The sequence below is a fragment of the Peromyscus californicus genome, unplaced genomic scaffold (genome assembly GCF_007827085.1).
Source record: "Peromyscus californicus insignis strain IS unplaced genomic scaffold, ASM782708v3 Scaffold_21__1_contigs__length_65335640, whole genome shotgun sequence".
In the NCBI taxonomy this organism is placed as follows: domain Eukaryota; kingdom Metazoa; phylum Chordata; class Mammalia; order Rodentia; family Cricetidae; genus Peromyscus; species Peromyscus californicus.
In genome coordinates, this window is record NW_026294514.1 from 51,975,385 (window position 1) to 52,115,861 (window position 140,477).

The 140,477-nt window shown below is 37.4% G+C and overlaps 1 protein-coding gene across 1 annotated transcript; it reads left to right on the plus strand.

Annotated features, from left to right (window-relative positions):
- The first annotated feature begins 9,233 nt into the window (after positions 1-9,233).
- Positions 9,234-92,861, plus strand: Slco6a1 (solute carrier organic anion transporter family member 6A1). The gene is made up of 14 exons (XM_052749322.1): positions 9,234-9,573; positions 11,438-11,698; positions 17,962-18,153; positions 19,811-19,907; positions 25,548-25,663; positions 29,532-29,641; positions 37,124-37,268; positions 48,962-49,157; positions 59,117-59,270; positions 62,670-62,857; positions 69,869-69,933; positions 71,052-71,189; positions 77,891-78,038; positions 92,752-92,861. Exons 1-13 carry the CDS (start codon positions 9,234-9,236, stop codon positions 78,025-78,027), a joined length of 2,139 nt encoding a protein of 712 aa, XP_052605282.1. The 3' UTR covers positions 78,028-78,038; positions 92,752-92,861.
- The last annotated feature ends 47,616 nt before the right edge of the window (positions 92,862-140,477 follow it).

The window sequence follows — 140,477 nt, forward strand, 5'->3', positions numbered from 1 at the left end:
GACCAGGCTGGCCTCGAACTCACAGAGATCCGCCTGTCTCTGCCTCCCGAGTGCTGGGATTAAAGGTGTGTGCCACCACTGCCTGGCGGTTTGCTCAACTCTTAAGTCAGCCTCATCATCATGTCAGTTGGTTTAATGTGAGAAATAAATACTGCTGGGGTGTGTGTGTGTGTGTGTGTGTGTGTGTGTGTGTGTGTGTGTGTGTGTTGTGTGTGTGTGTGTGTGTGTGTGTGCATGGACGTGTGTGCACTCGCACATGTGCATGTATGTGTGCACATTAGTTTTTCATCTCTGTAACAAATACCTAAATGAATAAATAGAAAAATATCTTTAATTTGTGCCAGGTTTTGGAAGTCTCAGTTCTTCTGTGGTTGTTCTCATTGCAGTTGGCTAGTGGGAGTACAGCATATTATGGTGGGACAATGATCATCTCAAAGTCTTGAAGCAAAATGCTAAGAGAGTGAGGCTCTTGCTTTCCCCACTGTGGCAGAAACCCAGTGATCTGAAGACATCCCACTAAGTACCACATCTTAAAAGTTTCATAGCTTCCTAGTAGGGTCACGTGGGACCAAGCTTTGAAGAATAGACGAACAGATGGCATTCCAGATCTAAGTTACAACAATTAATTACTTTTATATCTTTTCTTAAGAATTTTACTTTGCACTTTTATAAAATTCCTATCAATTCTAGAAATTAATGAAGAGATCGTATAGTAGACTAGAAGCTGGAATTATGTATGTTGGAAGCTAGAGATGTAGGTAACTTTCATCACCTACTACAATAGGAGGGAAAACAGACACATTTTATAATATCTAGAATGCAATTATTTCAGCCTACTGGGAAAAGCATTTCAGATCATATAGAATAAAATGTTATACTTTTGGTTTCTAAGAAGCATGACTAGAAAATTATACTACAATGAGATAAAACTTTGAAAAACATCTGGAGGCAAATATCCTTTAGCATAGAAATCATTTAATACAGAATGATCCCAAAACGGGTATGTTCATAGGGCTAGAGCTACTGATGTATACTTTATCATGGTGTGGGTCTTAAAATTGAATTCACAGGGCTAGAGAGTTGGCTCAGTGGTTGACTGTTTATTCAGAGGACCTAAGATTGGTTACCATAACCCACATCAGACACCTTACAATTGCCTATAACTCCAATTCCATGGGATCCAACTTCCCTTCTAGCCTCCATCAGCACCTGTATGCACACTGTTCACATGTATACACCCAGAAACATGCACATACCCAATAGACAAACAAACAAATAAATAAATAAACCTTTAAAAGTAAACTCAGAAAGAATTATATGTGGAGGATGTGGAAAATTTAAACTATGTGTCAATGATACAAATGACATGCCTTAACGATCCTAATGACATCTCCAAATAATTGGGGAGATAGAGTCCCAACTGGCCATTTTCTTGTCACCAAATGAAGCTTCTAGTACTATGACTTGGCTACATCCAATTGAGTTGTTGACCAAAGGGTTCCCATGGAAATCCCCACACATCCCTGTTGGTTACCAAGACCATAGGTTGCTTTCCACCAACTGACAGCAAGAACCTATTGCTGAAGACAACACCCACACAATTCAATGAACATGGAGAAGTTGAGTTCATGCCTACATAGAAACTTTACTCCTATATTCTAGTATCTTTGGTACAGGAGTTACTCTGAAGGCTACAAAAAGAGAAATGAACACCAACCCAGCCGCAAAAGCTTTGATCTATCTTGCCTGCAAATTATTCTAGGTCAATGGTGGAACAATATTTGTGGGAGTAACTAACCATTGTCTATTTGATTAAAGGCCAACTCCATGAAATTGAACCTATACCCAAAACTGCCTGGTGATCAAGAACCAGAGACCTAAGGTAAAACCAAATAATGCTGCTCTTAAAAAAAAAATGTAGTGATAAAATGACTCCTGATGATATTTTGCTATACTCATAACCAGCGCCTTAACCAGCCATCATCAGAGAAGCTTCCTCCTGCTGCAGATGAGAACAAATACAAAGAAAGAGAGAGGCAGGGAAGGAAAGACAGAGAGAAAGGGAGGGGAGGGAGAGAGCGGAGAGAGAGGAGAGAGAGGGGGATGGGGGAAGAGAGAGAGATATGAGTCTGCCCCAGGTCCTCTGTGTATGTATTACAACTTTCAGTGTAGTATTTTTAAGAGACTCCTCAGTGTGTGAATGAGTGTATCTCTGATTTGTGGGCCTTCTCTGGGGGCTCTTTTCCTTCTGTTGGTTTTCCTTGTCCAACTTCAGTGTGATGGCTTTTGTTTTATCTTACTATGCTTCCTTTTGTTAGGTTCTGTTGTGATCTCTTAGAAGCCTGCTCTTTTCTAATGAAAGACAGAAAGAGAGTGGGTCTAGATGGAGGAGAGGTGGAGAGGAACTGGGAGGAGTAGAGGGAATGGAAATTAATCAGAATATATTGTATTAGAAAAGAATCCATATTCAGTAAAAGAGAAAAAAATGAATGACATGCCTCGCGATGACATGGTTGAATAATAGAATTTTATCTCATTTACTCACCTATATTTGTCCCAAGAACTGATTAACTACTTAAGCAAAATTGATATTGATTCTTAGAGGAGTACTGTTTATGTTCGAAGTTTGTTAAATATACAAGTTTATCTGTGCTTTGGTAACATTATGGAAAGCTATCACAGACTAGTATTTTCTTTTCCTCTTTTTGATTTGTAATTTTTCCCAGTAGAAATGTAAAACTTTCTCTAAGTTCAAAAAGCCTAAAGCCATTGCAATCATGAGAGCAGATTGTGGCCAACATTAGGACAGTGTCATTTGGGGAAAGGTATGACAATATTATAAAAATATCCGTGAGTTCGAAAGTGAGACCTAATTATACTGGACATTTTCTTCATATTCTGTGTTATGAAGTCCTAGTTATCTCTCCTCCCTCACATATTTTCTTGGGCCTGTACCAATCCACTTACTTTTATTGTTTTTGTTTTGTTTTTTAGGGTACACATGCTAAAGCAAGGGGAATACTTTATGCTTGTTATCATCAGTAACTGATGAACTCCCGTTGTTTTGCAGTTTGATAATCCCGGTATCTAGATAAACAATGGCTGTGTACATTTGAGCTCCATCTGTGCTGCCTCCCGTCCCTCCCCTAGTTCTAGGAGGATACTGTCTGTCTTCTTGCTGTAAAGGTTTGGTATGCATGTTTCCTTCTTCCTCTCACACCTAGTCTTTGGCTTAAAAAATTCTTACTTATCCTTTTTTTTGGGGGGGGGGGGGGCTTTGAGACAGGGTTTTTCTGTAGTTTTGCACCTTTCCTGGAACTCACTTTGTAGACCAGGCTGGCCTTGAACTCACAGAGATCCGCCTGCCTCTGCCTCCCGAGTGCTGGGATTAAAGGCGTGAGCCACCACCGCCCGGCCTTACTTATTCTTTAGGTCTTGCCTTAAATAATTTCTGAGGCAATCTTTTTAGTCTCTAGCCTAGAGAAGACCTCCTTGTGCACATGTATATAGCGCCTTGTGATTTACATTTATAGTACGCTTACAATTCCAATTAGTTTCTGAGTTTTGTGATTACTTGTGTTTATGCCTTTCTCATTAGAATGTGGCTTGGTAAGCCCATGACCTGAACAAGTCCAGCCTGCTACTGCAAACATAGTTTTATTGGAGTCTAATCTTGCTCATTCACCATGTATTTTCCTTTTTCAATTTTGTTATTGCACGTGTACATAGTGTTATTTGCTGTGGGATGTTCTGTATGCCAAATGTGTTGCTAATTAGTCAATAAATAAAACACTGATTGGCCATTGGCTAGGCAGGAAGTGTAGGCGGGACAAGGAGGAGAATAAAGCTGGGAAGTGGAAGGCTGAGTCAGAGAGACACTGCCAGGCGCCATGATGAGAAACAGCATGTGAAGATGCCGGTAAGCCACGAGCCATGTGGCAAGGTATAGATTAATGGAAATGGATTAATTTAAGCTGTAAGAACAGTTAGCAAGAAGCCTGGCACAGCCATACAGTTTGTAACCAATATAAGTCTCTGTGTTTACTTGGTTGGGTCTGAGCAGCTGTGGGACTGGCAGGTGAGAGAGATTTGTCCTGACTGTGGGCCAGGCAGGAAAACTCCAGCTACAGTTATTCATGTGTACATGGTGTTTGTGAATGTGTTCCTGTGTATACACATGTGATGTGAATGTGTGTGGATGCTATTGATTGGCATCAGGTGTCTTCTCCATCCCTTTCCATCTCATTTCTTGAGACATGTTTCTCATTGTACATGGAGTTCACTGATTCAGAAGAACTGGATGACCAGGAAGCTCCAGGAATTTGCCTGTCTCTGTATCCCTAACGGGAGTAACAAACAGCTGCACTCAACCTATTACATGGGTGTTAGGGATCTGAACTTAAGTCAACATGCTTGTATGGGAAGCATTTAATTGACATAGTAATCTTCCTAACCTCACAATAATGTATTTTCTGTAATTTATTTCTGCTATGATGGTTATAGAGTTGAGTGTCTATTACAGATAATAAAAGACTTATGGAATTACAAAGGTAGTACAAAAAGCTCATTTCCTTTTTCTGACATATCAGATACCAATGTAGTCCAAGGGCATTGATATTAGGATGTCTTTATGTCTCTCCTTCACCTTTAATTCTCCCAGACCTTTATGTTTCAACTACACTTCAAGTCCCTGCTCTATTGATGGGATTCTGTCAATGACTCTGCAGTGTAAAAGAGTATGTCTGGGCTCTTCATATCCCACAATCTGAAACACCTACGAGGTTACACCTTTTTTTTTTTTTTTTTTTTTTGCTATCATGAGCCTATCTTAAAGGAGTCTCTGTTGTCTTCTTTGACTTCACCAAAGGTGCTTTCCTAGAAAGAACTGGAGGATGGCCACAGAACCAGGCTGTACAGGCACATGCATGTATGCAGGTGTGTTGTGCATTGTCAGGTTCTATCAGGAATATAGAAATTAGAGACAACTTTTTAACAAATGAGCTGACACCAAGAATTGATTTAATAAAATAATGGAAAGACTGAGAAGCTAAACAAGTAGAGTGAGGAACTTAGAAATTAACATGGTAAGGAACTGGTTCTCTCTCTCTCATATATATATATATATAAAATATACATATATATAAATATATACATATATATATAAATATATACATATATTATATATATGTATAATCTTTTGGAAGGAAAGAGAGCAAACAATGTCTCTGATAATCTAGAAGAACTAGATCCTTAGTAAAGATGTAGCTGTTCTCAGAGGAGCTGAAAATTAAGAAAGAGAAGTTTTATTAGTTTATTTTCTACTGTTATTGCAAAAATCCATTGGGATGGATACCTCAAAACAACAAGGTTTATGCTAATATTTTTGGAAGCTGTAAGTACAAGAACAGGTGCTGTGTTTGGTACCCTTGACTATGTCACAAAAAGGTGGAGGGTGTCATAATGAGAATATATCCAAGATGGAGAGACAACATTTGAGATAGGAGGCCTAAGAGTAGAAAGATCCAATTTTAATCTGCTACTAAGCACGTGCTCTTAGTAGAACTCACACTATGATAACAGCATCAGTCCTTAGAAAGAGCAATGCCATACTATCACCTAACCATGTTCTGTTAGTCCCTAAATGTTAAAGAGCCACAGAAATAAATTAACACTAGTATCTTGGGGAACAAACTTCTAGCATGTAACTCTATTAGAAGCATGTTTAAATTATAGGAATGAAGTGTATACCCTGGTTTCTTTCTTCTTCCTACTTTCCTACCGGGCAAACCTATCTGGAAACAGTTAATGAGAAAGTTTGTCATTCTAGCCCATATTAAAACATGAACAGAACATGTGAAAAGGGCAACAAAAGACAATAGATCAAGTGCCAGTACATCGCTTAATGGCACACAGAACTGCTCCGTAACTGTCAAACTTCTATTCTAGTTTGTAACATCATTAACCATTCAAATTCTCTATTTCAGCTTAAGATGCACAATGACAAATGTTTCCACAATATACTATAGGATTTCAAAAGATGCTTAAAAAAATGTTTTCTAAGAATACAGGCTGTCATGCTCTGAGTTTCCTGAAACTACCTCTATTTGAGGATAGGCAACATTGTCTGTAAATATATAGTCACTCTGTCAGCTCCTGCATTTGCCTCAGTACTTTCTTGCACATGTCTTAAGCTTGAAATTCTAAGAGTTTTCAAGCTGTATAAATCTTCCTAATTCTAAATATAGAAATCTTTTGCCATCCACCCCTTTTCCCCAAATTCAGTTGCTATCTTAACAGACTTATACAATGAAACATTGAACTGCAGTGATAATAATTGCCTTAAAGATCTGAATACACTGAGGACAAAGTAGACAGAAAGGAAGTGGCAAATATCGAATCCACTGATGAAGTTTTATTGAAAGGCTTGGAAATGAAATAGGCACCCTACTTTCTCAAACTGAATTAAGATGACCAGAGGATGAGTAACTGCAGGGCAGTGTTCTGAATGTCATATGTCCTTTCTCCATCTTTATTGACAAAATAAATATTTGCAATTATGAGATTAAAGGAGAAACCTGAAGTCATATTCAACATTCCCATAATTGTGAACCCATTTGAAAAGAGGCCAGTGACTCAAAAACAAGCCATGAGATACAGAAAAAAATTATTTGAAAATCCAGAAAACAAAGTAAGATGGAGTTTGTTACCCACAAAGTTCACCTTCCTCAGCATTTGTAAGGATAGTCTTAAATTGGGGGTTATGGAAGCCATATCAGATAGGAGGGAACCAGGTTACTTAAAAATTCATAAGTAGTTACAATTATGCATGTTATACATTTCTGAGATCCATGCTGGTACTTGTGGGTTACCAAATGTTCTAGGTTCCACTAATATAAAGAAATATAATGGTTAAAGTGTATTTATGACTTGTAATTTTAGTTCTATTTTCCAGAAATAGCTAATTCTGCAATTGATTGTTAAAATATAAGTAATGTTGGGCTGGAGAAATGGCTCAGAGGTTAGGAGCACTGGCTACTCTTCCAGAGGTCCTGAGTTCAATTCGCAGCAACCACAAAGTGGCTCATAACAATCTATAAGGAAATCTGGTACCCTCTTCTAGCATGCAGACAGAACATTATCTATATAATAAGTAGATAAATCTTATAAAAAAAGAAATGTTTTCCCATGGAGAGGAAAGGATAATAAAAATAGCAAAGGGCTATTTTTTTCCAGAAGGACTGAGAGAAATAGAAAAAAAATCCAGTCTACCTTGGATGACATTGGGAAATATCATTTTCCAGAAAACAGTTTTTAAACTTTTGGGTAGCATCAGTCAGAAGTATCATCTCCAACAAATCTAAAGTAAGACTACTCTACAACTCCATGATGGCTTACTCAGAACTTTCCTCAATAACATTTCCTTCTGGGGAATATGAATACAAAGACCACTAATTTATACACATGAAACAATACAGACATTTCTTCACTCAAATTACCATTGAGAAAAAGTAATGTCATGTAAAACCTAGCCTTTTTTCAGTATAGATCCTCTGAGTCCCAACATGTTCATTATTAATCCATGCTTTAAAGAGTTTGTGAATCAGTAATTGCTAAGCAAGAGTTTTAAATAAAATTTAAAGATCATAATTTTGCTTTGAAAAGTTTCGTCTTAAAAGTCAATTTTAACAATTCTCGCTCATATATGAGCGAGAATTGTTGAGACCAAGGTTGGATAAAGCACAGGGACAAATAGCCAAATGAATGGAAACACATGAACTATGAACCAATGGCTGAGGGGTCCCCACTGGATCAGGCCCTCTGAATGGGTGAGACAGCTGATTGGCTTGATCTGTTTGGGAGGCATCCAGGCAGTGGGACCAGATCTTGTGCTCATTGCATGAGTTGGCTGTTTGAAACCTGGGGCCTATGCAGGATTGTTTGGCTCGGCCTGGGAGGAAGGGACTAGACCTACCTGGACTGAGTCTACCAGGTTGACCTCAGTCTGTGGGGAAGGCTTTGCCCTGGAGGAGGTGGGACTGGGGGGTGGGCTGGGGGGAAGGTGAGGGGGACGGGAGGGGGGGAACAAGGGAATCCGTGGCTGATATGTAGAACTGAATTGTATTGCAAAATAAATTTAAAAAAAAAAAGTCAATTTTAAGGAATATAAATGCATGCTATTATAAAAGTCAGCCCAGTAGGTGTAGAAATATATTGTATAGTGTGTATAATAACCTGAGTTTAAGTATCATAAATAGAATACTAGCTGGAACTATTGAAAATAAATAAAATTATCTTCTAAAAAAATAACAAGAATAATAAAAGCAACAGCAGATGATGTATTTTTGAAATCTCTAAATCCACTTTCTTTAGATTTAGATGAAATATGAAACAACACGCCCCATAGGTGGCAGTTAACCATCTTTTACAGCATTAGTGACTGATAAAGTCAAAAGCCAATGAAACCCCTTCTGGCATCTAAATCACAGAGTGCTATGAATTTCAACAGACCTTGCATCTTGCAACATGTACTCATAAATCTAATAAAAGTTTCCATATCAATTGTGATCACAAGTCTGTATTGATCTCTTGAAGTCTATTTCTCAAACACCAATTTTTTCAGAACTTTATGTTCCAAGATAATCATAGGCAAACTGACATATATATTTACACACACACACACACACACACACACACACACACACACACACACACACGTAAATAAAAAATATTAAAGGAAAAGAGGCTATGTATCTTAAAGACTCTTCTGTCACAGTGACTATGTCTTCCCACATTTCCTGTTTTACTTATTTGTTTGTTTGTTTGTTTATTATTTTAGTACTTTTACAAATTTGTAGAGACACCAAGCTGAGGCAAGCCTGGAGATACCGGAGGTTGGTTCCCCTGTTCTATTATACATTTCTTTTTCCTTGTATTTCTTCTAAAAAAAATTTTTAATATATAATAATAGTTATTTGAGCGTTTTGTTCAACATGGTTTGATCAGATCATATTCATCTCCTCTCCCTCCCTTTCTTCCTTCGCCCTACTGTGACGCGGAGAAGATAGAATTCAGCTTTGGAATTTCTAACACGTCAGCCAACCTCTCTATACAGACGGACATTGGCTTCCTACATGGGAAGTAGTGTTCCCTGCAGAGGTTGGAGTGGCAGCTCTCTTAGCCACAGCGTTAGTCACTTAAGACCACGAAGTCCACAGCACTGTATCAGATAAACCATGGACCAGGAACTGGAACACGCACAAGGCAGCATGGAGGAGGTGGAAGAGGAGAATGAGGCGATGAAAGAGGAGAATGACGGGGACCATCAGTGGCCTGTGGGTCGCAGTAAAGTATCTCCGTTCCTGACAACACTTCCCACTGCCATGATAAAATTTTCAAGTCTCAGAAAAAGTAAAATGCCTGTCTCTTCAGACACCACGAAGTTACCAGATGCTAAACGCAGCGATTTATTGGAGGGGCCCTTCGGCTTGGGCTCTCTAGTTTTCCCTTCTTTACAGCGTTTCAACAACATTAACTTCTTCCTCTCCGTGTACTGTATAGTGGTCCTAGCTCAAGGTAAGTTGGAGGAGCAGCGTTGCTCTGGTGAGTGGAGTAGTGAGGTAGACAAGGTTGACATGCGGCAGGAAGGGGAGGGTCCATGACCAGACATGAATGGAATCAAAATCAGCTAACCCAATGCTTGGTTGTTCCTTCGGGTCTTTTACCTCACTCAGGTCTTTGGCTGCCCGCCGCCTGGCAGGGTGCACTCCCATGCTCTGATTCCCATTCTGGTCTTCAGATACTGAGCTGATGAGAAGGTGGTGTTCAGTTCCTGTTACTTGATGGCCAACTTAAGTTCTGGGTTGAGTCTTTGGGGGATTAAAATCAAGTTGAAAACAGCATTGCCATCATGAGGTGGTTTCAGTTCACAGTTTTGAAGCACTCTGGCAAAGCAGCCTTCTGTCTGGATTTTGTTTCCTCATCATGCGTTGAGGGATGGTGAGATTTTACCGGGTCCACATCGCAGGAAGAAACACAAGGGTGTTTTTATTCACATTTTTGACTTTTTCCTCCTACCTCTTCGTCCTCCTTCTCTTCTTCTATTATTTTAGTCGCATACTGTCATTAATTATTTTTGTTAATTAAAAAAAAATCCACTGGATCAGGCCCTCTGGATAAGTGAGACAAGTCGATTAGCTTGAACTGTTTGGGAGGCCCCCCAGGAAGTGGGACCAGGACCTGTCCTTAGTGCATGAGCTGGCTTTTTGGAGCCTGGGGCCTATGCAGGGATACTTTGCTCAGCCTGGGTGAAGGGAGGAGGGCACTGGACCTGCCTCTACTGAATCTACCAGGCTGAGCTGAATCCCTAGAGGAGTCCTTGCCCTGGAGGAGATGGGAATGGGGGTAGGTTGGGGGGAGGAGGGGGTTGGCGAGCGGAAGGAGGGAGGACAGGGCAATCCGTGGCTGATATGTAAAATTAAATTATATATATATATAATCCCACTGAGCTCCATCAATCCACTTTGGAACTTCCTTTTATTTGCAAGAGGTCTAGTTAACTTGGATACTACACTTGCCCACTGCCTTTGACCTGACTCTCTCATGTATCTGTTGCCAGTGAGAGGCTTGGACACTACTATGGGTTCCTGGTTTGGGGTGGTGATTTGGGCGGCAGGAGAAATACTGGGTGGTTGGAGTTGTTGGAGGTAAAGTAGGGAACAGACATTCTATCAACAGCAATCACGGACGCTTCAGCAGCATCTTGCTTTTTGGGTCCAGCTGTGACAACTGTGATGCTTGGGTTCTCAGAACTTTAGGAAGAGTCTGGACTCCCGGATCCCTGCAAGCCAAGGAGGGTTTGAGGTAGTTGGACAATACCAGCTGTGGATACTGCAGCACTGACTTGTGGTCCAGCCCCTTTGCAGACATATCATGAGTTTTAGTTTGTAACTATTTCTGTTTTCACTCCAAGAAATGTAATATTTTTTATAGCTATTCCCTGTATCAAGTTATTTTTATTTCATTTAGTACGCTTTTTTCCCTTTCTTTACATGCGGGATGATGGTTGTATGCACATTATGTTATCATTTATTTAATGTTTAAGAATATGAAATAATTTACATTGAATGTATACATTGTTTTTTTCAAAAAGATTGAAAATGCTCAAGATTTTAAACTTCAAGCACAGAATCCAAGCTATTGAACAATTCTAGCTATGGATGGTTATATGCACATTATGCTATCATTTATTTAATGTTTAAGAATATGAAATAATTTACATTGAATGTATGTATTTTTTTTTCCAAAAAAGATTGAAAATTCTCAGAAATGTTAAACTTCAATTGGTCTAAATTAAGTTCTCTTTGAATGATTATAATGGTAATCTGTTTCGTCTATTAAAATGTGTTATATTGCCTTTTGTCTTTCTTTTGACTTTTAGGTTTTATATTTGGTTTTATTGATTTGAGTATTGGACATTTTGAGAAGGAATTTTATCTGTCAAGGCCAGAGAAAGTTATATTGTCCTCCACTTACGATTTTGCATCTTTACTGGTAGCAATACCTGTAGCGTACTATGGAAGTAGATGGCACAGGCCAAAATGGGTGGCAGCTGGTGCCTTTTTAGTGGGACTTGGATCCATTTTCTGTGCTGTTCCATACATGAAATATGAAATTGTAACAACACTAGAAGAAGGCGAAGGTGAGATTTTTCAAATACACTCTCATATTCTGAATCAATTGTTCATTTAAATCGTTGCTTCAAGGAATTTAAAATAGGTCATGATGTATGTCTGTGTACCATTCTTTGTTTATTAACCATGCTTATTGACTGACTACCTGTAGCTCTCTGATTTATCTCACAGGTGAGATGACCTTAGGAAAGACTATTATGGGATAATTTGCAAAATTATTTCTTTGATACAATCTTATGTGTGTTAAAAATCTCTTGAGAAGTCCAGTGGTTGATTTTAACTTCCATAAGATACTTGAACTACTCTCTTCACTCCCTTTGTAGCACAGACCCACATAAGCTCAAACACAGGAAGGAGCCTACACATACAGGAGGGTCAACTTTTCTAGTTACTCTTATCTTTGCAAAAGTTGGACGCTACTCTTCGACGACCCTTTGAATCTATAAAGATAGTGGTTTGTCAGGTTTTTTGTAATGGTTTATTTTGTAATCATTCTGCTAGTCCTAGTAAATCTACTTGAAAAGTCTTTGGAATATATTTCTAACATCATTGTCCCAGATCTTTCCTCATCATGTACAGGCTTTTTGTGTACATGATAAGTTGGGTTTTAACAAGACGGGATTAATAAGAGAGATGTATATGTGTGTATGTGTATATAAATGTTTTTAAAGTTTATTGTGTGTTATATTTATGGTTTTTATAAAAATATTTGAAGTTTGTTTTATAGTATTATGAATGAGTAAAAACCTATAAACAAAACAAAAATGACTTCATTAACCCCATGAATACTTTCAATTGAATTTTAGAAGCTGTTCGTAACTATCTCTATTAGTAGACTCTTAAAGGTCAATTATGATTGTATCATCTCATCAGTCTTTAAATGCACTATGTACCAATTATGAAGAATTAATAATGCAATGAAAGTTTACCTATTTTTTTTAAAATTGAACCTGTAAAGACAGTTGGAACCTAGCTTGGGTTTCCAAATATAACTTTGTCCCATAGCTAGGAACCACCCACAACTACAGTTCTGGGGCATCTGGTACTCTCTTCTGGCCTCTGCTGCTCGCATTGGCTTAAACACAAACACACACACACACACACACACAGAGAGAGAGAGAGAGAGAGAGAGAGAGAGAGAGAGAGAGAGAGAGAGAGAGAGAGAGAGAGAGAGGAGAGAGAGAGGTTCTGCGTTTATTTGTTTTATTTACTCCTTTTCTCCTTCCTACATCTCCTGATTTTCTTTACTGCTCGTGGCTTTTTGTGCTTCCGTTGTGAGTTCCCTGAACCCCTTTGGTATTGTCTGTAGCTTTCCATTTCTGTTCTGTTTTCTGCTCCATGATTCCATCTGTTACCCACAAAGATCACTGGTTTATTTTCAAACGTGTGCCTCAGCACACATGTAGACATCATACTTTACCACCTCTTGAAATAGTCAGCAAAAAATATTATCCACAAATTCGTGAAAATGCTCATACTACGTTGTCATCTTTGTTTTCTAGAACCTGTATAAAGTGACCATCCACACATCTGTCTCAGCAGGCATACTGAGTTCACTTTATGGTGACAGCCATGAGTGCTTACTGCTTACTTAGAATAAGGGCTAACTTTTTTCACTGGCACTAGAGGCTAGTGACACCTGCTCTCTCTGATTCTCCTAGTTGCTATTTCCCGTTGTTTGTAGCTTGTTTTCTTTGCCAACATGACATAGTAAAACCGTTCAAACCCCCTCCAGTGAGTGCTGCCTTCAGCTCTCTTCTCTCATTGTCCCTTATCTCTTGCTTGTAAACCTTGGGAGTGAATCATACACCTTCTCTACCTATGGCAGGCTGCTGCTGAGGCCTGTGGTGAATCTACTGCTGCCAAGTGGAAGTACAAGTATCTTCAAAAATTAGTCTATTCACTTACATGTCTTGAGTCTGTCTCGGAAGGACTTTAGGTTGTCTTACTGATTTCCTAAGATGTCCTGTGTTGGATGGAAAATGATGTCACGGAGGGAAATTGCATTAGTTTCTTTACATTGAAATTTTAATTTATTCGGCCTACATTTACTTATTAGTATTCTTCACTTCTTCCCTCCAGTTAAAGTGAAGGAGGTGGCCTAGAGTGATCCTTCTGTGTGCTCCTGCCTCATGCACTGTTCCGTTACTGATCTCCTTCTATTGCTCTCTGCACATTACGCTTCTTTATCAATTTTCACTAACACTCACATGCAATCAAGTGCTCCTCATTCCACTTCTAAATTTTGAATGCTTGTTTATTTTTTAAAATGAAAATCAAATTACATTATTTCCTCCTTTCCTTTTCTGTCTTCTAATCCCTCCCACATCTTGTCTTCCACGCCCCTCCCATGTTGTTTCTCTCCAACCCCTGACATTTCTATGCTTAGTCACTCTCAAACTCATGGCCTCTTGTTCTCTACTAGTGTTCCACTGCAGTTGAGGATAGAAGAGGGAGGTCTTTTAAATTTCTTTAACATTTTTAAATGTTAATTTTGTTTTTATCTGTTTGAGTGTTTTTCATGTACATATGCATGTACACCATGTGTGTGCCCGGTGCCTGCTGAGGCCAGAGAGGCTGTCAAAACCTGGAACTGGATGCACAGAGGGTTGTAAGCTGCCAATTAGGTGCTGGAAACAGAATCCAGGTTCTGTGGAAGAACACCCAGAACCCTGGATTGCTGAGCCACCTCCCTAGCTCCACATTCTTCTCACTCTTTTTTTTTTTTTTTTTTTTTTTTTTTGGTTTTTCGAGACAGGGTTTCTCTGTGTAGCTTTGCGCCTTTCCTGGAACTCACTTGGTAGCCCAGGCTGGCCTCGAACTCACAGCGATCCGCCTGGCTCTGCCTCCCGAGTGCTGGGATTAAAGGCGTGCGCCACCACCGCCCGGCTTCTTCTCACTCTTAAAGAAGAACAATAGCACATATGCTTGTGGTCTGTCCTCTTTTATCACCTCTTTAAATCTCCTTGTTTTCATACATGATTTTGTGGGAGTTCCTTGATTTTCTACACTTGTTTCTGTGGTAAACATCAACATGACTTTCCCTCAAAATGTTTCAACAGAATCACTTCCATCTACTTGTTAACATAACTCATGCTCTCTACTGTAAGGAAAACTTACTTTTCATGAATTTAGGGCTTTAATCAGTATTTGTAATACTGGACAATTCATATTTCTTGATAGTTTCTCTTTGGAGGCTTGCTATGTGTGATATTTATGTTATTTATCAATTTCCTTAACAGAGACCAATTTTTTATTGTTAAGGCTCAAAAAGATTAGATTTATTATAGAGATGGGAAAGATTTGTTTTCAGATATTCTTCAACAGAAAGCTCAGAAATGTCTCCTTAGGAGTAGCTAAACTAGTAAGTTTAACTTTCTAGAACAAGGCAGAGGTAAATGGGCTCCAAAGGTGCTTTATGATTGTAAATAGCATGAAGCATTTGCTTGATTCTATTCACCGTGAAGTCAAAATGGATTTTGAATACCACATGTCTTTCTTCAGCTCTAAACTATAGCTTGAAATCATGGAAAGGGAATAATTTGACTAAGGTTATAATTTTAGGACTTGCCTGTTTTGATAGAGAGCAAAGTTATACAGAAGTGTCAATGATAACTACTGAAGAAACATGTTAGGCACAACTTGAGATAGTTAACAGGAACATTGTAATAAGGTTTTTATATATTATTTGGATCACATACTAAAAGACATTAGCTGGAAGATTTAGAAGATTAAAAAATTAAGAATGAGTGACTGTCATACACTCAGATAAAAATGGCCCTGCAAGGTCCACAGGGCATTGCAGAAGAGAAAGAAGAATGGAAGAGCTAAATAAAGTGGAGGGTGTGGGAAGTAGGGTGACATGCTGGACTAGTCATGAAATGGCCATTGTGGTCTTGAACGCACAGAAGCTGTAAGTATCTGCACACACATTATCCAAGATAGCATCTGTAAACATCCTGTCCTGGAGGGGAAAGGAAAGCACACTCCCCATGCATTCCTGGAGATTTATGTGTAGCTAGATGTTGTTGAGAGAGGGAGAGTCAGTTCAGCAGCGGTGTCCCCGGCAAGGTGCCTGTGCTTCTACGAACAGCCTTTCACCCGATATGCTGCAAGCAATTCTAATGCAACTCATTGAGTCATTAAAAAAAATGGAAATAGGAGAAGTAGAAGGAAAAAGAAGAAGAAAAAGAAGAAGAAAGAATGTAGATGAGCGGTCTAATTGGGAATAGGGAAACAATCAGTGAGAATACAAGACAAGCAGAAAGAGAAAAGAGATGAAATTGATCAGAATACATCCTATACATGTATTTAAAAGTCATAAACAAACCAATTACACACATCATGGATTATTATATTAAAAAAGACAAGAGAGTATGAACATGCTGAGTTAAATCATAATTTAAGAGATAGCTTCCATTTGCCCTAGAGTTATGTATTATTGCACAGAAGCAAAGACAAATTACATTTCAATAGTGTAATGGGTTTTAATCTTTACTAGTTTTTCTGTGATATTTCAAGTGCATGTTGTAAATTTCACCCAAGATGGTCAAAATAGATATAGTTTAGTATCACCTGATTAGCTTTACCAATCTACCACCAGTATAAATACACAAATCCTATAACTATGTAAGAAAAATAAGAAATAACATTCAAAGGTTTTTAAATATAATGAATAGATGACCATGTAGTAAATGAAGAAATGTTTTGGGATTTTTTGTTTGTTTGTTTGTTTTTGGTTTTGAGACAGGGTTTCCCTATGTAGCACTGGCTGTTCGGGAACTCACTCTGTAGTCCAGGCTGGCCTTAAACTTAGAGAGCTTCCTGCCTCTGCCTCCTATGTGCTCAGATTAAAGACATACACCCCACACCTGGCTGTCTACCTTTACAACTTAATACTTTGTTTTTATAAGCCCATGTACATTTAGTTGTCTTGTTTCTATGAACAAATGCTGACATAACTACTTAAAAGTAGGATAAATGTATTTTAGCACATGGTTTCAGAGTGCTTCATCCATGGTAACTAGGTTCCATTGACTCTGAGCCCATGGCCAGCCAGAAAACTTTCTGTGCAAAGGAAGTCAATTTACTACATGGTACAAGAAAAGCAGAAAGAAGATAGGAAGGGGCTAGGACAAGACATTCCTGTCAGAGACCAGCTGGTGTCTCCCTCTTACAGTTCTAGGAACCTCACCAAATAATATCCACAGGGAATTAAGAATTTGGTACATGAGACTTTAAGGAGAAATTTTATATACAAACCATAAGAGTATATATTACAGAAGGTCGTGAATCTAATAATAAAGGAGTGCGCATGTTTTAATTTAAAGAATGCTAAAGAAAAAACACAGAAATTAACTCAGATAGTTAATTTAATTGGACTTTGGCAATTCAGATCATCCAGGGAATTGTGAGTACTTTTATTTTGGAGCTAAAAATCATTAAAACAGGATGCAAAGTATAGGAAATTTAGTGCATATTGCAGAATGTTTAACTATGCAAAGATGTGTTTCATTTGTTTAACTATGAAAGATTTGCTGTATTTGTTTAATTATGTAAAGATGTGTTGCTGTTTTACATTGCCTGCCTAAGGCACCTGATTGGTCAATAAAAAGCTGAATGGCCAATAATGAGGAGGGAGGTATAGATGAGACTTCTACTCAGGGAGAGTAAGAAGAAGGAGGAACTTAGTTCTGAGGAAGAAAGAAAAAGAGACACCAAGGAGACACAAGGGGCTAGCCAGACAGACATGGAAAAAGCAGGAAAGTAGGACATGCAGAATGAAAGAAATATAAAAAGCCTCCAGGCAAAACTTAGATGACTAAAAACCGGTTAAATTAAGTTAAAAGAGCTAGTGGAACAAGCCTAAGCTAAGGCTGAACATTCATAATTAGTAATAAGTCTCTTTTCCTTTAATTGGGAGCTGGTTATTTGGGAGCTGGTTGGTGACCCAAAGAAAATTCCAACTACAAGTATCTATGTATGTGTAAATGTGTATGTATATAAGCATATCTGTGTACATGTAATCTTGTGCATTTAAACAATCACACTGTTTCTTTCATAGTCTATGTGTCTCTTCCAGTATTCCCATACATTTTCTTTTATTGTGCTATTTCTGTTTAAAATATGACCATCAATTGATTGTACAGCTGCACTCAATGTAAGAATATTAAATAAAATGAAAAAACATGGTGACAGTAGCAACTGCAAATTAATTGTGCATTTAATTTTGAATTCTGCTCAGTAAAATATAATTCTTATCTTTCAAAAGAGTTGTGCATAGAACCGGAACACAGGACAGTGACAGAGTGTAAGGAAACCATGGTACCACACAGATCAGAAATTCTTGGTCTCATCATTTTTGGGCAGTGTCTCCAGGGATTTGCAGCAATACCTATGTATGTCCTTGGTGTGACCTACCTTTACGACCACAGTGCCAAACACTCATCTGGCATCTATCTAGGTAAGTTTGTTCTTTTTTTTTTATTCTAATATGCATGGCCCACTTCGAATGTTCACTTGGTTTCTGTATGTTTTGACTGACACCAAAGTACTGATGGCCTTGTAATGACACTGTACTAACTACTGATGGCTTGTGGGTTTCACTTCAGAATCACATTGATCTACCTAGTTCTGAAATTTGGTACACTACACAAATCATCTAATATCATTGAGTATATTTAGAGGAATATAAAATCGATGTCTCTGCTTCTCTTTCCCTCTGAGAGAGAGAGAGAGAGAGAGAGAGAGAGAGAGCTGAATGCAGTGTCATCTCCTCCACATAGTCTTCTGTAAACTATGCCCTGCATTAAGTAAATATTGATACATCCTAAAATAATCTATCCTCTTTTACTGTAGCAGAGTCTGGTCCTGGTAGAGAGAATGAAGATGTACTTTCACAGAGATATCTAAAAATCATTTTCAAAAATATGAAATTATTTTATACTTTCTTTGAAATCATCTAAAGAGTAAATAGTATGGAGTATGCCTATCATCCTAGCCACAGGAAGACTGAGACATGATGATTATGAGTTCAAAGCCCATGTAGGCTGCATAGCAAGTCCTAGGTCAGCTAGAGCTATATAATAAGAGTATATCTCAAAACAACAACAACAAACAAGTAACAACTTGCACTGAAAAAGTGTAATTTTCCCACCCAAGGCTAAGAAAATCTTTCTAATAGACTATAATAAAGGATATACCTATGTATATATACATTTATAAGAAATGCTTTTGTTTTATTAGCATTCGTCAAAACTGGTAGAAAATACTCATTTTAGTTTTGCTAAACAGAAATTAGACACATGTCAGTACTATATATATATATATATATAGTACTTATATATATATAGTAAATATACACACACACACACACACACACACACACACATATATATATATATATATATATATATATATATAGGCTTACTATATTGTCACCTTCTGCTACTCTGGAAGCTTAGGTGAATAATGCAAAGGTCATTATGAAAATGCATTATCTTACTTTAGTGACATATTAAAGGAAATATAACTTTATTTACATTCATATTGAATATAAATATATACTACCTTAAATATATAGATTAGATGAGATATAATTAAGTTCATAATTAAAATTTCTGATTAGATAAAATACTTGATTAGATTAGAGTGTGTATCACCCAGTTGTACTTTCAGGCAGTACTCTAAATGGCTCACTGACATTGTCCTAGGTACAATTAACATTCACAATCAGACACTGAGTAAAACAGATGACATTTACTGTAAGAACAGGTCTCATTTAAGCAATGTAAAGTCCTATCAGTACAGAGTGACTATTCCCAAAGAAGCAGTGATTGTGGTTCAGGACTAGCATCAACTGCAAGACTAGCATCAACTCTCTTACATGAATTTCCTGTCAGCCTCCTGCCTTACAAATTTGGGATTTATTAGAATCAATTGAAGAAATTATTTACAATTTTCTCTCTCCCTCTCTTTCATCCCCCCTTCTTTTCCTACCCATCTTCCCTCTCTCAATTAGTAGAGAATTGCCTAAAAAACTGTCAGATATCACACATAGTTGTTTTTTATTATGACAAAGTTAGGTTGTGAAGCTATTTGGTGTTGGGTTCATTTTCAAGGTATCAGTGAACTTGTACAAGTACTGGGATACGGTCTGGGTTACACAATTGGATCATCAAATCTTAAGCCTCCAAGCACTGAAGATTCAACAGAAGTGTAAGTCATACTATTTACTTTTCTATTTTGTTTACATCATATAGAATACTTGAATAGATACCATAGCTCATAAATAATATATATTTAGTTAGTAACACTTTTAGAAAAATGTATACAACTGTGATGTGTACATATATGTAAACATAAATACATTTATAGTATGAATTCATATTTTTATTATTTGAAATATAACTAGAATCATTACTTAATGCTCATAACTTTTTTATGTTTTGTTGATTAAAAAACTTACAATATTTATTCAATACAGTACAGTAGTTATAATTATTTGCATGATATCAAGAAGTTTTCATATTACTTACTTAGAGTTTTTAACACGATGTTATGATCATATTCTTCCACCATACCATACTTCTCTCAGATCCTCCCTACCTTCCTATCCACCTAGCATTATAATCTGTCTTTCTCATGCAGTCAACAAAACAAAGACAAAAAATGAAAAAGAAACAACCCCCACAAAAAATGAAAATCAAAACAAACAATAAAAAGATCAATAGGACAAAATATAAATGATGAAACAAAACAAAATGAAAAATAAGTTTGCAAAAGACCCATTGAGTTCATTTTTTGTTGGGCAACTGCTCCTGGCCATACGACCAGCTCTGGAATGTTGCTGTTATGCAATGTAACACACTCTATCATAGAAAACTTATTGTCCCTTTGCAAATGGGCATCCATTGAAAATAGTTTCATGGTTAGGACTGGGACCCCATGTGGAAACTGCAATTCGGATATGCTGTATCAGAAAAGAATCTATTTTCAAGAAAAGGACAAAAATAAGTTACTACCTTAAATTTAGGCAATACAGAAGTATGTTAAGCATCTCAAAAATTAAAATCATGCATGACAAAGTCTGATGATTTGTCATCTTCAATTGAATATAAAAAAAAGTAAGGAGGACAAATGATATTCTGTGAAGGTGGAGGAAGAGCATCAGGAATCAAGAGAGAACCCACATAGCTAGTGTCACAGAAATAATGCCTATGTCTCCACCCTGGAGTGTCTTCCTTCAGTTTTTCTCTGCTAAATTCAAATTTCCAGGCCTTAGAGAAAGACTTTTGATACATTTTAAACTAATTTTTTAGGGAGAGAAGAAAGAATACATTTCCATTCTTGTGCACATGGACCACTTTCTCCAGAACCAGTTTTGAAGGAAGTTTTCTTTTCTCCAACAAGTGATCTCTCTTTGTTTTGAGATTAGATATCTCAAACAAAGGAGGTTTTGTTTGTCATAATCTCTATCCCATTTGTTTAGACATCTATTTCTGTGCCGGTACCTTGCTGTTTTGGGCACTATGAATCTGATGCACAGTTTGAAACTTTGTATGTTGATTTCTCCAGCACTGCATTTGCTCAGATACTCTTTAGCTCTTAGGGGCTTTGAATTTTAGGATATTTATTCTAATTATGTAAAAAAAAATGCTGTTAGAATTTGATAAGTATTGCATTGTATCTATAAACCATGTTCAGGAATATGTGTCTTAGTGAGGGTTTCTATTGCTGTGAAGAGACATCATGACCACGACAACTCTTATGAAGGAAAAACATTTAATTGGAGTAGCTTACATTTTCAGAAGTTCAGTCCATTATCATCTTGGTAAGGAGTATTGCCCCACTGTACTGGCAGATGTGGTACTGGCTACATCTTGATATGCAGGCAGTAGAGCTGAATGGAGTAGAAATCTAAAGAGTGTTTTGACATCAGATATGGAGACGCAGAGTTTGGAGTTCGCCCAGCTGGTTTTCAGTCTTGCTTTGGTCCATTATTTCCTCACTATGCTCCCTTTCCTACATTTTCAAATGATAATGTATATTCTGTGCCATTATGTGTTGGAAGCATGTGATCTGCTTTTTGATTTTGATTTGATAGGGGATTACAGCTAAGAGATTGCATGAATCCCAGAAGAGACTTTGAACTCTAGATTTTTATGTTAGTTTGATACTGCTCTAGACTATGGGGACTTTTGAAGTTGGACTGATGCATTTTTTGCATTATGATGTGACTACAAGGCACTGGGGACTAGGTAGAGGAATGTGGTGGTTTGAAAGAAAATGATTCCCAAAAGGAATGGGACTATTTGGAGGTGTGACCTTGTTGAAGTAGGTGTGGCCTTGTTGGAGGAAGTGTGTCACTGTGGGGGTAGGCTTTGATATCTTTTTTGCTCAAGCTTCACTCAGTGTGACACTCAGTCTACTTGCTGTTGCCTGTATAGCAACATGTAGTAGCTCCTTGTCCAGCACCACGTCTGCCTGCACGCCACCATGCTCCTCACCATGATGACAATGGACTAAATCTCTGAAACTGTAAGCTGCCATGTCAATTAAATGTTTTCCTTATAAGAGTTGCTGTGGTCATGGCGTCTCTTCACAGCAATAGAAACCATAACTAAGACAGTCCATTTTCATGCTATTCTCCTAAATCATGTACATGGAGGTCAATCCAACTATTACTAGTTCCTTTTTTTTCCTTCTTGTTCTTAATGGTTTTTACCTTCTAGTGTTTTGTGTAATTAACTATAGTTTCTTTACCTTCATTAGTTTTTCCCTAAGTCCTTTATGTTTTGGTGCAACTGTGAATGTGATTATTTTCCTGATTTCTCTCCATATGCTTCTTATTAGTTCTAGGAAAGTCACTAATCTCTATACACAATTTTCTATTCAACTTCTCTGCCAAAACTGTTTGTCATAATCTCTCAAGAGTGTTAAGACTGACTCTTTAGGGTATTTTAGATGTAGAATCTTCTCTTTTAATAGATTGGTTTGGTTTGCCCCCTTCCTACATACGTCTCTTTTTTATTTCTTTTCCTCATCCTGCTGGATGGGTTAAGATTTTAAGTGCTCACTTGAGTAAGAGTGCAGAGAGTAGATACCCATTTTACATTCTCCACTGTCAAGAAAATACTTTCAGATTGTCCTTGTTTAGCAGTGTTTTGCAGTCATGGCTTATGTCCTCTATACTCAGATGTGCATGAATCTTTGAGTACTACTTTCTTTGGGGTTTTACTATGAAGAGGTGTTGAGATTTTACCATGGAATTTTTTTACAATTGATATGATTATTCGATTTTTTTGTCTTTGATTCTATTTTATACACCTTATTCACTTTATATACTTTATATTCTATTTTACACAAGTATTCTATACATTTTCTAACAATTATTGGTAATAATGAATTTCATAATAAATTAAATATCCTTATAGTTATACTTTTTCTTCCTTTGTAGTCTGGTCTGCCCCATGACATACTTTTTATTTCTATATTAAATCTCCACTTTTTAATATTCAAAATTTTATTGTACATTTTACTAATTGTCTACAAATCCACACAGAGAAAGAGACACACAGGGATTATTAGATTTTTATCAACTATCAGGGTCTAGTTTCACAAAATTACTCTTTGGGGATAAAGATATGGGTCAGCAGTAATGAACACTTGTTCTTTCAGAGGACCTGGGTTGGGATTTGAGTACATGGTAGTTCACATCTGTCACTCCAGTCCAGGGAGTCCAACAATCGCTTCTGAATTCTGCATAGGGTGTACTACTAACTAACATGCAGGCAAAGCACTCATATACATAAAACAAAATAAACAAACATGACAAAAAGGTTTTAAACATAAGAATTGTTTAAAATAAAATTCTTCTTGATAAATTTGGCATTCTGTTAATGACCAAAGCACTTAGACTTCAGCTAAATTCATATGTCTAGTTGTAATTATTATCACCTTTCCATTAATGAAAACATCAGTCTGTGCTATTTTCCCTAGTCTTTTTCTGTTGCTTGAAGAATTTTTATTATCGTCTCTCTTAAAAATGAATTAGAAAACTAGTGCATGAAACTTTCAGTTTGCCGAGTGTTGCATAGTGAAATCATAATGGTTGTTAGTTTTCAAATCACTTATTTTGGGGCATGAGGAAAATCTTTTGATTTAAAAATGTATCTGGTAACTATGATGACCCTGTCAAAGTTTTGCTTGCATTTAACATTTCATTTTAGGTTTTGCATTTAGTTGAGGTCTCGGTTCTTCTGGGTGTGCAATTACACATAATATAGAACAATTGTATCATATGTGAATGCTATTAACAAAACCATGTAAGTGGATTCAAAATACTAAGAAACACAAAATTCTGGCTATTACAAGCATCAGAAAGCCAGGGGCAGTGATGATCCATGTACTCTCAAGTTTTGGGGGAATTAAGGCCTGGCTTCATATCTTAGAGTGAACTTGAAATTTTCGAAAAGGCTGGGTGTATTTTGATGATAGAACTCCTGCTTACCTGGGCTCAATCATTAGTACCACAATAAATAAATAGCCGTAAATGGAAAATAACAAAAAGGAAAGGTGTAGTTCCTATGGATGTTACGTATTAACGTACATGGGAGCAGATTGTAGAAATGAAGATTAAAACGCTATGGCATTGTGTGTTGATACTTATGTTCCTGAATAATGCCCTAAAAATACAAGGAGTTGCCTCCTCAGTGAATAACACTGTGAACATTTCCACTTTTTTATGGAAGAGAAAGTCTAAGGAACTCATTAAGACTTGCAGGAACAGAGGTCCTCCAATACAAGTTTATGTGGAAGTGAGTATTTTAGTATAATAGCTGGTTAGAGAAGATTTTATTTTTTAAAAATATTTATTTGTATTTTGTAAGTGTGGGTGTTTTGACAGGATATATGTCTGCATCATGTGTGTGAAGGGCCCACAAAGCAGAGAGGAAGGTGCTGAATCCTATGAAAATTAACTTAGAGATGATCGTTAGCCACTGTGTGGGGCCTGGAAGTCAAACCATGGTCCTTGCAAGGAAATCCAGTGCTCACATTTTCTCTCTGTGTCATCTCTGTAGCTCCTGGCTAAGATTTTCCATGGGTGCGGAGCTGAAAAGATTATTAACAGTGTATTCACTGACTTCTGTAGCCCTTATCCCTAAATGATAAAAACAAACAAACAAAAAACCCTTGGTAACTTTAAAAATTATTCTAGGTGTCCTCAGCCTTAAGTAAAAACTAGAAACACTGATAGCTCATAGTCACTTTGTGAAAGAGAAATTTAGCCAAACCCAGCACAGGGTCTTTCATACCCCGTCTTTGCCTTGCCAGCTGCTAAGCTCTGTGAGAAGCAAAGGAAACCTTAAAAAGAATGCAAATGGATCATATACGGAAAATGAAAAGACCACAGAAGTATCAAATGCACTTACACAAGGGACTTGAAGGGAGGGATTTCAGATGATCTGTCACTCCAAGGGTCAGATGCCATATACAGGAGAAGCTGTACAACTTCCAGGGCAAGGCTTCTTGCCCCAGAGGTCCAGGTGCAAGATTCAGAGGACCAAGATAAAGAAGGAAGACTTGGTTTTCCAGGGGTACAACTGTTAATGGAGATAATTTTGACTAGGAACAAATAGGAGCTTCTGTTACCTGAGTAGTGTCACTGAAAAGGGAAGTGGGACAGTTAGGCTCTGACAGGAGCAAAGACACACCATGCAACTGAATATTAAAAACTGACTCATGTCAGCAAAACCCCAAAATTAATAGTGACAAATTACAAATGAATGAAAATTAACAAAAAAATCTCTAATTTAACCCTAACTATGTTTAAATTTTCATTTTTCTTTCTTCAAGGAGAGCTCACAACTTTCTAAAGCGTCAAGTCATTTGGTGGGTTGGTTTTCTTTTTGCCACTTCACTTTCGTGGATCGCATTTATTCCATTGCTGTGTTTTCCATCTAACTTACCCGGTGAGTATAAAAACATTATTAATTAGTTAGAGTAATTCATACCCTCACCTACCATTCTCAAGGCACAGATACACTACATTTCTTTATGAATATGTTTCTCCTGCAGGTATTGCTCTGGGGTACATAGCATCCTAGTGTGGTTGATTTTTTTTTTGTTTTGTTTTTTACCAAATCAAGCAATATCACATCTAAATATTATATTTATGCACTACAAATTCACTAATATACATACATATATATTGTATCACTCCTTATTTCCTTTTAATAATAGCAATTTTGTTTAAAGTTCCTATAATTGTCTTTTATAAATGAACTGAATCAAATCTATTTATCTAGTGTGTTAGTTAGAATTCTCTAAAGTAACAGAACTTATAGAAGTTATATACTTCTATAAGAAAGAGGACTCATTAGAATGACTAAAAGGCTGTGGTCTAGCTAATCCAACATTGGGACTGCCTATGAACAGAAGGTTCCAAGAGTCCTTTAGTTTTTCAGTCCATAAGTCTGGATGTCTCAGCGTGTCTTCACTATACAACGGAACCACAAACAAATAGGTTTGAATGTAGTGAAGGGATGGACTTCCTAGTGAGGGCAAGAGCAAGCAGACAAAGGGCAAAAAGTAGCCTAGGTGAAGTCTGAGCATTCAGTTACTAAAGCAATACAAATGGAAATTACAATATACCTAAACATTTGGGATGCAACCGAAACAGTTCCAAAAAAGGAAAGCTCATCACTATCAGAAAATATGCCAAAAACTCAGTCACATCTTAAAGAAATACAAATGGACAATAAATATTTAAAAAATGCTCAACATCTTTTCCCGTTAAGGAAATGCAAATTAAACCCACATTGAAATTCCATCTCAGCTTGGTTAGAATAACTGTAATCAAGAGAGTAAAGGTTAATGAGGATTTGGGGTAATAAACCCTTACTGCTGGTGGGAATATAAACTTATACAGGTTCTCTGGTGGTTCTTCAAAAGTAAAAAAACCTGAAAAATAAAAGGCTGGAGAGATATCCTAGCAATTAGAAATGCATACTACTCTTGCCCAGGACCTGAGCTTGGTCACAACTGGACTTCAGAAGCAGTTGCTTATGTGTGCTCATACACACATGTGCGTGCATGTGCGCATGCACACACACACACACACACACACACACACACACACACACAAATTTACATATAACTAAAAATCTTTTTTAAAAATTTAAACAAATCTACCATATGACCTAGTTATACCACTCTTCAATATGTATGCCTGAAGGATTCTACCACAGAAATAGCTGTTTATCTTTACTTATTGCCTCACTATTTACAATATCTAGAAAATTGAACCAATCTAGTGTTTATAAGTAGTTTAATGGGCTAAAGAAAACATAGTACCTATGTGTTGTGAGCACAAAGATTCTTACATCCACAGATCTCCAGGGAAACCAAGAATATTATGCACACAGGGTTGTCCTCTCAAAATAATGGACACAAAATCTGTTCTTCCATTCTGAAAGTTAGAAGTTATTATCATCTTAGTGATCTGTGTTATCTGTTTGGCCAGGTCACTTCACCAGGAGTGGAGGTGGCTAGTAATCTAAATGACCCTTACATTATCTGTATAGTCAGGGATGCCTATAAGACCCTACAACAGGACCTGAGATACCCAATATTCCAAATGACCTTTATACTATCCATATAACCAGGGGCTCCTCCAAACTCTCACAAGCAGGAGCAGAAGTGGCTAATATCCCAAATAAACTCAATGCTGTCTGTGTGACTGAGACCAAGTCAGATTCTTCCTTAGGATCTTAAGCTGCAAATACAGGTGGCCTAGCTCCAGAATCCATCTTCTTGGAAGACATGACATGTATCTTGAGTTGAATTTGAATGTAATTATTACCCCCTTGTGCCTCATGGATTGTGTTACACCAGAAAACTTTTTTTTTCCCCAAATTATATTGTTTTTAAAAATGCTGACAATAAACCATTAGGCATCAGACTCTCCAAGATCTGATCCAGGTAAATGGAGTCAATCTGAACCAAGTTTTTATTCTGACTTCTTCATGGTGCATTTCATTGCCTGACTCCCACAGTGACACCTGGCTCACGCACAGTGGAATTTTATTTAGCCATAAAGAAAGACCAAGCAATGAAAAATTTTAAGAAAACTGATAGAACTAGAAAATATTATCTTAAGTCGGACCAGTAAGACTCAGAAAGTCAAATATAACATGTCTTCTCTTCCATATATGAGATATGAATTTAAAACTATGTATGTACATATATGTATGGATGTATGTGCATGCATGTGTAAGTGTGTATGCATGTGTGTGTATTTGTTGTGGAGGGGGGAGTGATGGCAGAACTAGAAAGATGACCATGTGAAGGTCTGACGAGAGCTTAAGGGAAGTTGAATATACAGTAATGAAATACTGATAATACATAAACAAGTGTTGAGACTTAACAGGAGCTAAGGATAATTGAAGGGGAAAGATGACATGTGGGAGAGCAATAGAGAAAAGGGACTAATAAGAACAAAGTATGATGACATATAAGCCTGAAAATACAGTTTTGAAATCAACTATATGATAACATATATGCTTGAATATACAGTTATTAAATCAACCATATGAAAACATATACGCCTGAAAATACAGTTATGAAATCAACTATATGATAACATATATGCTTGAAAATGCAGTTATGAAATCAACTACTTTATATTCTAATCTACAATGTTTAAAAGTAAGTGTCTAACAACTTTAGTAATCAAAGAAATGATGATGGAAACTGTTTTGAGATTCAATCTCTCACCATCCAGATTGGCTCTTATTAAGGAAGTCCTGACTAGATATCCTCCATGACTGCTACTGCACTATTAACAGTACCCATGATACAAAACCATCCTTGACATCCACCACCAGATGACTGGATAAGGGAGAGAAGAGGTTATGTAAGAAGAAAAGATAAAGGGGCTGGGAGAAGTAGAATAAGTATAATGATATGTGTATGAGAGTGAAAATTGTTGTTTGAATCTTAGATGGTCTTTTAATAAAAAAAACCCAGAGCTAGATATCAGGGTGAAAGCTGAAAGATCAGAGAAGCAGAGCAGCCAGCCACTAGTTCTTACCTCTATGAAATCTTCAGCCTAACAGAGTGAGTTCCTGTTACCTCACACCTTACATACCTTTCTCTGCCCTGCCATATCACTTCCTGGGATTAAAGGCATGTGTGCTTCCCAAGCAAAGGCATGAGATCTCAAGTGCTGAGATTAAAGTTGTGTGCCACCACTACCTGGCTTCTATGTCTAATCTAGTGGCTGGCTCTGTCTTCTGATCCTCAGGCAAGTTTATTTGGGTTCACAATATATCAGATAGTTACATTTATTCCTACTATTAACACTATTACATTATTACTATGTATTATTACAAAAAGTTCTCACTTGTTAGTGCTCTAGTAGTACCACAAAATACATTGTAATATATGAAGGTGGGTTTTTTTTGGGGTGGAGTATTTCAGGCCTGTGTCATCCACTCTTAATAATTTCTTGAAAGTGGCTGTTGAATTCTACATTAAACTAAGAACTGATTAATTTGGCCATAGGAAGCACCCTTTCAGCAGTTAAGAGACATACATACTGAACAACTGAAAAATTGGGCCATGCAGTAGTGAGAAAGTTTCATTATCAAACAATTGTCTTTTGCAAAGCACTACTGTAGAATAATTTGCATTCTAAAATATACATAGGTTTAGTTGGTTTAAAAATAATTTACTTGCCTTTCTATGGCAAACTGGGATTACTATCATGTGTACAAATGCATGGTGTACATTGTCTTACTGGCTTCAACATAAGATTGTTTTACTTGTGATCTATAGGTGCACGCAAGCTAAAACTTAGGAGAGAAAAGGGACCACTCACTTTTGACAAGAAGCTTAGATATAAGAAATTTGGACCTCGTTTGAAGGATTTGTTTTATGCTCTTCAGGTAAAGTAAAATACTTTTGTTAATAAGCCAGCTAAGTCATCCTGTTTAATTTTCCTATAGAGTCAAAATTGGCAAAGTGCTTACTAAATTTTAGTGAAAATTTTGGAGTCTCTTGATGAAAGTGCTCATTTTCCTTGTCATGGAAATGAAGAGTCCTTTTATTATTTGTCATTTCTAGGGACCTTTCTAGTGCCAGAGACTGATGATGCACAACTGTAATTTTTAATAGATTTTATATTATTTTGTGTTTATATTCTCTGGAGCACTAAATATGACATTTAACAAGATGACATGAATTGGAAGAACTTCTGTCTACACACACTCCCTCCAACACAAAAAATCACAGTATTGAATACAAAATCTTTTCTTTCTATATTTAAGAAACAGGACTACCATAGCAACAGATACCAGGGTGCAGAGGAAGCCTGGTCCAACATTCAATCCTATTGTGAATGTTTTTTTCTTCTACTTAAAATTTTCTTTCTGTAATATATATTGCATGATTGTAATTTTCACATGCAGTTTTTCTTTATTTTTTGTGAACTTTTCACTCTGGATAGAACTTGCAAAAGTCTTCAAAACACCATCAACTGAGTCTTCCTAACTCACATTTGTATCTCTGTCTTTCCGATTTCCAGTTATTTTTCTCTTTGCTGGAGATATTGTTTTATTACTCATTGGTCTTTGCTAAACATCCTGTTCCTTTTTAAAACTATTTTTATTTTGAAATTAAAATATAACATAGTTTTTCCCTCTTTCTCTTTCCTCCCTTTTTCCCTTCGCATGTACTCCCTGCACCTGCTCTCTCTCAAATATAGAGAACGAACTAGAGGCAACTAAGAAGCACTGAGAGCAAGAAAAATAGATTTTACCAGGGAAGAGACCCCTCTTCCTTTTAAAGTATTTGTTAGCTCTTTGTGCTTCCTCGGTACAGTTCCCTAGATGGTTTGTTATTTGTGTTGTTTGCTTTCTCTAGGTCCAGTTTTCGTCTCTGTTTATTCCAGTCTTCTATGTCACATGTAGATCAGGGAAAGATTTCCTTCCATTTAGTAGGCTACCTACTCATTCTCTTAGTGGTTTCCTTTGCAGGACAGACATGTTTTGATCTCATGAGATTCCACATGCCCATTGTTTATATTATTTCTTGACTCACTGGAGTCACATTTAGAAATTCCTTTACTAACCTTTAAATGTACTCTCAACTTTATCCTCTAGTTGTATTAGAGTTTCAGAACTAATGTTGGGTTCTTTTATCCCTTTGGAACTGTTTTTTTCTGTACTGGGTGAGAGACAAGAATCAAGTCTGATTCTTATCCCACATCATCATTTACTGAAGAGGCTGTCTTCTCCAATCTATATTATTTGCCTTCTTTTTCAAAACTCAGGTGACTTAGTTCCATAGAGTTACATCTGGATCGTCTATTTTATTAAGTAGTCTATTTTTGTGCCAGTACCATGCTCTTTTATTATTATGGTCCTGTAGTATAACCTGAAATCATGTATTGTGGTACCTTTGCCAGTGTTCTTATTGTCTATGATGGTTTTCACTATTCTTGGTCTTTTGTACTTTCAAGTGAGTTTTAAGATACATATTTTTTTATTTTGATGAAGAACTGAGTAGTCATGTTTATATATAGATTAAATTGACTTTGAAGAGGCAGATGTATATTAGTTGAATTCTTTCAAAACTAAGTATATCTTCTGGGTAAGGTAAGATTTATTTTCACCTGCTCCTATTCTCCAAGTTCTACTCTTTATTAAATCATGAATCCTTAGTAGTAATTCATTATATTTCAACAAGTCTTTAATTTAATTTAAAGTTGTACTATACTGATCAGGCTACTCTTGAAGAGTTAAGCCTTCTTCAGCCTCTGAAGTTCTAGAGTTTCAGGTATCCAGCACCATAACTAGTCTACTTAAAATTAATTCTATATAAATATTACATGCACATATTTTAACAATGCAGGAGCTAAACCACAACACTTGACAAATGTTCAGCTGAAACTGTTAACAATACTCTGTAAATTTTAAAAATGGGCATTTTAAAGTTATCATTTAAATTGTTTGAATACAGTTAATTAACTATCTCTACAAGTGATCTCATCGTGGTATCTCACAACGTGAAGATAACAGACACTGAATCATGATAATTAGTCCCTTCATCCCACCCTTATTTGTGGTTTTTAAGTGATTTTGAAAATCCTTATAAATTACAGAACAGATTATTGGAGACCATGGTCATCAGACTGTACAAAACACAACAGCTTATTCATTCCTTGCATGGTTTTATGCCACCTTTTATCTGTCCCCAATCTTTTTTCCATTCCCCCTATTATAACCAGTGTTCTACATGCAGATAAGCTCTTTCTTATCTTTCTTATCTTGTATGTCAGCCCCTAGAATTTTGAATTTGTCTTTCTGTGGCTAACTTATAATTAATGTTTCCCTTGAAGTCCATATATTTGTTTACAAGTGATGAGATTTCATTTTCTTTGTACCTATACAATACTCAGACACATATGTTTATCATATATGTGTGTGTGTGTGTGTGTGTGTGTGTGTGTGTGTGTGTGTGTGTGTGTTATACATAGTCACTTTTTATCTGTTTATTGATTAATAGGTACCTAGGTCAATTGTGTATCATAATTTTGTGACTCTTCGAGTAGTTAATAGTAGTTAATTTGGGGTATGGTATTTCTTTGGTATGCTGATCATTTCTCTTTGAGACTACTGTACTTTCAAGAGTTCTTTAGTGTTCCATAAAGTTCAGTATGGTAAGAAGGGCTTATTTCCCAGAAAAATATTAGGAGGCTTTAGGAAATCTAAGAGGTGAGGCCTAACCAGAAGTCCTTAGGTCATTAAGCATGTATTCTGAATGGGACTGTGGCAATCTGATCCATTAATTTCTCTCAATTTCTAACCTGACCATGCAATGAAGGGTTGTATGAGCATGTACCACCTGAGCCAAAGGAACTGAGACAATCAGCCATGGTCTGATCCTTAAAACTATAAGGAATATAAATTCTTATGTTTTTATATATAAAGTAGCCCAATCATATAGTGGATCTGCTCTTGACTTTTGAGTAAAATCAATTCCTTTTTTCATAATAGCCACATCCCCACTGACAATGTATAGCAATTTCTTTTCTTCCATCCTTGGCAGAATTTTTGTTTAAGTTTGATAATAACTTTTTGTTATACCTGAGGCAGAATGTCTGTCTACAGCAACTTAAGAGAGGAAGAGTTTAATTTGACTTAACATTTTGGATAATATAATCAATCATAGCAGAGAAGGCATGGCTGTAGTCAGGTACATGGCAGGGGGAACAAGTGGCTGGATATCCCTCATCATCTGCTTTGTTGGAGAAGAAAGCAGAGGAGAAAGGAAGTATGGCTGGAATATAAAGCTCAAGGCATTCCTAATGGAGGCATACTCTCTCTAGGTAGCCACTCCTTCCCACAAATGTTTCAAATCTCCACAAACAGTGCCATCAGCTAGTGACTAAGTGAGCTTGTGGGGAAAACTTTATATCTAGACCATAATATCATTCTAACTGGGATAAGAGGTATCTCATTGTAGCTTTCCCTTGCATTTCCATGATAGTTAATTATTTTTCACATTTTATGTATCATTTCTCAGCTATTTATATTTCTTCTTTTGATACATATTTGGACCATATGTCTGTTTTTAAATTTGATTACCTTTGTGTTATTAAAAGTTTCTTCAGAAGCTTACCTGTTTTATATATTAATCCTTGGACAGAAGAATATGTGGCAAGCATTTTCTTCCATTCTATGAGTTATTTTTTCACTGCAGTGATTATTTTCTTCCCTACACAGAAGCCTATGGCTTTTTAAATGATCACATTTATCTACGAGGCTGCTGTTTTCTGTACCTTGGAGTCATAGACAAAAAGCATCATCATTGCTCATATGGATATAGTGTAGCTTTGTGTTCCACCTTACTAAATTTATAATTTCTGGTCTTAGGCTTACATTTTAATCACCTTTGAGTTGGAGTTCTCTATAGAATGAAAGACAGAAGTCAAATTGCAGTTTTCTGCATGTGGACATCCATATATGGAAGAACCTGTCTCTTCTTCAGTGTTTACTTTTTGACTCTTTATCAAAAATCAGCTGGCTTAGATGACTTATTATTTCTTGGATAATTGCATAACTTTACCATTTGCTCATTGGGCTCTGTCTTCCTTTCTGTCTATGTCATGCTTCTTTGTCTACTGTGGCTCTATGGTATGTCTTGATATCAGGTATACTGACACCTCCAGCTTTGTTGTGTTACATGTCATTTCAACTTATTGATGTCTTTTTCTCTACCTTATGAACTCCAATATTGTTTTCTGAAATAACATCACTGGTGTTTAGTTGAGGTTGCATTGAATATGTAGGTCACTTTTTCATTTTCCAATATTCTTTCTATTGTGATCTGCTTCAATTTCTTTCATCAGTGTTTTACAGTTTACATTATAGAGGTGCTTCATTTACAAGGTTCACTTCTGGGCATTTTTTGACAGTTGTTTTGATTGTAAGTGCCTCCATTTCTTTCTCAGAAAGTTCATTAGAGTATTTAAATGCTATTTGATTTTATAGTTTGGTTTTTGTTTTGATACAAATTCCTGAAGCAAAGTATCAGTTCTAATATTGCTGTAGTATTGACTTTATATGTACATAAAAGCATATAATCTTTAAACAGTGATTATTTGACCCTGTCCCTTGCCAGTTGCATACCTTTTATGAATCTAAAAATTGGATTATAGACTAAAACATAATCACAGAATTATAAATAATTCAGAAACTCATTTAAAATCTACACATAAAAAATTTTATGAAGACAATAGAACTTAACACATCTGTGTTATTAAATGCTTTGGTACATTGACAGATATGTAATTCTAATTCATATAATGCTATATCCCTGTATGAGATACTTAGTGAAATAATCTATAAATTCAATGAAGTAATAATCAATCACATGGCATGGGTTTTATATTTTAGATAATAACAATTTTTTCTAAATTTTATATTGCAGAATATAGGCACAAAATATAGGTAAAACAAACAACATTGATCTGGTAACAATGAGATATACTAAAAGACCAGAGTAGCAAGAATAGCATAGCATTTTTTATCTGCATCTAAATGAAATATAGAGTAGACAACTTAAAAATAGTTATATGTATGTATATATGCATATATTAAAGAAGTATTTGCTATAAGACATAAGCAATGGAAAGAATACTGTTCAATGTAGAAAATAGTAAATATAAGGATTCCTATTTCATATTATATACATAGATACTTTCTAGTTTTACAAAGTTTTTTAGGTAAAATAAAGTAGTTAATCTTGATAGTGGAAGATTCATATAACAAAGAAATGGAAATGTACTTTAAACAAGCCTTAAGCAATGTAAAATACAAATTAAAAGTTTATAGGTTAGATAATATAAAGTCAAAAGTGTTTGTTCTATGAATTAATCTGTAGACAGTACAGTACATAAGTAATGGTTACCTAAATGCAAGAAGTTAATATATAGAATTTTTAAAAAATCTACCCAAACCATAAGGAAGTGTAATAGAATAGCGCGCGCGCACACACACACACACACACACACACACACACACACACACAGAAACACTGAGTGAACTCTAAATTATATGAAGAAACACACAGGTTTGTGTGTATTTGCATACATGTAGATGTTCACTCATGTTCTGTTTCACATGTAAATGTGTACACATACATGTGCAGTTCAAATAACTTCGGATGTCATTCCTCAAGCACTATCTACATTTATTTTCTTTTTTGAGACACACTAGTATGAAACTTGCTATGTAGGCTAGACTATTGTATCAGTAGGTCTTGGGAACCATTCCCCAATCTCCATCTCTCAGCACTGATATTATGAGTGTGTGCCACTGTGCCTGGCATTTTTTATATGGATTCTTGGGATTGAGTTCAGGTCCTTGAGCAAAGCAAGCACTTTGCCATCTGACCCATCTCTCCAGCCCCCCCAAAACGCACATTTATGTTTGAAAAAGAAATACTATCTTGTGTATGTCTGTATGACAAAGTTTTGGAAGCCTACGGATGTTAGCAAAGGTTATCAAGTGTTTCTAGTTATATGGTCTATGCCAGTTAGCTATTGCTGCGTGACAAAACTTAGCATGACAGGAAACTGTTGTACTTATCAGTGTAAAATGTATAGGAGGCTTGTTTTTCTCAGCTGTCTGAAGTGCTCCCAGTCTGAAGGATGGAATTATCTCCAGGCTTCTTTGCTCTAATATTAGCATTATTACTGGATAAGTTTTAGAACACTCACACATGGCCTTGCTGGCAACTGTAAGGCCTTCCCACAATCAGTGACTTACTAATGCCAAGGTACATTTCTATAAGGGCCTGCCAATCCTGAGATATTGTTTTAATGAATCTTAGCGTATAAGCTATGTTGTTAGGAAACTAGACTCTCTGATATAAAGGTGTTATTATAAAAAGATAGAACTTGAAGCAAATTTGGAGCAAAATATGAAATAAATTACTCATAAATCCTAATATCAAAAAACTCCTTCCAAGGAAATACAATTCTAAAGATAGATCAAGAGTGCATGCATAGGGATGTAGATGTATCCAACCTTCTTATTAAATAATAAACACAGAACCAATGCAAAGAAGAAAGCCAAGAGGTCAGAGCTAAGAGCTAAAACCTTACCCTTCCTCCTGCAGTGGTCCTACCTCTCAGAACCAGAGCTACCCCTGTGTTAAAGTCTTTATATAGAGTTCCTGTCCTGCCTTCTCATTGGTTGTAAACCCAACCACATGACCGCCTCCTCACAGCCTGTCTGTATAGGCCTCCAGGTTTTCCATGATTGGTATTAAGATTAAAAGCATGTGTATCCAATAATGGCTGTATCCCTGAACACACAGAGACTTACCCAGCTCTGCCTACCAAGTGCTGGAATTACAAGCGTATGCTACCACTGCCCTGCTTTCCTATGGCTTGCTAATAGCTCTGACCCCCGGGCAACTTTATTTATTAACATACAAATATATTTTAATACAAATAAAATATCACCATATAGGGATTTTTTTGTATCCATGTCTGTGACATGGGGGAGTTGAAGGTGACATAAATATTTGATCCTATAGGAACCAATAAATACAGTGGAATCATATGGTGCAAAGTTACATAGCACTCACTAGCTGAATTAGGTAAATGCATAATATCAGTATCTAATAAGGCACTGAGAGAATCTTTCACCATGCTAACAGACCTGGTGCTAAAAGCTATGTTTGCAGTAGAAAGCAACCTAACAACAAATCTGCAATGTAATGTGTCTACTAGGGAACTATAGTTTTGTATGGAAAACTACATATGTTTAGTTTAGACTATAGGAAATCAGTTCAGCAGATGGATCACTAGCCTGCGATGAGAGGAAATCATTGTGAAATGACCTGTTCTGTTTCAGTGTCTGTTTAGGAACCCGTTGCTGTTATGTTATGCAATGTGCAAAGCCACCGAATCCCTGACTTATATTGGAGCTTCAGAATTTTTGCCCAAATATTTACAAAATCAGTTTTTGTTAGCACCTTCACTTGCCACTCTGCTCACAGGTAGATTTTTCTTCTTTCTTTGCAGATTTCAAATTTGTTGTGATGTGTATACTTAAGTATGTTATGTGTATTTAAGAAATATGTCATATAAGCAGAAGACACAAGGGTGCAGTGTATTTGAATGCCACTTGCTAAAACTATAAAAAAAGAACGCTCCAATACTATCTCCATGTTTTTAATACATAAAACTTCATTTTTCTCTTTATATACCTTACTATCTTCCTGCCTCCCATCTACATACCTGTCCATTTCCTTTCCCCTCCCTTTTAGAAAACCACTCTTCTCAAGCCACAATATGTCCTTCCCTTATGTGCTTCTGTACCTTTCTACTTGTGTGTCTGTACTCAAGTTTTTTCTAAAACATTCACATAATTCCCTACTGATGCTTCTATTTCTTTCACCAGAAATTGTATTTTTCAGAATTGCATTGATTTAAACTTAATGCATTGAACTTAATGTGTAGTCAGAAGATTTCTCCAGTCCTACCTGGCCCACAGTCCCACAGCTGCTTATAAAATGGTTACTCAGAGGCTTATATTAATTACCAATTGCATAGCCTATGGCAGACTCCTTGCTAGCTAGCTCTTATATCTTAAATTAACCCATTTCTATTCATCTATGTTTTGCCACATGTTCTGTGGCTTACTAATCTGCTGGCATGTTGTTCCTTGTGCTGCAGGCTGGCATCTCATCTGCCTCTCCTTTCTCTTCCTGTCTATCTGCTTGGATTTCTCGCCTGCCCCTACGCTGCCTTGCCATAGGCCAAACAGCTTTATCAACCAATCAAAGCAACACATATTCATAGGATACAGAAAGACGTTCCACAGCAATTATGCTGTGGTACTCATTTTTTTCCTTAACTGCCAAGACAGGCCATTGTTTATGTACATACAATTATGTACATTGTGTATCTGTTATTATATTGAGAGATATGAAATTAGATTTAATCTTAATTCTTCTAAAGACTATCATAATGCTTAAGCCCATTGAAATCCCTTCTTGCTCATTTGCAAAGAGTTATTCATTATTTTGTCACTAAACAGGAATTATTATTGTATACTTTTTCAATCTTAAAAAGTGCAGTGATAATTTGACTCCCTAAAAGATATTGTAAATGGGAGGATTAAAATGATCTAGAATTAATTGAGAAGTGATGGTCACAGTAATTCATTTTAGGACATAAAAAAAATCAGGGGGGCATATTATAGCATTTAGTGTAACTAGTAAAAAAAAATAGTAAAAATAATATTTACATTAATCCTTAATTATACAGAGGGCCAGAAAAAGATAAGAAGGAATGAACACAAATCATATGGGGGAAAAAACAAATGTTCCCAAGTGCAGAAGCCTTAATTAAAAGCAGATTATTTAGTATATTTTTCTTTTCCAGTGTCAAGAGTCCCCATATATTTACATATCTTTTCCTACATCCTGATGCATCAGTCCAGTTATAATAAATATATTAACAATTGCATACTCTACATTGGTTTGTAAGGATGAACTTTTATGCAATTTTGGTATCAATAGTAATGACTTAGACTCACCTAATCCTATCATTCTGCAGAGTTTTCAGGCTTCTCTGCCAGAGCTTTGATTTTGTCAAGTGTCCTAGAGTAAGTTATATTACATTTTGAGACACTACCTACTTTAGAAAGTCATTGGCCTGTAGTTTTCTGAGAAAGTCTCTTACAGAATTCTTCCTCCATTCTTTAGAGTCTTATCCATAAAACCACCTTTCACAAAGAGCTGTAGCTCAAAGAAGTGATGTGACTGGCAATGTCTCAAGGTAGACTCTTAAGAGAAAACTGTTGATAACTTAAGGTAGATGTGTAAGAGAAATGCTCTCTCCAACTCTAAGCAGCTAACAGTTGCCAATAGCTCCATGGCTCAGGCTTGGAGTTCTTGCCCAATTCCTATTGTCATGCTGGGATGTGGTCTCACTAGGGCTTGCACAGGTTTTGTGGACACTACTGTACCTGTTGTGCCTTCATGTGTGCCTCTGCCTTGGTGTAAGACGCTGTTTCTTTGTAGTTATCCACTGTCGTCTGACTTTTTACACTCTCTCTTCTTCCTCTTCCCCAGTGATCTTCCATGCAGAGCTGAGCATTCTTCAATTTCTGTCTCTGGATCTTGGCCATTGTGGGCCTCTGTGCTAATCACCATCTACTGTAGATAGATTCTTCTCAGATGATTGTTGAGAGATGCATTAATCTATGGAATAATAATAAATCAATAGAAGTTGATTTTATACTATATTCAACTAGCAGAATAATAGTAGTAGGTTCTTTCCTAGGGCCTATGACCTGTCCAGACACAGGTTTTCAGCTTAGTAATAGTGCAAAAATGTAAATTTTGTCTTGTTCATTGAGACTTCAGTACATTCAGAAAGTGACTGTTTCCTCCTCTAACACTCATCTCACTGATATAGCAGTGGGTACATCTTGCCATGCCAGTCATTATCATCATTCTCAGGGATAATACCTGGAAATGAAAGCTAGCCAGTAGGGATGAAGCGTCCATGTCAGTACCAGCTTTATTTCTCCGTGTTTTATAACTAAATGTGTGATGTCTTTAACAACAGGAATTTATTGTAAAGATGAGTGAGTAACCAAGAACAATGGCAGTAATCTGTGAGGCCTCATTTAGAATTTAGGATTGTCCAACAGTTCTAAAAAAAAAAGTTAGCCCATTTTTGTGAGACACAGTTCCTACAAAGTGATGAAAAAAGAGACCAGTTAATATCTGTACTCATAGTGAACTGTAACATAGAAAACAAAACAAATTAAATCCTAAGTTCAGAGAACTCACACTTTGTATAATGGTTACTAGTCATGCTACTTTTGCTTCAGAAGAAGGTGTTATTACACCAGATAACACATTTCTTCTCTTAGTTTTTGAATGAGCATTGTCTTTGTCATCTAAAATCATAAGCTGACTTGTCTCTTCTCTCAAGGAAGAGATACAATCTCTATTATCTATGACTGTTTATGGTACAAAGGAACATGTTAGCAAAGAGTTTAGAACAAAGAGCAGCCTGATTCAATATTTATATTCATAAGATTAAGGCTGAAAGGGGGAAAATCACCTAATAACTATTCTTGTATTTGTATGCTGTAGGAAGAGACTAAACATTGCCATATTGGGAAGAAATTGCAATATATATATATTGCTTAACTGAAGCTTTCCTTTCCTTCAGACACACAAAAGTTGAAAAGAGGAGGATGCAAAAAAGGATACTATGTGAACCCCAACCAGAGCAAATGCTGGTGTAACTATAGTAATTTTAAGTACAATGACAATTCAAGCAAGATTTAATGGTATGAGTCAATAAATGATGTATATCATAAAATTGTAAGTGGGCATGACTCAATAACATTGTTTTAAAACATATAAAACAAAATTCACCTAAAATAAATTAAAAGATCCTTTCAGAATTCCTGTTTCTTCTCTACCTCATCCTTTCTTTTCAGTTGCTAGTTGTCTTTACATCTCAGATTCTAAAGTAAAATGATTTTCTCACTAAGGTGTTTACTTTCCATCAAATGAATTGTCTGCTACTCACATCACCAGGGAGGCTACCCGGAAAACAGGACCCCAAGAAAGACACAGGGATCGCCCAATGACAGAGAAATGGAATGAGATCTACATGAACAGCCTGGACATGAGTGGGGGTAATGAAAGGCGAGGGTCGAGGGAAAGAGAGCTTGGGGGAGCGGGAGATCCCAGCTAGATCAACAACAGAGAGGGAGAACAAGGAATAGGAGACCATGGTAAATGAAGACCACATGAGAACAGGAAGAAGCAAAGTGCTAGAGAGGCCCACAGAAATCCACAAAGATACCCACACAACAGACTGCTGGCAATGGTCGAGAGACAGCCCGAACTGACCTACTCTGGTGATGGGATGGCCAAACACCCTAATTGTTGTGCTAGAAACCTCATCCAACTACTGAGGGATCTGGATGCAGAGATCCATGACTAGGCCCTGGGTGGATCTCTGGGAGTCCAATTAATGAGAATGAGGAGGGTTTATATGAGCGAGAATTGTTGAGACCAAGGTTGGATAAAGCACAGGGACAAATAGCCAAATGAATGGAAACACATGAACTATGAACCAATGGCTGAGGGGTCCACACTGGATCAGGCCCTCCGAATGGGTGAGACAGTTGATTGGCTTGATCTGTTTGGGAGGCATCCAGGCAGTGGGACCAGATCTTGTGCTCATTGCATGAGTTGGCTGTTTGAAACCTGGGGCCTATGCAGGATTGTTTGGCTCGGCCTGGGAGGAGGGGACTAGACCTACCTGGACTGAGTCTACCAGGTTGACCTCAGTCTGTGGGGAAGGCTTTGCCCTGGAGGAGATGGGAATGAGGGGGGGGGCGTTGGGGGGAAGGTGAGGGGGACGGGAGGGGGGAGAACAAGGGAATCCGTGACCGATATGTAGAACTGAATTGTATTGCAAAATAAATTAAAATAAATAAAAAAAAAAAATCAAAAAAAACAAAAAAAAAAAAACAAAAAAAAAAAAAAACCAGGTCCTTAAAATAGGAGTAATCATGAATATTTATTGAGTGCTTACTAAATGCCATGGATAATAAAAGTAGTTTTTCAACAAAAAAAAAAAAAAAAAAAAAAAAAAAAAAAAAAAAAAAAAAAAAATTAATCCTAATCCATGATATTTATTTGGAAATTATTGCCCACACTGTATGTATTTCACTTTCTATTAAATAGCTCTATAAATGCCTACATAAAATATTCAAATATTTACTTTTCTATAACATTTTTCTAAACATAAAACAGAAATTCATTTAAATGTTCTTAGAGATATATGGTGGGAGTGTTATTAATTGATATGATTACTTCAATAGCAACATAAATTTTTAGAAATTTTTTAATTGTTTCTTTAAACTACTATTTAAGTTTTGTGAATATGTGCATGATCTTGCAATAACACACATGTGCAAGTCAGGGGACATCTTTGAGAAGTCATTCTTTTCTTCTACTATGTGGATCGCAGTAATTGTGACATGCATCTTTTCTTGTGAAGCCATTTTGCTAGTCCGGAAATGACACGCTTCTCTTTATTTGACTAATTTTGTTTGTTGAGATGGGGTGGGATGCAGCCCAGACATATCTTGCACTTGAACTTGATCTGTACCTGAGGCTTCAAGTCTTCCTCTGTCTACTTTCAGGTGTACTCTGCCATACCCAATTCAATTGGTTTTGGTTCAACTTATCAAGCTTTTCATTTATAAGCTTTGTATTATTTTATTGAGTTGCTTTCTCTTATATTGAATTATCTTTCTTAGTTCACTCATACTGTTCATCTGTCACATATTGCTGTTTTCATTTCCTTTTTTGATGCATTTATTTACTTATTAATTTTTTATTTATTTGTTTATTTTTTTATTTTGCAATAAAATTCAGTTCTACATATCAGCCACGAATTCCCTTGTTCTCCCCCCCTCCCGCCCCCCCTCACCTTCCCCTCAGCCCACCCCCCCATTCCCACCTCCTCCAGGGCAAAGCCTCCCCCGAAGACTGAGATCAACCTGGTAGACTCAGTCCAGGCAGGTCCAGTCCCCTCCTCCCAGGCCGAGCCAAGCGACCCTGCATAGGCCCTCTAATGACAGAGAAATGGAAGAGATCTACATGAACAGCCTGGACATGAGTGGGGGTAATGAAGGGCGAGGGTTGAGGGAAAGAGAACTTGGGGGAGCGGGAGATCCCAGCTGGATCAACAACAGAGAGGGAGAACAAGGAATAGGAGACCATGGTAAATGAAGACCACATGAGAATAGGAAGAAGCAAAGTGCTAGAGAGGCCCACAGAAATCCACAAAGATACCCCCACAACAGACTGCTGGCAATGGTCGAGAGACAGCCCGAACTGACCTACTCTGGTGATAGGATGGCCAAACACCCTAATTGTCGTGCTAGAAACCTCATCCAACTACTGAGGGATCTGGATGCAGAGATCCATGGCTAGGCCCCGGGTGGATCTCTGGGAGTCCAAATAGCGAGAATGAGGAGGGTTTATATGAGCGAGAATTGTTGAGACCAAGGTTGGATAAAGCACAGGGACAAATAGCCAAACAAATGGAAACACATAAACTATGAACCAATGGCTGAGGGGTCACCAACTGGATCAGGCCCTCTGAATGGGTGAGACAGTTGATTGGCTTGATCTGTTTGGGAGGCATCCAGGCAGTGGGACCGGGTCCTGTGCTCATTGCATGAGTTGGCTGTTTGAAACCTGGGGCCTATGCAGGATCGCTTGGCTCGGCCTGGGAGGAGGGGACTGGACCTGCCTGGACTGAGTCTACCAGGTTGATCTCAGTCCTCGGGGGAGGCTTTGCCCTGGAGGAGGTGGGAATGGGGGGTGGGCTGAGGGGAAGGTGAGGGGGGCAGGAGGGGGGAGAACAAGGGAATCCGTGGCTGATATGTAGAACTGAATTGTACTGCAAAATAAAAATTAAAAATTAAAAAAAAAAAAAAGAAATGTTGAGACCAAGGTTGGATAAAGCACAGGGACAAATAGCCAAATGATGGAAATACATGAACTGTGAACCAATGGCTGAGGGGTCCCCAACTGGATCAGTCCCTCTGAATGGGTGAGACAGTTGATTGGCTTGATCTGTTTGGGAGGCATCCAGGCAGTGGGACTGGGTCCTGTGCTCATTGCATAAGTTGGCTGTTTGAAACCTGGGGCCTATGCAGGGTCATTTCCTTTTTTATATGGAGGTTTCTACTGAGTTCACATTGACAATTCTTTACTTTTATATGGTGGCCTTCATGATATGTTGCTTTCTTCTTTTAGTGTGACTTGTAAAAACTGATTTCTCAAGTAATGTTGAATTTGTTTACAAAAGTAGTCTATAATAAAATGTCTTAAAGCTTTTTTGTTTGTGAACAGAGTTTTGGGACAGAGATTAACCATGTTAAAAAAAAAAGAGTAAATTAGCATTTCTGCAAGTCTTGAAAGAGTGGACAAATTCTAGCACTTCAAGCAGATATGTAGGCATCATAAATTGTGGTATGAATACTCCATGGTGACTCCTCCTGGATTGATAGCACTATTAGAAATTGTGGACTTCTAAATACTCTGTTGATAGTAATTCTCTTATTTGAAAGTGATTCTTGGGTTGATTGTTGCATTCACATTGCATGGTCTATGGGCTGACTGAAGGGGTGTATTATAGTGAAAGTTAACAATTAGAATCATAGCTTATACTGTGTGGCACTCCATTACCAGATTTAGTCATCATATGCAGTCTTCCTTGCCACAGGTTTGACTGTTATGGGCTATAGATGTAGATGTGGTCTCTACCACCATTATGTTTTTCCTCTCTATTGCTATGGTGTAGATATTTGCCCTGGAACTACCCTCAGCCTCCCATATCCGTATGGGTGAATAGGTGAGGTTGTATGCTTCCCCCATTTTATTAAGTAGAAGTTCCCACTAGAGTTCAAGCAAGACTGGGTTGTGACCGCAACTAAGTTAATGCTTCAGAAAATATAGCTCAGGGGCATAGTACAGTCCATTGTATACAGGGCTTGGGATTGATTCTTGGTTCTTTTGGGATGCAGGACAGAGAAAGGGAGAAGTACTTTTAAATAATAAATTATTTTTATTAAAATTATTTTTATTAAAATTATTTTTATTAAAATGGAGGAAAACTCAATTAAAATGAAGATAAAAGTAAGAAACATAAGAAGAAGTGATTTGTGATGTTAAGATGAAAATAGATGAAGGAAAACTTAAGTGAAAAAAATCTTCCTGGCTAGGTTCTTTCTGGATTTTCTAGAGTTGAAATTCTCAATAAATAGGGTGAGAATAGTACGGTGTATTTTCAGATTATTCTAGTTCTTCTCAGTTGTCACCAATCTAGTGGGAGCAGAAACAGGCTGTGCCCAACAATTGACAAAGTCAGGACATGTTGACTATACTAGCAATGTGTACTCTCTGGAGTCTTTAGGTCTGCAGTGCTCTGAACATAGTTATGGCAGATCAGTGAGTCTGTCTTGCATCCTTAATGTAGATGGAATGTAGACTGCTTTGGGTATGTCTTCACTTAGGAAGTTTTATTTTGTACAATGGATAAATAGACCATTTATTTAGACCATTGTGTTTGGACTACTGAAAACTTATCACTGAGCACTAAACTTGGAAAGACTATGGGCAACGCTGAACCATTTGTACTGAAGGTGTTTAATTTTTGCAACCTGGAGTACAGAAAGCATCCAGGATATTGGGTATGCCTGGAGTGCCTCTCACAATGTGTGTGTGTGTGTGTGTGTGTGTGTGTGTGTGTGTGCATAAATCTGTCAGTATACTGTATCATAGAAACCCTCCCAGGTATAACTGTCTTGACTTTGCCTGTGGTTGCTGCTTACCCAGCTGATGCACTGAGGTGTCCAATAGAAGTCTGAGATGTGACTATGTTGGGATTTCCAGTTTCAGTCCCTGACAACAGAAGCTATAGCATTAAGATTTCACCGATCTTCTTGTTAATTTCTTTTGTGTAGCTAGCTTGTTTTCAGATTCCAGCCTGGGTATTTTGGCTACTTGTTTGTAAGATGCAGCCTTCGGTGCCAAGTCTTGGCTTCCACTGTCACTGACTGCCTAGGAACAGAGTCCACTTCTCCATCAAATTCTGTATTCCAGGAGCCATGGTATTTGCTCACCTTGCTTTGACATTCTCTCTAGTCTGTGGAGTATGCCAGGTTTCAATTTCTATGCAGAAAACTTCCACTTGTCCTTCAATGACAAATTCCAAGTCTATTTTTTTCCATCCCCTGGAAGTGGAAAACAAGTGCCAAGTATCCCTTTTCCACCATTTTGGACCTGAACTTGAATTTTATCAATTATGTGTTTTTATTGTTCACTTTTATTGTTTGTTTTTCTTTTTCACATGTAACCTTTATTTCTTCTCTCTTTGCTTTTACTTTTTCCATTTTGATGGACATTTCATTTGTATGTATTCAAATCACCACCAGATTTAATCTTGTATTTATGTCATTGTTGTTATTTATTTCTATACTCATTACATCTATACACGAGGTCTACATTTAAAACTGATTGGATTTTATTAGTTTGTGAGTTTACTGTTGCAGTAACATCCACGCTACCACCACCCATTTACCATGTCCGAGCAAGGGGCTGTAGATTAAAACATAGAGACAAGAGACAGCGAGTCATTCACCACAGCAGAATGTCGAATGTCATTTATTGAAAAAGGGAGGAAACCTTAAATACAGGCTTATAGCACAATGGAGGATCCCTGGAGGGCAGAAGTTCACTACCCAATGTTCTACATTCTTGCATCTAAGCTGTTTACACCAAATGCAGGATACACAAACAAAGAACCTCCAGTGAGCATTCAGGAAGAAGGAAACCGGCAGGGAATCAGCATAGGGAGGACATCTGGTCAAGGTCGGCAAGCAGGCAACAGTTTGCTCAATATGGTAGGCCAGGGCCATACAGGTCCCCCCTTTTTACTAAAAAATGAGCTTCTGACTTAGGTTGCGTGGGATGTTAGCAGGCCACCTTACCCGTCATGGAGACACCTGCCCAGGCCACACAGCCACTCTGGCTTAGGTTGATGACCACCCCCCAGTCATTACCCATCTCTGAATACTCATTATTATCATACAGACTCAACCATGTGAGCTGTAGAGTAACTGTTGCCAAAGATCTCCAAGTGGTGCTGGGCTTGCAAACTGTGCAACACAGAAAAGACCAACAGTCCTAACCCACCCATAGCCAGTAGGCTAAAGGCAAATGAGCCATTCCCTTCCTTGATGAGCCTTACTGCAAATTGGAGTCCTCGTAAGGTGGTATCCCATAGGCAAGTGGATCTTGAATTTATAAATTTACAACTTACTAAGCCAATTTAAATGTATAATTGTAAAATTAAATTTATCATGCCCAATAGAATGAAAGATTAACTAACTGTGGTTGCTACTTTTGCTGCCAGGGTCTCCATTGTGTTAGCTGTAGTAACCAATTATGAAATGGCAATCCCATAAACAGTAGCAGCAGTGGCCACCACTGCTATAACAGCAACAACGGCAACAGTGATGTCAGATTCTCTTCTGGAGCATGTGAGCATCATCTGTGTCTAACTGCCATAGTCCACTGGAATGGACACAGTTCCAGGAACACGAACCACTAAGGCCCATTTTTCTTGATCCCAGCATGACTTAAACTGGCATCTCTGCAAAAGAAAAACTGAGAACCATAAAGAAAAACAGACAACAAACAAGGAGCAGAACTAATGGTCTCATAATGGCTACATTCAGGTTCACAAATTATAAGGTATCTTCAAAAGAGGCTAGATGAATTTCAGGAGGCCAATAAATGTTGCACAGAGCCACTCCTGAAAAGTAGGTACTACACCAGCTCGAAGAGGATTGCAAAATGTGAAAGGCTTAGCTGGCATGCTATTGTTAACAAATGAAGGTCAGTGACCTTCAGAGTTATCCTTAATCTCCAAGGTGTCTGGGTGACACGTTCTCAACATTTTAGAAAAAAGTTACCATACATTACTTTCTGAAGAATCTAATCACATGGCTACAGTTTCTAGGCTTACGTTAATGCTTGCCAAGGCTGACCGTATTGGGCTCTCAATCCCCATTGCCATCAGAAGGGGAGAGTTTTTTACGAAGGCCCAATAGGTCTCTGCCATGTTGGGATTCAGTAGCAGTCACAGGGCGCACACAGCTCTCAGGAACCCAAAGAGGAACCTCATTGTCCTGTGGAAAGACACAAACAGATCTCTGGGCCCACACCAACACCAGATCAGGTCCCCTCCAAGTGCCAGTAGAAAGATCCTTTCATCGCACCAGAGGTTGATTTGAAACAGGAGCCCTCCAATGCTTATCTGCAGTGGATACTCCAGCAGAATCCACCAATAAAAATTTTAAAATACATAAAACAAGGGAAAGAATAAAATGTGGAGAGGAGAGATGAACCCCTAGCTTCCCCCTTTTTACTTTAGCAAAATATGTTTTTAAGGTACGATGGCAGCATTTTACTATAGTTTACTACATTATACTGAGTGTTTTCTATTTTCTCTTCCTCTTATTTTTCTTGTTTTTCCAGCCTATATTCTTCTTGTTATGCCCTCTTTCTAAATATTATACTTAAATAGAAAAACCATAGCTTATACTAGATATTCTGAAATCTCACATTGTAAGACTGTTCATGTTGACCATCTATGAGAGATCTCAGTGAATTGGTTGGTCTAATTCTTGTTCATAGGATGGTTTGAGAAAGCCTGTTATTTCATTTAAGTCTCTTGTAATAAACCAAATATCCAATTAGCAAAGTATTAATATTTCTCAATAAGACAGCTCATAACTTCTATGTGTTATGAACTAAGTTCCTGGCTTAGGTAATAGATATCTGGTATTAGATACCCAGTGTATAGGAGCAAAACATCACCACCACTACCAGAATCCAGTAGACCTATAATGACTCCATTCCCATGCACAGGATTCTATATATTATGAAGTCCACATTTATTCAAATACCACATCTTCTAGCTTTTTTTTACTTTGAATATCTGTATTTGAGTAGAAGGAGTGGCATCTACATGTAATTTTTTGTACTCTCAATAGCATATGTTTTAACAGTATTTTCTCTCAATGGGATATGTTTTTACCAGTATTTTCTTTTCCTTTTCTTAGGAATTATTTTAATCCCAGGAGGTGCAGTTGGCAATTTTCTGGGAGGTTTCATTGTTTCCAAGTTGAGAATGTCTTGTAAAAACAAAATGAAATTTATAATAGTGACATCTATTACATCACTTCTGCTTTTCATATTAATAGCTTTTGTACATTGTGAAACAGTGCGATTTGCTGGAATCAGTGAAGATTATGATGGGTAAATATAAGTTTGTATACTCAACTTTTTAAAGCATAACTGAAGGCATATTTTCCAGAGTAATAATCCAGTAAATTTATATATTTATGTAATTCTTAGAATTATTAAACATGCAAATGAAGTATGAAGCATAGTTTTGCTTTTCATATTAGTAGTTCATATCTCATAGAGATATGCTTATTTATCATGCTATTGCAAGTGATTTAGAATCAAAACTAGAACTTTATGTTAGGGTATGCAGCAAGTACAATATGATACTAGAATATGTATAAAGTGATTTGACCTTGTGTTCTTGAACTGACCTGTCTGCATTCTTATAGACATCAAGGATGGACTTAAAGTATATTTGAGCATGCACATGGACATTTTAAATTAAATATGAAAAAATTCAATGAGTTTAGCATGGGTTAGTATTAAATATTATACAAAATAAATGCAACTGAAAACCAAAGGGCTAATCAAGTGAAATGATAAGAGAGAATGATAGCATTTTCAACTACAATGGACTAACTAAAAGCAAACCAACATTCAATACATGCTATTGGAGCTATTCACAGGGTTATAAAACATTACTTTAACTTCACTTCTCTTACAAATTCATCCAAAGGACTTAGAAGAAGGTCTTGAATTCACTGACATAGCAACAAAAGATATATCTGTAACTGAAAAATAAATGATAATTTTATAAAAACATAAAAATTGCCAGGCGGTGATGGCACACGCCTTTAATCCCAGCACTCAGGAGGCAGAGACAGGCAGATCTCTGTGAGTTCGAGGTCAGCCTGGGCTACCAAGTGAGTCCCAGGAAAAGTGCAAAGCTACACAGAGAAACCCTGTCTCAAAAAACCAAACCAAATAAAATAATAAATAAAAATTAAAAGCCTTTTATGTGCAAAAGATCTGGTGGAATGATTATACTACAGAAAGGAGAAGTATTTGAATAATGAAAATTCAGAGTCTGCTGCTGATGGAGAATTAGTGATGTGTCAACAAAATTACTAAGACTTAACTGCTTCCTTCCTCTAACAAGAATCAAATGGAAAAACTTATCATTAACAGTAATTTGTTTGCAAATTAACAAATAAGGTGTCCAAAAAAATTGCCCAAATATTCAATATGGACAATCATTTATGAATAAAATAAAATGTTTCAAATCAAAGAATGGTAGACATTAATCTATTTAAATACCAAAAGGTTATAAACATATCCGCTCTCTACAAATTCATTTGAAAATTATTTATAATTCATAGAAAATCTTTTTTAAATGCATTTTAGTTAAAACAGAGTTACGTCATTTTCCCTCTAATAAAGAATTCCACATACCTCAAAGAGCCTATATACATAAGCAGAGCAAAAAATAAAATATCTTGAGTGGAGAATGTACTCCCTTAAAAATCAAAGCAATGAAACCAAGTTGGAGAACTCAACTGTTGGAGATAAAAATTTATTGTGAAGCCAAAACAAGTGAGGTGGTATTGTCTTAACTACAAATCTTTACAAGACTCAGAATAAATAGCTCAGTGATATATTATGAATTCTTGGAAATTTAATGTATGTAAAGCAGATATTTCAATCTGAGAAGGATGTTACATATTTTAAAAATATATTCCTGGCAAATTTACTTTTCCAACTGGAAATAGAATTTAAGACACTACTTCCAATTTCATATAATTCTCCAGTATGTAAGAGAGCTATATATGTACAATAAAACTTGTAGTGCTAGGAAAACATAGAATTATATTTCTGCCTTACACTAAGATAGACTTTATGGCAAAAGATAAAATACTTTAAATTTATAAGTAAATTTATTTATTTTTATGATTAATGATAGGTTATACACATGAAAAACAATCAATTTATATAATTTGATGCAAAAATTTATAAAAACATATTTTCTTCTAACTGAAAGATCACAGGGAAAATGAGAGGTAACAGGTTTTCTGTTCACAATATAAGAAACTGGACCACGGGATTATAAGCATTAGGTATATGCTCTTTTGTGAATACTTTAGATTTTTCTTAAAACACTATTGTTTCTCAACGTTAATATCAATTTTGTAGAAGACATGTCAAAACATAGATTGCTGCCTTCCATCATTATAATTTCTAGTATGACAAGTCCAAGAATTTGTAAGTTCACAGGCAATGGTTTTGCTGCTAGGACAAGGGAAACGTATATTGGTTAATAAATAAGCTGCTTTGACCTATGGCAAGGCAGCTTAGAGGCAGGCAGAAAATCCAAGGAGAGAAACAGGAAAGAGAAAGGCAGAGTCTAGAGAGACACCAGTCTGTTGCCCAAGGAGCAACATACCAGCAGATCAATAAAGTCATGGAACACGTGGCAAAACATAGATTAATAGAAATGGGTTAATTTAATATATAAGAGCTAGCTAGCAAGAGACCTGCCATAGGTCAAACAGTTTGTAAATAATATTAAGCCTCTGAGTGATTATTTTATAAGCAGCTGTGGGACCACAGGGCCAGGTGGGACCAGAGAAAACTTTTGACTACAATCGTGGGAACTGAACTTGAGTTCTCTAGAAGTAAGAACAACAAGTGCTCTTAACTGCTGAGTCATTTCTCTGAAACCCAAAGTATTAGTTTAGCACAACATTGCTTCTTTGAAAAAAATAAATAACTGCCCATACTTGAACTAAACTAGAAAAACAGAGAAATTCAAGTTAATAATTTTAGAGATCAGAGAGAGCCAGTAGAGCAGACACCATAAAGTCTCAAAGCGCTTGGAGGAAAGAACTAAATACTGTCATATTACATCAACATGTGAAAATATCATGAGATAATTATGAGAAAAACAACCTTACTATCTATAGTTACAAAAAGCAAATAAAATAAAATTCCCAAGAGTAAATTTAAACAAGGAAATAAATTACTGCAATGGAAATTATAATTACATAATAAGTTATAGGCCAGCCTAAATTAAATTTTTTAAAAAGAAAATAAAAATAAAATCATAAAACCCTGTTTAATAAAGGACATTGTAAAATAGTGTCTTCCAGAGGCTGAGGAAGTTTAGGGAATAAGAAGTGGATGAAAAAAGTATTGTAAATATATTCAAGGAGGCATTTATATATTAGGAATAACTTCAAATGCATAACACAAAAGATAATCATGGTTAACAATTTCTTACATATTTTAAAACAGCTGACTGTGTTTAGGTGTAGTTTTCCTGTCCCAACTGACTGCTCCCAAATAACCAGTATGGAGACTTAAAATTACTTATTTATGCTCTGCCAATCACTCAGGCTTGTTACTAGCTAACTCTTACACTTATGTCAACCCATATTTCTTATCTAGGCTTTGCCACGTGGCTTGATACCTCTTCTCAGTACAGCATGCACATCTTGCTCTCTCTGTGTCTGCTGGTGACTCCTGACTCTACATTTCTTCGTCCCAACATTCTCCTAATCTGGCTCTCCTGCCTAACTTTATCCCGTTCAGCTAGTGGCCAGTCAGCTTCTTTATCAAGCCAATCACAGTGACAAATCTTCACAGTGTACAAAAAAAGATTATTCCACGGCAGGTACCAAAGAGGAATTTGAATATTCCCAAGTACAAAGAAATGAAACATGCTTAAAGTGGCAAATATGACAGTTACTTAAATCTCAATGTTGTATATTCACATTCATGAATTTATGAGATTATGTAAATTATAATCAACCCATAATCATCAAGAAAATAGGTTTACAGAGAAAAATCAATAGATAGATCATACTAAACAAACTAAAAGTGAAATGAAAAATTCTGAAGGTAGCCAAAAAAAATAATAACATGCTAAAAATAACATGATAAAATGTTCCCCAGCACGTGGAAGCTGAGGGAGGAGGGCTGACATGAGTTGGAGGTCAACCTTGATTACAAAGTGAGTTTGGGTCAGGTTAGGCTGTAGGTGAAGGATCTGTCTCACAGAACAAAAGAGAGAGAGGGGGGGGGAGTGTGAAAGGAAGAAAGAAAAAAGGAAGGAAGGAAAGAAGGAAGGAACAAGAGAAAAAAGAAAGAAGGGAGGGAGAATGAAATGGAGAGAAAATGAGGGAGAAATAAAAACGAAGAAAGGAACCAACAGTTGACTACTATGGTGATTTCAGATACACACCAATATACCAAAGACTGGCTTGTATACTTTAAATGCATATATTGAATATTAATCAAGAACACTTTTATTTCAAACACACAATGTAATTTTTAAGTAAATTAAGAAAAGTGGAATTTAAAGATTAGTACTTCATTATGGATTGTGAGTTACTAAAGCTAAATCTATACTTAAAATTCGTGATGAGAATGTTTTTAATCTGGCCCATTATTCACATCTTGATAGCTTCAGTCCCTGTGTTATAATATTAGTTGGAACTTTGGGGATGTTAATTTAGTCTTACTTGAAAACATGAGCATGAAGTCTCCATGAATCACATTAGTTTTCTCACAAGAAGAAGTGTCCAGTGCCCCAACTCTTTACTCCTTATGAGGACAATTGAAAAAAATGATCTTCTGTGATATAGTAAGAGGGTAATCACTAAATATGGAATCTGAACCTCTGGCATTATTCTGACTAGTATTTTGTCAATTTGACGTAAGTTAGCATCACCTTAGAGGCGGGAGCCTCAGTGAAGAAAATTCTTCCATAAAATCAGCTTGTAGGACGCCTGAGGACCATTTTCTTGATTAATGATTGAAATGGGAGGGTACAAGGTCATTGTACATCATGCTACCCTTGGGGAGTGGTCTTGGGGTAGATAAGAAAACAAACCCAGCAAGCAAGGAAGCAGCACTCCTCCATGGGCTCTACCCTTCAGATGCGCCTGCCTTGAGTTCTTGCCCTGACAGTGATGACATGTGACCTGCCAGTTGTAAGCTGAAATAACCCTTTCCTTCCTAAGTTCTTATTGGTCATGATGTTTTTATCCCAGCAGCAGAAAAGCTAACTGAAGCCTGGCAAGGTGGTACATACCTTTAATCACTGTACTAGAGAGGCAGAAGCAGGTAGATCTCTGAATTTGAGGCCAGCCTGCTCTACAGAATCAGTTCCAGGATAGCCAAGACTACACAGAGAAACTTTGTCTCAAAAAATAAAAAAATAAAAATAAAAAAAAACACAGACAAACAAAAAACTCTAAGACAAACTTTTTGGTGCTTGATTTCACAACCCTAGAAATAACTGTATTGCTGAAGGCACCTAGCCTGTGATGGTTTATTAAAACAGGCAGAGCATACTCAGGGGATGGAACGTTAAGTGATCAGAAATGCAATGATGTTTATTTTCAACAGTTTCTTTTCAAATTTTACTGGAGGTTTCACTAAATTGACTAATGAAAAATAAAGGGCATTTTTAGCAAACTGTGTTTATTTAAAGACAATATGATTGTAGAAAATTAAGAAGGCACTAGAACTAATATACTGAATTTAGGATAATTGCACATGTGCTCAACATACAAGATTTCATGATTCTGTGTGGCTGGGCTGTAGCTCATTGATTGCTCATTTTCATAATTACTACATGGCTTGGAGTTTTATTCTAGCACAGAACAATATATACATACATGCATACATACACACATAAATACATATGAAAAACTGTAACAGTATATATGCTTGCTACAAACTGAAAGTTTTTATACAAGAATATAAGTTTTCACATATGAAAAGAATTAGAAGTAGTATTTAAAATATCATCAATGATATAAGAATATGAGAAACATATATACTGATTATTACAATACATTAATGAAAATAATTAGACACATTTTTAAAGAAAAGTTACTTACGGTCTTGAATAGGAGAATTCATTTTTATGAAGATTTTACTCCTTCCCAAATTGCTGCTATGTATTCAGTGTAGTGGTAGCAAAATCCCCTCAGACTGTCCTTTGTAGATACTAGAAATAAAATCTTATATTGTCATTGATATGCAAGGACTTAGAAAAACAAAAAAGTTTAAAAAAAACAAGATTAGAAGACTAACCCTATTTACTTCCAATATGTATTTTCAAACTATGTTAATTGAGAGAGTGATAAAAGTACATTAATAAAATACAATGGAGAGATTTTATAAATAGAAACTTATGTATATATAGGTCGATCTTTAGCAAGGTCTAGATGCAATGAAATAGAGACTCTAGAGTCATTTACAAAATACTACTGGCTGAATGACAATAAAAATGCATATAGGTAGCATTCTATGGACTGAGCATACTATATATTTAGGAATATACATACATATATATATATATATATATATACTTATACATGTATGCATATCATAAAATTTAGTTAGTGAAAAATGAAGCCAAAAATTTGAAGGAGAGTGGGTTTAGAGGAAAGAAGAGAGGGGAGAAATAATGTAATTAAATTATAATCTCAAAATCAAAAAATATTTAAAGAACAAAAAATTATACACACACACACACACACACACACACACACACACACACACACACATATATGTAAATACTATTAGTGGAATTAAAGGAATAACTTAGGGTTAAGTAAATTTGGTTCCCAGCAACCATGTCAGTTGGATGAGAACTGTTTGTTGTCCCAGCTCCAGGTGATCTAACATCCTCTTTTGTTGTTTGTGGGTACCCACGCCCAACACATACATGGCATGTTTTTATACAGACACATGCATGCTCAGAAATAAAATATAAAAAAAAAAATTAAGATTTAAAAGTGCTATTGGGTTGGGACCTTTAGATAAAAACATGAATTTGAATCCCCGCTATGTATTATACAGAAGAATTCGAAATGAACCATAAGAATAAATGTAAAATATGATATTCTAAGAATATAATGAAAATATTTTTAATCTTGAATTTGGCAAGAATTACTTTCACATGGCATAAAACTCACAATCTAGGAAGAAATTTGCAAGACAGACTTCATAAAAATTAAAATCTTCTGGGGCTGGAGAGATGGCTCGGGGTTAAGAGCACTGACTGCTCTTCTAGAAGACCCAAGTTCAATTCCCAGCACCCACATGGCAGCTCACACCTATCTCTAACTCCAGTTTCAGGTGACCCTGACACCCCTGGCAAAAACACAAATGCACATAAAAATTAAAAAAAAATTAAAATCTTCCTTTTCAGGGACTTTTTTCTGTTTTTTGCTTGTTTGTCTATGGAGACAGAGTCTCGCTATGTTTACCTGGTTTTTCTTGAACTCACTATGTAGTCCAAGCTGGCCTTGAATTTGCAGAGATCCACCTGCCTCTGCCTCCAAAATCTTGAAATTACAGTTTTGCACCATCATGCCTGGCTTTCAAGAACTAAAAAAAAGGGGGGGAGCAGTGTAAAAAATATTGAAAATAATATATACAAAAGATTTGTTTCTGATCAAATAAAAATACTTAGTGTTTATATTAGTAATAAGAAAATAACAAAAATAGACAAGTAATTTGAAACTAACTTTCATCAAATAATATGCATAGACAGATGGAAAATACGCAGCTAGAAATAAATTCATAGTCATTAGTCACTAGAAAAGTGTGAATCAAAAAATCACAATCTTAACCATTGTTCCCAAATCAGAATGGGTAGTCAATGAAATGATACTGTTACAGAGAAATGTGGAGAACAGTTGAAAATTCTGTATACTGCTAGCAGAAATATGACAACAAACCACTTTGGAAAACTGTTTCTTGAAAAGCTAAAAAAAAAAAAAAAAAATAGGGAGCTAGAGAGATGTCTCAGTGTTTAAGAGCACTTGTTCTCCATCCAGAGGAACCAAGTGTGGTAATACATTGTGTACCCCAATAAAGCTTGCCTGGGTATCAAAGGACAGAACCAGCCACTAAAATAGACATAGAGGTCAGGCAGTAGTGGTACACATCTTTTATCATATTACTCAAGAAGCAGAGTTCCTTCTGGATTTCTGTGAGTTCAAGGCCACACTGGGCTACATGAGAGAAACAGAACCAGGCAGTGGTGACACGCGCCTTTAATCCCAGGAAGTAATATGGTAGGACACAGAAAGGTATATAAGACGTGAGGAAACAGGAACTCGCTCTCTTGAGGCTGAGGATTTCGTAGAGGTAAGCTAGTGGCTGGCTGTTCTGCTTCTCTGATCTTTCAGCTTACACCCCAATATCTGGCTCTGGGATTTTTATTATAAGACCTTTTAAGATTCATGTCACACCTAGGTTTGGTTCCCAGCATGCACATTAAAGGGTCATAACTGTCAGTAAGTCCAGTCCCAATATATCCAATGACTTATTTTTGCTTTCATGGATGCTATACTGTTGGAAGGCCTTCCTGGCTGGTCAGAGTTTGCATTCTATCATGGCCTGGAAGCTTTTTCCAAAAGCTCAATGACATGGAGACTCCCTCCTTACCCAGTGAAACTTTTGCTGTCTACCTGACCTTACCTGGAGAATGTCCCCAGGCTCTGGAGGACCGATCTTATCTGAAAGCTGTCTCTAAGCTAGATGCCTGATTTATCTTTAGCTTGACCCTTGCCACAGATTCCTGCTAGAAGCCTTCCCTGCTACACACATGATAAGTAAGACTTGTGCTAGGAACTTTATGATAGGACAGTGCCGCTTAAGACAAATTAGGGTTTATCCCTAGGCTCCCTAATCCTATATATTCCTTATACTCTGGAATAAATTTGAGCTGATTCACAGACATCTGTCTCCTGGAGAACTGTCTCCATCCTACTCACAGCCATCTAAACCCTGTTCCCTGCTTCTGGTCCCTCCATTCTTGTGGACCAATGCAGCCAACAATCAGGAGGAAGAAGCACAGCCACACTACACTCACATGGTGCACAAAAATACATTGCAGCAAAACACTCATATATGTAAAATAAGTCTAAAATAGTTACCATAAAAGCTTATACACTATTTAAACATTCTACTTTTAATACTTACACAAGAATCATGAAAATAGATGTCCATATGAGAGCAAATAAAAATTTGTGCAAAAGAAGCAAGGAAAATATAAGTTTCTTGTGATTACTTTTTATAAAATCTGAACAAATGGATAGGAACATATTTGTAATAAGTAGAGGAATTACTTATGAGTAAGGGAAATTTTGAAGTGTGGATGTGGTGGTGGGGGCAGCCCATTGTAGGTGACCATGATTTTCTTTGTTAACATGACTGTGGTGACAATTTCACTATAGCATAATAAAAATTCAAGTGGTATATATATATATATATTTTTTTTTTTTGGTTTTTTTCGAGACAGGTTTTCTCTGTGTAGTTTTGGTGCCTGTCATAGATCTCACTTTGTAGACCAGGCTAGCCTCGAACTAGTCAAGAAATCTGCTTGGATCTGTCTCCCGAGTGCTGGGATTAAAGGTGTGCACCACCACCACCTGGCTCAAGTGGTGTATCTTAAGATTTATTTATTTGTTTTTTTATTTGTTTATTTTTATTTATTTATTTGTGTTGTTTATTTATTTATTTATTTGTGTTATTTATTTATTTATTTGTGTTATTTATTTATTTATTTATTTATTTATTTATTTATTTATTTATTTATTTTCAGAGCTGAGGACCGAACCCAGGACCTTGTGCTTGCTAAGCAAGCACTCTACCACTGAGATAAATTGCCAAACCCAAGATTTATTTATTTTTATTTGTGTCTGAGTATTCACCTGCATGTATGTGTATGTACCACCTGCATGCCTGATGCCTGCAGAGACTTTAAGAGGGCATCAAATTCCCTGGAACTGGAGTTACAAGTGGTTATGTGCTGCATTGTGGATGTTAGGAATGGAATTTTGATCTTCTGGAAGAGCAGGAAGTGTTCTTAAGAGCTAAGCCATCTCTTCAGGAGTATCAAGGGGTAGACTCTTAAATGTGCATTTTTATAATGTTTTTATACCTTAGTAGATTTGTGAAAAAATCATTTGAATGAGCGTATTTGTGGATCTTATTGATGTCTTGTATATGCACTAATAATTTAAGTGATGGTGTTACAATTGTATCTAATCTCAACTTCACAGGGCAGGTGTCTTAGGAAACCTCACAGCTCCATGCAATAAGCACTGTGGTTGTGAGAGCGCCATCTACGCGTCTGTATGCGGAAGAGATGAGGTTGAGTATTTTTCTCCCTGCTTTGCAGGCTGCATAGCTGAAAAACACTTACAAAACGAAAAGGTAACTTTTATTTATTATGCTGCTTGCTCAATTTATAGATCGTGATTAGATTTTAATTCTAGCTCTCTCTAAAATTTTCTTTCTATATTTTCCTTATTTTTAGTTTTAACAACATGAAAAGAAAACCTAGTTTATGTTTCCCAACTCGCTGGACTTGGAACACATTTTTTTTTTTGCACACCATCTTTCCTACCAGGGTTGCCCAGTGCTATCCTGTGAGTCAGCTTTCCTTCAAATGTGCTTTTTGCTGAGATTCAAAATGCCTACTCTCTAGTGCCCCGCTGTTTCACTCTCTGCTTCGCAGCAGCTCAGATGTAAATAGGGATTATTTTAAGTGGGGCATTAAATCAAGTGCTCTCCTGCTGAGCTGCATCCCCAGCCCACAGTTCTTTGTGCACCAGATCTTATCAGATAAACAAGGCTTCCACAGAACATATCTGACGTTCTAGAAAACTGAGAGTTATAGATAATTTATGTGAATGAGAGAACTATGACTTTACTGAATTGAATCTGCTTAAAAACTCTAGTTACATATGCCATGGCACTAACATGAAATTTTTATTTCTTAGACTGCTACAACAACCCAGAACTTATTTTTTTCATAGTCCATGTTCTGTTGTAGAGAGTAATTGATGAAGCTACCAGCCTTAAAACATTTCCTCTCATTCCCTGCAGAGTGTTTAGAGCTTGGGTCATTGATGCTCTGTCTAACATTCCTGATAATTTTGAAATTCATCTTGAGGATCTAATTTGCTACTTCTATAATTCCTTCATTACTTTTTCCCAGCAATATTGCATGAATCTCACATCATTTGTAAACTTCTGTGCTTCTATGGAATAAGCCCTAGCTAATTTCTAATCAGAATCTATACTCAGTTCATGACTTCAATATCAATTATTTTGTACAACAGCAAGGCCATTAATTTCAGCTCATGATAATGTATGGACTTGTCAAATTCTTTAATCCATGTAGAACCCAATATCCTGGAATCTCACCAACTGACCACTAAACTTTGTTTTCAATCTTGCTCCTCGTCACCTGTTTTCTGTGCTTTGCAGACATTTACTGCACTATGTCTTCATCCTTCAGATCTGCAGTCACACTTAATCACATGCTCTCTGTTGCTGGACTCAATCATAACACTAAGGATCTTTCTCATCTGGAATTTGAGCAGATTAAAATATTAAAAAATCCTTGGAGCATCTTAGGAAGATAGAAAAAGAAAAGCAAAATCAATATGCTATTTCCTTGTTTTCTTCTGCTGCCTCTCTGGGCTGAAGATCTTAATTTCTCTTAGTAAAACTTTCTCTGTGTGACTTTCTTGTTTTGGTTCCAATTAATTATGCAGAGCTTCCAGAAAACACTTTCACATCGACTTCCTACTTAACAGCATGTAGAATTATTTTCTCTTTTCTAACATTTCTTCAGCACTGTATTTTGTTGTACTTAACTTCATTAGCCTTTACACTATGTGTCAACTTTTATCCTTGCCTTGGTAGTTCAGTCATCTCAGCAACTAGAGTGGCTTCTAAGGGTCAAGAGAAAAGTTCCTTAACCAATTTTTGCAAGTACCAATTTCTGTACAATTTACACTTCTCATCCCATCCCGGTTTTTTGTTTTCTGATTCTTTTACATCCTTTCTGCTCTAGCCCTCACTGTGCTTGGTCACTGAACTTAAGTATGTTCTGGCCCACTGCTTTATGATTGACTGCTTTTCTTCTCTTATCTGGAACGTATTTTTAGATTACTATGTAACTTTCTTCCTTATGTCCTTTAAATGTCTTCTCAAATAGCAGTTCTATCATTTATGCATTCTCTGTTCCTGCTAAGTACAAAAGTATTTTTCCTAATACTGCCTGCAATTTTTCCTTGCCCTTTTTTTTCTTGATAATAACCACATATGCATCATAGAAAACTTTATTTTGTGTTCTCTAGTTGCCTTCCAAAGTAGAAAATTCTCGAAATGGCAAACAGATTTCTGTTGTATTGTTCACAATATGTTCCCTCAAGTTAAATTGTTGTTTGGAACACAGACATTTAGAAACTTTGGTGGAATGATAATTTAAACTTGGGTATTTGTATATTTATGTCATTTAACGTGTCTACTAATTCACCAGCTAGGATGATATGATTTTACACTCTTATTTTCTTTTTTCTGTTTTTGTTTTGTTTGTTTGTTGTGTTTTGTTTTGTTTTTGGTTTTTTTCGAGACAGGGTTTCTCCATGTAGTTTTGGTGTCTATCCTGGATCGTGCTCTGTAGACCAGGCTGGACTCAAACTCACAGAGATCCACCTGGCTCTGCCTCCGGAGTGCTGGGATTAAAGGCATGCAGCCACCACTACCCAGGCATTCTTATTTTCTTAACCACTCAGGCCATCTTTAAAGCTCTTATTGGCCGTATTTTTACTTTGTTGTTGTTTCTCTGTTATAACTATTGTTTTGTAGCTCCGGACATTTTAAGTGGCCTAATAAATTCCTATATGATCTCTTTATTTCCAAACACTGTGTAAGTCTTTTTAGTGTGTGTGTGTGTGTGTGTGTGTGTGTGTGTGTGTGTGTGTGTGTGTGTGTGTCTGTCTGTCTGTCTGTCTGTCTGTCTGTACGTGTGTATTTCTGCCTCCCCCGTTCTGTGTGCTCTTAAAAATATTTGGTCTCTGGTGGTATGTGTCTACTGTGCTTAATAAAACTCAAATCCACTATAGTTATATACAAAACAAAATATTAACAAGCTTATACAATCTTTTATAGTTGGGTACTTGTCCATACTTCAAATCTCAGCTAAAATTTAATTCCACTCACTACATTTTTTTTTTTTTTTTTGGTTTTTCGAGACAGGGTTTCTCTGTGTAGCTTTGCGCCTTTCCTGGAACTTGCTTTGTAGACCAGGCTGGCCTCGAACTCACAGAGATTCGCCTGCCTCTGCCTCCCGAGTGCTGGGATTAAAGGTGTGTGCCACCACCGCCCGGCTCACTACATTATTTTTAATTGCCCTTAATTTATATTTCTGTCCAATGATAAAGTAAATTGACTACTATTTCTTAAATTTATAGAACTCTTCTTTTTTTACAACAATTCTATACCCACAAATATATATATATAAGTGTATATATGTAATATATATATGTTACATATATATATATATATAACAACAATTAAAGAAAAAGAAGCTATGGATTTAAAAGGAGGATACAGGGACGGATTTAAAGAGGATAAAGGAAGAAGAAAATAATATGATTATATTTTAATCTTAAAAAACAAAATATATTAAAACAAAAACAAACAAAACACTGGGTAGTTCCCCTTTGGATGTTAATTTAATTTTTATTTTAATAATGATAAAGCTAATATTCTTTTGCTGTTTCTGAAATACTGTTTTTTTGTGTTCAATATTCGTAGACATACTACAATTGTTCTTGCATCAAAGAAGGATTGACAACTGCAGACACCGAGGGTGATTTTGTTGATGCCGTTCCTGGAAAATGCAACACCAAGTGTTTTAAATTACCTTTGTTTTTTGCTTTTTTCTTTTCTTCAATTGTTTTTTCTACTTCGGCTGCTATACCAATCACCTTGGTTATCCTCCAGTAAGTATTTAATAGTCATAATTATTATAAATTTGGCACATAAGAATTATACATTTAGAAATAGTTCATGTTACTTCAGCAAAAGAGTTTCTATGTTTTAAAGTAGTAAATAAAGAGGGAAAATATTTATGTTCTTAAAATTTGTGTACAATTTTTTTCCTTGTACTTGTTTATTTACATAACTTGTGTAGATGTTACATTTAGTTTCAATTTATTTTGAAACTATACATATTTTTGGAATTGTACATATTACTTTCTAATATTATTTAGAAAATGTAGGTATCTATGCACCAGTAACAAAATAAATTTAATATAAACCATAGATTACATTCACTTTGTATATCACACACAAAGAATCCATAAATGGGAAAATTTTTAATTGTAGCATAAATGTGAGTATAAAGTTGATTCATTGGTATGGGTATTTTTCTCTAGTTTTACATTTGTCATTTATGTGTTCTTCCAGAATATGTAAAGCTCACCTAACATTTATTTTTATTCTAGGAGCAGAATAAAAGGACATTACGCTAAACTCAATTTTTAAGTTAACAAGTATATTTGTGTCCTAAATATCCTGTGAGAGTTGACCAACAATAAAGGAAAACAATAGCTCATTTCTGGCATTATCTCAGTTAGCTATGGAGTGGAAGTAGGGACAGAAATGTGTGCAATATCTTACCAAATATATGGTTCTGATGGAAAAAAGCAGGATGGAGAATTAGAAGGAACTGCAGGGGAGGGAAAAGAGGCTGGGCTTGGTCAAAACATATCATATACATAATGAAATTCTCTATAATAGACAAGCAGTATTGATGAGATACCTATTTTTTTTTTTATGTTGTTGTAGTTCAAGTGTTTTTGTGGATAGGGTCTTCTTGTATAATCAGTTTGCCTCAATGTTATCCTTCTGCCTCTGCCTTTCTTGCTGGGATTACAATCAAATGGGCATCTTGATAGGGTAGTTTGAAGATAGAAAGGCAAACGGAGTTAAAGGGAGAAACTGGAGAAAAAAAGAAAGTAAATGTGTAATAGTGATATTTAGAGATAATATGATAGAGCATATTTAGGAAGTATTTAGCTTTGTTAAAAGGATGAAAGTTGCCGGGCGGTGGTGGCGCACGCCTTTAATCCCAGTACTCGGGAGGCAGAGCCAGGCGGATCTCTGTGAGTTCGAGGCCAGCCTGGGCTACCAAGTGAGTTCCAGGAAAGGCGCAAAGCTACACAGAGAAACCCTGTCTCGAAAAACAAAAAAAAAAAAAAAAAAAAAAAAAGGATGAAAGTTATAACTTTGATGGAATATACAGAACTCTAGGATTATATTCAGACTTTCCATTTGGGCAACTAAAAGAATGATAATTCTGTTAACTAATATATAAAATTCAAGGAAGAGAAAATTCAAAGGAACCCATACTTGAGTTGGTGAAATGACTCAGTGAGTAGAGACACTTTCTACCACGTCTGAAGACCTGAGTTCAATCCTCTGGACTCACATGGTGGAAGTTAAAAACACCTCCTGAAAGTTTTTCTCTGACCTCTACAGCACCCCTTCCTCCCATTAGAAGATATTTCATGTTTACAGATCAGTAGAATTGATGTTGGGGACATGACCATCCTACCAAATACCATCTACAAATTCATACCATCTCCATCAATGTATTCTGTTATTCTTCATAAGACAAGGGAAAAATTCTAAAATTCACATGTAAATATAAAAGATTCTGAATACCCAAAACAATGATGAACACAAAAGCAAGTGCTAAAACTTGGTACACCTTCAAATTATACAGTCAAGCCATAGGCACAAAAACACCATGATACTAGTATAGAGGCCAATTATGTATAGTAATGGAAGAGAGTACAAGATCCAGAAATAAACCCACACACCAACAGCCCTCTGGTTTCCACAAAGGTATCCCAAGTTTATGTTGCAGAAACTGATGTTTCTGTTGAATGCAGCCTATTCAACACATGGTGCTGGGAAAACCGGAAGTCCACAGGCAGAAGAATGAAACTGGTTCAAAAAACAAAAGTAAATGTGAAATGAGTCAAAGATCTTTATATGAGAGGGCAAGCCAATAATGACATTATAAGGTACGAAATAACTGAAATATTTTCTGAAGGCACCCCAAGATATAAACACAATGTCTTTCTGAAAAGGGCTCCAACAGTTCAGGAAACAGAAGGAATAATTGGCAAGTGCGATTTCATCATATTAAACACACACACACACACACACACACACACACACACACACACACACACACACACACATCTGTGCAGTAAAGAAAGTGATTAAGAGAAGGAGGAGGCAGTCAACAGAATGGGAGAAAATTACTTCCAGCTACACATCTGGCAGTAAATTGATACTCAGAATATATGAAGAACTAGGAAAAACGAAGCACAAGTAATTTAGTTGACAAATGGGATATAAATATCTAATAACTATAAAGTAGAGATATCCAATGAAAACACAAAGTGTCAGGCATCTTTAATCATAAGGTGAATGAAAATCAGAATCATACTCAGAATCTGTGTTACTCCAGTAGAATGACTATATAAGCAAAACAAAAACAAAGTCTTGTGAAGATGAGGGAATGACAGCCCCCCTCCGAGTTGATGGAAATAGTTTTGTATATGCACCATGGAAATCAATGTGGAAGTTCCTCAAGAAAATAAAAATAGTATTGCTATAAGACTCATTTATAACAATGCAGGGTACATATATGAGGAATCTCAAATTCACTGAAGCAATGCTTACAACAGCCAAAAAAGGATAGCAAAGATATGATAGACACAATAGTGAATGTTTTTATTGTAACAAGAATTAAATTATGTCATTTGTTGGAAAGTTAATAGAACTAAAGATCAACAGATTAAATAAATATGCTAGACTTGGAATGGCAACCATTGCATAAATTATCTCGTGTGTGGAATCTATTTTTTTAAGTCATGAATGTGGTTGATATATTGTGCACCCCAATAAACTTATCTGAGGGTCAGAGAAGAGGACAGCCACTATATTAAACATAGGTTTAGGCAGTGGTCGCACAGGTCTTAATCCTAGCATTTAGGAGGCAGAGATCCATCTGGATCTCTGTGAGTTCAAACATGGTGACACATGCCTTTAATCCCAGGAAATGATGGCAGGAAGCAGAAAGGTATATAAGGCCTGAGGACCAGAGCCTTTTTAAGCTTTTAGTTTTTAAACAGCAGTTCAGATGAGATCCATTCTGATGAAGATTCAGAGGCTTTCAGTGTGAGGAAACAAAATCAGCTGAGGAATTGTCAAGGTGAGGTTAGATGTGGCTTGTTCTCTTTCTCTGATCTTTCAGCATTCACCCCAATACCTGGCTCCAGGTTTGTTTTTATTAAGACCTTCTAGCAATTCATGCTACATATGAACATAGAAGTAAACTCTTAGGGGACATCAAGGGAACCAGAGAGAGGATATTGGGGTAGAGATAAGATGGGGGAACAGAAAATGAGTACACTGTATGCTCAGAAGCCATTATTTTGTACATTGATGTATATAATATACTTATTTATCTTATTTATAAGCATGGTAGTTTCTATGAATCTGGCACTTGAGAGGCAGAGATAGATGAATATTTGTGAATTCAAAGCCAACCTGATCTATATGGTAAATTTTAGGCCAGTCAGGGCTACATAGTAAGACCTTGTCTTAAAACAAATGAAAACAAAACAAAACAAGAAAGAAAAATTAAAAGTAAGAAATGTTAACGAGGAATATATTGTTAAAGTACACATTGACGAACATAATTTGCAATCTATGAAGAGTTGGGTAATTCAGAGACATGTAGTTTCAAATACGTGAATTTACATAAATCAATATTGGAAAAGAGAAAGCAATTAAAGTGATCACCTTAATAAATGGAAAAGGATGAGAGAAGAGAGAAAGGTACAGGAAGAGAAATTTTAGCAAATGAGGCAAGCTGTATAAGCAGGAAGATTTCTGTGCTATGCCTGATTCATCTTATTCTGCTCTCCAAAGTATGCATTCAAATTTATATTTAAAATTCTCTAGATAAAGGCATTTTTTAAAGATTTATTTATTTATTATGCATACAGTGCTCTGCTTGCATGTGTCCCAGGAGGTCAGAAGAGGGCACCAGATCTCATTACGGTTGTGAGCCACCATGTGGTTGCTGGGAGTTGAACTCAGGACCTTTGGAAGAGCAGCCAGTGCTCTTAACCTCTGAGCCATCTCTCCAGACTGATAAAGGCATTTTTTAAAAGCCTAATGAAATGAGACCTAAAGACATGAATTACGCCATCGCTAATCATGAATGATAGAATAAGCCAAGGAATTATGGTGGGGTAGATATGATAAAGCAGGCTTGTATTCTTCAGAAAGTAATTGCAAAGATTAAAATAGATGAAAAGAATTATATCTTTCCAATCACAGAGGCAAAGAACTAAAGTATTGAATGTGTAGATGTGAACTGAGCCTGTTCTTGATGCAGGCATAGGTAGTATTAACCCATAACAAAACAACGATCTTAGCTTGAGGATTTAGGAAAATGACATTTGAACTAAGTACAGGAGGTGATTCTTTTCCACAAAATTAGCAATGCATGTAAAGACCTTGATGTGGAGGGAGGCTGCATTTCAATACAGAGAACAAGGAGGAGGGTGGGCAATTTGGGAGAGTTGGCATAAAATGTGCTTGATGGTATCAAACTAATAATTTTAAGTTGTTCTTAATTTCCTCAGATCTAGAGTGTATTCTAACAACAACTGAGAAGATTCTTAATATTAGGCCACAAAGTAAAGAAAATTTCATTGGCATAATGGTTGTTGAGAGGTAACTTGGGAAGTTGTATCTTTCTTTTCAGGTAGATGATGTAGATAAAGCATAGCTAGTAGTCCTTGGTTGTAGATTGTAGCAAAGGAAGAAAATGGTCACACCCAGAAAGTTTCTCCCTGGGGTGTGGCCTTGAGAAGTTCCTTTCCCATGCTTCCATTTCTTGAAGTTGAGAATACAAGAGGACCAATGGATTTTGTGCAAGATAGAAAGTTATGTTTAGAATAGCTACCTTATAAGAAAGACATGAACTAAGAATGTAAATGTTAGAGATCATATGACAAACAGAAGCACCCTTTTAGGAAGAGTACAAATTTCCAGTTTGTTTCATGACTTGTTAAGCCATCACATTTTAATTTCACTGATCACACAGAACGATTTAGGATGCATTCACTGTGATTAAAAGTCTTAGTCACTAAACGTTGACATTTTTTTATATATGACTATTATTAATTTCTCCTCCCCCTGCCTGACTCCTCCCTCGCACTGCCCCCTCCCCCATTTGTGTGTGCACGAATGTGCCATGGCATGAGTGTGGAATCAGAGACAAGTTCTCTGGAGCTGGTTCTGTCCTTCCACCATGTGGTTCTGGGGTATCAGAGTCAGGTTCTCGGATGTCCCCTGCGGAGCCCTTCCGCTAAGCCTCTCTTCCTAAAGTTTCATGCAGCTGATGCTGGAAAGTTAGAGGAATCACTAAGCTTTCAACGTTTGTGTCTCAGAAAGATGGCTGAAATAAAGCATATATGAATATTTCGTTTACTTTCAACATGTATGTGCTTCAGAGGGAAATTCTGTCATACTGCACGTAGGAAAACTCCCATGCTAGATGATGCAGAACCCTCTATTGTAATTAAGCCTGTTTCCAACACTTCAACTTTGTATGAAATCCTATGAACTAAAATTTCGCTTCTCAAATACAGCAGCTATTTTCATCTCTCATCAATCTACTGGTCAAAAGTATGTCTTATATTTTTAGAAAATCAAATTGCTGGCTGAGAATTGGTAATTTTTACGTTTCTATTAGTAAGAATTTGAGAAAATGTATGGTTGACCAGGTCAATATGGGTAGAATTAAGCTGATTTTTTTTGAAATGTCATAAAATTCAGGGCTGAATTTTTTAATAAATGAGACATTTTGTAAAGTATTTCAAGTTTTAATAAAAGAAAATAAACAACAAAGGAACTTTACAAAATACTGATTTAAAATATAGCTCTGCATCATTTTTTCTTTTTCAACAAATAATTGGATTTAATAAACAAGAAATACAGAGATCCTCCTGCTTATTTTTCAAAACTCTCATACATAAATGTATATAATGAATTTTAGTTGTTTTTACCATTTATTCTGTTCTTTTCTTCTTCACAAGTCCTTCTCCTATTTAAATTGATATAAAGTTTTTTTAATTTATTTTGAGTAGTGAATATAATAAAGGTACCACATGAAAGACACTCAGAAATTAGGACTGTTTAGGTAAAGTTGAATAAAATTGCAAGCAACTGTAGGTTGGATGTAAGAAATGCCACTGCACAGTTTGGCATGCAGCCACCCCACTCTCAAGGGACTGAGAAAGAAGCACCTGTGAGGAAGCCGCCTGTCTGTGACACTCAGTCACCCCTGTTACTATGGGGGAGAAGCCTGAAGACACAGACTAGACTTCACTGTTCTCCTTCATCTAAAGTACCAGTTAGGTAGAACCCAGTCGATAACCTGGAAGTTAAATGTTGTCTTCTCAATATAATTTATGGAGGGCAGAATCCATAACCATCAGCAAACTAGAAAAATGTGGAGTGGGCGTCATAAAGGTGAAAGAGATTCTAAACAATACTGTCCCTGACATTGTGAGGAAAGAAAAATTGAGAGGCAAAGAGCTAAGTCTTTTCAGGAAAAGGAGGCCCCAACAGATCTGATCCATAAAGTTCTTTCTCTTGGGAAGAATAAAGAGCTTTGTAGGCACCAGGTTTAGAAATGGAGAAGTGAAATAATTTGCACTATATCTATAGATCAAATTGAGCTTTTGTCAACTAGCCAAAGACTTGTAGCATAAATTATGTAATATATATTTATAGTATAATTTATAATATATGTAATTTATAAATATATATTATATAATTTTTTATATATTTACATATAAAAATAAACCTAGCACATGTCATCCATAAGTAATATCATTATTATTTTCTTTCAGAACTGTACCTCCCAATTTAAAGTCACTAAGCATGGGTGTGACTTATACAACTTTGAGATTATTTGGTATGTATTGTCAGATATGTTTAGTGTATCTAATTGTTCATATTTATATATAAAACTTGATTATGTATATTTAAAATTACAAGTAAATAATAATGTAAAATAACACAAAAGAAATGAATAGGAGATTGATTTGAAAACTTTAGGTGCCAATTACGTACAGAGAGAAAATATGTGAAATAAAAGCCACCCTGTTAAACAAAATATACATTAATTACATTGTATCATCTGGAGCCATGCATTTGGAATGGAAGTATCTTCATCATCTCATACAAGTGACTGTGAGAGATCATACAAAACATCCACATACTCACAGTGATTTCCTGTTTCTTGTATGCTTGTGAAGTCCCTAAATGGAATAAGTTTTTTAAAAATGTTTTCATCACCAATGATTCTTAATGTGATGTTTCTATGGATTTAATTACTACGAGAACAAATTGCATTTTCTGGGGCTTCCAATGCCATTTCAAATCCATGATGGCATTCATTAACTTGCTTGATCTTTTACAGGCCTGTGAAAGTAGTAACAGCTGTTATGAGTTCATGTTTACAACAGCTATGTTATGTGCAGAGGACAGTATTTTACCACTCTCCTTTCCATTCTCTGGCTCGTACATTCCTTCAGTCCCCTCTTCTATGATGTTCCGTGAGTCTTTGAAAAGAAGAGGGTCATAGAGATGTCACATATAGGCTGAGCACTGACAGTCAAATATTTTTAGCACTTTGAATAGTAACAGGTCTGTGTTAACACCTGCTGCAATAGGAAGCTTCTCTGATGCAGATCAGAAGCCACACAAATCTATGGACATAAATGGTATTTAGAATGCAATTTTCCAACATGATCATTTAGAAACACAACATCAATATTTTCTTTTCTAGGTCATACAACATTTGTATGCATGCAGGGATCAGGATATTCATTGGCAAGGTTAAGAGTCAAACAATAAAGAGTATTACAGAATTTTAAATAATGTGTTTAGAGGATCGTGTGTGTGTGTGTGTGTGTGTGTGTGTGTGTGTGTGTGTGCGCGTGTGTGTGTGTGTGTGTTTTAAGAATAAATCATTCTAATCCTAGTCAATAGTGTTTTATGAAGAACTTATAATCATTGACTGTTTTATAGGATCCATCCCTGGACCACTACTTTTTCGATTATCAGCAAGTAATTCTTGTATTTACTGGGACATTAATAAATGTGGAGTTAGAGGACGTTGTTGGATCTATAATAAGTCAAAAATGGCCTACATACTGTTGGGATTATGTAAGTGATGGGAATCATATGAATTTAAATAAATAAAATTGATTTTTAGAATTTGCAATTGTTTATAACAAGGAATTAATTAACCATGGGTAAATACTTTCATAATTAAAGGCTTATACAATTGCGTAGGAAGTATTTTCTAAACCTACACTACAGAATTTATGTAAATGTTTGTTTTGTTAAGTGGACTACAGTTCTGCACTATTTAAGAAGGAATGATTAGTATAATTTCAGTTAGTTAACTAATTTTGTCTGTACATTTATATAGACAAATTGATTTCCCTTATAAATATTTCAGCTTTATAGTATTAATTAATATTAATATTATCTAATTTATTATTAATTATTGTTAATACTAACTAATATTAGTATTATCTAGTATTATAAGTATTAGATAAATTTGAATAAAAATATAATGGTAAATAGCATCTTCAATATACTGTTATCTCTGTGAAGACTAAACTTGATAATTTCTCTGCTGTGGAACAATCTTTGTACACTGTAAATATGTATTACTCTCATTGGTTAATAAAAGTGCTAACTGGCCAATAGCTGGACAAAGAGAGGTTAGGTAGGACTTGCAGACCAAAAGAGAGTGGGAAAAAGAAGAGGGAGGAGTCTCAGGAGTTCTGAGGAGACAGGGAGAGAATCAAGGAACTTAATTTGTTAAAAAAAAAAAAAACCGGTACCACTGCTTGACAGAGCATAGATAAGAAATATGAGTTAATTTAAAGTGTACAAGCTAGTTAGTAACAAGTCTGAGCCTTCGGCTGAGCATTTATAATTAATAATAAGTCTCTGTGTGGTTCTTTGAGAATCGGCTGGCATGACAGAAAAATCCCCCTACATTTCTCCTTTTTTTGGTAATACTAAACATATATTATGTCATTTTTTTAGTTACTGAAATTCTCACATTATTACTAACTTTATTTCTTCCAAACGTATATTTCTACATGTCATTTCCTTGGGCAAGGGGTTGGTATTTGCTAAACACAAAGCAGAAAGAGTGATCAAGATGCAGGACAAAGATCTTAGCTCTCAAGCCTTACCCCTGGCCAGTGAACCAGTGATATACTTTCCATTGAGGCTATTCCATCCCCACTCCCAAACAGTGCCAACAACCATGAACCAAGTCTTCATATCCCTGAGCCTGTGGGGACATTCTCATCCAAACTACCATATTCTACTCCCTGACTCTCAGAAGCTCATGGCTGTATCATCAAGTAAAATACATTAGTCTCAACACTGTTTAAAGGACCAAAATCCCTTTGGGGATTCAAGGAAATCCCTTAAATGTAACCCTACATGAAGTCAAAAGGCCAATTACATACTTCCAGTATTTAAAGGTACATTGTACACATTACCTTTCCAAAGTGGGAAAATGAGGACACACTGAGGAAATAACAGCCTAAAGCATGATCAAAACTCAGGAGTGAACATATCTAATCCTGTAGGTCCAGGCCAAGTGTCAAGGGTTTTTAGATGGCTCTACCACTCCAGTTTTGCAATATACTGTCCCACTTCCTGTTTGCTGAGGTCTCTGGTAGATATTTCAGTGCTTTGGCATCTCTAAAATCTTGTGGTCTCCACTGCCACCTAGGATTCACTTTCACAGCTTCATACAATGGTCTCTTGTGTCCTCTTGGCTTCTCAGAGCCTTCCTCTTGAAGAGACTGCTCTGTCTAGTGTTTGCTGGCCTCAGCAGTTGACTGCAACTCTGAAGGAGGAATTTACAACTGTGCCTCTCACTTTTGCATCTTTCACACTCCTACAGTACCTTGTGAGCAAAGTTGTCAGATTTGTCTTCTAGCTTGGCGTGGACCCTCACACCCAGGAGCCACATTTGTAGTAGGTTTTCTAAGCTTTCTCAGAGCAGAAAACCGTCAGGCTCTCCTTTACAAATTGGAAGGTTATCTGGGTACCCTTTGTGCCTTTTCCTTTGTTCCAGTGCAGAGGTCTCTTCTTACTAGTGCTGATCTCCTTGACAATCACAGCCTCCCTTCCCGCACTTGCCTTGACTGCAACACTGAACTTCCTAGTATTCCTTTTCTCTCCAAACTGTACATTTTTATTTCATCTCCCTCACTTCTTCTTATTTGTTGAAAACCTACATAAGAGATGTCATTAACATCAAGCCGTGGGTTCAATGATCTATTGTCTTGAAATTTCTTCTGTCAATAAAATTAGTTCACAATTTTTTAATTTGACTTCAGTCAAGTTCTTGGAACATAGGCAGAAGGTAGACAAATTCTTTATCAAAACATCACAAGAATGGCTGCTAGACTAGTTGTCTTTACTTCCCTCTAAATATTTCTGAACTGTGCTTCCACAGTCCACATTTCTCTCAGCAGTATTGTTTTCCAGGATCCTACTTGAACAACTCATTAAGTTCTGCTTACAGAATTCAATTGCTTTTCTATTCCACAATTCTAAAGTTTTTCACATTTTTTTCCAAAAACCAACACAGTCAAGACCTTCATAGCAATAGCCCACTCTCTGGTACCAAATTAGTTACTTTTCTATTGCTGTGATAAGTTACAGTGACTAAAAGTGACTTATGGAAGAGTTTATTTTGATATATGGTTCCAGAGTGATGAGTCAATCACAGTGGGAAGGCATGGGAGCAAGTGGCAGATATGATAGCAGGAGCAGGAAGCTAAGAGATCGCATCTTCAACTATAAATATGAAGCAGCAAGAGTAAACTAAAGTTGGGGTAAGGCTGTGAATTCCCAAAGCCTAACCCCAATAAAATGTTTCCTCTAGCAAAGCCACCTCCCCTAACAGGGCCATCTGCTGGGGACCAGTGTTCAAATACCTGAGCCTACGGGAGAAATTCTCATTCAATCCACCATAATAGATTCCTTTGAAAAGCAAGGGTGGGGGAACAAAGGTAGAAGGGCCTGGTAAGGTGGAGTGGGTTTGGCAAGAGTTAGGAGAATGGGTGGGGGATGAATATGTCAAATGTAATGTGTGAAAATCTGAAAGAATTAATTTTAAAAATTACACTTGAAAGGACCTTAATGGCTTACTTTTAAAAATGTATATACGTTTCACATAGGGATAATGTGTGCTAGGAAAGTAGAGCACCTGTGGCTAAATCCAAAGACTGCATGACACAACGGAAATCCATTCTTTTAATGAAGCTGAGGAAACTGTCAGAGTGGAGCATTGGGGCCTCAACCATGGCTCTGATGCCACATCACCAACTATGGCCTGAAAATACTAAAGGGAGATGATAGAAAAAGCCTAATTCATAAATTTTAAATTACAGGGCATTTTGAATGGCATGAGGAAATATGCAACTCTCTTTTGTTCCGTCCAGAATGTAAAATCATCACATCATCCAAGCGCCTTATGTATCTGCTAACCAGTCAGCAACCATCTTGGCTTTAGTGTCCACAGCTGTGGTACCCCAGGACTTGTGTGCACGTGGCCTTTATATACATAGTAACTGCCCCCAAAGCATGAGAGAAGTGATGCCTGTATATGATGGAGAAGAATCACTGAGTGTTTCTTTTCAATGAAAGGAGAATAAGCTTCCGTGCTTCATTAGAAAACTTATCAGATCAAATTTCTAAGATCAACTCCTAGAACTTCTTTACCCATGAAACTCTAAAAGAAGGAAAAAGAAAGCCATGCTAATTTAGATATTTTGCCTAAAAGTTCAAAAATGATGGACTCAGCACAAGATGAATGCTTAAATTTGAAAAAGTATCTGTGGGTAAAAGACATGGATACAAAGTGTGTTTTAATTTAATGAGTAGCATATTGAACCAAAGTAATGTTGTCTGTGTGTTGTTTGTGTGAGTCTGTGCAGTTTGGTACTGTGTAGTTTCGTGTACCCACTGCAGAACCTTGGAATATATTCCCACATGAGGAAGGGATAAAAGGTTACTGTAGAGACAGACAACAGAAGACAGTCAGGAAACAGGATATGAACAAAAGACAACCTCAGAAGAAATAAAAATCATCGGAACTAATTAAAAACTCAAAGCTAACAAAGGTAACCTAGTCAGTCTATCAATATCCAGCAATTGATGAATGGTCATTACATACCAAAGATAATATTCTGCCCTAAAAACGAAGAAAAACTCATCTCTTTGACAATATGGATAAACCAGACAGATATCATGTATGTTATTATTCCATGTTGATTGCTATAAAAGAAAAACAGTTGAAACTTGGTGTTTCATAACTAAAAGAAGTTTATTTAGTCCACAGTTTGGGAGCTTCAAATTACACATAGGATTACCATTTGTAAGGGCCTTTTGGCTGCATCAGATCATGGTAATTGACCTAATGTCTGGAAACCTGTGTGTTAGAGAGCTATCACATTAAGAGACAGGAAGCTAGAAAATCCAGAGCTTAGGCTCAGTGCTATCATGTGAAGTAATCAAGGTCAATTACTTATAATATTCATATCCCTAGTGTTCTCTATGAGTCTTCTACTGTGCCCTTCTTCTTACAAGAGTCATCACCATGATTTTAGTATGATAGGGTCAAGCTTCCAACACATGAACATCCAGTCTGCAGCAATCCATCCCTGGCCTCTGAGACCCATGACCTCCTAATGTAAAATATAGTAATTCTGTCCTCATAGTGGCAAGGCCCCTTCAGCATCCCTGCAAAGTTCAAAATCACAGGTTCATCTGAGAATTGTGGAAAGCACTTTCAGATATGAGCTGTTGTTAAAAGAAAAAATAATGTCTACAAAGTAGAAGTGTGACAAGCACAGTGTAGGCATATTTAGTCCAAAGGGAGATGACAGGAGGTGGAGAAGAGTACTGAGACCATAATGAAGAGTGAAATCTGTCACAGCAGATACTGAATCTTAAAACTCCAAACCTGATCTCCATGAACACTGTGGCGAAGAGTGGTCCCCTCAGGCAGCCTTCGCCTGTGATTTTGAAGATCTTGCAGGACCCACAGTTTCTCTTTTGATCTGCCTTTGCATTCTGCTTACAACTTTCTCTGATGCTGCTTAGTATTGCTAAGTGTCCTGGCTGTCTATTGTCTACTCCAGAGGTCCACCTCCAAAGCTAAACTTGGCATTGCCCTATTGGGCCTGTTCTATGTGGGCTCCAACCTTGCCCAGATTTTGAGCTGGTCTCCCTGACTTTCTTTAGAGAATTTGGTTGAAGCTGTCAGGATCCCAATACACTTGCCATTTTGCTCCTCTGGACAACTAGTTCCACTTTGTAAGATCTGCTTCCAACATGAGCATTGGTACTTAAGTCTGAGCCAAGGCTACTTAGTGGTACTTAGTGGTACTACTTAGTGGTACTTGGAAGCAAGGAGGGAAAGTTCCGCTAAGTAGCAAGCCTGTTCCGAGTCACAAAGCAGAGCCATTGAAGAATCGAAGGGGCAGACTTCTGGTGCCAAGGGCATTTTCAAAGGGTTCTGAAATGTTCTGAAGGCCTGTTTTCATTGTTTGGATGCACAATGATCCACTCCCGTTTAGTCACACTAATCTCATTAGCAAGTGCTTACTGGGCCACACTTATATTTTCTCCTTCCAAACATTTGGTCTTGCTCTTTCCTGACCAGGCTATGAACTCACCAAGTCTTTTCATTGTGTTTCCTTTTGTTCAACTGTGATTCTGAAAAAAAACAACCAGTGTTTAGTCCTACAGTTTGGTTGTTTCAACTTCTGCCCTCTCAGAATTAAGCATGTGTCTTGGTATTTCTCTGCACTCTTTGTTCTACGCAATCATTCCATTTCAGTGTTTGTAAGACTACAACAGAATACTCCAGTCACAGGTTCCTTTGGGATAAGTGTGGTTTTGCACCTCTTGATAACATCTGCTATGGAAAATGTACTCAAAGCAGACTCCATGCCACTATCATGATGTTTTCCCCCACTTTGGATGTTAATTTTTTATTTCTTTAAACATAGAAAATTTTAGTGTGTTGTCTGAATTTTTTCTATTGCTGTCAGATGAGTTTCTTACTAACACTACACTCTTCGAGGAAGCACAACCAAATGCATTTTTCATAATTTCTCATTCTCTCAAACTCTGTGCTTTCAAAAGAACATTACAGACATTCATTGCTTATAATTTTCATTGTACAATTACAACTGTATCACAGGTAACTATATCTTTGAGGTAATATCCCTTAAAATATATGAAATATTTGATAAGTGGAAAACACTCATTCATGTTTCTTGTCTTGTGATATAGCTGTGTTAGATGACTGGTATTGTTTTGCTACAACATTTTGACTCTAATTTAGAAGGGCTTTTTGTTTGTGAATTTTGATTATTTTTATGTAACACTTGTAATTTTCAGAAATTTGAAACTATAAAAACAATTGTATTTTCTATAAATTAATGTTTATGTGTAGAAAGTGATCAATATTTCAAACACTAAAGCTGCTTAAAGTTTTAAGACAGATTGACAGATAAATTGACAGATAAATTTGAAAAGTATAATTCATTTATGTGTTTTCAAATCAATATAGTTCATAAAATGATAAAACATTGCCTCTTAAAGGTTATCGGATGAATATGAGAAATTTTGCAAGTATTTTAAAATATTTAATTTAACATAACTTTCTAATATTAACTTTATTTTATAATTGGGAATTAACTAATACTTTCAGCAATAAAGTACATCTTTTCTTCAGGTAAGTGGCATTCTTTTAAAAACTTTTGTTAAAAATACAGTTACCTTACAAGTACTAACTTTTTTAAATTCAGGTACTGCTTGCAAATTGGCCACAACCTTCCTTGTTTTTTCTGCACTTCTTAAATATGATGCCATAGTAGCTGAAAATGCTGACAATATGGCTGAAAATAAAACAAAAGAAACTAAGAAAAGAAAAAATTATTTCTGATTTCTTCATTGGTAAGAATTTTATATTTTCCATTTGTCAATGGAATATCATATTGATAACTTTTAAAACAATAATAGTGATATACTTACATTTTAACATATGCTTTATATGATTTCTACAAGTTTTATTATGAGCATAAAAATATAGTCTGTTTTAAGATTGCTGAAGATATTTTGAAACATACACTTAATACATTTTTTTACTCATAAAAAATTTCGGGTACATGCCTTTAACCCCAGCACAGGTGGCAGAAGCAGGCAAATCTCTGAGTTCCAGGCCAGCCTGGTCTACAGAGTAAGTTCCAGGACAGCCAGTGCTACACAAAGAAACTGTTTCCAAAAAGCAGAAAAAACAAAAAACAAAGTATGCTGACTCAAAGTTAGACATACATACACACACAAAATTGCATTGTATGATTCGAATTATGTAAAATATCTAAAAATTTATAGCAAAAAAAGGGGGAGAAGACATTTAAAAGCACTGGCTGCTCTTCCAGAAGTCCTGAGTTCAACTCTTAGCAACCACATCTTACAACCGTCTGTAATGGGATCTGATGCCCTCTTCTGGCATGTAGGAGTACAAGCAGATAGAGCAGTCATACACATAAAATAAATAAATCTTAAAAATATAGGTCTTTTTTTCTGTTTATTTAAAGCAGAGTCTTTTCTTATACAATATATTAGGATTACAGTTTCTCCTCCAGCTAACTCTTCCAGATTCTCCCCACCTCCCTTCCAGACCAGTTGCACTCTTTTTCTGTCTGTCATTAGAAAAGAATAGGCTTCTAGCAGGTAACTACCAAACATGACAAAACAAAATATTAAAAGATAAAACAAAGACCATCACTTCGGGTTGGACAAGGCAGCCCAACAGAAGGAAAAGAGACCCAGAGCAGGCACAAGAATCAGAGACCTGTTTCTTCAAATACTCAGGAGTCCCATAAAAACAATAAGCTGAAAGTTATAATGCATAAGCAGAGGACCTGGTGCAGATTCATGTAGGCCCTGTGCTTGCTGCTTCAGTCTCTGGGAGGTCATATTAATTAGCCTTACCAGTTGCTTCAAAGAGCCTTGTTCTCTTAATGTCTTCCATCCCCTCTGGATCTTACATTCTTTCCTCCTCCTCCTCTTCTGCCAGTTTTCCTGAGCTCTGAGGAAAGGGATGTGATGGAGACATCACATTTAAAGCTGTATGTTCCAAGAACTCTTTCTCTGCATAATGTCTGGCTGTGGGTCTGAGCATCTGTTGCTGTCCTCTGCATGAGGGAGCTTCTCTGATGATGGCTGCATAAGGCACTGATCTTTGAGTATAGCAGAATATTTTAAGGGGTCATTTTACTGAATTCCTTTTAGAGCAGTAGTGCTTGGTTTTATCCTAGGTCTCTGGGCTATCTAGTGTCTGGTTCTTGGTCACCTAAGCAGTGTTAGGTGAGTTCTGGCTTATGGAGTGGGCCTTAAGTCAAATCAATCACACATTTGTTGGCTACTCCCACGAGTTCTGTGCCATCAGTTCCCTCGCATATCTTGCATGCAGGACATATTGTGAGTCAAAGGTTTTGTGGCTTGGTTGGTGTTTAAATTTCTTTTTTGGTAGCCTGCAGAGTACTTTCCCACACCCAAGAGAGTAGGATGTAGGTGCTACATGTAGGCACCTGCTGGACTTCTCCGTGTTCAATGAGTGATGTGGGTATTGTTGTCAGCAATGGAGCCCTGCTGTCAGTTTGTTAAGAGAGACCCATTCTCTTAGCAGCAGCCTGGGTTGTTTGGGGATTTCCATTAGCCCTCTTCAGTCCACAACTCAATCAGATGCAGCACAGTCCTGCTACTGGAAGCCTTATTTGAGACGAGATGTTCTTTTGTACTCGTCTCCCCCATTATTAGGGGACCTCATTTGGATTACCTTCATATATGCTAGGGAGTTTTGATCGCCATAGGTTTCCATACCATCCCTCAAATGCCCATCAGTTCCAGCTGTCTCTCCTCACATTATCTCCTTTAGCCAGATCTCTTCTCCCACTTCCTGCTTGATCCTCCCTTTCCCATCCCTACTCACCTCCAGTCCACCCATAAAATCTACTCTGTTTTCCTCTTCCAGGGAGACCCATGTGTTCCCCCCTTTCCTTTCCTCTATGTATAAATTCTCTCTGGCTCTATGGATTGTAGGTTGATTATCATTTATTTAATGGTTAATATCCACATACAAGTGAATACATACCATGTTTACCTTTCTGGGTCCAAGTTACTTCACTCGGGATTATTTTTATACTATCCATTTGCCTGAAAATTTAATGATGTCATTTTTTTCAACAGCTGATTAATACTCCATTGTGTACATGTAATACATTTCTTTTTCCATTCTTTTATTGAAGACCATCTAGGTTGTTTCCAGTTTCTGGCTATTATGAATAAAGCAGCAGTTAACCTGGTTGAGGAAATGTCTTTGTGGTAGGATGAAGTGTCCTTTGGGCATATATGCCCAAAAGTGGTATAGCTGAATCTTGAAGTAGATCGATTCTTATCTTTCTGAGTGACCACCATATGGATTTCCATAGTGGCTGTACAAGTTTGCACTCCCACCAGAAATGAAGGAGTGTTCCCCTTATTTCACATCCTCAAGAGCATGTGCTGTCAGCCATTCTGACAGGTGTAAGATGGAATCTCAGAGTTGTATTGATTTGCATTTTTCCTGATGGCTAAGGATGTTGAACATTTCTTTTAAGTATTTCTCAGCCATCTGAGTTTCCCCTATTAAGAATTCTCTGTTTAGATCTGTACCTCATTTTTAATTATATTATTTAGGGTTTTGATACTTAGTTTCTTGAGTTCTTTATATATTTTGATATTACTCCTCCATTGGATGTGGAGTTGGTAAAAAAGAAAAAATCCATTATTTAGGATGATGCATCGTCCAAATGAAGGTGTCCTGTGCCTTACAGAAATTTTTCAGTTTCATGAGGTCCCATTTATTAATTGTGATCTTAGTGCCTGAGCTACGTGTCTTCTGTTCAGGAAGTTATCTCCTGTGTCAGTGTGTTGAAGGCCTTTCCCCTCTCTTTCTTTTCTGTCAGGTTCAGTGTATCTGGCCTTAAGTTGAAGTCTTTGATCCATTTGGAGTTTTTATGTGCAGGGTAATAAGTATCTACTTATGGATCTACTTTCATTTTCTACATGTAGACATCCAGTTTGAACAGCACTATTCATTGAAAATGCTGTGTTTTTTCCAGTTGTATTTCTGGCTTCTTTATCAAAAATCAGGTATAGATGGGGTGATTTATGTCTGGGACTTCAGTTAGATTCCATTAATCAATATGTCTGTTTTTATGCCAATACCATGTGATTTTTATTACTATAGCTCTGGAGTACAACTTGATATTGGAAATGGAGAAGTCTCCAGCAGTTCTTTATCATTCAGAATTGTTTCAGCTATCCTGAGTTTTTTGTTTTCCATATGAAGCTGAGAATTCTTCACAAGTTCTGTGAAGAATTGTTTTGGAATTTTGATGGAGATTGCATTGAATCCATAGATTGCTTTTGGTAGGAAGGCCATTTTAATGATGTTAATCCTACCAATATATGATCATGGGAGATCTTTTCATCTTCTCATATCTCCTTCAAATTCTTTCTTTAAAAACCTGAAGTTTTTAATCTTATGACTCTGTCATTTGTTTAATTAAAGTTACCCAAAGATATTTTATATTATGTGAGGCTATTGTGAAAGGTGTTATTTCCCTGATTTCTTTCTCAGTTTATTTATCATTGGTATATAGAAGAGCTACTGGTTTTTTTTTTTTTTTTTTTTCAGTTAATCTTGTATCCAGCCACTTTACTGTAGGTGTTTATCAGCTTTAGGAAATCCCTGGTGGAATTTTTAGGGTCACATATGTATACTAGCATGACTTCTGCAAATAATGATGCTTTCACTTCTGCCTTTCCAATTTGTATTCTTTGATCTCCTTCCATTGTCTTATTGCTTGAGCTAAGACTTCAGTTACTATATTAAATATGTATGGGGGAAGTGAACAACCTTCACATGTTCCTGATTTTAGTATATTTGCTTTAAGTTTCTCTCCATTTAATTTCCCTTTATTGTCTTCAGTTATGTCCCTTGTATCTCTATTCTTTCCATGATTTTTAATGTAAAGGGGTATTGGATTTTGTCAAAGGCCTTTTCCACATTTAATGAGATGATCATGAGTTTTTTTTTTCTTTCAGTTTGTTTATATGGTGGATTACATTTATTTATTTTTGTACATTGAACTACTCCTGTATCTCAGGGAAGAAGCCTATTTGACCATGGTGGATGATCTTTCTGTTGTGTTCCTAGATTTGGTTTGCAAGTATTGTGTTGAATATTTTTGCATCTATGTCCATAAGGGAAACTGCTCTATAATTATTTCTTTTTTGAATCTTTATGTGTCTGCTGTTGTGTCTCCGGTCTTTTTTCTTTCATTAATTTGGATATCCTCTTTTGTCTTTTTAATTCGTTTCAATGAGGGTTTGTCTATTTGTTCATTTTTTTTTTCAAAGAACCAACCCACAGCTTCATTGATTTGTCTTGTTCTCTTTGTTTCCATTTTATTTATTTCAGCCCTGAGTTTGATTATTTATTGCCATCTATTCCTCTTGGTTGTGATTACATCTTTTTTTTTCTAGAGCTTTCAGGTGTTGTTTTAAGTTGCTAGTATAAGATCTCTCCAGTTTTTTTTTGTTTGTTTGTTTGTTTTTTTAAGTAGGTGCTTGGTGCTGTGAATTTACTTCTTAGAAGCACTTCCATTGTGTCTCATTAGTCTGGGAATACTGTGTATTCATTTTCATTGTGTAGTGGTTTGAAAGAATATGGCCCCCATAGGGAGTGACGCTATGAGGAAGTGTGGTCTTGTTCGAGGAAGTGTTTCACTATGGGCCTGAGCTTTGAGGTCATACAAGCTCAAGCCAGGTTTCAACACTTAGTCTTCCCTTGTGCTGCCTTCAGACCAAGATGTAGAACTCTCAGCTCCTTCTCCAGAACCATGTCTGCCTGCATGCTGCCATGTTTCCCACCATGACAGTAATGGACTAAACCTCTGAAACTGTAAGTCAGCCCCAATGAAATGCCCCACAGCAATAGAAATCCTAACTAAGACACACCGAATTATAGAAAGTCTTCAATTCCTTTCTTAGTTCAGTCTTGGCCCATTTTTTTTTCCATAGAAAGTCATTCAGTTTCCAGGGTTTGATAACTTTCTGTTGTCGATATCCAGTTTTAATCCATGGTGGTATGAGAGGATGTAGGGAGTTATTTCAATTTTCTTGTATCTGGTGAGACTTGCTTTGTGTCCAAGTAGGTGGCAAATTTTGGAGAGAGTTCCATCAGGAGCAGAGAAGAAGGTATATTCCTTTGGTTTGGGGTGAAATGTTATATAAATATCTGTTTGGTGCATTTGGTTCATAATTTCTATTTTTATTATTAAGAGATTTTCTATTCATTTTACATACCAACCATAGATTACCCTGTCCTTCCTCCTCCTGCCCCCCAGCATCCCTCCCCAACCCACCCTCCTGTTCCCACCTCCTCCAAGGCAAGGTCTCCCATAGGGAGTCAGCAGAACCTGGTACATTCAGTTGAGGCAGGTCCAAGCCCCTCCACCCTGCACCAAGGCTGTGCAAAGTGTCTTATCATAAGCACTGGGCTCCAAAAAACCAGCTAATGCACGAGGGATGGGTTCTGATCCCACTGCCTGGGGGACCCCTAAACAGTTCAAGCTAAACAACTGTCTCACTTATCCAGAGGGCCTCGTCCAGTACCATGGGGGCTCCTCAGCTATTGGTCCATAGTTCATGGGTTTCTAATGGTTTGGCTAGTTGTCTCTGTACTTTTTCCCATCATGGTCTCAAAGTCTCTTGCTCATAGAATCCCTCCTCTCTCTCATTGATTGGACTCCTGGAGCTCAAATTGGCACATGGCCATAGATCTCTGCATCTGTTTCCATCAGTCACTGGATGAAGGCTCTATGATGACAGGGTATTCAGCCATCTGATCACCAGAGTAGGCCAGTTCAGGCACCCTCTTGACTATTGCCAGTAGTCTAAGGTGGGCTCATCCTTGTGGATTCCTGGGAACTTTCCTAGCACTCTGTTTCTCCCTATTCCCATGATGTCTTCATTTATCACAGTATCTCTTTATTTGCTCTCCTACTCTGTCCCTGTTCCAGATTGAACCTCCCATTCCCCTATGTTCTCATTCCCCATCCATTGCCCTCCATTACCCTCCCCCACTCCCAGTTTGCTCATGTAGATCTCATCTATTTCTCTTTTGCTGGGCAATCCATGTGTCTTTCCTAGTGTCCTCCTTATGAGCTAGCCTCCCTGGAGCTGTGGGTCACAGTCTGGTTATCCTTTGCTTTTCATCTAGTATCCACTTATGAGTGAGTACATACCATGTTTGTCCTTCTGTGTCTGGGTTACCTCACTCAGGATGATACTTTCTAGTTCCATCCATTTGCCTGCAAATTTCATGCTGTCATTGTTTTTCTCTGCTGAGTAGTACTCCATTGTGTATATGTACCACATTTTCTTAATCCATTCTTCAGTTGAGGGGCATCTAGGTTGTTCCCAGGTTCCAGCTATTATGAATAATGCTGCTATGAACATTGTTAAGCATGTGTCCTTGTGGTGTGATTGAGCATTCCTTATGTATATGCCCAAGAGTGGTATAGCTGGGTCTTGAGGAAGACTTATTCCCAATTTTCTGAAAAACCACCATACTGATTTCCAGAGTGGCTGTACAAGTTTTCATTCCTACCAACAGAGTAGGAGTGTTCCCTTTGCTCCACATCCTCTCCAACATAAGCTGTCTTCAGGGTTTTTGATCTTAGCCATTCTGACAGGTGATAGATGGTATCTCAGAGTTGTTTTGATTTGCATTTCCCTGATGACTAAGGATGTTGAGCAATTCCTTAAATGTCTTTCAGCCATTTGAGATTCTTCTTTTGAGAATTCTCTGTTTAGCTCTGTAGCCTATTTTTTAATTGGATTGTTAGGTATTTTGATGTCTAGTTTCTTGAGTTCTTTATACATTCTGGATATCAGCCCTCTGTCAGATGTGGGGTTGGTGAAGATATTTTCCCATTCTGTAGGCTGTCATTTTGTCTTATTGACCATGTCCTTTGCCCTACAAAAGCTTCTCAGTTTCAAGAGGTCCCATTTATTAATTGTTGCTCCCATTGTCTGTGCTACTTTTGTTATATTTAGGAAGTGATCTCCGGTGCCAGTGTGTTCAAGACCACTTCATGCTTTCTCTTCTATCAGATTCAGTGTAACTGGATTTATGTTGAGGTCTTGATCCACTTTGACTTGAGTTTTCTGCATGGTGATAGATGTGGATCTATTTGCAATCTTTTACATGTTAACATCCAGTTATGCCAGCACCATTTGTTGAAGATGCTTTCTTTTTTTCCATTGTACAGTTTTGGCTTCTTTGTCAAAAATCAGGTGTTCATATGTGTGTGGATTAATGTCAGGGTCTTCAATTTGATTCTGTTGGTCCACATGTCAGTTTTTAATGCCAGTACCAAGTTGTTCTTATTACTGTAGCTCTATAGTAGAGCTTGAAGTCAGGGATCGTGATGCTTCCAGAGGTTTCTTTATTGTACAGGATTCTTTTAGCTGTCTTTGGTTTTTTTGTTTTGCCATATGAAGTTACGTATTGTTCTTTCCAAGTCTGTGAAGAATTGTGTTGGGATTTTGATGGGGATTGCATTGAATCTGTAAATTGCTTTTGGTAAGATTGCCATTTTTACTATGTTAATTCTGTCTATCCATGAGCATGGGAGAGCTTTCCATTTTCTGAGATCTTCTTCAATTTCTTTCTTCAGAGACTTAAAGTTCTTATCATACAGGTCTTTCACTTGCTTAATTGGAGTTACCCCAAGGTATTTTATATTATCTGTGGCTATTGTAAAGGGTGGTGTTTCTTTTATTTCTTTCTCAGCCTGGTTATCATTTGTATATAGGAGGGCTACTGATTATTTTGAGTTAATCTTGTATCTTGCCACCTTACTGGAGGAGTTTATCAGCTGTAGGAGTTCCCTGGTAGAATTTTTGGGGTCATTTATGTACACTATCATATTGTCTGCAAATAAAGTTTGACTTCTTCCTTTCCAATTTCTATCCCTTTGATCTCCTTTTGTTGTCTTATTGTTCTAGCTAGAATTTCAAGTACTATATTGAATAAAAATGGGGAGAGTGGACAGCCTTCCTTTGTTCCTGATTTTAGTGGAATCTCTTTGAGTTTCTCTCCATTTAATTTGTTGTTGGCTGTTGGCTTACTGTAAATTGCCTTTATTATGTTTAGGTGTGTTCCTTGTATTCCTGATCTCTCTAGGACCTTTATCATGAAGGGGTGCTGGGTTTTGTCAAAGGTTTTTTTCAGCATCTAATGAAATGATCATGTGTTTTTTTTTTCTTTCAGTTTGTTTATATGGTGTATTACATTGACAGATTTTCATATGTTGAACCATCCTTGCATCCCTGGGATGAAGCCATGGTGGACATTTTTTTTATGTGTTCTTGGATTTAGTTTGCCAAATTTTTTTGAGTATTTTTGCATCAATGTTCATGAGGGAGATTGGTCTGTAATTTTCTTTCTCTGTTGCATCTTTGTGTGGTTTGGGTATCAGGGTAACTGTGGCCTCATAAAAGCGTTTGGTAATGTTCCTTCTGTTTCTATTTTGTGGAACAATTTGAAGAGTATTGGAAGTAGCTCTTCTTTGAAAATCTGGTAGAATTCTGCACTGACACCATCTGGACTTGGGCTTTTTTTGGTTGGGAAATTTTTAATGACTGTTTTTAATTCCTTAGGGGTTATTGGTCTACTTAAGTAGTTTATCTGGTCTTGATTTAATTTTGGTATGCAGCATCTATCCAGAAAAAAAATGTCCATTTCTTTCAGATTTCCAATTTTGTGAAGTACAGGTTTTTGAAGTATGACCCGATAATTCTCTGGATTTCCTCATTGTCTGTTGTTACATCTCCCTTTTCATTTCTGATTTTGTTGATTTAGATGCTCTCTCTCTGCCTTTCAGTTAATTTAGATAAGGGTTTGTCTATCTTACTGATTTTTTCAAATAACCAACTCTTTTGTTTTATTGATTTTTTTATTGTTCTCTTTGTTTTTATTTCATTGACTTTAGCCCTCAATTTGATTATTTCCTGGCATCGATTCTTCCTGGGTAAGTTTGCTTCTTTTTGTTCTAGAGCTTTCAGGTGTGCTGTTAAGTCACTAGTGTGAGATTTCTCCATCTTCTTTATGTGGGTATTTAGTGCTATGAATTTTCATCTTAGCAATGCTTTCATAGTGTCCCGTAAGTTTGGGTATTTTGTACTTTCATTTTCATTGAATTCTAGGAAATCTTTAATTTCTTTCTTTATTTCTTCCTTGACCTATTGGTGACTCATTTCGGCATTGTTCAGTTTCCATGAGATTGTAAGCTTTTTGGAATTTTTGTTATTGTTGAAAGCTAACTTTAAGCCATGGAGGTCTGATAAAATACAGGAGTTTATTCCAATTATTTTGTATCTGTTGAGATTTGCTTTGTGACCAAGCATGTGGTCAATTTTAGAGAAGGTTCCATGTGGTGCTAAGGAGAAGGTATATTCTTTTGTTTTGGGTGCAATGTTCTGTAGATATCAATTAAGTCCATTTGTGTCATAACTTCTGTTAGGCCCCTTATTTCTCTGTTAACTTTCTGTCTGGCAGATCTATCCAGTAGTGAGAGTGGGGTGCTGAAATCTCCCACTACTAGTGTGTGGGGTTTAATGTGTGATTTAAGCTTTAGTAATGTTTCTTTTACAAATATGAGTGCCCTTGTATTTGGGGCATAAATGTTCAGAATTGAGACTTCATCTTGGTGGATTTTCCCTGTGATAAGTATGTAATGTTCTTCCCAATCTCTTTTGATTGATTTTAGTCTGAAATCTATTTTATTAGATGTTAGGATAGCTACACCAGCTTACTTCTTAAGTCTATTTGATTAGAAGGTCTTTTTCCAGCCTTTTACTCTGAGGTAGTGTCTGTCTTTAAAGTTGAGGTATGTTTCTTGTATACAGCAGAAGAATGGATCCTGTTTTTGTATGTGTTCTGTCAGCCTTTTTTGTATGCATTCTGTCTTTTTATAGGTGAATTGAGACCATTGATATTAATGGATACTAAGGACCAGTGATTGTTAATTCCTGTTACTTTTTTTGTTGGTAGTGTTGCATGTTTCTCTTCTTTGGTATTCGTTGGTGTGGGATTATCTATTGCTTGTGTTTTCATGGGTGTATCTAACTTCCTTAGGTTGGATTTTTCTTTCTAGTGCTTTCTATAGGGCTGGATTTGTGGAAAGATACTGCTTAAATCTGGTTTCATCATGGAATATTTTGTTTACTCCGTCTATGGCAATTGACAGTTTTGTTGGATATAATAGTCTGGGTTATTATATAGTAATATATATAGTCCATGGTCTCTTAGTGTCTGCATTACATCTGTCCAGGACCTTCTGGCTTTCAGAGTCTCCATTGAGAAGTCAGGTGTTATTCTGATGGGTCTGCCTTTATATGTTACTTGGCCTTTTTCCTTTCCAGCTTGTTTTTTATTATTTTTTTCATTTTTCTTTATTAAGAAATTTTCTACTCACTCCACATGCTATCCACAGACACCCCCTCCTCCCTCCTCCCACCCCCCAGCACTGTTTCCCAAGCCACCCCACATCCCCACATCCCCCAAATCGGGGTCTCCCATGGGGAGTCAGCAAAGCCCAGCACACTGAGCCTAGGCAGGTCCAAGCCCCTTCCCACTGCACCAAGGCTATGCAGTCATGATGGGAGGATGTGCAGAGATGACTGACCACACTAGTGGAAGCCCATGAGCTGTGGACTGGTGGCTGTGGAGACCCTATGGAACTGGACTAGGCCCTCTGGATAAGGAAGATGGTTGTTTGGCTCGAACTGTTTGCGGGGCACCAAGGCAGGAAGATCAGGATCTGTCCCTGGTTTATGGGTAGGCATCTGGAATCCTTTCCAGCTCTTAATATTTTTTTCTTTATTCTGTATGTTTAGTGGTTTGATTATTATGTGGCAAGGGGACTTTTTCTTTTGGATCCAATCTATTTGGTGTTCTGTAAGCTTCTTGTACCTTCATAGGCATTTCCCTTTTTATGTTGTGAAAGTTTTCTTCTATGATTTTGTTGCATTTATTTTCTGTGCCTTTGAGTTGATATTCTTCTCCTTCTATCACTATTATTTTAAGGTTTGGTCTTTTCATGGTGTCCCAAATTTCCTGGACATTTTGTATTATGTTTTTTTGGCTTTTGTGTATTCTTCGACTGATGAATCTATTTTCTCTATTGTGTCTTCAACATCAGAGATTCTCTTTTCCATCTCTTGCATTCTGTTGGTTATGCTTGTATCTGTAGTTCCTATTCGTTTACTCAGATTTTCCATTCCCAGCATTCCCTCAGTTTGTATCTTCTTTATTGACTCTATTTCAGTTTTTAAATCTTGGACTGTTTCATTCACCTGTTTAGTTGCTATTTCTTGGCTTTCTTTAAGAGATTTATTGATTTCTTCCAATTTTTTGTTTGTTTTTTCTTCAAATTCTTTAAGGTAAATTTTCATTTCCTCTTCAAAGGCCTCTGTCATCCTCTTAAAGTCATTTTTAAGGTCCATATCTTCTGCTTCTTCTGTTTTGGGATGTTCAGGTCTTGCTGATGTAGCACCAGTAGGTTCTGATGGTGCCATACTGGTCATTATGGTCATTATGTTGTTGACTGTATTTTTGCACTGGCGTCTACTCATTTCTCCCTCCACTCTGTGCAAGTGGTGTCTGTGTCTGAGGGAGCCTCTTTTGGTCCAATAGATATTCTTGGTCTAACAGGAGCTTTTGGTCTAATCGCGGCTCTTGGTCCGATCGGTGCTGGTGGATTCTGCATCTCAGGGAGCAGATCTTAGTCCTATGGGCACCAGTGGGCTTTGTCTCAGGGAGCAGCTATTCCTAATTGGTGCAGGATGGGACCTGTTTTCTTGGTGAGGGAGTGGGGGAAGAGGCAGCTAGAGGTTCCCTGGGGCTCCAATGGCTTTGGGGGAGGGGCACGGAATATGCCTCTGGGGGGGGGGGCTAGGAACTAGGGACCTGGTCTGCCCAGTTTGGAGATAGGGTCTTACCTGTTGCCAATTAGTGCAGGATGGGCTTATGATTGGTTTTCGCTGGTATCACAGGGAGCTGTTTTCTTGGTGAGGGGGCAGAGAGAGGTTTATGATTTCTTGTAACTCCCATATCTCTCCATTTCATTTTTGTCTAGATGACCATTGTCCATTGGTGAGAGTAGAGTATTGAAGTCTCCCACTATCAGTGTATGAGGGTCAATATGTTATTTAAGTGGTAGTAGTGTTTCATTTACAAACTTGGGTGCCCTTGTGTTTATGGCATAGATGTTAATTGAAATGTCTTCTTGGTGGATTTTTCCTTTGATGAGTATGTGATGTGGTTCTTTATTTCTTTTGTTTGGTTTTGGTTTGAAGTCTATTTTGCTAGCTGTTACATGGCTACATCAGCTTGTTTCTTAGATCCATGTGCTTTGAATATCTTTTACTAACCCTTTAACCTGAGGTAATATCTGTCCTAGAGAGATGAGGTGTGTTTCTTGAACACAGTAGAAAGATATGTCCTGGTTTTGCATCCATTCTGTTAGTCTGTTTGAGACCACCGATATTGAAAGTTATCAATGACCAATGGTTGTTGATTTCTGTTATTTTGTTTCTTCTGGTGGTGTTGGTAGTAGTGGTGTTGGTAGTGGTGTGTGTGTGTGTGTGTGTCTGTCTGTCTGTCTGTCTGTCTGTGTCCCCTCTTTTGATTTTGCTAGTGTGGGATTATTCCCTGTGTTTCTATGTGTGTAGTAAACTTCCTTAGGTTAGAGTTTTCTTTCTAGCACCTTCTGCAGGGTGGGATTTGTACATAGATATTGCTTAAATTTGGCTTTATCATGGAATATCTCTTATTTTCTCCATCTGTGGTGGTTGAAAGTTTTGCTAGGTATAATAATCTGGGCTGGCATCTGTTATCTCTTTTAGTCTAAAGTAATCTGTCTGTGACCTTCTGACTTTTAGAATCTCCAATTGAGAATCCAGGTGTAATTCTAATAGTTCTGCCTTTATGTGTTATTTGGCCTTTTTCTCTTGCAGCTTTTAATATTTTCTTTGTTATCTGTGTTTAGTGTTTTGATTGTTATGTGATCAAGGGTCTTTCTTTTCTGGTCCAATCTATTTGGTCTTTTGTATGCTTCTTGTACTTTTATACTCATTTCTTTCTTTAGGTTAGGAAAATTTTCTTTTATGATCTTATTAAAAATCTCATTTGGGACTTTGAGCTATGAATCATCTTCTTCTATTCCTATTATTGTTAGAATTGGTCTTTTTATGGTATCCCAGATATCCTGGATGTTTTGTGTCAGGCTTCCCTATTAGTTACTAGACATAGGCAATATGGGATTAACTAAGTTTTTTAGAGTCTATTTAAAGAGTTTTACTTTAGTCTAGAGAATTTCACACATGTATATAATAAATTATTATCTACCCTTCATTCCCCACAACTCCTCTCATGTCCTTTTATAATGTACCATTCTCAAGTTCATTTCATGTCATATATATGTATATATGTCTATATGTATATGTATGTATGTGTATATATGTATATATGTATAGGGCCATCTACTTGAGCATGGGACTCAGTCTATTTAAAAAAGTATATTTAAATTTTATACATTTATTACATTTGTGTATGTATATGTGTGTGTGCCTGCCAGTATGTGCCATGGCACGTGTGTGTAGTACAGAGGACAATTTTAGGACTTTGTTCTCTCCTTCTATCATGTAGGACCCAGGGATTGAACTAAGATCATCAATCTTGGTGGAGAGAGCTTTTGCCTGCTGAACAATCTCTCCAGGCCCTAATGTCTATGTTTGTTACTTTTAATTTGGCATATGGATAACTGTCTTTCAATAATCCTGTAAATTAAATTAGTTATTTTCCTGTAGATCATATCATGAAAATTTAAATTAAAATCATATTAAACTCCCAAAATAGAACATTTTAACATTTAAGAGTAAAAATTATATTCATTGATTTGACATAAAGAGATTACTCCAGAAAATTTGTAGTATACATTTTCTGCTGCTTTTTATTTTAGAAGACATAAAATTTAATGTCATCACATATCTCTGTGCTTTATCCTCACCTGAGTTTTATTAACAGTGCCTAATAATCTGAATCAATTGCCTGTTTTTTTTCCTTTGTTCTTCAATTTATAATTAATCACAACTATTTCTTGTAAAGAAACATTTGTACTTGAAAATAAAAATGTATCAATTAATGTGTGGAATTTTTCTCCAATTAAAATGTGCTTCTAAAGAGATTTTAATTTTTCATATATTATAATACAGTATTCCTTTATATTTTCTAAATACTAAATAAAAATGATGTTTTTATAGCAAGAACACATAAGCCAGTTTTCTCTGCTGTTTCTCTGGGAGCAGTCACTAATGTGGCCCTGCATGGAAGGGCGGCTCCATCCATTACTATGGCAGGCAGAGGAGAGTGAGAAGCAGGAAATAATCACTGTACTCACACTCCTTAGATTGAAGATGCAATATGAAAATCTATAAGCTAGTTTTATGTGAAAATTGACTAACTTTTTTTGGCTTAAACCCGCAGGACTGGAGAACCTGTGAGGATCTGAATTCTAAAGATAACACTCTATCCTTTGAAGATTTCATAAGATTTGTGCTGGACTATAATTCAGAAGAAAAAATATAGCAGAAAAGTATCTATGTGGATCTTCATTTTCACAATAAAGAATATTCTTATGAAACATTTTTTATTTATTAAGAAATTTTTATTCATTTTACATAACAACCACAGATCCCCCTCTCATCTCTTCTTCCACTCTCCTCCCCAGTCTTCAACCCAACCCATCCCCTATCCCCTCCTCCAAAAAGATAAGGCCTCCCATGGTGAGTCAGCAAAGCCTGATACATTCAGTTGAGGCAGGACCAAACCCCACCCCCCTGCATCAAGGCTGTGCAAGGTGTCCCACCATAGGTGATGGGCTCCAGAAAGCCAGCTCATTCACCAGGTATAGATTCTGATCCTACTGCCAGGAGCCCCGTAAGCAAACCAAGCTACACAATTGTTTCCCATAAGCAGAGGGCCAAGTCCCGTCCTATAGAGGCTCCACAGCTATTTGTCTAAAGTTCATGAGTTCCCACTAGTTTTCTTTGGTTTTCTCTGTAGATTTCCCCATCGTGCTCTTTTTTTTTTTAAAGTTATTTATTTTGTTTGTGATCACAATAGAATTACATAATTATTCCTCCTCCCCTTTCCTGCATCCAAACCCCCGCATGGACTTATTTGTTCCTTTTCAAATTGAGTTTCTTTTCTTGTTAATTGCTGCTACACACTACACACCACACACACACACGCACATACACACACACACACAAACACACACACACACTTCTAAATCATCTATATAATGTTACTTGTACATATGTTCTCAAGGTTGACCATTTGGCAGTGAATAACCAGTTGGTGTGTGCTTCCGTGGGGAAGACTATTTCTCCCACTTCCCACATTCCTTAGTTGCCTGTAGTTCTTTATGAAGGGCTGAGACCTCATGATCTTTCCACCATCCACACTAACATGTCTATTTTTCTTCCTGTTCAGCTCATGTTTAGGCAGCAATGTTGGTTTACCCCATCGTGATCTTGATGCCCTTTGCTCATACAATGCCTCTTCCCTCTCTTTGACTAGACTCCTGGAGCTCAGCAGGGTGCTTGGCTGTGGATTTCTGCATCTGCTTCCTCTTATAAAACATTTCTAATTGTGTTTTATGGATTAGGAATTTTTTTTCTTACTTTAATTGTGGGGACAGTGTGTGTTCCTGCAATAATTCATGCATGGGTAGTTTTCAGGAGTCAATTTTCTCATACCAGCTTGTAACCGGATGTTTCTCAGTCCTGCCCAGACCTGTAGTCCTGCAGCCATTTATAAAATAATCACTCAGAGGCTTATATTAATTACTAACTGTATGGCCTATGGCTTCAGCTTCTTGCTATCTAGCTCTTTCATCTTAACTCATTCCTATTAATCTATATGTTGCCATGTAGCATGGCATTACCAATCTGCTGGCATCTCCTTGACCCCTCCCTTCTTCTCTCACTGCCTCTTTTGGATTTTCCCTCCTGGCTCCATCCTGCCCTGCCATAGGCCAATACAGCTTTATTGTCCAATGGGAGCCACATGTATTCCCAGCATACAGAAAGACATCCCACAGTACCAGCTTGTGGACTATAGAGGTTGAACTCAGATAGTCAGCTCTACGGACAAGCACCCTTACCCACTAAGCCATTTGGTAGCCGTGGATTAGGATTTTAAAGTGTTATTTTTGTGTCAAATGTAGACTATAGTAAGAATTAATTTTAAATTATTAAATTATAACTTTAAAATATTATTAAACCTAAATATTATTTGAATATTTATATACTGGTAGTTAATGTTAAAAATAATAACATTTGGTTCTTTTTGAATGTATACGTAATATGTGCTAGTGCCATTAAGGACACACTTAATCTTTATTTTCTCTCTTCTCTCTCTTTAATAGAAACAAAAATTATGATAAAAATTATGATTTGAGTTGTAGGGTAAAGACAAAATAGTTTTTTGCTATGGCAGAACATACACTCTAGTTCACAAATTAACTCATAGAGCAATGATAAAGAAGAAGGAAATAGTGTGAATAAAACCTCAGCTTCTTTACTTAAAACCAATTGCACTGCCTTCTAAATAACTCCAGGAAAATATCTCAGTACTGAATAAGAGAGTTCAGAAAATATATGAGGTTTTAAAAAAAGTGGCAGGATGAGGAATGTGTATCTTGCCACCTGAGTATGTGGACCTATATTTGGATCACTATCATCTATGTAAACCAGACATGGCACCCTGCCTCTGTGGTCTGAGCACTCCTATTGTGAGGTGTAAAGTGGAGACAAAAGACTCCCTGGAATCCTGGCACATGCAGTGGTAACAAAGGAGAGACCCTGTCTCAACCAAAGAGGAAGGCAAGGATCAACACTAAGGTTGTCTTTGACATCACATATTTTGCCTGGTAGGTTTTAGACTCATGTACATGGACATGCACACATGAATATGAACACTCATTAGAACACAAACACACACACACACACACACACACACACACACACACACACACATACACATACATGCACATGCACACACATACACACAGATTTTTAAAAAGGAATCATTACACATTCAAAAGTGAAATACAGGTGAAAATTTTCAAGGATTTCTAATTTTAATGAAGCTGGTATCTTTGGAGAGTTTATATTTTGAATGACTTATGACCTTTTTTGTTGGTGTATTTGGCCATTTTCAGTTGTAGATTTGTGAATACAATGCAAAATCATTAAATCTAGTCAAGTGCATCCTTTACCTCAGCTACATCTTCAAAGTGGAAAACAAATAGACTTTCACAGAACTGACTTTGGAATTGACTTAAAACATTGATAAATTCTTATCTCAGCTGACTTACTAAGATATTGTAAATTCACAATAAGGCTCTAGAGTTACATAGGTTTTTTTTTTTAATTGTTTTAGCTATTTACCTCAAAAGCATTTTCTCCATATGTCCATTTATTTCTGTTTCTGCTCTAGTAACATTTTAATTAGTATTATTTTTACACATTTTCCTCCTGGGGGGTTCCCTGAGCCCCAAGGGAAGGGTTTTGTTTTTGGAAACATGCATTTAGAGCTGAGTGTTACTCTCATGCTCTGCACAGTGTCTGGCTATGGGCCCTGTATTTGTTTCCATCTACTACAGGAGGAAGCTTCTTTAATGATGGCTGAGCAAGATGTTGATTTATGTGTATGGGAGAATGGCATTAGGAGTCTTTTATTGCTATATTTTGTTTGTGTTTTTTGTGTGCATGTGTGTGCATCCATGAGCATGTGTGTGTATGTGTGTGTGTGTTTACAACAGCAGTAGTTGACTTTATCCTAAGTCTCTGGGCTATATAATTCTCAGGTTTATTCACCTAAGCAGTGTGTGAGGTTTGTGTTCCAACCTCTTAGAATGGGCCTTCAGTCAAATCAAATATTGATTGTTGCTCCCACAAACTTTGTGCCGCCATTGCCCTAGCATATCTTGCAGATAAGACACCATTGTAGATCAGAGGGTTTGTGGCTAGGTTGGTGTGTACCTTTCACTTTTGGTAGACTGCAGAGTACTTTTCTGTACTAAAGACAGTTAGCACATAGGTACAAAAGAATCACCAGCTCGACTTTTCCATGTGCATTGTGTGGGTGTTGTCTTCAGCTATGGGACCTTGCTGTTCATTTTCAGAGAGCAACTGATAGTCTTGGCAATGGCCTAGATAGTTTGGAGATTCCCATGGGACACTTTGGACAAGAACTCAGTTAGATATAACTGAATCTCAGTACTAGAAGCTTCATTTCGTGAGGAGATATCCAGTTAGAGATCAGTCTCTCTCATTATTTGGTGATTTCATTTAGATACTTTCATAAATGTTTATATTTTAAAAAGCTTCTACTGCGTTAGGTTTCCATACTGTGTCTCAAATGGACTATAATCTTTGCTGTTTCTCCTCATATGCACTGCCTCATCACCCTCTTCCCACCCTCTCTCTCCACTTGATCCTCTCATTCCAGTTCCCACTCCCATCTATCTATAATGATTTCTTTTTCCGAGGAAAAAAGCCCCTAGTGGCTTACTCTATACTAAACCTCTATACTTCTATGGATTGTAGCTTGGTTATCACTGATTAAACAACTAATATCCACATGTAAGTGAATACATACCATATTTGTCTTTCTGAATCTGTGTTACTTTAGGATGATATCTTCTAGTTCTATCCATTTACATAAAAACTTTATGATTTTTTAATGGCTGAGTAATTGTGTAAATGGGGAATTATATTTGTATAAATTTACTCAGCCATTAAAAAAGGCTTTCATTAGCTTCTGTAGGGCAAAAGACATGGTCAATAAGACAAAAAGACAGCCTACAGAATGGGAAAAGACCTTCACCAATCCCATATCTGACAGAGGACTGATCTCCAAAGTATATAAAGAACTCAAGAAACTAGACATCAAAATACTGAACAATCCAATTTAAAAAAATGGGCTAAACAGAGAATTCTCAAAAGAAGAATCTCAAATGGCTGAAAGACATTTAAAGAAATGCTCAACGTCCTTAGTCATCAGAGAAATGCAAATCAAAATGACTCTAAGATACCACCTTACACCTGTCAGAATGGCTATGATCAAAAACACTAATGACAGTCTATGTTGGAGAGGATGTGGAGCAAAGGGAACACTCCTCCATTGGTGGTTGGAGTGCAAACTTGTACAACCACTGTGGAAATCAGTATGGTGGTTTCTCAGAAAATTGGAAATCGATCTACCTTAAGAAACAGCCATACCACTCTTGGGCATATACCCAAGGAATGCTCAATCATACCACAAAGATACATGCTCAACTATGTTCATAGCAGCACTATTCATAATAGCCAGAACCTGGAAACAACCTAGATGCCCCTCAACTGAAGAACGGATTAAGAAAATGTGGTACATATACACAATGGAGTACTACTCAGCAGAGAAAAGCAATGACAGCATGAAATTTGCAGGCAAATGGATGGAACTAGAAAGTATCATCCTGAGTGAGGTAACCCAAACCCAGAAGGACAAACATGGTATATAAATATAGATATAAAGCAAAGAACAATCAGACTGCAACCCACAGAACCAGGGAAGCTACATAGCAGGGTGGACCCTAGGATGACTGTGGCTTATAAGTTTTGGTTTTACTCAATCACTGGGCAAGCCTCAGTGAAATATTTCACTATTAGGATAAGAATTTGTACTGTATCAAGCTGATAATAGAAAAATAAATGAATAAATAAATAAATAAATAAATAAATAAATAAATAAATATATTAATTCCAGCACTCGGGAGGCAGAGCCAGGCAGATCTCTGTGAGTTCGAGGCAAACCTGGTCTACAGAGTGAGATCCAGGACAGGCACCAAAGCTACACAGAGAAACCCTGTCTCGGGAAAAAAAAACAAAAACCAAAAAACAAAAACAAAAAAAGGATTATGATTAAGTCCTGACTAGAATAGTCTGTGAGGCTGCATTGTCTGAGACAGATGCGTTGAAGCTGTTTTTGGATGTTGGATCATCTGGGCCATAGTGTCATCAGAGACCTTTCAGGGGATCTTGGCAGGTCAAATCTGATCCATGTTAACCTGGAACAAATCCATAGCCTCTTGCTTTCTGTGGAAACAAAAGCAGAGCCTCCTTTCCAAAGCAACACATCCTTACATCCAAATTTTGAAGTCAAGATACCTTTAAAATGTACATATTGGTTTAACTGAACAGCCTTTACAATCAAATGTCTTTCTGCAGTAAAAATCCCAAAGACAACACAATCCAGACTCTCTGTGCAATGTCCATCTTTACATGGCTTATTTTTTAAGTTAACTGTACTGTATCTTTAAAGAGTTTATTTTTTAAAACTATTTTTATATAACTGCATATATTCCTTTTTCTCTTCTAAGCCTATGTACATTTTTACATACATTGTAAACTATTCCACCTGAATCTGCCTTATTGTGAACCTACTGCTTTAAACTGCAGCATTACTAGGATTGAAATGGTAGCTGTGGCTGCTGGTTCTGCCCATCTCAGCTTCCCAACATGGCAGAGCTACATTTACTCCCAGCTCTGGGAACCAGGCTGTCCCCTGACTCTGGGAGGTAGTGGGTCTATGCTTCCATCCAGCATCATGAAGCCCAAAAACCTTTTTCTTTTTCTTTTACTTTCTTTCTTTCTTTATTTATTTGTACTAGCAAAAGCTATATCTATCACACATCATAGTGCACAGCTTGGAGACACCTCTGTGTAACATGGCGTAGATCAAGCCCGCACCCCCTGAACCCGCCACAGAGTAGCTCAAGCCCACATGCTGCAGCTGGTCTGAGAGAGACAGCTAGGAAGCTAGCTGCTCTTGGCTCCATTTTAGAACTCTTTTTTAAAGCTTTCTCAGGTTTTAGGTAGAAACTCTTGCCCCACGTATTGGCACCATTTGTAGCTGAAAATTTTCCTGTGCCCACCCGGCTCCCTTGTCCTTGCATTCCCACAGCTGCTCAGACCCAAATGAACACACAGAGGCTTATATTAATTATAAACTATATGGCCTATTGGCTAAGGCTTCTCGCTAGCTAGATCTTACATCTTAAATTAACCCATAATTCTTATTTATGTTTAGCCACGTGGCTTGGTACCTTTTCTCAGTTCTTGAGGAGGAAGGAGAAAGGTAGAACAGAGGACACTGCCAGTGGCCACCATGAGAAGTAAGATGTAAAGATACTGGTAAGCCACAAGCCATAGATTTAAAATAAGTAAGATGTCTCATTTACAGTAGTCCATACTAATTCAGGTTATATTTGGAATAATGGTATTTATATATAGCAGAAAGTTAGCATACTACACAAAAGTCTTTGAGGTGTGAGGATAATATACAAATAAATTTTTCCCCCTTTCCTTATCATTTTGTTTTGTTTTGTTTGTTTGAGACAGGGGTTGTATATCCTGAGACTTTGTAATGTTGACCAGGCTAGATTTCAACTCAAAGAGATCTGCCTGCCTCTACCTATGGAGTACTGGGATTAAAAGCATGTGACTCCACATTCAATCAGATATTCTTTTTTTTTTTTTCAAAAACTTAAAATGCAAGACGTGTTTACAAAATCTCTCTTTTTCAAGGTGCTGTTAACTTAACCCAGAATAGAGTCACCTGGGAAGGGGAACCTCAGTTGAGAAAGGTCTTCCATCAGATTGGTCCCATGAACACATCTGTAGGTAACTTTCTTGATTAATGATTGATGTGGGAGAGCCCAGCCCACTCTACATGGTATCATTCCTCAGCAAGTGGGTTTGAACAAGCTATGAAAAGCAAGCTAGTAAATAGTATTCCTCTGTGGGTTTTGCTTCAGTTCTTCAGCTTCCTGTTCTGAGATCCTACCATGGCTTTTCTAGATGATAGATTATAATTAGTAAGCTGAAATGAACCCTTTCCACCTGCATTTGGTCATAGTATTTATCACAAAAATAGAAAGGCAAACTAAGACACTTAATTTTTGAAGATGTTCTTCAGGAAGGGGTAAATGATTCTGGAAAGATAAACAGGAAGATGAGAAATAATTGAGCTCAATGGAAAAGTGTGGTTCACTGTGAGAAACTTAGCCAACTAAAGAGCAGCAATAGTTATGTACTAATAGTAACAATAATGGTGGATGAAAGCAGTAGTGCTTAGCATTTTATATCACATAAATATAATATTATATGCTCCAGATTATCTTTTCGAAATTAACTTTTCATATTTTTGACAGTTTCACTATAATCACTCCCCACTACCTTATTCCCTTCCCCACAACTAATTAATACCCTCCTTTCATGTTTGCTTGTTTATTTTTGATATAAGCATTTGATTGGCTGTGTGGTCAGGGATTTGGGAAGAGCATGATTGGAAAATTGGTAAGAAAGACATCTGGGAAAGAATTATATGGATAGATCTCTCTAAATGGGTGACAGATGTGAAGATGCTTGTATCCCATCTAAATGCTCATCAAAATGTGACTTCAGCAGAATGGGAGTTCAATAATCAAATAGAGAGGGTGACCCATTCTTTGGACAGTCATTTTCTTTCCCTAGCCATTCCTGTCATTGTCCAATGGGCCCATGAACAAAGTGGCCATGGTGACAGATAGAGAAGTTATGCATGGACTTGATAACATGGACTTCTACTCATCAAGGATGACCTGGATACAACTGCTGCTGAGTGCCAGATTTGCCAACAAAATGACCAAAACTGAGCTCCTGCTATGGCATTATTCCCCAGAGTGACCAACCAGTTACCTGGTGGCAACTTGATTATATTGAACCATTCATTCAAGAAAAGGATAACACTTAAAAAAAAAAAAAACTAGAGTAGATACTTATTTTCGTTATAGATTTGCCTTTCCAGCACATAATGCTTCTACCAAAACTACCATCTATGGTTTTACAGTGTGCTTTATCCATCATGATGATATTCCACACTGTATTATTTATTACTAAGGAATTTACTTTGCAGATAGAGAAGTGTGACAATGGGCCTATGATCATGGAATCCCCAATTCTTACCATGTTTCCCACCATCCTGAAGCAGATGGCCTGATAGAACAATTAAATAGGCCTTTGAAGACACCAAATTGCAGCACCAATTAAGTGACTACATCTTGGTGGATTGGAGCCGGGTGTTCCAAAAGGCAGTATATGCTTTGAATCAGCATCAAACATATGATACAGTTTCTCCCATATTCAGGATTCATAGGTCCCAGAATCAAGAGGTGGAAAAGTGAATGTTTTTATTCACTATCAGGCCTAATAACCCATGAGGAAATTTTTGCTTCCTATTCCAATGATCTTAAGTTGTACTGGCCTGAAAGTTTTGATTCCAGAGGGGAGAGTGTTTCAGCCAGGAGACATAAGAAAAATTCAATTGACCTGTGTCTTAGTTAGGGTTACTGTTGCTATGATGAAACACTGTGGCCAAAGAAATTTGGTGGAGAAAGGGCTTATTGCGCTTAGCTTTCATATCATTGTTCACTACCAAAGGAATTCAGGACAGGAACCTCCTAGAGGCAGGAGCTGATGCAGAGGCAATGGAGGGCTTTTGCTTACTAACTTGCTCCCTCTAGCTTGCTCAGCCTGCTTTCTTTCTTTCTTTTTTTTCTTTCTTTTATTTTACATACCAACCACAGTTTCCCCTCCATCCTTTCCTCCTGTTCCCTTCTCCCACCTCTCTTCTATTTCCCCATCCACTCTTCCTCCCTCTCTATTCAGATGGGGTGATCAGCCTGCTTTCTTATAGAACCCAGGACCAGCATAGCAGTAATGACACAACCCAGAATAGACTGGGCCTTTCCCAGTCAAGCACTAATTAAGAAAATCCTCTACAGGCTCTCCCACCTCTGAGATGACTTTAGTTTGTGTCAAGTTGATATAAAACTATCCAGCACAAACTGGAAGCTCAGACTTGCCTACTTTGATCTTCTGATGCCCTTAAGCCAAAGGATAAGAACGGAATAACAGTGCTAGGAAGGGTGATTGATTACCAAGGGGAAATTAGATTGCTTTTCCACAAAAGAGTCAAAAAAGATTAAATCTGGAGTGCAGGAGACCCTTTAAGGCATCTCTTGGTGTTACCATGTACTGTGATTAAATTCAATAGGAAACTACTACAACCCAATACAGGTAGGATGACAAAGCACATAGATCTTTTAGGAATGAAGGTATGGGTCACTCCTTCAAGAAAAGACATGCTGAGGATGGAGGCAATACAGAATGGGTAGTAGAGGAAGGAAGTTATAAACACCAGCTGGCCATAGTTGAAGAAACAAGGACTACAATAGACATGAGTGTTTCCGTTGTATTTTGTTAAAAATGTGTTGGTGCACACAATCTTCTTCTTTTTCCTTAATATCTTGAACATGTAATGTAACATCGATTGAGATGATGTCAGTGGTTATCATATTTAAGTTATGAGATTTGAAAAGAATGTCCCTGAAGGGACAGTGCCACCTATTCTAAAATATATAATGTGTTTGCTGTTGTATATGGGATAGTTATTTCATGTTAGGTGTAATTATGACCTGGTTAAATATGTAATGAGTTTGTAGCTGTACTTGGGGTAATCATATCATGTTAGGTGTAATTAATTATGACCTAGTTATGGTTTTCACTTGGAAATTAATGATTACATAAGGAAATATGATTGTGTGTCAAGTTGACAAGGTATAGACCTGAAGCCGGGCGGTGGTGGCGCACGCCTTTAATCCCAGCACTCGGGAGGCAGAGCCAGGCGGATCTCTGTGAGTTCGAGGCCAGCCTGGGCTACCAAGTGAGTTCCAGGAAAGGCGCAAAGCTACACAGAGAAACCCTGTCTCGAAAAACCAAAAAACAAACAAACAAACAAAAAAAAAAAAGACAAGGTATAGACCTGAGATGGCTATTCTTGGATGTCAACTTGACCACATCTGGAATTAATTAAAACCCAAGCTGCTGGGTTATACCTGTGATGGATTTTTCCTGATTGTATCCTTTTATATGTGAAGACTCACCCTAAATCTGGGTGATTTGAGGTGGGAAGACCCAACTTAACCTGGCCATACCATCTGGTGGCAGGCTATATAACGGACATGGGAGAAGGAAGCTCTTGCTCTTTGCCTGTTTGGCCTTGTTCTTGATGGCAAGTTCATTCCTTCACCGACTTTAGAGTCTACTTCATTGGGATTCCCAGGGTATATTGAAGGCCAGTGGAGACATCCAGCCTCATGTACTAAACAACTACTGCGTCAAACATGGCTGTTAAGGTAGCTGTGTAATTGCATCCTTTGTGCATATGCCCAGAAGTGGTACAGCTGGATAATCTGGTAGTTTTTTGAGAAACCGCCAGACTGGTTTCTAAAGTGGCTTCACCAGTTTATATTTGCTCCAACAGTGAATAGTGTTTCACTTTCCTCACATCCTCAATAGAATTTGCTGTCTTTGTTTTCTTAATAATAGCCAGGTGAAATAGAATCTCAAAGTAGTTTGCATTTGTATTTCCCTGACGGTTAAGTGCATGGGATATCTCAAAAATATATATTAGTCATTTGTATTCCTTTTGAAATTTCTATGTTCAATTTTATAGCCCATTTTTATTAGACTTTTTCTTATAGTTTAGGGCCTTTTTTTTTTGCGGGGGGTGGGGGGAAACGTAATACTGTGGGCACACCAAGTCTCCTGAATAACAAAGCTGTAGTACAGACACTGCCTTTCAGCAAATATTTGTCCCTTGGCCACATGGACTTGAATGTGCACACGTGGTTGCTCATGTTTTTTCCTTCAACTGATGTACTGAAGTAAGAGGAAACAGCCACTGTGGGTTAAGGAAACAGGATCTCAACGCTGATTTATTAGAAATGCCAAATTTCTGGAGTTGTTGGCACACTCCTTTATTTCATGGATTCCTTGTTCATTGGGGAGGGTTGGAGCTAGGTGGAACCATATTGTGGGGTAACCTTGTAAATCACAACCTGAAGACAGAGGTACTCTTTGCCTGAGTATAAATGCATATGAAATGTTAATACTGCTAAAAATTTACTAAATAAATGTCAAACCCTGAAAGAAAGACAAACTTCATAAAGAAAAAACAAATGCCCTGTAAGAAAATGAAATGTTGCCCACTTAATTAAAAGTAGTGAAGTCACATAAATTCAACAACACTGTTAAGATTCAATTAGACTTCTGTTTTAGTTAGGGTCACTATTTCTGTGATGAAACACCATGACCAAAAGCAAGTTGGGGAAGAAAGGATTTATTTTTCTTATTCTTCCACATCATTGAAGGAAGTCAGGACAGGAAGCTGGTGTCAGGAGCTGATGCAGAGGCCATGGAAGGGAGATGCTTACTAGTTTGTTCTTTGTGCCTTGTTAAGGTTTCTTTCATATTAGAACAGCGGTTCACAACCTGTGCAGGTCAAGTGACCCTTTCACAGGGGTACCTAAGACCATCAGAAAACACAGATATTTACATTATGATTCTTAACAGTAGCAAAATTACAGTTGTGAAGTAGCAACGAGAATAATTTTTATGGTTGGGGGTCACCACAAAGTGAGGAACTGTATTAACGAGTCACAGCATTAGGAAGGTTGAGCACCACTGCTATAGAACCTAGGACCACAAGCTCAAATGTGGTACCATCAACAATGGGCTGGGCCCTCCATGCCTCAACCACTAATTAAGAAAATCTCCAACAGGCTTGCCTACAGCCAAATCTTATGGAGGCATTTGCTCAGTTGACATTACCTCTTCTCAGAAGATTGTAGCTTGTGTCAAGCTGGCATAAAAACCAGCTGGAGGCTGGGCAGTGGTGGTGCACACCTTTAATCCCAGCACTTGGGAGGCAGAGGCAGGTGGATCTCTGTGAGTTCAAGGCCAGCCTGGTCTACAGAGGGAGATCCAAGACAGGCACCAAAACTACACAGAGAAACCCTGTCTCAAAAAACCAAATAAAATAAAATAAATAAAATAAAATAAAATAAATAAAAAATAAAAACCAGCTGGAACAACCAGAAAAATTGTAAAATCCAAGCAAGTCTCTTGTAGAGGATTGGTAGGACAGGAGCTCTTAGGTTGCTGGTGAGTGTGTCATGTGGTAGAAGTATTCTGGAAACCCATTATTTGTATCCTCTAAGTTGAAAGTGTATATTCTGTTAACACTGTCATCTCAATCTCAGGAACATGTATCATAGAAAACCGACTTATTTCCAAAAGTAGACATGTTAAAAAAGTTTGTATAAACATATGTTTCACATTAGATTCTAAGATGAGCAATGAAGATAGAATATAAACACATGTGCTGTGTTTTTGCAAGGGAAGCTGTATTACAAAGGTATATGAAACTGAAGTATGATTTTTAAATTTACAGATAAAATTTTGATAAAATGCCAAAGTGTAGAATATATAAAAATATAAATATGTGTATAATAATATTTTAAGTATCCTTTATGGTATTCTGGTCAATAAAAGATATATTACTATTGCAAATATAGGACCTGAAATTCTATAACAGCTGTGTATAAGTATTATATAGATGACAGAATTATAAAGAAGCTTAAGGAAATGAAACAACATTTGTAGCTGCTGAGGTAATAATATCATTGATTTCACGAAGTGTGAGAAAATAACATCTTAATCTAGAAAAGAGTGAAAATGACAGACTCTCAGTCTGTTTGGATAAATAAATCTTGATAAATATCCATATCTGGAAACGTAATAGTTGGAATGTTATGAACAGCCATTTTGACTTATTTGAACTCCTAAATAAGTCAATGCTAAGTAAGATACAGTTGTTATAATCAGATGGTCAATAAGGTCTTGACCCTAAATTTGTAGTTGGACTCAGCTTGCCTTAAGGCCCATAGGCAGATGAAAAGAGACAAGCATTATGAATAAAGTTGAATTATTTCAGGAAGGGCCCAGTGATGTAATAGGCAAGACTGTAGCAGTCATAGTAGTGTGAAGAGAATATGAGAGCCTTGGGGATGTAGCTGAATGGTAGACCACTTGCTTTGCATTAAAAAGGCTCTGGGTTTGATCCTGATCCCTAGCATTGAAAAAGAAACCAAGAATAAGCAAACAAAAATGATAGAATATGGGTGTGAGAGATGAAAAGACAGAGATAGGAAGTGCTAGGCTAGGTCCTTATGGAGCTGGCTTATGTGCTTTGATACACAGAGTGCTCCGAGAAATTAGAATGTCAAATACAGGAAGAACAGAAGTGTGAGCAGTTAAGTTCAATTTTGTACATGTTAAGTTTGCTGTATCAGTAAGCCATCCATTTGAAAACACAAACCTGAAACTGAAGAGAAACTTCAATTGGAGTCATAGTTGGGCAGTCATTAATATAGAAATGAATACTTTTTCTGTGGAAGAAAAAAAATATTTGGCCAATAAGAGAAAATAGACTATTGTTAATTTGTGGATTTAGGGAACATGTAAAACTGAAAGAGAAAAATTAAGAAGAGAAGAAAGTAAGGACTGGAGATAATATAATATAATAAACCAAGGTAAAATGACATAGAAATTTCATGGGAATAGACAAAATTGTCATATCACTGAGATGTAAGGGGACATAAGTAATCTAAGAACAGGATGGACTTACTTAGTTTTCTGAAGAAATAATTAATTTCAGAAGTAATGAGCAGAAGCCAAATGGTACTAGATTAACCATGCATTGGAGATATCAAAGCTGAATGTCTATAACTATGGCTGTGCCTAGAAACAGACAAAAGATAGAGGTTGACCATAGAACTGAAATCTGGGGAAAGAGGGTGGAAGACGTGGTAATTAATGGCATTATTGCTGTGAGTGTGGGCATAGTCAAGGACTAGTAAGAGTCCCCTAGGAGAAAGAGCCCCATTAATACAACTACATTGCACAGAAAGCAGAGGAAATCCATAACACTGGAAGAAAACCAGCTGTAGTAAAGAAAATGTGCTTCTTCTATGTGACAGAAAGAATGGGTTCATCCTGTCTCCATCACATAGCATGAAATCTCTCACTGCTTCCTGGGCTTTTTCTCTTTCCAACTCACCATTTTACCCCCTGTGAGAGAAAATTTCATGAAACATATAAGGAGGACACAGTACCCTTTTGAAGAAGATGCAGTAGGGAAACCTAGGGAAAGCTAGAGTAGATAAGTGAGTTGGTAGACATTGCTGCAGAATATTAGTTGAAGATGTGTTACATTTGTTTATTGTCAGGGACCAAACATGAACCATGGAAAAATGCTAGCTAGGCCAGAGAACAAGCCACAGGCCCTAAACCAGATGCCCCCGAAGATAAAGAGCATCCCACAGTCAGGTAGCATAGCAACAGAACAATGGGCCCTGACCAGTGACCTTATCACCTAGCACAACATCCTGCAGCTTCACGACCTGCACGTCCCCCCAAAGCTGCACGTCCTGCACCCCTTTCCTCCTTCCTGCCCCCTCCCCCTCCCATGCTATATAAGCCTTGCTGAGGAGAATAAAATTTGCAGCTTGATCAGAACCCTGTCTTGCTGTCTTCCTTCGTGTCTCCCATCCCTTTCATTCACTCCCACAAGTGGGTGGCCCCCGTTGAGACCCCGCTGGCCGGGGCAGTTTATGCTGTGGAACATTTGTTTAATGATACAAAGATGTGTTGCATTCTTTTATGTTGCATTTGTTTAACTCTGTGAAGCTGTGTTACTTTGCCTGTCAAAAACAGCTAATTGGTCTAATAAAACCTGGACGACCAATAGATAAGCAGGAAAGAGAAATAGGTGGGGCTGGTGGGCAGAGAATAAATAGGAGAAGAAAAAGAAGAAGGGGAATGAGAAAAGGAGAAGAAAAGAGGACACCAGGGGCCAGCCAGCCAGCCACACAGCAGGCCATGGAGTAAGAAGTAAAAAAAAAAGTATATAGCAGCTGGACGTGGTGGCACATGCCTTTAATCCCAGCACTCGGGAGGCAGAGGCAGGTAGATCTCTGTGTGTTTGAGGCCAGCCTGGTCTACAAAGTGAGTTCCTGGACAGCCAGGGCTGTTACACAGAGAAACCCTGTCCCAAAAAAACAACAAAAGGGGTGGGGTATATAGCATAGAGAAGAACAAAAGCCCAGAGGTAAAAGGTAGATGGGATAATTTAAGAAAAGCTGGCTAGAAACAAGCCAAGCTAAGACTGGGCATTCATAAGTAAGAATAAGACTCTGTGTATTTATTTGAGAGCTGGGTATCAGCCCCTAGAGAAAAGAGCAAAAACAACAAGATATGATCAAGAATCTCTGTGTATATGGATGAAATTTTAGAAGTATACATTTTTAAAGGTAATCTGATTAGAACGCACAGTAGGTTATAACTGCCTAGCTCTTTTCTAGATTATAAACTTTTGATGGAAGTCATGCATTCTTTACCACTTTGCTCATATTGTTTTTGATGTAATGCTCAAATGAATGAATGAATATCTAGTGACTTTGTCTTAAATGCCACTGAAACCAAATGTTTTGCTTTCAATTGAGTCTCAGATGTTAGCTTGTTGGAAATATGTACAAGACATTCTGTTTTAGAGGACTTTCAATGAAGTTTTGTGTGTGTGTGTGTGTGTACAAGCTTTCACTATGCAGCTCATGTTAGCTTCAAATTTACAATGCTATTGCCTCTGCTTCCTGAAGGCTAGGATTACAAGTGTGACCCAACAAACCAGGACACAATCGAGACCATAATAGATTATTTGTGAAAACACTTCCCAACTTGTTTCTGCTCTGCTATCTGGAATGCATGTTATTGTAAAGAGTTCTGCAATGTTTGCCCAACTGTAAGGTACAGAACATCTCCTTAAAAGCTATGTTTATTTCCTAACTACTATTAGCTGTGGATGTTACCTTATTTAGAATCCTTGAAGATGCAATCAAGTGATATTGCATTAGGATGAACCCTAAGTCAATGACTTGGCATATGCTTTCAAGCAAAGAGAACTAACATTGGAGTGGGGTAGACAGTGTTTCACCTAAAGGGAATCTAGACACCTAACCCTCAGAATCATCATGGGAAGGGGGAGGCAGAGACTGATGAGATGTTTCAAACCAAGCAATAAACACCTAGACTTACAGACAATCACCGGAAGCTAGGGAGAGCAAAGGAAGGATGCTCTCTGGAAGATGTCAGTAGAGCCATGTCAACACCTTGCATTTTACTTTCAGCCACCAAAACTCTCGACCGAGTAAACTTATGTTAGTTGATGGTCTTTTGTTCCTGGAACTCAAGGAAACCGAAGCACAGTATGTTTGTTTGCTTAGACAGATTTCAAGAATTATATGAAACTTACAAGTAGATAGACTTCAATTCTTTACAGCTTTTCAATTTTACTTATACAGGAATGTCTGCTCTTATACAACCCTGCCCTGACTATAGTTGTAATCCTTAGAACAAAAGTTCACTTATTTCGTGTGTTCGATGTTTACTTTCAATTTCCTATATTTTTTTAAAACTTTTCTTCCTTGCCTCAATGTTGTTGTTTAATGAAGTAGAAAGATTCTAAATGACATTAATCTGACTAAATATGAACAACACTAGGAGACAATACCTACAGAGGTCTTAGGAAAGGATTTGTGTCAGTTCAGGATTTCACATGAGAAACTTCACAAGGTGAAATCTCCTGGATAACGCACTTCAGGAGGATCACAGGAAACCTGGATGCTGTAAAGTTCCCATTCAAAACCTGCTTTGATGTTTTCAGCTGTACTGGAGCATTTATTTCTAAAATACAGAGAACCAGCTCTTTTACTATTTGATGAACATAGAGTTTATAAAGAGGAAATTAACTGCCTATAAAACATTTCATTACAACCTTAAAGTTGATAAAAATCCAGTCGTTTTCCCAGTATTTAACGTGGACAGTAAATAAAAAATAGCCTTTACTACTTTGCACCTGGCATGTTTTTTACTCAATTTATGCAAAATTATTTTTCTTTCCTTTTTTTTTTTTTTTTTTTTTTTGGTTTTTCGAGACAGGGTTTCTCTGTGTAGCTTTGCGCCTTTCCTGGAACTCGCTCGGTAGACCAGGCTGGCCTCGAATTCACAAAGATCCACCTGCCTCTGCCTCCCGAGTGCTGGGATTAAAGGCATGCGCCACCACTGCCCGACCCGCAAAATTATTTTTCAACAATGTTTGTAAGTAGAAACTTTATGCCACGAACTGAAAAATTACATTGGTATTTAATCAGTCATTAAATATAAACTGAGGAACTTGGGGGTGATACATTTGATATCAGACATAGAATCTGTCATTAGCTTACTATTAAACATTACAAGTCTTTTCCTTTTCAAATGTGATAGAGTAACTATATGGTAGGAAATTACTCAACCTGTTTATTGTTGTTGTATTACTATTTCAATTCTTCTTTGTCTAAATAAGCCAAGGTCCAAGGATTTACCGTGTTTGTTAATGGAAAGAGAGTTTGTTGCCTTTATCTCAGAGATGAAGGAGATACAATAATCCCAAAGGCAAATTCCTGTGTCACAGCAGGAGATTTTTTTAGCCCCTCCCTCCTGTACATTGTCCCTCATATGACACATGAGCCATTTCATTTATTGAGAAGCTGTGGGGAGGGCAGAAGAGGAAAGGGGTGGGTTATGACCTTACATTGGTACAAGTGAGACTGTTGGCCATAAGCCATCAGGAAAGAAAGTAGTTAGGAATGCTCTACCCATCACAAAGGCATTGTTCTTTGCTTGCCAGTGTATGTCTATAATGTGTAGGCCCAGATACATATTGGCTTGTTGAATATGGTTCCTTTGTGACCACTGTCATTTTTAATTCACTGACATGACTCAAAGTATACACAGAAAGCCATGCCAAATAAAACTAAGGTTATTTGAGACAGGATTTCTCTGTGTAGCTTTGGAGCCTGTCCTGGAACTCACTCTGTAGCCCAGGCTGGCCTCGAACTCACAGAGATTCACCTGCCTCTGTCTCCCGAGTGCTGACATTAAAGGCGTGCGCCACCACCGCCCGGCATGCTCAAAGGTTTTAATGCTCTCTTCAAATACTAATATTGTGTACTAATATTGATTATGATTCCTCCAATCTCACTAACAAGTTCATTTAAAATTTTTCTTTTCCTCTCCTCATTTTGATAGATTTTTTTTTGATCCTAACATAGCCTGCATTTAGTAAAGAAAATATTCTGTTGCCATGTTGGAAATAAATATGGTGTGTTATCACTCTACAGATAACTTTGATAACCCCACTGGTACTACTGAAGATCCTACATGGAGACCTACTGCCATAAAGCAACACTTTTATCTCCACTGTATAAACATATTGCCTCATACACACAGAAGCTATCTATTCTAGCTATTGATTTATAGGTATCAATTTTCTCTCAGAAACAATGTTTACTTAGTAATTAGATGTGATTTAAATCCTATTATATCACACTTGAAGATAGGGGTTTGGTTGCAGACCACTAGAATAAAGAGAATATTATAATAAAATTACATAATTTTTTTGATATTCTGGTTCACATAAAATTACACCTACATCAGGATGTAGCCTGTGAAGTGTGAAATAACACTGTGTTGTCATGTAACTATTCTCCTAGATGAGACTGCATTAGCAGTTTGAAATGGACTTATTTTCCTAATACTCAGATTTTCCATTGCTTATTAACTCTTGATGTCAGAAATCATTGTTCATCCATTAAGATTAATGGGTACTTTCTATGACTCACAAACACATAAACCCATGTGTTTGTGTTCTTGGTATCACGATTCAAAATATGTTAGGTATAGTTATTTTTAATTTCATAAAAGATATTTATTGTGCCTTGGAGAATATAATTTGGAACTAATGGCCATTGTTTTGATAATATCAGCATGTCCTATCCATTGACAAGAGTGATGTTTAAATTTTTACATATTCATACATCAAACTGTTTCCTTACAAATCTAGATACAAGGGCTGGAGAGATGGCTCAGTGGTTAAGAGCATTGGCTGCTCTTCCAGAGGTCTTGAGTTCAATTCCCAGCAACCACACGGTGGCTCTCAACCCTCTATAATGAGATCTGATGATCTCTTCTGACATGCAGGCATACATACAAGCAGAACATAGTATACATAATAAATACATATCTTTAAAAAAACCCAACCAAATAAAAAAATCTAGACACAAATTAGGTAATTTACAAACACTTTCTTACTTAATTGAGTAAGATGTCCATAAATAGGAAGAAAGTATTTGAGGCCAGTAAGATGGCTCAGTGAGTAAGGGCATTTGCCTCCAAGCCTGATGACCTGAGTTTGGTTCTCAGAACCCACATGGTAGAAGGTGGTAACAAACTTGGGCCAGTGATCCTCTAGTCTCCACCTGAATTCCACGATGAGCACACATCCACACACTCACATGCTCACACATTAAAAAATAGGTGTAAAAAGTGATTTTAAAAGGAAAATGAAATGCCACTTGATATATTACACTTTAAAATGTAAGTGTACTTTTGTATTTTGTATTTGTAGTTTGATTCATTACAAATAATAGAATTTTTTCATTTAGAATTATCTTGACTGCTGAAATAATTCAGTACGTAGAAATAAAGTGAGTTCTCTGATAAATTTGGATGTCCATAGAAACCAGATAGACTAGATCAACAGCAGGATACAGATTAAGTAAATTTGTCATAAAATTAGAGTTTTAGAAGTCTCATGATATGCCATCATTGGTTCTGAAGAACCAGGGAGTCTAGGTCTCCATAACATAACAAAAAACAAAACAAGTAACACAGTCGCTAAAAAGGAAATTAGATAGTATGAATTTCACCTAGTATAACATGAAAATATTTCCAGGAGAGTTAAAATGGAGATCACTGATAATGCTCACTTCCGAGTTAGACAATAATAGGACTAAGATATCTCAGAGTGATATATTTAAAAGCCCTAAGTTACACAAGTAGAACAAAATAAGCTTATAGGCAAATGATAAGAAGAAAATATTTATAGAACTGAAAAATAGAATAAGATTTCATTTGAGTTTGAAATAAAAGAACAGAAGAAATCTTAATAATTTTGGACATTTGAGTATAGGAAAAAGAGCTTGCTCAGCCCTTAATATGCTTTCTTTTTTTTTTTTTTTTAAAGATTTATTTATTATGTAAACAGCATTCCCTGCAGGCCAGAAGAGGGCACCAAGTCTCATTACAGATGGTTGTGAGCCACCATGTGGTTTCTGGGAATCGAACTCAGGACCTTTGGAAGAGCAGTCGGTGCTCTTAACCTCTGATCCATCTCTCCAGCCCTTAATATGCTTTCATTCACCTACCCAGATGTTCATGAGTGACTAATAAGCTTGTATTTCAGGTAAGGCACTGTTCTAGGCATTGGGGAAACATTTATAATGAAAACAGAAAAACTTTCTAACTTCCAAGTAGTTTATATATGTTCACATTGTCTTTTGCTTCTTTATAATTCTGTCACCCACAACATATGTCTACAGACACGTGAGTAAATGTTGATATGTCAAATAAATATTGGTATCTTGAAGTAAAATAATAGAAGGTGAAACCAAGGTTGATATTGTTTCAGTAGCTAGAGGAGCTCTCAATTCCCAAGGAAGTGTAGTGTAGTGTTCAGTAAGAGGAGCAAGTGCAAACACCCAAGGTCAAGAGAGCCCTGAAGAACAAACGGGGCCTTTGAACATCAGCACTCCAGCTTCTCTGACCTTTGGACTCCTCAGTGTTATGAGAAGAACCAAAGAGACGGTGAGAAACAAAATCACTTAAGCATGCCAAGTGCTTCTCAAGGTTTTGATCTTTTACCCTAATGAATCGCAAAACATGGAAGGTCGCAATTACGTAAACTTGTGTCTATGTTTTTTCTGCTGTTATTTGGTTGTTTTTGATTTCGAGACAGGGACTCACTGGGTAACCTTGGCTTTCACGGAGCTTGATCTGTAGACCAGGCTGGCCTCAAACTCAAGTAGATCTGCCTGCCTCTACCTTTCAAACGCTGGGATTAAAGGTATGCACCATGATGCTGAGTGATTTTTTGTTGTTGTTGTTGTTTCTAAAATTAATTCATCAGTTCATTAATCTTGAAATCGGGCCTGATTATGGAGTTTAGGCTGGCCCAGAATTAACTAAGTAATCAAGATGGGCCTGGATTCACTATACAATCAAGGTTGGTTTCAAAATAATTGGTCAAAGTGACAAGGAAAAATGATAGTGGAGTGCACAGCCCGAACTGGAGAGACCATTAACACCTCCTCCAAGACTCAAGGAGCATCATGGAGGAGGACGTGAGGAGAGGGAGATATTCAAAAACAAAGTCTTCTAGATATGATATCACTGCACTGGTAAACTCATGGAAGCCATGGTTGTTTGCACAAGACTTGCATAAAAGTGGGCCTATCAACATTGAAGCATACACAAAGGAAGGACCCACAAGGCCCTGGTCTTCCCACAGGGAACATTGACAGTTAACGCTCTTGGGGGAGAAAGGGCACTTTCTTCACTGGCACAGCCGCTGGGAATTTGCCCCCATTTGAGTAACTTCCCACCCAAGCTCAGGGAAGTTTTTCTCGTTAAACTCAGTGGGCCACACACAAAAGGACATGAAAGTAAGAGAGTCTTGCTGGGAAGGGCTGGGGTGAGGGAGGGGAATAGGAACTGAGAACTGCTAAAATGAATTATATGATGTAGGAAACTTTCAAATAGCTAAAACATGGGAGGAAGTCAGGGTTATCCTGCCCCAGCCTGCTTCATATTGGTGTGTGCCACCACAGCTGCTCAGTTACATCTTTTAGATCCTTTACTGTGATAGAGCAAAGTAAAACAAGGAACTCAGGGCCGGGCAGTGGTGGAGCACGCCTTTAATCCCAGCACTCGGGAGGCAGAGGCAGGCGGATCTCTGTGAGTTCGAGGCCAGCTTGGACTACCAAGTGAGTTCCAGGAAAGGCACAAAGCTACACAGAGAAACCCTGTCTTGAAAAACCAAAAAAAAAAAAAAAAAAAAAAAACAAGGAACTCACCACCCTGACTTCCAAGAAATTCATGAGTTTCTAAATAGTAACTTAAAGACACAAGAATAAACATGAGAACAATGAACAGGGATAGAGAAAAAAGAGGAATTTTGAAGACTAAATGCTGGAATGTTGAGAAGTTCAGAAGTTTAGAAAATAAAAAGAAACTGGAAAAGACAGTTTGGAAAAGCCAATTCATGCATGTGGATTTCCCCATTGCACATGTGCACCAGAGTAGCACCTGGCCAACTCCACTGTTCAGGTTCACTTACTATAGTTCAAAGTGGTGCACATGCTGCTACAATACTTGTCTCAGCTATAAATACACACGGTGGCAACAGGGGACCAATGTGTTGTACGAGGCTAGACCCAGGACATACCCCTCTCCCATTGTACATAAATCCTAAGTAAGCTTGGTATGCTCCAGCCTAGGATGTGTGCTGTCTATGCCTACAAACCTGGCCCCTGCACTGGTGTTTCCTAGTGAAACAGAGACTAATAAGGAGCAAATAATAAGGTTGGAGTTAAACTCTAGATGGATTTTACAGTGGCGTTGAGGAGAAAAGGGATGAATCAGCAATTAGATAATTACAAAGTAATTAGATATTTGATTCAGGTTCTGAATGAACTGAATTCCTGAAGGGAACGGGTCCATTTCAGAGATCAACTATTTAAGTGAAGTATTCCATTTAAGAGAAATCAACTAGCCTAAAGCACATCCTTGAGTTAGGCAACATCTTGACACATCCACAACTGGCCTTCCGCACTCAGATACTGTGGCCTCGCTGAGATTTACAGCCAAGTCTTCCTTCCATGTAAGGAGGCCATAAAATGGCTTTCATGATTTTAATTTAAATATCCCTTATTTCATTGGATATACAAAGAAGTTTGATTTTTTTTCATGCTGACTTTATATTTTCTTATTTTTATTAATTTTTTAAAATTTTTCGAGATAGGGTTTCTCTGTGTAGCTTTGCACCTTTCCTGAAACTCATTTGGTAGCCCAGGCTGGCCTCGAACTCACAGAGATCTGCCTGCCTCTGCCTCCCAAGTGCTAGGATTAAAAGCGTGCGCCATCACTGCCCGGCTTTTTTATTTTTTTTAATTTTTATTTTTTTTAATTTATGTTTTTGACTTACACACTAGTTTCAGAAGTTTGTGGTTATTATTATAAATTGGTGTTTAATTCATGCATGTATGACAATAATGTCATCCGTAAATATGCAAGAGTTGGTTTTACGTATTTTTGACTTAATACTTTAAAATTATTTTAGTTTTATAATTAGCATTAGCTTGAACTTCTACAATATTAGACAAGAGTTGTGAGAAAGCATTTTTTTGCTCAATTCTCAGTTTAAGGAACTCTTTTTTTTTTTGTTTGTTTGTTTTTTTTTTCAAGACAGGGTTTATCTGTGTAGCTTTACGCCTTTCCTGGAACTCACTTGGTGGCCCAGGCTGGCCTTGAACTCATAGAGATCCTCCTGCCTCTGCTTCTTGAGTGCTGGGATTAAAGGCGAGTGCTACTACTGCCCGGGTATAAAGTAGACATTTTTAAGATGCCATTTGTCTGACTAACACATAGATAGTTATATAATCATATTCATGGATTAGATAACTCAAAGTAGGTTGCATGCTATTTTAAGATTTTCTTTTTTTTTTTTTTTTTTTTCTGAGCTGAGGACCGAACTCAGGGCCTTGCGCTTGCTAGGCAAGCGGTCTACCACTGAGCTAAATCCCCAACCCTATTTTAAGATTTTTCAAATCAATCTTGAAACTCATCTATGAACCATTTTTTTCCCCCCACAGCTGAGGACCGAACCCAGGGCCTTGCACTTGCTAGGCAAGTGCTTAACCACTGAGCTAAATCCCCAACCCCACCATTTTCTTTTAAATGCTCATCATTAACAAGAAACACAGATAACTAGGTCAAGATTATGCTCTGGGAAATATGGTAACTAAAAATTATTCCAGAAAGCAGACAGTAAACCTTCTCAGTCTATGGTAGCAACCACAGAACTGCAGGAGACAAGCTTTCTACACCAGGCAAAGAAAGAGAGAGCACTGGGACAGGGCTGGCCCGGTGCAAAGCAAGCCTTGGAGACATGTTCATTTTTTTTTTTTTTTTTTTGGTTTTTCAAGACAAGGTTTCTCTGTGTAGCTTTGCGCCTTTCCTGGGACTCACTTGGTAGTCCAGGCTGGCCTTGAACTCACAGAGATCCACCTGCCTCTGCCTCCCAAGTGCTGGGATTAAAGGCGTGTGCCACCACCGCCCGGCTCATGTTCAGTTTTTGAGATAAGGATGCATCATAAATTCCTGGTAATATAGTTTGATGGAGGAAATAACTTCTTTTTTTTTTTTTTTTTCTGGTTTTTCGAGACAGGGTTTCTCTGTGTAGTTTTGGTATCTGTCCTGGAACTCTCTCTGTAGTCCAGGCCGGCCTTGAACTCACAGAGATCCACCTGCCTCTGCCTCCTGAGTGCTGGAATTAAAGGCGTGCACCATCACGCCCGGTGGAAGTAACTTCTATACACAGGTCGCTCGCTAATTGCATATTCACTAGCTGCTTTAGGGGGCTATTCCCCAGAATAAAAGATACTAGGTTTTCACAAGCTAAAGAAGCACAGAGTATAGAGAGCTACTGTGTTTAGAGAAGGAAATCAGCTCTGAGTTCATTGACAGAAAACATTAGGAAAAGGACTTTCAGAGCTCTTTTGGGTTGCACAAGACTCATTCAGGAGATGCTTGTGATGCTTGTGTGTGGCTTATGAAGACCGATGTTGTCGGGAGTGTTAGAAACAACACCAAGAGCAAACTGGAATCAAGTCGCAGATACAAGGGCAGGACCCACTTGAAGGATGATGCTGAAACTATGGGCAGTTTTAATTTAACATTTAACGTCCCAGTTCTGATGCTCAGTGGACCACCTCAAGTGTCTCCCCAGATCAATATCTGTTTTACAGAAACCTGTCAGATGATGGCTGAGAAACAGGGATGGTATCCAGCCCTAGAAGACTATAGGTTTTCCTTTCTAGAAATTACATAGTAGGAAAGATGGGGTGTATGTGCTGGGATTGACTATCAGGCTGTCTGGGAAGTTTTCATATATGTGCATCTATTCAAACCTGACTAGAGAAAGAAGAAGGAAGCCACTAGGGAGCCTCTATCATGCAGAAGAGAGTAAATAGGCACTGAAATTTGAAAAATAACACAAACTAACAAACTCAACTGCCTATTTTTAACTTGGATGCCTGATATGTTACCAAATGCATTTTTCTAGAATAACTTTGAATGGGTTCCTTCCCTCCCCCAGACCTACAAACTCAGAAGCCAGTGTTTAGCTTACTGTAAAAATAAAATGTGCATACTATTTAAACTCATAGACAAGCCGAGTGATGCTTTAAAGTGTTCTTCAAGTAGCTTTAAATCTACTGATGAATGAAATTTGGGAGTTATCAGGAGACATGTGGTTCGAGTCTTTCTGTATTGAGAGGAGTGGTGGGCACTTTCTTAACATGATGGCTTGCCTTTCCTCATAACGGCAATTTGTCATAACTCAGTAGCATGACCTGCCCTAAAGGTGGTTAATAACTTTGAAATATTAATACCTTGTCATAGGTTGGTGATTCAAACCTGTACTACTGATTATTAAGCAGGGTAGTTGTGCTTTCTGGGCAATTTGTCATAACTCAGTAGCATGACCTGCCCTAAAGGTGGTTAATAACTTTGAAATATTAATACCTTGTCATAGGTTGGTGATTCAAACCTGTACTACTGATTATTAAGCAGGGTAGTTGTGCTTTCTGGTGCAAATATCTTGAAGATGGAAGTAATTTCTAAACACGCAGTCAGCTTGACTATAGCTATACATTTCGTATCCTAGCTGACCTCCTTTTGTCCTAATATTTGATAAAAGTCTTTAACATGTGTGTACGGACATTCTCACACAGAATTAAGACAGCTTCTGTTCCTCCCTCTCCAGGAGAGGTCCGAAGGGTCACCATTATTTTTCCTGAGCTTTTAGAAACCTGGCAATTAGAGAGCCACCTGTGTACAGAAATTATTTCCTCCATCAGACTAGATCACTAGGAATTTATGATCCATCCTTATCTCAAAAACTGAATTTTTATTTCAGGGTGTGGTGGTACACTCCTTTAATTCCAGCATTTAGGCAGCCCAGGCAAACAGCTTTCTGTGAGCCCAAGGCCAGCCTCTTTGTTTTTTTTTATTTTGTTTTGTTTTGTTTTTTTCGAGACAGGGTTTCTCTGTGTAGTTTTGGTGCCTGTCCTGGATCTCCCTCTGTAGCCCAGGCTGGCCTTGAACTCACAGAGATCTGCCTGGCTTTGCCTCCTGAGTGCTGGGATTAAAGGCGTGTGCCACCACCGCCCGGTTAAAATTATTTATAGATAGTTTGTTTGTTTGTTTATTTTTTGAGACAGGGTTTCTCTGTGTAGCCCTGGCTTTCTTGGAACTCATTCTAGACCAGGCTGGAGGCCAGCCTCTTCTACGTATTGAGTTCCAGGATAGCCTCTTCTACATAGTGAACTGCAGGGTAGCACCGAGACCATGTCTCAGAAAAGAAAAGTCAGCAAGACAAGGAAAGCACAAACAAACAAAAATTAGATTCTTAGAGTTTGACACCATCATTATAAGGAAGCTACTCTTTCTGAGTAGCCTACAATTGTGTATTTCCTAGTCTAAATATTTCCTTCTCTCTTTTCATTCTTTTGCAAAAAAAAATTAATGTAGTATAAGCCATCACACACACACAGACTATCCAGTGAGTCATGGCAGCACTTCGGTGTAGTGTAGGAGCCTGGTCGTTACCATCCTCTTGCTCTTTTGAAATGGGATTTTGGGGTATATTCTGACTTAGTACTGGTGTTAGAATATACTATTGCATGTATATTAGTTACTTCTCTGCTGCTATGATTAAAAAAAATTGTGACTCCAACAGGATCAGGCCCTCTGAATGGGTGAGACAGTTGATTGGCTTGATCTGTTTGGGAGGCATCCAGGCAGTGGGACCGGGTCCTGTGCTCATTGCATGAGTTGGCTGTTTGAAACCTGGGGCCTATGCAGGATCGCTTGGCTTGGCCTGGGAGGAGGGGACTGGACCTGCCTGGACTGAGTCTACCAGGTTGATCTCAGTCCTCGGGGGAGTCTTTGCCCTAAAGGGGGTGGGAATAGGGAGTGGGCTGGGGGGGGAAAGGTGAGGGGGGCGGGAGGGGGGAGAACAAAGGAATCCGTGGCTGATATGTAGAACTGAATTGTATTGCAAAATAAAAATTAAAAAAAATGTGACTAAAAGAAGCTTAACAAAGATTTAATTTGGCTTAAAGTTCCAGGGACCTAGAGTCCATATGGTAAGAATAATTGCATGGCACACCAGCGGGAGCAGAAAGCTAACTGATCACATTTCCTCAACACACAGGAAGCAGAGAGATAAAAGAAAATGGTGTAAAGCTATAAATCCTTAAATTTCACTCCCAGTGACATACTTTCTCCAGCAAGGCCCCACTTTCTAAAGGTTCTATAACTTCTCCAAATAGTGCCATCAATGTCTAAAATACATGAGCCTATGTGCCATATTTCTCATTGGAGATACCACAATGTGGATCATCTCTTCCATATTTGTTTATTACCACACTCAACAACATTCTTCTTCCCCTTCCTCATAGCTTCCTGTACCATAAATGTACTATATAGGTCCACTTTATATAATTATATTAGAAATCTATAGAACTTTTTTGTACTTTTTATACTGTTTCATACCTTATAACTCAAAATTTTCAGAAAGGCACTGAGTGAATTTAGTGTTATCAGAAAATTAATCTTAAAAGTCCATGCCAGTCTACTTGAAGGTATTAAAACGCTCAAGTTAATAATGTAAAAATCTCAATATAGTTACTGAAAGTCCCTTAATTATAGTCTGAAGACTCCAAATCAACTCCAAATAGTTGACCAAATAAATATGACTAGAAGACATACAATCATCTCTTGATGATTTTTAATACCCGAAGATAACCATGGTAACGTTAATCATAGATGTATTATTGCTGTTCATAAGTCATAATTATTTGTCATAGACTGCCACTACAAACCCTGTCATAATTTACTTCTGAAAACTATTCTCAAGATGAGCTTCTGTATGTATGACGACAGTACTCTTCCCCTCCTTGCTCCAGATCCTCTGGTTTGTCCCTTTGCTGGGAAATCCTTCATTAGTTACCTTTAGTGCGTGTTTGTTTCCCAGTGGTTGGTTCTAGAACAATCTCCTTGAGAAATGAATTGAGCTATGCTCTAGTGCTGCTTTCAAATTTAGTAAGCATTTTAATTCCATACACATATCATTCCCTTATGTAGTAAAACTTTAGTGTTTACTTGCTAATCATTATTTGTGTGTATGTTGTATGTATGTGTGTGGGGGATGGGGTAGTGCATCTTGTCTCTGTGTGTGGGTGCAGAGGCCAGATATTAATGTCAAGTGTCTTCCTCAGTTGCTTTCCACATTCTTTTTTGGTTCCCACTGACTTGGCAACACAAGCTGGACAACAAGTTTGGTGTTCCTCCTGCCTCAGTCCCTCCCCACCTTCCCACCCACTGCTAGTTCTAGTTTTGTAGGGTGTGTAGCTGTGTCTGACTTCTTGAGTGGAAGCCGAGGACCCATACTCAGGTCCTCATGCCTGTTCATCACACACTTTACACACTGACCCATCTCCCTAGCTCCAGATGTGTTATTTACTTAGTGCTTAAAATTAGATTTGATATAGCCAGGTACAAATCATTTCAGAAAGTTTACTTCAATCAAGATGCAGCATTATCTGTTAAGGAAAATTTTAAAGAAAACTGATTTCAAACTCAGAAAACAACAGCAACAGATCCACTGCTGTTGTTTGAATGTGAACGGCTCCGCATAGGCTCCCGAGCTTGAGAAACTTGACTCCCAGATGGTCTTGCTGCTTTGGAAGGGTGTGGAATCTCAAGTGAGTGCAGCATTCTTGCTGTAGAAAATGGTCCAGGGGTAGGGGATGCTGGAGGTTTTATAGTCTGTCCCTACATCTTGTTTGTTCTGCCTTCTGGCTCCTGTCACTGTGCCACTCTGCTCTCCTTGCTGCTAGGAACAGTATCATGTGAACTACAAGTCCAAAGAAAATTTTCCTCCATCAAGTTGTTTCTTTCTTTTTTTAAAAAATGTATTCTTTAACCTTTTTTAAATTTTTATGTGGAAGGGTGTTCTGCCTGCATAGTGCTCTTAGGGGCCAGAAATGGCTGTCAGATCCCCCATGACTGCAGTTACAGATGGCTGTGAGCTGCCATGTGGGTGCTGGGATTTGAACTCAGATCCTCTGGATGAGCAGTCAGTGCTCTTAACCAGTGAGCCGTCTCTCCAGCCTCAAGTTGTTTCTTGTTAGATATTTGGTAATGTCAATGAGATATATAGCTAATACATCCGTCAAACGTTGATGAGATGAATGTTAGTTCCTTTCATTTTTTTTCCCAATTCTTCTAATTGTCATGCTGCCAGAAGTAGTAATTTTTCAATATTATTCTGAAGCATACTAATTTTCTAGTAATTTGTTTGTTGCTTGTATTTATCTGTAAATCTTAAAATAATATCTTCTGTTGAGATTTCTTTTATTAAAATTAAACTAATTCATTTCTGATTGTTCCTTCAAAATGATAATATAAAAGTAAGTTCATCCCAAAGACCTAACTAGATTGATGACAACAGTATCTATTTTTTCAAACTTCAATACTAGGAGTTTTCACACATTGTGATATGACTTATTGACTTAAAAATAATAGCAACTATCAACATAATATCCAGAGGTTGATACATATGTAAAAATCAGCATTGTATCCTATATACACAATATTTATCAAGTAAAATCGATTAAGAGTAAGAATCAGAAAATGGCAGTTCTTATGTCTAAAACAAGTTTAAACTATTTTATAAGCAATAAAAATAATTTCCAAATAAATGCATAATTTTATGTTTTGTATATATTATTTTCTATTTCATCCCCCAAAATAGTTTATGATAGCTTATGACATACAAATACATTTCCATATAATGCATACATTTGTAAGAGTATATTAATGTGAAAATACATTGAGGATAATAAGTAGTAATATTAAATCAGAAGTCCTACTGATTATGGGCTATAAATTTAGGATTATGATATGCATAAAAAACAGAATTGGGAGAGTTATGAAATGGGTAACTGACATATAGCACTAAAACCAGATAGAACTGTTGACAATGGCCATTTGTGATTAGAAACTGATCAAAAACAGATAAACTGAATACATGAAAGAAAACCTGAATCTTTACAAAGATGATGGAAGTCAATGGAAATCTATCCAAAATTTGGTCCCATGCTCCTTCCCAGATCACTGGGTAGCACTCTGGATAGGCAGACTGAGAATTCTTTTATACATGAGAGCTATTATTTTTTCTGCAGTATGGGTAAAAACTGATTGAAAATGAACATAGATAGACAGCAGTGGTGTACGTTATAGCAAAACAATAAGTTGGAGTAATGGTTGGGACAACAACAAAAGCATATACTCTAGAAAGTGAAAGGAGAAATATAGATAATTGTTGAAGCCTAGACTGTTCAACTGAGGCTTTCCCTGAGGCTCTGATATATGGAGAAAGAATACAGCCTGTTCTCAAAACCAGGAACATGTTTGGCAGAACCAGCAATGGCCTGGGGCCAGGGACTCAGGAGTTTTTCCCTGAGAACCTGATGCATAGGGAAGGAATACAGCTCCTTCTCTAAAACCAGGAACATGCTTGGTATAAAACAACTTGTGCAAGACCTCCTGGTCTCAAACTTTTTTACCTTCCATCTTTTATCCTCTTTATCTTTTGATTTCCTGGTCTCTGTCAGGGCCCTGCCACTGAAGAACGACCTGCTGGTCCAGGTCAAAATAATTATGTAGCCCATAAGACAAGTGAAAAATCAACATTAGTACTAAGAGGTGGAAATGGGACCTTCCTAATATCCTACTTTTCCCTGGTTATCTGGAAAATTGTACTAATGTATGGGGCTCATTAGAGTTCTAGTAAGCAACTATTCTAGTCTTAACATAAGGCCTAACGAATACAAAAAATGAAATATAGCATAGATATGAATTCCCTGAGCTTCAAACATACTCTGAAGTCATGCACGGATCTGTCCATGAAGTGCTTCTTCTGAGATCAGTACCTTCAAAGACCTACTTACTTCAAAGTCAGGACCTGCCCTTTAAAGATTCCATGTCACTTTTCTACCCAACAAAGTGAGGACAGTAGCTCTCAACACAATTTTCCCTTGGTGGAAGATTGCAAACTAAATCCAAATCATAGCAGAAATATACTGGAAATGTGATTAATATAAAAGCAGCCCTAGAAAGCTTATGAGGAACTTTGATATGTTATTTAGCCAATCAAAATATGAATATGAAATTAATTATAAATAAGAGACTGAAGAATGGCAAAATAATCAAAGTTGGCTAACAGTGAAGGGCAGAAACGATCTATTGAAAAAGAACCAAGTGAGTTTCTGAAGTTGCAAAGCAGTATATCTGACTGGGGAAATTAGCTTTAAGGTTGAACACATATTTGGGCTAACAGAAGACTATGCTGATGGAGATGAGAGATGTTCACACATTATTAAATCTGAAGAGCACAAGGATGAAAGAGAAAACAGAAACCAACACAAGCACTAAGTAAGTGAAGACAGAAGGGATGGTCAGCAGCACCATCCCCACCACATAGTGAGATTCTGGTCAGCCTGAGCTACATGAGGCCATTGCAAAAAACAAACAAACAAACAAAAAACAAAACAAAAAAAAACACCAAAAAAAACACCAAAAAAACCTTGAAATAAGGGAATAAACAAATTTACACCTCTCTTTCTCTCTGTCTCTGTGTGTGTGTGTGTATGTGTGTTGTTTTGTTTGTTTATCTGTTTGTTTGTTTTTGAGTCAGGGTTTCTCTGTGTAGCCCTGGCTGTCCTGGAACATGCTCTGTAGACCAGGCTGGCCTCCAGCGTACTCAGAGATCCACCTGCCTCTGCCTTCCAAGTGCTGGGATGAAAGGTGTGCACCACCACCTCCAGCCCCTTTGCCCTTTCTCTTAAACAGCACATTTTGCTTTATTTAATTCACTCTGGAATTCTTTGCCGTAGCACACATCAGGAATCCTGGCCGCACCTGAGTGGGAGCTGCAGCTCTGAGGAGGACCTACGCGAACGACATAGCTGGCAGTGCTGAACTGTGCTCCCCTCTTTGAAAGACAATATGAGCACGCTGCCACGGGGTCCTGTTTGAAAGGCCTGGCCCCTTGCATGGTGATATGGGAAGATACTTTGGAATCTTTAGGAGTGGTGCTTCCCTGGGGGGTCTTTAAGTAATTGAAGGCATTGCCCTCAGAAGGTATTGTTGTCCTCCAAAAGTGAGTCCCTCCAGAGGAGACTGTCCTCAAAGCTCAGGTCCTGAATCTCATTCTTGCTCTGTTTCAAGATGTGATCTCTTCCCTTCACAGTCCTCATCTACATAAAGTTCTCTGACAGCTGAGCTTTCGGCGACATAATATCCCTGAGCCCCCAGAGCTGTGACCATAAAAGCCTTCTTTTATAGGCTTAAACCCTCTACTGCTTAGTCAGTAACTAAGAACATATTGAAACAACAGTATAAATATTGAAACAAGCTCTACCTCTCAGTGATCTAATCGGACCCTTAAAAGATGAAAGGATCTTTCTTCTCTTTCCTATTTAACTTACGTGATGATAATAACCAACTGAAACCGTGAATTCTACTTTAATTTGTGGACAGATTTTCTAGACTGCTCTAGTACCTGCGAGCTTAACTCTCCTCCCTTCAACTCAGCATTTTCCAGGAATTGTTTTCTCCTAATACTACACACTGTTATACTCTCCTTAGATTCCTACTCTTGGATTAGGAATTACATAGTCTCAAATACAGTTTTCTGAAGCGTGATCCTAATTAGTATTATTCAATAAAAACCTGGAGTCAGATATTAGGGTGAAAGCTGAAAGATCAGAAAAGCAGAGCAGCAGCCACTAGAAACTTCTTGCCTCTATGAATCCTGCACCACCACCATCACTGCCTGGCTCTGTTTCTCTTTTGTACTGGTTCAATCTCATGTAGGCCATAATGGGCTTAAACTCCTGATTTTCCTGCTTCCTCCTCCTGCTGGGATTAAAGGTGTGTGCCACCACTGCCTGGCCTCTACGGTTACCCAATGGGTTCACTCTATGCTCTGATCTCCAGGCAAGCTTTATTTGTCAGAACACAAACAAAATATCATACAACAGTTTTCAGAAACTAAGGTCTTCGTTCCAAACAGTGGACGGTGCAGGATTTGAACTTCTGTAATGCAGAAAAATGACATCATGAGAGACACTATAAACAAAATCTGGAGTAAGATAAAAGCAAAATGGAAATCATAGCTTTATGGCCTATTCAAGAATTATTATATCAGTTACCAATTTATTATCCAGAGTTGAACTGAGATGTACAAGAGATGTAACTGGAAAAGTTTAAGAGAGAGCAATGAGCCAGAAATTCAGCGCAGGGCTCCTGAGAGCTCCCAGCACTTCTCAAGTGATGCAAACAACTCGGAGTGGTAGTCTCTATAAACATTTGTGAACACTGGCTGTTAGACTTGAACAACAAGTCAATACAAATAGGTATTCTGTAAAGTGACTGAAAACATCTTATCCAGATGGGGGCACAACCAGAAACCCATTTTCTTTAATATAATTTCACTGAAGAGGCCTGGAATGTAGATTATTACCAAAGGAGAAGGTCAGAGAAGGACTATTATAACTGAAATATTGCAAATGGAGAGTTCTTTGTCTCTCATAAGCAGGAAGCGTTGCATGGACAGCTTGGATTGCTACAAAGACACAGACTCCTTCCATCTTCCTATTCTGCCATCTTCAACGTTTTGATCTATTTGTCATAGTCATAAGGTAAATACTGGAAGCTTTCTATCTTCATATCAGACAAGAAAAGAGGGAGAAATGTACAACTTCAAAAGGCAACCATGAAAAAGTCACACGTCAAAATCCCTATCAAGTGACACTGTAGACTCCCTAAACTCCTCTGTCCAGAACTGTTCTTTGGACATTCCTTGAGAGCTTGTTTGGAGGTCCTAGCAGAGGAGCACAGCTACTTGTATAGCCTTGACTGAAGACGAGTCCTCCTCTATTCAGGAAAGGTCATGCTCTTTCTCAGGTTCACAGCTTTTCAAGGGATGAGCATGGAGTGGTGATGGAGGAAAGGGTCACCTGCCTAGCCAGTCAGATCTGCAGTTGATAACAGGATGACAGATGTGGCAGCCAGGTCACTGTCATATTGTCCTTGGGCATTCCTAATCACAGGATACTGGACAGGTAATATTTTAGTGTATATACCGCTATTGTGACAAGCTTGTGGTTACTGATTTATAAAAACAAATGTGAAGGGAAAAAAAAACTGGCAATATCTACCATAATTATATGTCTCCTTTTCTAAATCGTGATTGCATGAAAAAAAAGTCGAAAGGTTATGCAAATTTTATTGAGAAGAAAAATTACTTATTGAATAGAAAATGTGTGGTGAGAAGGAAATTTTTCTTTCAATACATCACTGAATAATCAAAGGTCACATTGTGGGCATAGCGTTTCTGTGTATAAAGAGTATATTAGCCACACAGAATGAATCTTTCATTACAAAACTTATTAAAACCATAAATCCTTCTGATAAACACACCTTTATGTTTGTTTTTATTGAAGTATTTTGAAATTATTGCCACGTCACATTTCTCTTTTTTCTTTCTGTCTTGATTCAACTCACAGCACTGATTTATGATGTACTTCTTTTGTTCTGCAAATGTAGCTAGTTTTGTCTTTGTGTCTAAAAACTGTTACGATCCTGAGGAGAAGTACAGCATTTTATCCTTTGGTCTATTCTTTTTTGCAAGTTCATATATACCAAGCTTTCTACATGGTTATATGTAAAATTAAAAAGCAAATGTATTATACTGAATAATTTCCAGTATTTATTTTTTCTGTCAGTTTTCATCAACATTATAGTTTTGTTTGGTTCAACAATGCTAATATTATTTTATTTTCTGTAATTTTTCCCCTAATAGTTTTACTATTAAAAGCGATAGCAGTAGCAAAGGAAAATTTTTCCCAAAGAAAACAATTATAGGAAAACTTTATAAAACCTAATATATACTGTTCTAGAAACTGATACTAAAATTGCCTGCAACAATATATCACTGAAATCATTTTTCTCCTTCTTTGTCTCTAAAAAAAAAAAGAAAAAGAAACTCATTGTGTTGTAGTTATTATTCCCATGAACTAACAACAAACTTATAATTCTTACAGTGTTTAAAATGTGAATTTTGTATCAAAGTCATTGTACAACATAATTAGCATTATTAACAAGAATGCAGATACTTTCAAATGTTTTCTTATTTCCCTGTGGCAGGCAGGAAAATAAGTAGGATTCTTATCTGGATTTCTGGAACCTATGAGAATGGTATGCAATACAGCAAAGGAGAAATAAGATGACAGGTGGAAATGAGGACCTAGTTCCTCGATCCTTAACATAGAGTATTCTAGGTTATCCATGCTGGATGCAGTCTCGGGAGTCATATGTAGGAGAATAAAAGACTGAATGATGAGGTAATAGAAAAACTGTATTAGTCATTCTGGTGCTGAAGACAGAGGGACCTACAGTCAATGTACCAGCAGACCAACAACAGTCTTGAGATTCCCATCTTGGATTTTAGACCTCTAGTACTGTGTGAGCACTCATGTATGATTTGAAGTCATTATTCTGTGGACATGAATCAAATGACCAATAAGAAACAAATACAAATATATTCATTCTCAAAAACTTGCTGGTCACAGTGTTGCATATCTTTCATTCTAGCACTTGGGAGACTGAAGCAGGCAGATGTCTGTAAATTGAATGCCAGCCTTATTTACATAGTGAGCATTAGGCCAACAAAGGCTTGTGAGACCAGTCTTTAAAATAAAACCAACCAAACTAAACACATACACATACACCCCTAAAAATAACTTGGGCCAGAAAGATGGCTAGACAGGTAAAGGTGCTTTCTGTCAAGGCTTAGGACCTGAGTTCCATCTGTGAGACCCACATGGTAGAAGAGAACCAAGCCCCCAAAATTGTTCTCTGACTTCCATGAGCATGTGCTTGAATGCACGCATACACACACACACACACACACACACACACACACACACACATACACCCCACAGTAAATAACATAGAATTTTAACCATCCCCCCAAAATGGAGCTGTACATTTGCCGTAGACATAGTACTCATCCACTATTCTATATTCTACTCTTCTCCACTCACATTTTGTGGTCCTTATAAAATTACTAATTCTGATTAATGAAGAGGTATGTCATCTTTCAGATCTACTTTCCTTGCTCCCATGTCTGTAATAGTTCAGGTGGCACAACGCAGGATGATAGCCCTTCTGCTCATCCAGGCTTCTGAATGACTGTGCATTGTAGAGCACAGCTGGGATTTTTTTTTCTAAATTATACTAAGATGTTAGAGTTTAAAAAGAGAAAGTTGTCATTACTCTTTGACATCCAAAGATGCCATAGCATAGCTTAGCATAGGTATTTATAGCAACTCAAATGTTCCTCTAACCCCTTTACAAGCCTTCCTGGTTGACATTCTCCTTCAAACACCTTTGGAATGCAAATTTGCATTTCTAACTTGTGTTTCCTCATTGATACCTGAAGTAAAACTGTGTATTTCATTCAGGAGTCGTATTTTTCAGTAGACCAGCCATTTTCAGCCAGCACTAGATTAAAATGAACATATACAAATAAAAGGCTGGGTTATTTTTACCAAGAGGTAACCTCACTTCCTCCTGGCAGTCTCGGGTAGCAAACACTCCAATTCCTGGCGGTTGGCCAATCTTCTCAATGAGTTTTGATATTCTCATCAGCTTAAACAAATACTTCTTTGACATTTTGTATTTACTTGCCAAAGATCATACAGTTGTGATCTTATCTGGGCCTAGAGGTTCTAAGAGGTAAATTGTTGTTCTTTGACCAGTGAATTTGTTTTCTGAAATTTTCACTTATCATTAGTGTGCAGAGTCTAGGGAGGCATATGTGAAATCAGAGAATAAGTTTGAGGAGTGAGTTCTCCCCTTCACCTTTGTGTGGGTTCCAGACATTGACATCATGTGGTCAGTCTTGCCCAACAATGACTTCCTTCTTGAGATATCCTGCTAGCTCCTGGCCTGTGAACTGTATTGCTGTCATGTGAATTGTTATACAAATGAACAAAAGATGACCCCCCCCATCCCAAGTTATTTCTTTCCTTTTCTCCTATATGTCTTTCCTTCTGTTTCTTTTTCTATCCTTTTTAAAAATTTTATTTGTTGCTGGGTGGCAGTGGCTCATGCCTTTAATCCCAGCAATTGGGAGGCAGAGCCAGGTGGATCTCTGAGAGTTCCAGGCCAGCCTGGTCTACAGAGCAAGATCCAGGACAGGCATCAAAACTACATGAAGAAATCCTGTCTTGAAAAACCAAAAAAAAAAAAAAAAATTTTTATTTGTTTTGTTTTCTTGAGACAGGGTGTCATATAGCCCTAGCTGCCCTTGTCATTGAACAGTGGTTCTCAAACTTTCACAGGGGTCGTATGTCAGATATCCTGCATATCAGATATTTAAAGTTCATAACAGTAGCAAAATTACAGTTATGAGGTAGCAACAAAAATAATTGTATTATGGTTAGGGGTCACCACAACATGAGGAACTGTACTAAAGGGTTGCAGCATTAGGAAGGTTGAGAACCACTGTCCTACACTGTGCTGTGATTCCAGGAGGAAGTCACCATGCTGGGTTCCATGTGGTATTGGGAGTCAGATCTTGGGCTTTTTGTGGGCCAGACAAGTAGTTTTTATCCTTTTGTCTACATCTCCAGCCCTAAGTTGTTTCTCTCTAGGAGTCTGCAACTTGGGAGCTCAAGAGCCTACTGGTGTTGGTAGAAAAAGTTTACATAACCAATTGTTTACAACATTGCTTCAATAATCATATTTTTGGCCTTTTACAGTCTTCATAATTTGCCTACCAGGGAAAACTGTATCCAGTAGAAGCTAGCCATAGATGAAGTGAATGCTACAGTTATAAGGATGCCCAAACTGCTGCTACCTTTTATAGCTATCTGATTTAGACGTCTGGCTGTGCTGCTGAGGAACAACAAATAGTATGTAGCATCCTTCTAGGACCCTTTCCACTTTGTATGCGATGCCTTCCTCCCTTCTTGAGTGGCTCTTCTGTATCCTACTTATCCCATTAAGAATTGTAGCCCTTGATAATGCCATGTGTGAAGGATTTCTATTCTACAAGCCTGTTAAAGATGTTGTCCAAACAAAACCTGCTCTGTATCTTTTTCATTGATCAGTTCTTAAATCTCTCAAAATCACTCCAGAATCTAGTAAACATTTTTCTGTATCACTAGTTAAGCTGAATGTCCATTCATAAAAGCACCCCCAAGTAACACAAAAATTCCCAGTTAAATGAAATGACTTCATATTATCCACTGGGACTCGAGTACAAGTATTCCCCTCAACAACATCATTTTAGGAGCCGGAGAGATGGCTCAGTGTTAAGTGAGTTTGTTGCTCTTGCAGAGGACCAGAGTTCAGTTTTGAGCACCCATATTGGTCTACTTACAGCCACCTGTGACTGCAGCTTCAGAAGATCCAATCCACTCTTTTGCTCTTTGCAGGTACCCAAATGCATGTGAACATATGTATATGCAGACATACCCCCAAAGAAAAATAAAACAAATCTTAAAAAAAAAATACTTATTTTGATAGGGTTAGATGTAAAGAGTATGTTTTTCTTAAATTTATTTGTCAGTTAGTTTCAATGCTTTGTAAAAATTTATCTTAGTTTAAAACAGTTCTATTAGTAGACATATAACTACCACTGAGAGCATATTATCATGCAATGACCAAGGCTTTGTCTCTATCACCAGAATTTAAACTTCAGCTTCATCATTTAAACATATAACATTGGGCAAATTATTTAACATGTTAAAATAATTTTTAAAAAAACAGCAGAAGTAGTTGTGTAGAACACTGTAGCATTACTTTGAAGGCTTTGGAATCATTAGGGGAAAGAGGAGCCTGTGTAGGGGAAGAAAGCCTAAGGCCTGCCCTTCAGAAGTTAAATCCAGCCTGGTTCCAGACTGTGTACTCTGCATCCAGATCAGTGTCATAGCAGGACATGTACCTGTTGGCACTGAAGAACTGCCCTACCCTGTCTTTCTCGCTCTGATGTGCTGAAATTCTGGGGCAAAGTGTGTCTTAACTCCCTCAAGTTGTTTCTGTCACATACTCTCATTAAAATATCTAAAAGGAACTGACACATCATAAAGGTGGTTAATAATTTCTTATGATGAGTTAGACTACGTAGGTATGACAAGATTCCCATATACCTTACACTGAATATCTTGCATATACCCTCCTCAGAGTATCAGATCATTAGTGTCACTTAAACAATTTCTACAATGTTTCCCCACTATTGTTATTACTTTTTATTTTGTAATGAATGCATAGTTTGCCAATGAAGAGTCTGAAAGTATGCAACATCCTTTTCCTCATCAACATTTTACCTATTAATTTCAGGACCTTAATTATTTCTGTATTACTGATTGTCATTTTACCATAAGACCTTTGCCTTTCCTTCCTTCTATTACTTGATTAGGTGAGTATAAATCAAAGGTGCTATTATTTTATTAAATAGGTTATAAGTCAAAATGTTTATATTGTTGCTTAAACGTTTTCATGTTTCAAAAGAATAACTTTGGTACAGCAAGATGGTTTAGTGAGTCAAAGCACTTGCCAAACAAGCCTAATGACCTCAACTCAATACTGGCATCCATGGTGGAAGGAGAGAGTTGACTCCTCAATATTGTCCTTGACTTCTATATGCACACTGTGGCATATTGCATACACACAGACATGAACACACACACACATACACACATTACAAATGCAATAAAATAAATTTTTAAAGAGTAATTTTGATTTCTATATCAAAAAATAAATTGCAGATGTTTAGTGGAAGAAAGGAACATCACAGACAGCCCTGTTAGTCATTTCTCTGTCACTATGACAAAATAATAGAGATAATTCGTTTATTGTAGGAAATCTTTGTTTCAGTTTCAGAGATTTCAGTTTGCAGTTGGATGACCTGATGGCCTGTGAACTTGTGCTGAGACAGAGCCTCACAGGGGAGAATGTAAAATAAGAAATCTTTACCTCATAGTCAGGATGTGAGAATGAGAAACAGACATGGCATCCTAATTAATTATGATCTCCATTAGTCCCTAAGTCTTAAAGCTTTTATTGTACCCCGCTAGCAACAGTTTGAGGATCGAGGTCTTTTGTTGTTGTTGTTGTCTAGTCATAATTTTGTTTGTTTGTTTTCAATACATCCCAGCTGCCATTTCCCCTCCCTATCATCCTCCCATTCCTTGCCATTTCATCTCCCTTCTCCTCCAGATCCACTCCTCCTCAATTTCCCTTCAAAAAGGAACAAGCCTCCCAGGAATAGCCACCAAACACACATGACAAGATACTATAAGACCAGGCACCACTCATATCAAGGCTGGATGAGGCCACCCAATGGGAGGAAATGGAGAGGACCGAGTTTTTAACACCTACACCTTTGTCAAACTTTCTAGATCTCAGCTGTACCAGAAACTTTAATTGTCACTTAGAGAGAGATTTGTGACTTTTTTTTCTGCCTTGGAAACAGAACAAAATAGATGGATGTTGGATATATTTTGGAACCAGAATAAAACATATTGGTTGATTAATTAATATGATGTATTAGTCTGCAGAGAGAACCAGACTGATGTGGGGAGGGCAAGTGTGTATGTCAAATATGATCTAACAAATGACCGCCCTCACTAGAGAGGCTGGCAAGTCCCAAACTGTCATTGTGTGGCTGACATAGAGCCAGGAAAGCTGGTATTCCATTTAGATCTGAAGGCAGTCTCCAAGAGAATCCTCTTGCTCAGATGAGGCCATGTTTTAATTCCATTCAAGCTTCCAGCTGACTGATTAATGTGCACCTGCATTGAAAAGAACAATCTGCTTCACTCAGTCCACTGATTTAGATGTTACCATTGTGCAGAAACCCGGACACAGCAGAATCTTACTCATCTAGAGCTATCAGGGCACCCTATGGTGCAGTCAAATTGACTCCTCAAATCAACTATCACCTATGATATAGAAGAGATGAAGTGAGACTGCTTACTGAGGTGAGTGTCACTCAAGGGGGTGGAAGCCTTTATCCTTTGAACAGTTAATGAGAAAGAGATAACATTTTAGAAAACATAAAACCCTAATGAATACTAGCTTCTTGGTTCTTTAGACCTTTGTTTATGTGACTAACACACCCTGACTGTTCCACTTTAATAGTTTAGTGCATGAGCTAATGTCATTTGTGTATTCTCTCTCTCCCTCCATCCTTCTCACTCTCTCCTATCCCCCTTTGTGTGTGTGTGTGTGTGTGTGTGTGTGTGTGTGTGTGTGTGTGTGTGTGTGTGTGCATGTGTGTTTTCCTTTCTGTCTCTAAATTTTTTTGTGGCAAGATCTTGTGCAACCCAACCTATGTCAAACTTGTCATGTATTGGAGGATGACTTGGAGCTCCTGCAGCCATCTGTCTGTCTCCACCTTTCAAGTGCTGGGATGCATGCACCACCACCATAGTTGGTTGTAGATATAACCGTCTTATTACATAAGAAACACAGAGACAAATACAAAGTTAAAAGCCCAAAAGGTCAGAGTAGTAGCTGAGAGCTGAGACTTAAAACTGCCTTTCTTACCCTTCCCTGCCCCTGTCGTCTCTTGCTATGGCTTGCTACTAGCTCTGACCCCCAGGCAACTTTATTTATTAATATACAAATAAAATCACATTTCAGTACAAATAAAATATCACCATAGTTGGCTTGTTTGGGTTTTCTCTACTTCAGACTTCTCTGCCAGGAGCATGTCGACATTTAGGGAACAAGTAAGACAGCACAGTACCCCAAAGAAGCTCGTCCCCCTTGAGAAGCTCTGTGTTCTCTTATTCCCTCTGTAGTAGTGATATTTTCAATGATCCAAAGTTTCAGGGTATATCTTAACTTTGAGGAAAAATAGTAGACTGAGTGTGTAATACTGAGGAATGTCTTAATAGGTACAGCTCTGTTCATCTCAAAAACTTCATGTAAGTGCAAACTTCTGTTTTGCTGTGCATTTATTGGTGATTTGTTGCTATTTTTTTTCATTTGTTAGAAAGAGTCTAAATATCAAGTCCTGAGAGGCCTGAAATACTCTATGCAGATGAGGTTGGTTTCATACTCACAGAGAGTCACCTGTCTCTGCCAACCCAGTGCTGGGATTAAAGGTGTGCAGCTCTGTGTCTGCCAGGTGCAAGGTTTTATGTTACTATGTGACTACGGGTGTTTCCCAGAAGAAAAGCCTAAGCATCTTGAAGCCTAAGCATCGTCTGGGTGCCTCAACACTAAGAAACCGAGGACAAAAATTTCAACAGTGACAGGAACCCAGTACAGCCGTGGCTGCTGGAGTGAGCACAAACATGAAGCGCATCCCTAAGTGTAGAGAAGTGCCACTCCTTGATATGGCAGAGAGAAAAATCTCTCTCTCCCTACTAAAATAACTTTGACAAATGATATAATTTTCAAAAGCTGTGTTGCTTAAAAGTCAATCTATCTTATCCTTTGAACACTAAGACACTATATCTCAGAGTAGAAATAACGCATGCTGTAGCAGAGTTCTGACAGAGAGAAGCGGCATAGACCGAAAGGCCATCTCGGTCACATCACTGAGACAGTTTCTCTTCCCTTCTGAGCTGTCACCATTAATCACTGACCTCAGGGACAACTTAGTCCTTTTTCCCTTAGGAATTATAGTCTACGATGAGTGAACCTCCTGAACTCGTGGGATTAAGACAATCACTTCTGATCTTTCTTTATGGTGTCTGGCTTTGGGATACAAGCAAATGGGATGTGTAATGTCCAGGAAGTGTCCTTCTCCATTTCTCTCTTGTTTGATTGAAGTTAGAGATAGCAAGAACTTCCAATGTTATTTTGGAAGAATTAATCTGGCATACAGGAACTGGAAGTGGTAGAACAATAGGATTGACAGAGCACGGATTGCTGCTACCTTGGTCTCCAAACCACCATGGATTACAAATACCTGTGTGGTAGTTTGAATGTAATTGGCCCTCATAGACTTATAGGGAGTGACACCATTAAGAGGTGTAGCTTTGTTGGAGTAGGTGTGGTCTCATTGGATGAAGTGTGTCACTGTGGAGGTGGGCTTTGAGGGCTCATATATGCTCAAGTCATGCCCATTCTCCCAGGTCACTTCCTGTTGCCTGCTGATCAAGGTGTAACTCCTTCTCCACTCTCAGCTCCTTCTGCTGCACCATGTCTTCCTGCACGTCTCCATATCTCACCATGATGATAATGGACTAAATCTGAAACTGTAAGCCACCCCAATTAAATGTTTTCCTTGATAAGAGTTGCAGTACTCATGGTATCCCTTCCCAGCAATAGAAACCCTAACTAAGTCAACTTGTTTCTGTTATTATTACCTTTTGTTTTTGTCTCGGTAACTAAATTTAGTGCAAATGCTTAAGAGGCCCTACCTTTGGTTTCCTAGCCCCAATGCTATATAGCAGACTTGTCTTGTTTTGTTTAAAGCCAGAAATAAAGTTTCTTCTCCGTATAAAGGCCTCCAGTTTGGCTTAGCTTACAAACTCTTTCAAGATTGTGCATATGTGATTCCTTTGAGTTTTCCCCATTACATTCCTATTTAAATATTAGTCCATCAGGAGGCTGTCTTTATCATCTCCACTCAAGCAACCACCAACCTTATCTAGTTTGATCATCTTTCAAATTATCTCCTACACACATTAGTTGCATATCTTATCATCTATACATATTATCAATTACTTTTGCTTTTACTGTTGTTATATGTTTGTCCACTAACTGAAGTGCCAGCTCCTGAAGGTCAATGACTTATCTGTTTTCTGTTGTATAACCCGTTAGTAAAATATCTTCATATAGAGGATGCTTAATCTGTATGTTATGAATGTTTGAATAGCAATAACTTCTTACTGTCTAATACTCTGCTGAGTCCATTATGGAATTAACTGATATAACTGTCACACCATACTTTTATGGCATATATGGCAGAGCTGTTATTAGTTCCACTGTACAAAAGAGAAAATTAAAAGAAACAGAATTTAACATGGCCAAGATTACCAAGTCAAAGCATGGCAAGTAAATAATTTTAGCTATGGTATCTACTACTTTAAAACCTTTTGAAATGCATGGTAATTATGCTTGCCTGTTCACTAAATTCCTGCAAATAGATCTGAAAAAAAAAAAGTTCTATTAAGGATGATTTCGTTTTTACACACAAAGTTCACCTTTTTCTGTTTGTTTTTATGTCTAATTTTGTTTTTCTGAGACAGTGCAATTATGTAGAAATGAAGATTGTTCTTCTCTGTTTAGCTATCAGGCTATTGAAACAATGATCTCAGAGGAAGTAGAATATCCAAGTCAATTTCATGCTGGAAGAAGGAAAAGACTGAAGCCTGTTATCAGCCAGAGGAGAAGCTAGAGCCTGGGGAAGAGATTGTGTGTTATCACAACTACCTGTCAGACCAAGGTGCTGGAGGTTCTGGGTCTGAGACATAATTAGATTGTCTAATTATGCATATCTTTGCCCTCACGTAAACTTATACTGCCTATCAGTCCTCTGAAGATGGTCCTAAAGAGTCACTGAACACCTTGTTTGCTGAGTTTGTATTTATGTTTTGTGTTTATGAAAATATATATTTGAGACCCATTACATTTTAGTGAAAAATGAGTAATAGGAAAACACAAGCTTTGTACATTTAATATTTTCTCTTCAAAAGTATCTAAAGGGATATTCTGATCTTGATGTTTCTGGATTTAAAAAAGATGTCTCTAAATATACTGCAAACAAACAAGAGTTGTGGGGTTGGGGATTTAGCTCAGTGGTAGAGCGCTTGCCTAGCAAGTGCAAGGCCCTGGGTTCTGTCCTCAGCTGCGGGGGGGGGGGGGGGGGGGGAGGGAGAAAGAAAGAAAGAAAGAAAGAAAGAAAGAAAGAAAGAAAGAAAGAAAGAAAGAAGAGTTGTAACAAATAGGTGTTCAAGTTGGAACATCCAGCTCACCCCTGCATGATCTGAAAACCCCATTCCTCTAAACTCTGTCTACTCAGGGAATCTCTGAACAAGGGAAAGGCTCCAAAAAGCCCAGTTCCACATTCTTGGCAGCGACTGCAGCTTCCTCCCCTGAAATTGCCAACTGCCTAAGTCCCCTCCTTAAGTGCTCAGCTTTTGATCAAACTTGGGCACAAACCAGCTTGTGGCAGACTCGTCATCACCCTGCACCTACAACCTATAAAGTGCCCCTGCTTTCCTTTGTGGGCCCAGCTTCTCTAGCCTCCATCTCTGAGACTAGAGAACCCACATGGAAGTTGCTTTGCTCAAATAAACCTGTTCTTTTTCAATTTGACTTAGACCAAGCCTTACTACATCAATAGAGAAACCTATTATGAGGGCATGGGGCAGAAAACCTACTAATAGGTATATTTCTCTTTCAATATTCAGATAATAAGTTCCAAAACATTTGGGTGTTGTTGAAATTTTCCTTCACATTGAGCCCACATTTATCTTCTACTTACAATACCCTTGTGCTAATTTCAAGACTCACGGGAGGTGGATCTCCGTGTGCTCTTCTCACTTGTATCTTTCCGTCCAAAGAAGAACGCCTTGTCACATGCTGCCTGTTCCTGTGGAATCTTAGCTCTTGGAGACAAAGCCCTACCTCCTTCATACCTGTTGTCATTCTCACCCTCTCACTCCTGTGCTGGCAGCTCAGAAAAGAGCAATGGAGACTGTGCATATGTATTACAGAAAGATCTTGAACCATAGATCACTTCACTCTTATCACCAAGCTGTCTGGGTTTGGATAGAGACTCTGAAAAACAAGTCTTCTAATCCTCATCTTTCCACAAGATCATTTTGTTAATACCTGTACTTTAAATTTTTCTGGTTTTTTTTTCTCCCATCCTTCCTACGATGTATCCCTTTCCCTTTCTTCTTTGTGTTTGTAGGTATTTCCACAATATAAGCAGGCAACATTTTAAACCTGTTGTTCAAGTGTATGGCATCAACATTGTATCTTTTATCTCCATCCATCCCTCTATCTATCCCTCTATCCCTCTATCCATCTATCTATCTATCTATCTATCTATCTATCTATCTATCTATCATCTATCCATCTTCACAATCATTATGATACACTATCATCTATGTATGTATATATGTATGTATGTATCTACCTACCTACATGCTATCACTTATCTATTATCTATCTAATCTCTGTGTCTTGTTTCTCTTTTTCTGTGTGTCTATTTGTCTCTGTTCCTCAGACACTAAGCAGACTCCAAATTGCTTACTTCCAAACTGTTAGTCACAGAACCACTGCCTCTCTCAACTCAGTCTTTGAACGTGTCCACTCATCTAAAGCATTGACTATTTGTGTTTGAGATATAGAGATATTTAAATCTCTATATATCTTACATATATAGAAATTTAATAATTTTAAAATATATAGAAATTTTAATAAAAAATAAATAAAACATGCAGAGGATTATATATATACCAAAAATTTGGTGTATACAGGTATAGAAAAAATGGGGACTGAGACATCTACATTGAATAAGAATATTTTCCTAGATTTGTTAAAAAACAATAAAAAAACACACTCTGATGACTTAATGATACCACTTAATGTTGCCACAATATCTCCTTTAGTGTAAAATATAATAGTTTGTTCAGCCAGATTCATGTGATGAGTTGCAGCAACTCTTTTTGTTTTAGTTTAGATACATTGTCCCTCTCTCTTTAGTCAATGGAGTCATTTTTAATATTTTTAGTTGCTCTGAATGGTGTAAAGGAGAGAAGAACCTTAATCTAAGCCTGGTCTGAAGCCCAAGGCTGGGAGTTCATAGACCCTGGGGTAGAACCTGCTGTTGTTAGAGTCTCTTGCACCGCTAAACAAACGTGCTGCTGTCGAATTGCCTCTTGA

Coding starts and splice junctions, on each gene's coding strand:
- Slco6a1 (XM_052749322.1), top strand. CDS start 9,234: ATGGACCAGGAACTGGAACACGCACAAGGCAGCATGGAGGAGGTGGAA. Junction 11,699..17,961: donor AACACTAGAAGAAGGCGAAG/GTGAGATTTTTC, acceptor ATCTTTCAAAAG/AGTTGTGCATAGAACCGGAA. Junction 37,269..48,961: donor ACTTGCCACTCTGCTCACAG/GTAGATTTTTCT, acceptor TCCTTTTCTTAG/GAATTATTTTAATCCCAGGA.